Source organism: Schistocerca gregaria, chromosome 4, assembly GCF_023897955.1.
Source record: "Schistocerca gregaria isolate iqSchGreg1 chromosome 4, iqSchGreg1.2, whole genome shotgun sequence".
NCBI classification, from domain to species: Eukaryota; Metazoa; Arthropoda; class Insecta; order Orthoptera; family Acrididae; genus Schistocerca; species Schistocerca gregaria.
Window position 1 is genome coordinate 176,329,803 of NC_064923.1, and position 137,293 is coordinate 176,467,095.

The 137,293-nt window shown below is 39.7% G+C and overlaps 1 protein-coding gene across 5 annotated transcripts; it reads right to left on the reverse strand.

Annotated features, from left to right (window-relative positions):
• Positions 1-26,736: 26,736 nt before the first annotated feature.
• LOC126267281 (diphosphomevalonate decarboxylase) lies at positions 26,737-121,301 on the reverse strand. 5 transcript variants are annotated; one of them, XM_049972352.1, is made up of 11 exons: positions 121,098-121,301; positions 88,795-88,865; positions 84,866-84,933; positions 61,720-61,766; positions 53,875-54,003; positions 42,064-42,263; positions 39,325-39,447; positions 39,019-39,189; positions 38,770-38,928; positions 28,921-29,094; positions 26,737-26,960 (listed from the first exon to the last, which is right to left on the reverse strand). In XM_049972352.1, exons 1-10 carry the CDS (start codon positions 121,138-121,140, stop codon positions 28,942-28,944), a joined length of 1,164 nt encoding a protein of 387 aa, XP_049828309.1. In that variant the 5' UTR covers positions 121,141-121,301; the 3' UTR covers positions 26,737-26,960; positions 28,921-28,941. The 5 variants fall into 5 exon arrangements, with proteins under 5 accessions (XP_049828309.1, XP_049828307.1, XP_049828310.1 ...); XM_049972350.1 differs by lacking the exon at positions 121,098-121,301 and adding an exon at positions 97,948-98,339; XM_049972353.1 differs by lacking the exon at positions 121,098-121,301 and adding an exon at positions 98,071-98,335.
• Between the last annotated feature and the right edge of the window lie 15,992 nt (positions 121,302-137,293).

The following is a 137,293-nucleotide window of genomic DNA, read 5'->3' on the forward strand; positions in this document are numbered from 1 at the left end:
TGCTGCTAATGCCAGCTCTTTATACACTATCATCCCTCACACTCATGGCCTTATTGCTGTTGAACTCTACCTTGTAGGAACTTAGTTTATAATTTTGAAGTTAATGACATCAAGAAAATTAAACATAGGGATGAGAGGTGGTGGGGGAAAATGAGATGAGATGAGGCAGTGGGGGCGGGAATGGAAGGAATGCAAATAGAAAAAAAGGAGCAAAGTAATAAATATGTTTGTGTGTGAGAAGGTAACTGATAAATTAAAGATGCAAAAGAAAGAAAAAAGCGCTTGTAAAAATGGTGAGAACTGTTCTGACATACTGTAAATAATCTAGGAGGAAAGCAGATCACTCATCAAATAGCAGAAGTGTTGAGTCATCAGTATACACACAAAAAAGAACTGAAACTTGATAGCTTTTGGATGAAACTCTGTGCAGCCACATTGTGCTGGTTGAACATACAGCACCAGGATTGCAGTTCAGCAGGTGGACAGTGATGAGGGGTTGTGTTGCATAGGGAAGGTAGAGGAGGAGAGAGGGAAGTAGGAGGATGGGTAGCTGGCAACTTGGAGGCAGGCAGTCGGTGTACGGGATAGTAATGCAGAAGGAAGCTGCAGCAGGTGTGTGGGATAGGAATGGGACACAGGGACACCATCACCTGTGAGTCATGCTGCACGTAAGGATGATGACATTGAGGCATAGATTGAGAGGGGGTGACAGGGTAGAGGAAGGGGAGATCATTAGTTAGAGGTGAGGGTGCAGTGGGTTAGCAGAGATTGACACCAGGAGAATAATGGGAGCGATGGATGCATTGCAAGGACAACTCCCATCTGCATATTTCTGTGAAGGTGGTACTAGAAGGAAGGATCCAAATGGCATAGATTGTGAAGCCACCATCGAACTTGAGAATGTTGTGCCCAGCACCGTGTTCCACCACCAGATGGTCAACTCTGCTCTTAGCCATACTTTGTCAGTGGCCAATCATTCTGGCCAGCTGGTTGAGGGTCATGTCCTCAAAAATGATGTGCAGAAATTGCTGGTATATGGAAAGGCAGTTTTCATAACTAGCCCTGCCTCTGTTGGAGTAGTATAAGCCCATGACAGGACTAGAGTATGATGTGCTGAGTGGGTGAATTGGGCAGGTATTTGATCTTTGGTTTCCACAGGGATATGATCTTGTGGCAAGGGATTGGGAGTGGTAATGGTATAGGGATGGACCAAGGTGTTGTGTAGTTTGGGTGGGCACTGAAATACCACTTTCAGAGAGCTTAGGATTATTAGTAGGATGCCCCTCATTTCTGGAAAGCCCCAGCCCCGTGCTGTGATGCTCCAGGTCAGGGTGGTGTTGGGTGATGAGAAAGAACTTCTTTGCAGCTTGTTCATGGATATGGTAAGAGGATTAGGGTGTATGAGGATATGGGCAGGAAATCTGTTTGCAGACTGTGTTTGGGGATTAGTGCCTGTTCGTGAAGGCTTTTACGTCCGCAGCTCATGGTCTAGTGGCCAGTGTTGCTGCCTCTGGATCTACAGCTACATCTACATCCATACTCCGCAAGCCACCTGACTGTGTGTGGCGGTGGATCAAGAGGTTCCGGGTTTATCCCGGACAGCTCAGCAATTTTCTCTGGCCAGGGACTGAGTGCTCATCTTGTCCTCATCATTTCATCATCATTCATGAAAGTGGCGAGACTGGACTGTGTAAAGATTGGAAATTTATACGGGCATTGGTAACTGCATAGTCTAGCACCCCACACACCACAAATCATCACCATCATCTATTTGTTGCTTGACTAAATTGGCTTGCGGAGTATGGAGTATGGATGTAGATGTAGATGTAGATCCAGAGGCAGCAACACTGGCCACTAGACCACGAGCTGCGGACGGCCACAAATAGCAGGCAGGCAGGGGAACCAGATCTGTCATTGACTATATAATAACAGATAAGGAATTCAGGAAGGCTGTGAGGGACACACATGTATTCAGGGGATTTTCTGATGACACTGATCATTATTTAATCTGCAGTGAAATTGGGATTGTGAGGCCGAAAGTGCAGGAGTTCAGGTCCATATGTAGGAGGATAAGAGTGGAGAAACTTCAGGATAAGGAAATCAGGCAGAAGTACATAAAAGCGATCTCAGAAAGGTACCAGTTAGTTGAATGTAGTCAATTACAGTCATTGGAAAAGGAATGGACAAGGTACAGGCACACAGTACTAGAAGTGGCTAAAGAATTTCTTGGAACAGTAGTGTGTAAAGGTAGGATAAAGCAAACTGCTTGGTGGAATGACACAGTCAAGGCAGCCTGTAAAAGGAAAAAGATGGCGTATCAAAAATGGCTACAAACTAGAACTCAGGTAGACAGAGAAAGTTATGTTGAAGAAAGAAACAAAGCCAAACAGATAATTGCAGCATCCAAGAAGAAATCTTGGGAAGACTTTGGAAACAGGTTGGAGACTATGGATCAAGCTGCTGGAAAACCATTCTGGAGTGTAATTAGCAGTCTTTGAAAGGGAGGTAAGAAGGAAATGACAAGTATTTTGGACGGGTCAGGAAAATTGCTGGTGAATCCTATGGATGCCTTGTGCAGATGGAGGGAATATTTTGAAAAGTTGCTCAATGTAGGTGAAAATACGATCAGTAATGTTTCAGATTTCGAGGTAGAATGGGATAGGAATGATGATGGAAATAGGATCACATTTGAGGAAGTGGAGAAAATGGTCAATAGATTGCAGTGCAATAAAGCGGCTGGGGTGGATGAAATTAAGTCGGAACTCATCAAATACAGTGGAATGCCAGGTTTTAAATGGCTACACAGGATAATTGAAATGGCCTGGAAGTCTGTACAGGTTCCATCAGACTGGACAAAAGCAGTAATCACACCAATCTTTAAACATGGAAACAGGAAAAATTGTAACAACTACAGGGGTATCTCTTTAATCAGTGTTGTGGGTAAAATCTTATCAGGTATTGTTGAAAGGAAAGTGCGAGTATTAGTTGAGGACCAATTGGATGAAAATCAGTGTGGGTTTAGGTCTCTTAGAGGTTGTCAGGACCAGATCTTTAGCTTGCGGCAAATAATGAAGAAGTGTTACGAGTGGAACAGGGAATTGTATCTATGCTTTACGGATCTAGAAAAGGCATATGACCAGATTCATAGGAGTAAGTTATTGTCTGTTCTACTAGATTATGGAATAGGAGGCAAACTTTTGCAAGCAATTAAAGGTCTTTACATGGATAGTCAGGCAGCAGTTAGAGTTGATGGTAAATTGAGTTCATGGTTCAGAGTAGTTTCAGGGGTAAGACAAGGCTGCAACCTGTCTCCACTGTTGTTCATATTATTTATGGATCATATGTTGAAAACAATAGACTGGCTGGGTGAGATTAAGATATGTAAACACAAAATAAGCAGTCTTGCATATGCGGATGACTTAGTTGTGATGGCAGATTTGATTGAAAGTGTACAAAGTAATATTTCATAGCTAGATCATAAATGTTAGGGCTATGGTATGAAGATTATCATCTCCAAAACGAAAGTAATGTCAGTGGGAAAGAAATATAAACGGATTGAGTGCCAAATAGGAGGAACAAAGTTAGAACAGGCAGACGGTTTCAAGTACTTTGGATGCATATTGTCACAGGATGGCGACATTGTGAAAGAACTGGAAGCGAGGTGTAGCAAAGCTAATGCAGTGAGCACTCAGCTATGATCTACTCTCTTCTGCAAGAAGGAAGTCAGTACCAAGACTAAGCTATCTGTGCACCGTTTAATCTTTCGACCAACTTTGTTGTATGGGAGCAAAAGCTGGGTGGATTCAGGTTACCTTATCAACAAGGTTGAGGTTACGGATATGAAAGTAGCTAGGATGATTGCAGGTACTAGTAGATGGGAACAATGGCAGGAGGGTGTCCACAATGAGGAAATCAAATAAAAACTGGGAATGAACTCTATAGATGTAGCAGTCAGGGCGAACAGGCTTAGAAGGTGGGATCATGTTACATGCATCAGAGAAGCAAGGTTACCCAAGAGACTCATGGGTTAAGCAGTAGAGGGTACGAGGAGTCGGGGCAGACCAAGGAGAAGGTACCTGGATTCGGTTAAGAATGGTTTTGAAGTAATAGGCTTAACATCAGAAGAGGCACCCATGTTAGCACTGAATAGGGGATCATTGAGGAATTTTATAAGGGGGGCAATGCTCCAGACTGAACACTGAAAGGCATAATCAGTCTTAAATGATGATGATGATGATGATGATGACTAAATTGGAGTGATTATTTGATGTGGGCTTGGTAACAACTGTCAAAACACAGGTACAGAGGTGTGGCTAGAGCAATCTGAGAGATTGAGGACAGCATACAGGAAGGTGGCATGTTGTGCTGAGGAAGACCAGCTGAAGTGGATGGGAGAAGAGGTGTTGACGTTGTGGAGGGATGAGGATAGGGTGTCTAGACCCTGGGGACCAGTTTAGTATTATACTGACAATGAACCTGAACCATGTAAGGAGTTTGCAGTTTTAGGAAGCAAAGAAGGTTTCCTATAGATGGCTAATAAACAGATTGCATTGGAGGGTGTTATGCAGGGTTCTGCAGCTGTGCCATGCAATTGTCTATACATCTTTCACTCAAAGCAAGAGAAGTGTATAAGAATATAATTAGTTAGGTGGATAAGAAATGAGGTAGTGGGTTTGGAGCTAGAAGGACGTTGGAAAAGGTAGAGTTCAACAACAGTAAGGCCATGAGTGTGAGGGATGATAGTGTATAGAGAGCTGGTATTAGCAGCAACAAATAAGGACCCACCTGGTACTGTGGTGGAGATAGTTCAGAGTCAATGAAGGAAATGGTTTGCATCTTTGCTTCTCTGAGATGAGGGTCTAGGATAAGGGCAATTGGCCGTAAGTTTTGTTTGATGAGAGTGTAGATTCTTTCAGTATGAGACCAGTAACAAGCAACAAAGGAATGTTCAGTGGGTGGGTTCACAGGTTTTGGGTAGCATGTAGAAGGTGGGTGTGCTGGGATGGAGGGGTGTTGTTAGTGTGAAGAGAGAGATGGATTCTGGGGAGAGAATCTGGATTGGCCCAAGGCTATGAGCAGGGATTTTGAGTTCTTGTGTTGGACTTCGGGAGTGGGATCACTATGGCAGAGCTTATGGGTAGAGCTTTTTGGTGTAGAAGTCCGACAGCTGGCAGGAACCTTCTGTCAGATAGTTACTGTGATTCATCATGGGAGTAGTGGAGCATCTGTCAGACTTTGTGCTAGTAGCTTTAATCCATTCTGTCCTTTGTTGCAGTCTCATGGTTCACGTCTGCTTTCTCTGTCCCGTATTGGCAACCAGTATGTTTCATGTCTTTCCCTGTGTTTTTCTTCCCATCTGTTTTTATGCACATGCATCACTGGCCCCAACCAGGTTGGTTGCAGGTGCTTTTGCTATGCCCTTTGGTGCCAGTCGTGGTTACTTTGACTGTATCACACACTATCATATTAACTATCCATCAAATGGATAATATTAAAACATTATCCAAGCAACAAATTACTACATTTTATTTCCAAAACAAGTCACCCCTCCTCATACATTGCCCCCATTATAATTATACATTTGTACATTTTTTTTCCTGCATGCGACAATAGCTTATCTACAATAAAATATTTTCACATCATACAATTATCTTGAAACTCTCAGCAGAATTTCTTCCATCTTTTCACTGCTTGAACTCATGATTTTTTACTCATAGTTCTCTTTACAACCATCAAACACATCCATTTGTCCATTTCCCATGTCTATTTCATCTTTTACTAGAAACATCTCATTCCAAATGGCCCCTGCTTCACTTATTTCCATCAGCTCAGAAACATATCCCTATCCCTAGCTAAAACCCAGTCCCACATTCTGTTTCTTAAATGCTGCCTAAGGCTCGGACCACAAATGTCTCAACAGAAGAAAGAACAGCCATTCACAACCTTACAGCAAACCCTGATGTAATAATCATCTCATCAGACAAAGGCTCCACCACTACCTTCACAATTAATTGCAGTCATTGCCTGACAGAAGGTTTCTGCAAACTGTCTGACACCCATACCTATGAGCACTGTCATAGTGATCCCATCCCAGAAGTCCAACATCATAACTTAATACTTCTACTCAAATCCTTAGGCCCTGTTCACATTTTCTCCCTAGAATCCAACTCCGTGTTTCCTCCCTGCACATCCAGCTTCTACACGCTTCCCCGAATCCATAAACCCAGCCCCTGGACACCCATCTGTATCTGATTACTGTGCTCCCATTGAAAGAATCTACACTTTTGTCGCCCAACACCTCCAACCAATTGCCCTTCACATAGCTTCTCATATCAAAGATACAAGCTATTTCCTTTACCAACTCAGAACCATTTCTACCACTTTATCATTAGGATCCTTATTTGTCACTGCATGCCACCTCCCTGTACATCAACACCCTCATGGTCATGGCATTATTGCTATCAAGCTCTACCTCTCCGAACAGCCTTCCAACTTCAAACCTTACCAATTATATAGTCATACCCAGCTACTACTCCTTTGAGGAAACATGTACAAACAAAGCTATAACACTGCCATAGGCACCCTCCTATGAGGACCTGTTTGTGGACCATCTAGAGGTAACCTTACTAGCTTTCCAAAATGGCAGACACTTTGTCTGGTTCAGGTTCATTGATGATATCATAATAATTTGGTCCCAGGGACCATATACCCTATCCTCATCCCTCCACTACATCAACACCTTTTCTCCCATCCACTTTACCCGATCCTCCTCAGCACAACATGCCATCACAATTTATCTGATCGCTCCAGCCCTACCTGATAGCTGATATCTTATCAACACCAAAATATCGCTCACATTTAGCCTAGCCACCTGTGGGCAGCGTATCTACAAAGGTGAGAAGTCCCTTGTCCGGTATGCTGAATGCTTACAAATGCTTCATGCACAGACACTATCCTACAAACCTAGTCTGTGAACAGATTTCCTGCCCATTCTAATCCTCACACTACCCCCAAGTACAAGATGCCAAGGAGTCCACTTTCATCACCCAATACCGCCACAGGCTGGAGCTACAGAACTATGTCTTTTGCTGGGGATTAGCTATCATCATGCCCAGAAATGAGAGACATCTTACACAGAATGCTTACAACCTGCACAACATCCTGGTTCCATCCCTACGCCACTCCCATTCCCAACCCCCTGCCACAAGGGTCATATCCCTGTGAAAACACCACTTGCAAGACCTGTCCAACTCACCCACCCAGCACATTGTACTCTAGTCCTCTCATTGGCTTGTTATTTACCATCAATTTCTGCACATCAGTTTCAAGGGCATGACCACCAACCAGCTGTCCACCAGAATGAATTGCAACTGTCAAACTGTGCTGTGTACAAGAACAGAGTTGATCACCTAGTGACGGAACACTGTGCTGAGCATAACATTCTTGTGTTCAGTGGTGGCTTCACAGCCAGTGCCATTTGGGTCCTTCTAGCAACAGATTTTTGGAGATGTGCAGATGGGAGTTATTCTTGCAACCCATCCTTCACTCTCATAATCCTCCTTGCATCAATCTCCACTATCCCACTTAACTCATACACTTTACCCAACAGTCTCCCCTTCTTCTGTTCTGTCAGCCTCTCCTAATCCACATCATTGTCATTGTGCACCACGTGAGCTCATTGGCTGCAGAGCCTGTGTGTCACATTTCTATCCCATGAACTTGCTGTATTTCCCTCTTGCTTTCCTATCCTGCAGTGCTGCTGCCTCCCTCAAGCTGCCAGCTACCTCTTCCCAACCCCTCCTCCTACTTCCCACCTCTTTCTCCCCCTACCCATTCCACCCAGCACAAAAACTCACACACTCACACCAGTTCATTTGCCAAACTGCAGTCCTCTCATTGTATGCTCAGTTGGTACAATGTAGCTGTCTGTCTGTGTGTGTGTGGGGGGGGGGGGGGGAGGGGGGGGGGGGGGTCACATGCACTTTCATACATGTGTGTGCATTCATTTAAGCGCACAGACTAGTTTGGAAGCCACACTTGTCAAGAAAGGCTTAAAAGAGTCAATAAAACCAATGAATGTAGAGTAATTTCCTATAAACTGAGAAACCATCAGAAGAAAGAAGCTAAATCAGTAAATAGAGGTTGGTAATAATCATTTAATTTTGAATGGTGGAAAAGTAAAATAAGTCTATGAATAATCGGTGGCCACAATGAAATGTTGACCGCATCATGAACTGTGTAGTAACACCAATGGGTGAATTATCAACTCAGAGAATAACCTATCAGTTCAAACAAGTCTTGTGAAGAAACAAAATTTTTCAGTTTGGTAGTTGTTATGATATGGAAATATTCATGGAGACTTGAAACTGCTTCTGTATGAAAGAATATAATGTAAATAATTTAGTAAAAGAGTAACAACTGTAACATGGCAGTTGGCCACAAGCATAAACAAATGAGAACCTAAAGACGCAAGGGGATATAAATGGTATGGGGAAACAAGCTCCACTTCCCTCTTGAAGGACTGGCAGCCGATGCCTACGTTCTAGGAAAGCAAAATTGACATGTGGTCATAGGGATTGCTAATCTCTTTTGACCTTGTGAAAGTTGTACTCAGTCCCCTTTATGAACAGGATTAGTGACTTCACTCATTTCAAAATAAAAAATGACAACAATGAGCAGTGCACAACATGTAACAAAGTGGAGCAAACAAAGCAATCAGTAACAACTACCATGCAATTGCACATTGAGGTTTGTAATGTTGAAAATGAGGTAGAGCTGAATATACTGTGCGTGGATGAAAACTATTCTCAAGGATGTTATGTATGTTCTTGAATGGGAAGAAATCTGATGTCTTTGAATGCTATCACAGAAAAATATCGCACAGTTGTGTTTAATAAAAATTCTGTTCAAATTTATAGAGGTATACTGTCCAGTCACATTAATGCAACCACCTGTCAAGATCCTGAATAACCACTTTTTGCAGTGCAGACTGCTGAGATATGCAGGAAGAGAGTCACTGAGGTTCTGGAAGGTACCAACAAGGATGTAAAGCCATGTTGACTCCAGCTGCACTAGATTTCTTGGTTCAGGATCCATGGTGCATGCACCCCAATCGAGGTGGTGCAACAGATTATCAATTGGATTTAAATCCAGGGAGTACAGTAAACTCATCCTGATGCTCTTTGAACCATGCACATATAGTCCGAAGCTGTTGCATTGTTCTCCTGATAGCTACCACCCACCAAAGAAAAGCAAACTGCACAGAGGGGTGGACATGGTTCCCAAGAGTAGATATGTACTTGTGTTGCTCCATAACACTTCCTCCTCCAGCCTGGACCCTTCCAACAACTGTTGCATGCTGTTGATTTCATACATTCATACTGTACATACCCACAGCCATTTGTCTGATGGAGCATAAAACTTGACTCATCTGGAAAGGCCATATGTCACCACTCAGTGGATGTCCAGTTGTGGTTCACTGAACAGTGATTGAGGAGGCACCATTGGTAGCCCCCTGGTTTATCTGAGTGGTCAGTTGTTCATCTGTTCACCCGTACACATTTCCGCAGCTAGCGTTCACGCTCATCTATTGCCTGTGGTGCACTACAGTTGCCTCAGCACAGGTTTTGGGTAGAGCCATTTTGCTATGCACGGTATGCTTTTACCATGGCAACGTGTGAACAGTTTACAAACTTAACCGTTTCAGAAATGCTTGCACCTTTCGCCTAAAGCCAATGATAATGGCCTTTTGGATGTCAGATAAATCACTCCACATCCACATTATTATGACAATGGCTGCTGTGTTTTCCATGACCCCCAACAGTCTTTACATACTCTCCACTGCTAGTACTGCCACCTGTCATCTGTGAGTGGTCACTGCACATTGATGCTGAACAGGCAGTGGTCACATAAACGTGACTGGACTGCACAAAACACTCATTTTGAAATGATGAAAACAAAGAAATGGATTGAGTGAGCATTAAACCAGGAATGCAATAACTACCGGCAGACGGAGAAAAACAAGAACAGCATTAGAATAATCCAGTCATAAGCTGTACTTCAGTGATCAACAGAGTGTACACTGGAGTTCCAAATAGTTTACGCTCAGCAGAAAAAAATTTTATAAGCTTGTGTAATACCAAAGCTAACAGGAAGACCATTGTTTTCTGTGAGAGAAAGAGCATTGGACATTATACATACTGATATCTGTGGAGAGGTAGATCCCCCAACATTTAATGGATGCAGAACTACATGCATATCTTAAGATGATTTTACTCATTTTTGTGTAATCTTTTTCTTAAGATGTAAGTCAGAGGTTGCAAGATTCATAAGAAAATGTGTGTTTGAAAGTGGAAATCAGTTCATTCTGAAAGTAACTAAAATAAGATGATAAAGGTGATGAATACACCAGTCATTAGTGTAAGAATTGTATGATGGAAAAGGAATTGTGCTAGACTATAATACTGTTTATAGTCCTCAGCTCAACAGGAAAGCAGAGAAACTAAATCTGGCAATGGACAAGGTAGGAGCTACGATCTTCCGTAGCAAACTGAAGAAAGAGCTATGGTAAGAAGCAGTGCTCACAGCTAAATATTTCATCAGTAGGAGACTATCTATCAATCAAAGTGCTAAACTTGCAGAAAAGTGTTTTTTAAAGAGTAAACCACCATTGACTGTGTATTATTATATTTATTTTTTGTACTACCCAGATTTTATCTTTTATGCTGTTATCAAGTACAAATCAGCTAAGAATTATGAGTTTGAACATTCAGTGTCTTAAAAACAAGTACCTTGAACTTGAGGTAGCAGCAAATAGTGACCATATTGATTGTTTATGTGTTATGGAACATTGGTGCAGGGACAGTGAACTAAACAGCATAAACTTAAGCCAATATAAACTTGCCAGTCATTACTGTAGGCAAATTGCCAAAGGTGGTGGTGCATGCATTTATCTAAATCCCAAGCTTAAATTTAAGTTAAGATACGAGGCTAAACCATTAATCATAGAAAAGTATTTTGAGGCAGTAGCCATTCAGTTATATAGTTTAAAGAAGAAAATAATTGTTGCAGCAATTTATAGGTCACCATCTGGAGATACTGAAGTCTTTCTTAAGAATTTGGAAGAAATGCTCAACATTTTCTCAAATGAGAACTCTACCATAATTCTTTGTGGTGACTTTAATATTAATCTATTGGTCCAGAGTCCAGTAAAAAACAAGTTTTTAGACATACTAAAAAGCTTCAACATGTTCCCCCACATATCAGCTTCCACTAGAACAACAGATTCCAGTAAAATCCTAATAGATAACATCTTCTCAAATGTGGACACACATGAAGTTGCAGTTACAAATGTGAATATAGGATTATCAGATCATAATGCACTAACCTTTAATCTCACTGCAACTCCCAAGGAGGAGGAAAATAAAAAGGAGTACAAACGATTTTTCTCTACTGAAAATTGTAATCAGTTCAAAAATAATTTTAAAAAATGCAGTTTCGTCAGAGGTCTTGGCACAAACAAACACAAATGATGATTACAATATATTTGCAGTTGTTGAGTATGTGAGGACATACAAAAAGACTTACCTCAAAGTAATAGCAAAAGCAAAATTTTTAAGTAATGATAGATTAATAAGGCAGGCTAGTAACAAGTCCAGAATGATGTGGAAAATGGTAAAGAAAGAAACTGGGGCTCAAACTAAAGAACAGGAAATCAATCTTAAAAATTATGAAAATATTCCCATAGAAAAAGATGCCATGGCAAATTATGTAAACGATTATTTTGTAAATATTTCCCTTGCTTTAAGTAGTAAATTTAAGCAACAACCAACAGTGATGACTCCAATGGTAAATACCAGCATGGTGGCAATCCCAACAGATGAGCATGAAGTTCTAAAAGTCATAAAATGCTTGAAATTCAAAATGTCCTCTGGGTTGGATGATGTACCTGTATCAATAATTAAGAAAATTGCTCCATGTGTTGTCAAACCTATAGTGCACATAGCAAACTTGTCCCTTAGTGAAAGGATATTTCCGGGTAAACTTAAAATCTCTAAAGTGACACATCTATACAAAAATGGTGACAGAAATAAAATAGAAAATTACTGACCTATATCTCTCCTCCCAGCCTTCTCCAAAATACTTGAGGAGTTAATGAAAATCAGGGTTACAAAATATCTAGAAAAACACAAACTAATAAATAACAGTCAACATGGTTTTCGAGCAGGGCACAGTACAGAAACAGGCATATTGGACTACACAAAAGAAATATTAAGAAATTTGGAGTCAAATAAACGGGTTGTTGGAATTAATCTAGATTTATCCAAAGTCTTCGATACTGTGAACCATGTAATATTACTAGAGAAACTTGAGGCAATAGGCATCAGGGGTACTGCTAAAAATTGGTTTGAATCTTACGTGCAAAACAGGTCACAAGTTGTTGAGCTGAGGTCATCCAACAATCTTCACAATTTTAGACTCATATCTGAACCAAAACAAATTGAAATAGGTGTTCCACAGGGCAGCATTCTGGGCCCATTCTTATTTCTAATTTATATCAATTATATACAGGCTCCAGACAGCTCAGCCAAAATTCTACTATTTGCAGATGACATGAGTATCATAATTAGTGATATAAAAGAATCGTTGTGTACTACAGCAGAAAAAATTCTCTCATACATACAGTCATGGTTTTATTCAAATAAGCTGACATTAAATACAAAGAAAATACAGTACGGAAGCAAGTGTCAAGGGGAAAATATGTGCCTTATTCTGGATAGCAAAAAAATAGAAAAAGTGTGCACCACAAAGTTTCTGGGAATGCGAATTGACCAAGATTTAAACTGGAATGAACACAGTGTATATCTTACTCAGAAACTTAGCTCTGCATGTTTTGCCTTAAGAATAATATCCAAGGTATGTAGCAATGAATGTATTAGAGTGGTGTACTTTAGTTATTTCCAATCAGTTGCAAGATATGGCAAAAGTGTTTGGGGAAAAACCAGGTCAAGACTAAATGACATTTTTATTATGCAAAAAAGAGCTATTTGTATCATGACACACAGCCCACCACAAACTCATTGTAGACCCTTATTCAGACAGCTAAAGATACTTACAATACCATCAATATATCTTTTTAAATGCCTGGAAATGATCAGTAAAAATAGCTGCAATCTCCAAACCATCTCAAGCTACCATGATCACAATACAAGGCATCGTAAAGACTTCCACATTCCCTATGTAGCAAAAAATAGAAGTCAGAAACATGTTAGCCACTTAGGAATAAAGCTTTTAAATGCAGTTCCATCTCAAATTAAAGAATTGAAAGGGAAAAATAATTTCAAGCATGAAATAAAAAAATACCTGGTGGAAAAATGCTACTACAGTGTAAATGAATACCTGTCTCAGACTGTGGATTGAAACCTGTACTTATTTTTTTTTTTAAATTCAAACTAATTTAATTATGTTTCCAACTTTGTAATTATGGTACTTAGGAAAAATCTGTTAAATATCTGTAATACGTTTTGTGTATAAGGTGTAGTTCATGATCTATAATTGTTTACCATGAGCACGTACTTTTGTTTTTGGGTAATAAGTTCTTGTATACTACTTATGTACTATGTGTATGTAATTTGTTTGCTGTTTGTATATGTGTCAATTTATTATGTGTATGTGTTGTTATGTGTTACGTGTAATCAAATGACAAATCCTATATCACATGTGTGATCTATTGGCCACTAAATAAATGAATAAAAATAAATGATAAAGGTTGTTGGACCATTATTAAGTCATATTTGTCAAGACACTCCAAACATACTTTGGACTGCCTTGACAAATATGACTTAATAATGGTCTAACAACCTTTAGCATTGTAGTTGATAATGGCATTAAAGGCAAAATCTGGATAGTATGAAAGATAAATATAATAATACACAGTCAAATGGCAGTTCACACTTTTAAAAAGTATTGCATGACTGTGGCCCAGTGCCATCAAAAACCTTTTGTAGAAAAATGGTTTAGGAGAAGACAAGATCTGTCATGGTTTAAAACATTTCGATCAAGAGCATTTGCCAAAAATCTAGGCCACTTGATGGAAACTCAATGAAAAAAATCTATCCATACATTTTTGTTGGTTGTGCTCCAAATGCCTACAGACTGTTTGATAACAAAAGAAGAAAGATGTTGAATTTGATTAGCTTCTAACAAAATAAACTGTACAAACAATCTTATTATTGGTGAAGTATCAACAATCAAGTAAAAGAAATTCAGGGTCAAGAAAATGAAAGAGAAGAAAATCAAGAAGGAAGAGGATGTGACGAAGAATTAAGAAACTACAATGTTGGGGATAAAAGCAATTTGAAAAAATCTTTAAAACATAAAGATTAGATAAACAACATCCCTTTCATATAGAGAGTATATTCATGGCCCAGATAAAGAAAATTAGATAAAAGTAATAGAAGAAGAAAAGAAATCACTTGAACAGAATGAACCATGAAAGATGGTGAGTCCAGAGGAGGCAATAACGAAAGAGTTCTTGACAAGCAAATGGATCTTTAAAGTCAGTGATGATAATGGTTAGGCAATGCTTGTTGTCAGAGATGGTCAACAAGAAAAGGATGCTGTTTCCAGGAATTAATCAGCCCAGCAGTACTGAGTGTGTGACAAAACTAATGATATCGACAACACTGCTGTGTTGTTCTGCTTATGTAGACTGGTGTGTTCATCCGTTCCAGCTTGGGTGGTGTTTCTTCACTGGTGGTCTTTCCTTCACACTGTGGGTGGCCACAGAGCTCTTGAGTGCTCTGTGGTCAGCCATAATCGCCACGTGCAGCTCAATAGTGGAGTTATTGTCCATGGACGCGATACCCACTTCTTGCTTGCAGCCAGCCAGTAATGGTGTCATACAGTGATGTCCATGCTGTGTCTCTGCACTGAATGTACAGAGGTGGGGCAGGCATGCAGTCATCTTTTTCTTCTCTCATCTTTTGCCACTCACAATTAGCACATTTGGCAAACCAAACGACCAACCTACCCTTAGTGGTGGTAAACCTGACACTGCTAAAGGTGTGTCAGTCATTTGATTTGCCAACATGTGCTGAGTGACTGTTCTTGCCCATATGTGGTGTGGGAGATATGACAATTTGCTACACCATTAAAACAGCACACTACAATTTTCTCCCCACAAGAACAACAGCACAAGCAAACTTGTCAGCCCTCTGTCAACCCAAGTAACAAAGTGTGTAACATCAGTGCTGTTGAGTTGAACTGTGCTGCCCAGTGTGTCTTCAGACATATCTTTGCTGGTCATTGGGGGTGCAGTTTGAAGCAGGTCTCATCACTGAAAACAGTTCTACTCTAGTCAATGTGATTCCAGTCTGGAGAGCCCCAGACAGTAGTTGGATACCAACCTGACTGATGCTCACCACATGGCTCGACAACGAGGAGTGATGCCTGGTGTGCCATTTCTTTTTGTAGCAGGACCCCTTTGATTGTCATCTGTGGCACCCTTACAACACATTAGTATGTTGGCAATACTCTATGCTCCTTTGTTTCCCTTCATGACGAGCCATCCTCGGCTTACATTTCAGAACATGGTACGAGTTTCTACAGCTTGTCTTTGTGCTTGCCGAACCCTATCTAGGACAGCAAGGTTGCCAGATTTCTACCCAACTGAGAATGTTTGGAGCATTATGGACATGGCCCTCCAACAAACTCAGGATTTTGATGATCTGATGTGCCAATTGGGCAGAATTTAGCATGATATCCCTCAAGAGGACATCCCACAATTCTGTCAATCAATGCCAAATTGAATAACTACATGCATAAGGGCCAGAGGTGGACCAACGCATTATTGGCTTGCTCAATTTTTGAAGTTCTTTTTCTTGAATGAATAATCCACTTTTTCTGAAACTGTTATCATTTGTTTGTCTGCGCACATAAATCACACTTACCAATTTTTGTTCTTTTTAGATAAGTTCCTCATGGTGCATCTTCTTTTCTTCTCTCTTAGAGTATATGATTCCTTCATCAACATGTATAGCCATGTACATTTCTATAATTACATCTTTAAATATGCACTGATCTGACTTCAGCTGAATTAATGCTTCTGTATGTAAGAAGTCTTTCACAGTTTCATTCCATATGGATGGAAATTTTTCCAGTTCCTTTACATCAAGTGATCAAAAGTATCTGGACACCCCCCAAAAGCATAGATTTTTCATATTGTGTGCATTGTGCTGCCACCTACTGCCAGGCACTCCATATAAGCAACCTCAATAGTCATTAGACATTGTACGAGGGTCGGTCAAAAAGTAATGCCTCCCATTTTTTTCTACTTAAAAAAATTAAGTTAAGTGAAAAATTTGAATTTGGCGCCATTCCTCAAACCTTCTTCTGCAATCCACTGCAGTAGTAACTTTCTGTGTCAACAGGTGGCAGCACAGCAGAAGTTTGTAAGATGGCCGACATCGATGTTCGTTTGAGACAGCGTTGTGTGATTGAATTCTTGAATGCAGAAGGTGAAACGCCCATACGCATTCATAAAAGACTGAAGAAGGTGTATGGTGTTGTGACAGTGGCTGTCAGCACTGTTAGACGATGGGTTCGTCATTATAAGGAAGCTGAAGGGCAAACACCGTTGACTGACGAAAAGCGGAGCGGCAGGCCGGTGAGTGCAGTCACTCCACACAACATTCAGCAAGTTGATGACATCATTCGTGGTGACCGTCGGGTGACTGCAGATGAAGTGTGTCGCATTATTTCTCTTAGTAAAGGCAGTGTGATCACGATTATTAAACAATTGGGGTACTCAAAAGTTTGTGCACGGTGGGTTCCAAGAATGTTAACCGATCAGAATAAAGAGGCAAGAAAAACAATAGCCTCCCAACACTTGCAGCGCTTCCGTTTGGAGGGAGATGAGTTTCTGAAAAAAATTGTGACCGGGGACGAAACATGGGTGCATTTTTTTGAACCCGAATCAAAGAGGCAGTCAATGGAGTGGCGTCACACAAGCTCGCCGAGGAAGAAAAAATTCAAAACTGTGCGATCGGCAGGGAAAGTTATGGCAACAGTTTTCTGGGATACAGAGGGTGTGATTCTGGTTGATTTTTTTGGAGCAGGGATGCACAATAAATTCTGTTCAATACGTCACAACCCTCAAAAAACTTAAAGCACGTCTTCAGCGAGTTCGCCCAACAAAATCAATGGCAGATGTTCTTCTTTTGCATGACAATGCAAGACCACACACCAGTCGTCACACCTCTGACGAGATTGTCAAAATTGGATGGGAAGTTTTGCCTCATCCCCCATACAGCCCTGACCTGGCACCATCAGACTTCCATCTGTTCGGGCCACTAAAAGAAGCTCATCGTGGGATTCATTTTGAAGATGAGGAGGCCGTCAAAACATCCGTGCGTCAATGGCTTAGGAAGCAGAGCTGTGATTTTTACCGTGCTGGGATACATGCCCTTGTTCAAAGATGGACCAAAACTGTAGAGATGGGCGGAGATTACATTGCAAAATGACAAAATGATCCTCAATGTTGTGGTTTTCAACCTATGTAATTGCATTTAAATTTCCTGACAATTAAACGTAGAAAAAAAAATAGGAGGCATTACTTTTTGACTGACCCTCGTAATAGAGCAGAATGGGGCATTCCACGGAACTCACGGACTTCGAAAGTGGTCAAGTGATGGGGTGTCACTTGTGTCATACGTCTGTATGCGAGATTTCCATACTCCTAAACATCCCTAGGTCCACTGTTTCTGATGTGATAGTTAAGTGCAAATGTGAAGGGACACGTACAGCACAAAAGCGTACAGGCCGACCTTGTCTCTGTTGACTGACAGAGACCCCCGACAGTTTAAGAGGGTTATAATGTGTAATAGGCAGACATCTGTCCAGATCATCACACAGGAATTCCAGACTGCATCAGGATCCATTGCAAGTACTATGATAGTTAGGCAGGAGGTGAGAAAACTTAGATTTCTTGGTCGAGGGGCTGCTTATAAGCCACACATCATGCTGGTAAATGCCAAACAATGCCTTGCTTGGTGTAAGGAGTGAAAACATTGGACGATTGAACAGTGGAAAAATTTTGTGGAGTGACGAATCATGGTACACAATGTGGCAATCTGATGGCAGGGTATGGTATGGCAAATGCCCGGTGAACGTCATTTGCCAGCATGTGTAGTGCCAACAGTAAAATTAACAGGCAGTGGTGTTATGGTGTGCTTATGTTTTTCATGGAGGGGGCTTGCATCCCTTGTTATTTTGCATGGCACAATCATAGCACAGGCCTACGTTGATGTTTTAAGCACTTTCTTGCTTCCCACTATTGAAGAGCAATTTGAGGATGGTGATTCCATCTTTCAACATGATCGAGCACCTGTTCATAATGCACATCCTGTGGTGGAGTGGTTACATGATAATAACGTCCCTGAAATGGACTGGCCTGCACAGAGTCCTGACCTGAATCCTATAGAACACCTTGGGATGTTTTGGAATGCTGACTTCATGCCAGGCCTCACCGACTGACATCGATACCTGCCCTCAGTGCAGAATGGGCTGCCACCGAACCTACGCAATATACTCATCCATCCTTACATAACCCCTGCTCCCAATCCCTTACCTCACGGCTCATACCCCTTAATAGACTTCCATGTAAGCCCTATCCTATTCATCCTCCTACCACCACCTACTCCAGTCCAGTCACTAATATCACCTATCCCATCAAAGGCAGGGCTACCTGTGAAACCAGTCATGTGATTAACAAGGTAAGCTGCAACCACTGTGCTGCATTCTATGTAGGAATGACAACCAACAAGTTGTCTGTCCACATGAATGGCCACCGACAAACTGTGGCCAAAATACAGTTGGACCACCCTGTTGCTGAACACGCTGCCAAACATGATATCTCTCATCTCAATGACTGCTTCACAGCCTGTGCTGTACGGATTCTTCCCACTAACACCAGCTTTTCTGAATAGTGCATGTGGGAACTTTCACTGCAATACATCCTATGTTCCCATAACCCTCCTGACCTCAACCTTTGTGAGTGACTGTCCTCACCCATCCAGCCCCCCTCCAGCACTACACAGCCGTCATTTCACCGCCATACCCAGTCTTTTAATTTCTTTTTATTTCTCTCCTTTCTGTTACTTACCTCCTCCCCCTTAGTACTTTCTCTCCTGCCCTCCATCTAAATTGCAACACTTCACTGTCCGCCAGTCCCACCATACTATCCCTCCTCCTCCTCGCCCCAGCCTCTTCCTTACCCCACCTAGTAGCCACTTCCATAATGCACTGATGCTGCTGCTTGCAGTGTGGTTTCAGTTCTCTGAGACTGCAGATGTGTATGCAAGTTGTGTTTGTGTGCAAGTTGTGTTTGTGTGCATGTGTGTATGTGTGTCTACTGCTGACAAAGGCCTTAATAGCCAAAAGCTATAATTGTGTGAATCTTTTTGTTGTGCCTATCGCGAATCAGCATCTCTGCTATATGGTGAGTAGCAACTTTCCTTCTCTGGTACTGTTACATTCCATCCTGGATTTTCCATTGTTTGAAAGAAACACCATAGAGTTTTCTTGTTTGGGAAAGCAAATAAAAGTGTCATTAATGAATATCTTCATAGTCAGCTCCAAGCATTTACTGCAGAGCACAAAGATATTGAGCATCTTTGGTCGGAATTTAAAGGTATTGTCACACCATGTTCTAGATAAGTATGGGCCAAGCAAAAATATAGGGAAGGGAAAGGATCCACCTTGGTACAACAAACATATTAGAAAGTTGCTGAGAAAACAGAGAATTTTGCACAGTCGTTTTAAACGTAGTCACTGTCCAGCTGACAAACAGAAATTATGCGAAATGAAAGCAGCAGTAAGAAGGACAATGAGAGATTCTTTTAACAAATTTGAAAGCAATGTTTTATCTGCAGATTCTAAAAATAACCCCACAAAATTTTGGTCGTACGTAAAATCTATGAATGCTACAAATAATTCAATACCTTCTCTTGCTGACAGTATGGGTAATGTAACTGATTATGATAAACAGAAGACCGAAATTCTAAACCTAGCTGTCAAAAACTCATTTACGGTAGAGGACTGCAGCACCATTCCCCCTTTCAGTTATCGAACAGAAGCAAGGATGGCTGACATAGTGTTTATGGTATCTGGGATTGCAAAACAGTTAAGATCCTTAGATGCCAGGAAGGCATCTGGCCCATACGGTAGCCCCGTAAGATTATATGTTGACTATGCTACAAATTAGCACCATTCTTATCCATCATCTATCAGAGATCATTGGAACAACAGAAATTCCATGGGACTGGAAGAAGACCCAGGTCATAGCAATCTATAAAAAGAGTAGAAAATTGTATGTACATAATTGCCAGCCAATTTCACTGACAAAGATTTGTTTTAGAATCTTGGAACATACACTCCTGGAAATGGAAAAAAGAACACATTGACACCGGTGTGTCAGACCCACCATACTTGCTCCGGACACTGCGAGAGGGCTGTACAAGCAATGATCACACGCATGGCACAGCGGACACACCAGGAACCGCGGTATTGGCCGTCGAATGGCGCTAGCTGCGCAGCATTTGTGCACCGCCGCCGTCAGTGTCAGCCAGTTTGCCGTGGCATACGGAGCTCCATCGCAGTCTTTAACACTGGTAGCATGCCGCGACAGCGTGGACGTGAACCATATGTGCAGTTGACGGACTTTGAGCGAGGGCGTATAGTGGGCATGCGGGAGGCCGGGTGGACGTACCACCGAATTGCTCAACACGTCGAGCGTGAGGTCTCCACAGTACATCGATGTTGTCACCAGTGGTCGGCGGAAGGTGCACGTGCCCGTCGACCTGGGACCGGACCGCAGCGACACACGGATGCACGCCAAGACCGTAGGATCCTACGCAGTGCCGTAGGGGACCGCACCGCCACTTCCCAGCAAATTAGGGACACTGTTGCTCCTGGGGTATCGGCGAGGACCATTCGCAACAGTCTCCATGAAGCTGGGCTACGGTCTCGCACACCGTTAGGCCATCTTCTGCTCACGCCCCAACATCGTGCAGCCCGCCTCCAGTGGTGACGCGACAGGCGTGAATGGAGGGACGAATGGAGACGTGTCGTCTTCAGCGATGAGAGTCGCTTCTGCCTCGGTGCCAATGATGGTCGTATGCGTGTTTGGCGCCGTGCACATGAGTGCCACAATCAGGACTGCATACGGCCGAGGCACACAGGGCCAACACCCGGCATCATGATGTGGGGAGCCATCTCCTACACTTGCCGGACACCTCTGGTGATCGTCGAGGGGACTCTGAATAGTGCACGGTACATCCAAACCGTCATCGAACCCATCGTTCTGCCATTCCTAGACCGGCAAGGGAACTTGCTGTTCCAACAGGATAATGCACGTCCGCATGTATCCCGTGCCACCCAACGTGCTCTAGAAGGTGTAAGTCAACTACCCTGGCCAGCAAGATCTCCGGATCTGTCCCCCATTGAGCATGTTTGGGACTGGATGAAGTGTCGTCTCACGCGGTCTGCACGTCCAGCACGAACACTGGTCCAACTGAGGCGCCAGGTGGAAATGGCATGGCAAGCCGTTCCACAGGACTACATCCAGCATCTCTACGATCGTCTCCATGGGAGAATAGCAGCCTGCATCTCTGCGAAAGGTGGATATACACTGTACTAGTGCCGACATTGTGCATGCTCTGTTGCCTGTGTGTATGTGCCCTGTGTGTATGTGCCTGTGGTTCTGTCAGTGTGATCATGTGATGTATCTGACCCCAGGAATGTGTCAATAAAGTTTCCCCTTCCTGGGACAATGAATTCACGGTGTTCTTATTTCAATTTCCAGGAGTGTATTTTGTGTTCAGACATAATGACCTTTCTAGACTCTGAGAAGCTCATCTGCAGAAACCAGCACGGTTTTAAGAAACAGCGGTCATGTGAGACACAGCTGGACCTCTTTGTGCATGATATACAACAGGCTCTAGATAATGACTCCCAGGTTGATGTCATATTTCTCTACTTTCGAAAGGCGTTTGACTCAGTTCCGCACTGTTGCTTGCTCCAAAAAGTGTGTAATTACAGTCTATCTGATGACATATGCGGTTGGATATAAAGTTTTCTAACAGACAGGAGCAGTATGTCATCCTGAATGGGGTGATTTCAACAGAAACAAGCTTAACGTCAGGTGTGCCCCAGGGCAGCGTAATAGGTCCGCTGCTTTTTATGATTTACATGAACAATCTGGTCGATTAGACTGTTTGCCAATGATGCTGTAGTCTACAGGAAAGTAATATCATACAAAAGTTATGATCAAATCAATGAGGATTTGTAGAAAATAAATGCATGGTGTAAAGACTGGCAGTTATCTCTCAATATTAGTCAGTGTAACCTACTGTGTATCTGTGTATAACAAGGTAAAAATCCCCATTAATGTATGAGTACAAAATAAGTGCCCAGTCTTTGGAAGCTGGTAACATCCGTCAAGTATCTGGGAGTGACTATTTGAAATGATCTCAAATGGAATGATCCGATTACACAAGTAATGGGTAAGGCAAACTCAAGATTGCGGTTTATTGGCAGAATCGTGAAGTGATGCAGTCCTTCAACAAAGGAAATAGCTTACAGTACATTAGTTTGTCCAGTCTTAGAGTTTTGGGTCTGATTCAAGAGTTTGAGAAAGTCCAAAGAAGAGTGGCAAGATTCATGACTCATTTATTTAGCCATTGCGAGAGTGTTATAAATCTCATAAAAAGTTTGAAGTGGGACACACTTGCAGATAGATGGCGCACTAAACGGAAGGGGCTGCTCACTAAATTCCAAAACCTGACCTTCACCGAGGATATAGAGCATATATAGGGTGTTACAAAAAGGTACAGCCAAATTTTCAGGAAACATTCCTCACACACAAAGAAAGAAAATATGTTATGTGGACATGTGTCCGGAAACGCTTACTTTCCATGTTAGAGCCTATTTTATTCCTTCTCTTCAAATCACATTAATCATGGAATGGAAACACACGGCAACAGAACATACCAGTGTGACTTCAAACACTTTGTTACAGGAAATGTTCAAAATGCCCTCCGTTAGTGAGAATACATGCATCCACCCTCCATCGCATGGAATCCCTGCTGCACTGATGCAGCCCTGGAGAATGGCATATTGTATCACAGCCGTCCACAATACGAGCACAAAGAGTCTCAACATCTGGTACCAGGGTTGCGTAGACAAGAGCTTTCAATTGCCCCCATAAATGAAAGTCAAGAGGGTTGAGGTCAGGAGAGCGTGGAAGCCATGGAATTGGTCCGCCTCTACCAATCCATTGGTCACCGAATCTGTTGTTGAGAAGCGTACAAACACTTCGACTGAAATGTGCAGGAGCTCCATCGTGCATGAACCACATGTTGTGTCGTACTTGTAAAGGCACATGTTCTAGCAGCACAGGTACAGTTTCCCGTATGAAATCATGATAATGTGCTCCATTGAGCAGTATATACTGATGAAACTAAAATGAGCTCTAACATGGAAATTAAGCGTTTCTGGACACATGTCCACATAACATCTTTTCTTTATTTGTGTGTGAGGAATGTTTCCTGAAAGTTTGGTCGTACCTTTTTGTAATACCCTTTATTACTACCACCAACTTTCAAATCACACAGTGATCACCATTCGAAGATAAGGGAAATTAGAGATCGTACTGAGGCATTCAGACAGTCGTTTTTCCCTTGCGCAATCCACAAGTGGAACAGAGGGGGTGAAATATGACTTTAGCACAAATTGTGCTCTCTGCCACACACCGCTTGATGGCTAGTGGAGTATATATGTAGATGTAGATATCCTTACGCGATCTATCACAGGCAGCAAGAAATCCGCAACTGCTCTTACTACCCGTCCAGACTCTCACACAGGTTTTTTCCCCTTGGTGCTTGCCTTGTCATTTTTTCCCCTCTGACCTCAAAACCGCTACCTTTCATTCACTTTTCATCCACTATATATCTCCTCGATGCAACTGTATTAGCGGGTAACCCTGCCCAGACGTATGGATAACATCACAGCCCCACATCTCGTAAAGTTGTTGATTAGTAACTAACAATTACCGAGGTAACAGCAGATCTTTTGAGATGGTCACCAATTTGGTGCAGGCATGGAGGAGCTCCACCCCTTAAAAGAAAAAGGAAAGAAATGGGGGAGGGGGGGGGGGCAGCAGTGGGATACTAATCTGGCTGTTGCCTGCCATGCAGCCCGATATCCAGGACTAATTGGGGGGTGACATTTCTATTTCTTTTCATAGAGCACCCCTCTGATTGTCATCTGCAGCCCCTTACAGCACAGTGGTACATCAACAAGACTCTAGCACCATTTTGTTGCCCTTCATGGCAAGCCATCCTGGTATTACACTTCAGCAGGATGATGCCCATCTGCACACAGCAGGAGTTTCTACTCTTTGTGCTTGCCAAACCCTGCCACAGCCAGCAAGGTCACCAGATTTCTTCACAGTTCAGAATGTTTGGAGCATAATGGGCAGGGTCCTCTAAACAGATTCAGATTTTGACAATCTGACACGCCAGATGGACTAGATTTGGCACAAAATCCCTCAGGAGGACATCCAACAACTCTGTAAATCAACGCCAGCTGCACAGGTTAGCCACGCGGTCTGAGGCATCTCGTCATGGTCCGCACAGCTCCCCCCGTCGGAGGTTCAAGTCCTCCCTCGGGCATGGGTGTGTGTGTCATCCTTAGCGTAAGTTAGATTAAATAGTGTGTAAGCTTAGGGACTGATGACCTGAGCAGCTTGGTCCCATAAGACCTTACCACAAATTTCCAATCAATGCCAAATCGAATAATTGCCAGAGATGGACCAATACATTATTGACTTACTTAGTTTGTGAAGTTCTTTCTCTCATGTAAATAGTCCTATTTTTTCCAAAATTGTAATCAGGACGTGTAATCATTTGTTTGTCTGTACATGTACATCTCATCTACTGTTTTATGTCCCATTCAGATAATGCCTTTATGGTGCGTTGTCATTTTTTTGAGTGTAGTAGGAAAAGAATCGGAGAAAACTGAAAACTCCTTCACTGAAGACCTAAAGGAAAGGTATTGCCAAAACATCAAAAGCACTCTGAGATATCTACAGGATTTCAAGAATTATGGTCTTTTCTGCAAGAAGAAAAATGACATTGTTCATTTAAATGTCTACTGTGATGCTGATTGTGCACAAGATGTAAGAGACAGGAAGAGTACAAATGCTTATATTATTCTTTATGATGGTGCTTACATTATTTGGTATTACAATAAACAAAATGTAATATTTACTTCATCAACTCAAGCAGAATGCACCAAAGAAATAAAACACGTCAAGACTCTACTACAAGAGAAATGAAGACCATTCTCCATGAAGATAAAGTGTTACCTAGCTGATCAAATCAGAACATATAGATGAAATGAACATACATTTGAAATTGCTCTATGTTACTGAGCAACACAGAGAAGATTTTTAGGAGATAAAGCATTGCAGTACAGATGAACAATTCATAGACATAGTTAGCAAAGCTCTTCAAAGTTCTACATTTGAGAAATGTAGAAATGCTGTTATACGTCAATTATCATAACTTCTTTTTTTACAAAAATACTGAGTGGTAACTGTTTATTAAGAGAGAGTGCAAAAATGCAAAACTTATGCTTTAGATTTTAATGACAAAAAACATTGTATTTTAAGGGGTGATGTTAAAAGCATTGAAGAGTTGGTAAAACACAATGTTTGTTATGTGTGTCTTTAAGGGTTGGCAACCAGAATAATAAACATAATGTGAGGCATCTGTGGCCTTTGTTGTATGAAGATGGCAATGAGATAACTTTGATCAATCAGAGTGTATATTGTATATTTAAAAACAAACATGATGTGACTTACCAAACAAAAGTGCTGGGAGGTCGATAGACACACAAACAAACACAAACATACACACAAAGTTCAAGCTTTCGAAACCAATGGTTGCTTCTTCAGGAAAGAGGGAAGGAGAGGGAAAGACGAAAGGATGTGGGTTTTAAGAGAGAGGGTAAGGAGTCATTCCAATCCCGGGAGTAGAAAGACTTACCTTAAGGGGAAAAAAGGACAGGTATACACTCGTGCGCGCGCGCGCCCACACACACACACACACACACACACACACACACATCTGCACATACACAGACACAAGCAGACATTTGTAAAGGCCTTTACAAATGTCTGCTTGTGTCTGTGTATGTGCGGATGGATGTGTGTGTGTGTGTGTGTGTGTGTGTGTGTGTGTGTGTGTGTGTGTGTGTGTGTGTGTGTGTGCACGCGAGTGTATACCTGTCCTTTTTTCCCCTTAAGGTAAGTCTTTCTGCTCCCGGGATTGGAATGACTCCTTACCCTCTTCCTTAAAACCCACATCCTTTCGTCTTTCCCTCTCCTTCCCTCTTTCCTGAAGAAGCAACCGTTGGTTGCGAGAGCTTGAATTTTGTGTGTATGTTTGTGTGTCTATCGACCTGCCAGTGCTTTTATTTGGTAAGTCACATCACCTTTGTTTTTAAATATATTTTTCCCACGTGGAATGTTTCCCTCTATTGTATTCATATCATTAATTTGAATCCAACAATTAAGAGTGTATATTGTAATATTCATAATAAAGTGAACACACGAAAGTGTAACCACAACAAATTATTTTATGAGTGCTCAGAAAACAATAAGTAGAATTGTTATAATATTTTAGAAACCTTTATTAATGCATTGATAGTACATAAATTCATACAAGATGTGCTTTTTTTGTGCTATTTAAACTCACTGTCAACAAAACTCTTATCACTATATTCATTTAAGGCCATGTTTAGAAGTGTATTTTGCACCATAATTTCCCTTCAAAAGTTATTAAACAGTACTGCTTTTGTTGAAAGCATTGTTTAACACAAATACTCTCGAGTGGCATCTGAAAAGTCAAATAAAATCTGATAAACCAGATATGCTAAAACAGGAAAAAACATTGTCTTAAAGAATTGTTGTCAGAATGGCACTACTTACTGAAAAATATGTATTTGGGATGTAAAAAAATTAGATCCAGATTGTTCAGCATTACAAAACTTTGCATTGTCTTTTTAAATCAATAAAATAGTTGGGCTACAGAACTGGAGATTATAAGTTTTATTTAACTCTGAACTGAATTCAGTAGCTGAATAGTATTCATATATGGTTAAAGTAATGCTCAGTGAAAGATGTGATGGTATGATCGAAAATATCACTAAACTAACTAATTAATGGAAAATCTCATATAAAGATGTGAAACAATTACTAACAAAGAGATAGAGGGGCTGGCCAGTATTTACCTCAGCTCAGTACAGCCGATAGAAACACAAAAAACAACCGAAAATTTAAGTTCCTAGCTTTCAGAATAAATGTTCCTTCATCAGGGAGGAGAGGGGGGGAAGAAAGGGAAGAAGGGAAAGTGGATTTAGTTACTCACAACCCAGGTTATGAAGCAACAGGGAAAGGAAAACAGGGAAGGTAGCAAGGATGGAGGCATGGTTGTCCCTGTTGCTTCATAACCTAGGTTGTGAGTAACTAAATCCACTTTCCCTTCTTCCCTTTCTTTCCCCTCTCTCCTCCCTGATGAAGGAACATTTATTCCGAAAGCTAGGAACTTAAATTTTCGGTTGTTTTTTGTGTTTCTATTGGCTGTACTGAGCTGAAGTAAGTACTGGCCAGCCCCTCTATCTCTTTGTTAGTAATTGTTTCAATATCCCTAAACTGTTATTTATAAACATAATGAACTATGCAGACACACACATGAAATACAAGATACAACAGAATTTTGACAAGAAATCATGTTGCACTGAAAATATATGTATGGGAAGCCATATTCAGATATCAGAGCAGACAACTGTTCAGAATAAAAAGTTTTGTTACAACATCTGTGAATGAATTGCTACTGACATATCATAAGCCAGTTCTGTTGTTATGCATGACATCAGAAATAAAATACATGATGACCTAATTATATTATTTCCAGCAATTTGCTTGTCTTATTTGTAGCTATGGCTAATTTCCGCGTAGAAAGTTCCAAACCTCATTTGCTAGTAGGTACATATTATTTTCCTTGTGGTGTGATAGCCTGACTGATATACAACCTAAATGATTGCAAAGATGGAGGGTAATTAGGTGTCATACCTGAATACACAGACAGAATGGAAATCTGATAGTTAACATGGTAAAAGATCATAAATATCCTGTATGTCATCACACACACAAAAATCATCCCAGGCACTATGTTACATAAATAAAAGACAATTTCATTCTGATAATACCTGGCTTTGAACTGGAATTATTAATGTGATTTCAATTAGAAACAATTAATTACAGATTCAGAAAAATTATGCCACTGCCCCCTGCCCCCCCCCCCCTTACAATAAATTAAACATGTTACATCTCGCCAATGTGATGAAGCTCTAAACAATCTTGGGATGAGGCCAAAATTCAGACATTACCAGAAAAATCTCAAATGCTGGACAAAATGGAAGATAATGTGTGACTCAGTGCATAAAATATGCCACCTGACTGTTGCCTAAGTTACATATAATGACCACTCAACACTCACCCAGCTCTTTTCACAGAGAAATGTACTCTCTCTCTCTCTCTCTCTCTCTCTCTCACTCACACACACACACACACACACACACACACACACACACATACGCACATAACTTCATATGATAACAAAGTGAAATACATTTAAAATTTACACCTGCGCTAAAACGTGCCATGGCTGTCACTTCTGAATCAGTATATAGAAGGTTTGATGTCCGTTACATAATGTTTTGCTTCCTGAGCTTAGAAATAACAGTACAACTGATAGTACTATTTGTTGTAGATTTGTGTCTCATTTTTAATCATACTTTGAATCCTTCATTGTTTCTTCATACGACCAGGTTCTTTGGTACTCCAGACTCTGTCAAGAGATGCTCATTCTGACTCTTCAGTTCCTTTGGTCCGTTTCCAAGACGCGTGTGGATTATATATTTTAATGACCCTTCCATCTGTTGTTCCATACCAAAAGCAGCTTGCATTTCCTGAAATATTCTGTGATATTAATCTAAGCAGATTTAGTTAAACATATCAGAAATAACACAATGTAAACTTGTTTTTTTCCAAAGAATGTAATGAACATTACATATTTGTGTGAAAAAAGAAAATCTCCAAGTAATCATTTTCAAATAAAATTCAGGCAATTAATTAATCTGATAAAAATGTCTATTAGCCAAACCTCCCTTTCTGAGCCATTGCTCCAGTTTTAATAATTTTGTGCATAGCATATCAGGTCCATCCCCATTATATTAAATAATAATGGTTCTCAAATAACCAGAGAAGAGATGTGGGCACTTTCTTACAAACATATATTGTCTGTGCATTTTCGATGTAAATGTCTAACCTGTGTTTCAAATTTAAAACTGACAACCTATTCACAAAAATTATGAGAGTTTGTCAAAATTTACAACTTAAGTTGAACTTACTTGCACCATTCTTGAAAACAAACCACTTGAGACTGCATTACAACAGCCAGCCACAAAACGAGAATGAATCTTGCACTTAGTTCAGTCCACAGTTGAGACTGTCAGCGAATACAAGAGAATTCGTTACTGAGCAATGGAAAGTCCAGGACTGAATAACAACAATATGGAAAGAAGACAGGCACAATGAAAAGAATGCTAGAAATATTTAAGCTTTTGGACAAAGTACTTCTTCAGAAGGAGAACTCTCACACATTCACACTCACAAGCATTCTGTCTCTGGGCACTAAGGCCAGCCTGAGACAGTGTCGGAGCATTAACCAGCTGGAGTGGGTGGTGGGGGTAGGGAGAAAGCATGGGATGGGGAGGGGGAGATGCTAGTACTGCCTGTGGGAGCATGCATGGACATGGTTAAGGACAAGACAGGGGTGCTGGGTACTGCATCAATAGGCTGTACTGGGGGGACAGAGGGGAGAGAAGAAGAGAAGAGGAAAGGACTTGCAGGTACATTGTTGGGATAGAACATGTTTATACTGTTGTAAGAGCAGGGAAGGGGACAGACAAGTGGAGGACTGGGACCAGCAAAGGTTGAGGCCAGGAAGTTTATGAAAACAAAGGTTATATTGTAAAGAGTGTCCTCACCTGCACAATTCAGAACAGCTGGCATTGGTGTAAAGAAGCCAGATGGCATAGGCTGTGAAGCAGTTGTTAAAGTGATTGACAGGGTAAGAGATGCCAGTGACAGGACTTGAGTGGATGGTAGTATTAGGATGAATGGGGCCAGTCTTGCATCTGTGCCTCTTGCAGGGATATGAGCCATGAGATAAAGGGTTTGTAGCAGGGGTGGTGTAAGGATGGACAAATATATTGCTTTGGTTGAGTGGGCAGCAGAATACTATTGTGGGATTGGATGGGAAGGGAGGATGTTTCTCATTTCAGGTCAGGATGAGAGATAGTCGATACACTGATGGAGAAAGCTATTAAGTTGGTCCAGTCCCATATGGTACTGAGTCTGAAAGGAGTGTTTCTTTGTGGCCAGATTGTTGTTATGTAGGGGGGAGGGGAAAGGGGGGGAGTGACTGTGACAAAACCTCTGGACAAGGTTCGGAGGTTAATTTTGGTCTGCAAAGACCTGAGTGAGACTCTTGGAATATTTTGAGAGGGAATGCTCGTCACAACATATGTGATGACCACTGGTGGTTAAGCTGCATGGAAGGAACTTGTTGATGTGGAAAGGATGGCAGAAGTCGAGATTGAGGTATTTTTGATGGGTAATAGGGTGGATGTGGACAGAGCTAAGGATGTAGCCATCTTTGAAATGGAAGTTAACTTAAAGGAAGGTGGCTTGTTGGACTCGAAGTGCATGGGGAAAAAGTTGTTGAGGTTATGAAGCAATATGGATAGGGTGCCCTTACCCTTGGTCCAGAACATTAAAATATCATCAATGAAGAGGTTAGCTTACATTAATGCCCACTGCTGTAACACATTTGTTTGCAGGTAATGCCTTTAAAAGAGGGGTAATTACGCATGAGGATATAGTTGGTTATGGTGACCAGGAAAGAGGTTGTAGGTTTGGAGGCAGCCAGGCATTGCAAAAGGTAGTGTTGATCCACAAGGACAGAGATTTTCTCAATGGAGCATACTGTGTGGTTGGGTATGTAGAAGTTAGGAGTGCAGAGAGCAATTCAGGTGAGGTAACAGATAGACTTGGGGAGACTGTGTTCATAAACACAGTGGCTGTTTGTTGGCAGCTATGATTAGAAGGCTGGGATCAGTTTGTAGGTCATTGATTGCAGTCCTTTCTATGAATGTGAGGGTTCATTTCCATGTTGAGGGATTTGGAGGATGTTGGTGAGGCAAGGTCTCAGACCAGGAAATTCTGAAAAGTTAAGAGAGAGTAATTTAGAGCGAGTGGGGTGGATCATAGTTGGATGGAGGAGTACTCTTAGTCAGGCTGGGATCAACAGTGGTTTTAAATTGGATCTGATTTGTGGGTTAACAAACAAAAAAATGCTTCCACTCTAGGGTGCAGGGAGAAGGAGAGGAGGTCTTTAACAAGCCCAGGATGACTGAATTCAGAATGGGGCAAAAGCTAAGACCTTTGGAAAAAAGGATGAATACTGCAGCTGTTGAACAGGAGTGGACATGACATGATTTGAAATGAAGGGAATTAACTGTCTGCTGTTTATTCCCTATTTGCTGCATTATTACCATCACCTGCCAATTGTCTGTTCACTTGACTGTTGTAAAATTGGGCTTTCTCGTGTCTAAAAGAGGTAGTGTTAGCTGAATGAAAACTTACTAATTCAGAGTGACAGGGGAATTCTGCAGACCAGCAGACAGACATATCTGGTATACAAATTAGATATATTCACCATGACAAAACATTTGAAATTAGAGGTAGCCTGTTACATTCTATAAAAGATCAATTCCCTCATGACTGACAAAATAACCTGGCTCAGAAATTTCTTACTTTGGGTCAAGACAAATCAATAAAATATAACTGAACACAGGAATTAAAAATGAACAAAAGCCCACACAGGGCAGCACAACCAGCTTACTGTGTCCACACAGAAAAACTCACCATATCCAATGACGGATATTCAAATGGTACTGTGGGAGAGTGGGGGCAAGGATAATCACTGCTGATAGATGTGAGCCATATTATTATTTTTCAGGATGGGCTCAATCACCATTGGGGGCCTCCTGGGTTCTTGTTGATGACTGGAGAGAATGGGTAGAGAAACAGAAGGTGAACATAAACAATTCTTTATTAATTCATTCAATTTAGATAGCCATTCAGGTGTGCCCTCACCTGTGGTGCAGTTTAGTGTTGGCTCATAATATTAAGATTGTACCAATATGTGTGGTAGATGCCATGTGTGGTGTACAGGCACAGCTAAGACGGCAGGGCGCTGCATTGGCACAGTCGGCACACCAAGAATTAAGTTGGAATAGGTGGCCAAGCACTGGTTGCGGCCATGCTGCAGCACGGGGCAAGGCAGCAACATTACCTCATTTGGTGCAGGTAGCTGGATTGCCCAGAGTATAGCCCTGCACAGGAGGCTGGAGAGCACTGGTGAGTGCTGACAGACTCCAGTGGTGGTGGCCAATTCTGTCAAGGTGGCACCAGAGTAATGGCTGCCAGGATCTAGGCAACCAGGCCACAGTCATTGGTTTGGAGCCCAAGGACAGGACTGGCAGCTGGTTTATTATTATATTGTCATTCCAAATCTGTGTCAGTAGAATTCATGGAGATGACTGACAGACGGCATGGTCTGCTGTGCTGATCATGACCTACTCAGCTGACTTCACAGAAGAGACTGCATTTCTCTGTCGCCACAGAAAAGCCTGGAATAGGGTCAGTGACCAACAGCTGTCCATTCTCATGCAACAGTATGTCAAACTACAGAAGCTTCTAGTGGAGCCTGATCAATACCCCAGGTCATTGGCAAGCAGAAGCAGCAGCTTTGGCTGAGTTGCTAATTGGCAGGGGTGTCGACCAGCAGTGTTCAAGGCTCAATTCCCGATGCCCCGTCCAGGGCAGTGTCTATTCTGTTACAACTCCTTCTCTCAGTCCCTGAATTTCCATTAAAAAGTTTCTTTAACATATGCACTGATTCAGTTTCAAGTATTTATATTTGACATCCTCTACTTCATCCACAGTGACACTTGGCCCTTCGTCCTGTTAGCAGCTATGTCACTTCACACTGTGCGAGGGGAATGGGAATCAAGAAGATTTTCTAATACACTCTAGGCATTTGACACTGTTTTGAATGCCTTTTAGTGAAAAATATGAGCTTACCAATTATTAGACCAGATTTGCAACTGGATTCAAGACTTCGTTGCAAGTAGAACTCAAAATGTCATTCTTAATGGAACAAAATCAACAGATGTAAAGATAATATTGGGGGGGGGGGGGGGGGGGTAGTGTGATAGGATCAATATACAATATATATAAATTATATAGTAGACAGTGCTGGAAGCTATCTAAGACTTTTTGCAGATGATGTGGTTTTCTATAAGTAAATGCCAATGCCAGAAGACAGTATCAGAGAATGACCTACAGACAGTTGACGAATGGTGCAGGCTCTGGCAGTTGATTCTGAATGTAAATAAATGTGATATATTGTGCTTCCACAGCAAAATAAATCCACTACTGTACAACTATACTATTGATAACAAATTGCACAAATCAGTAACCATTGTAAAATGTCTTGAAGTAACTATCCAGAGTGACCTTAAGTGGAATGATCACATAAAACAAATAGTAAGAATATCAGAAGATAGACTGAGACTCATAGGAAAAATCTTCAGGTAATGTAACTCTTATACAAAAGATGTTGCTTACAAGATGTTTGAGTATTGTTCCTCAGTCTGGTTACCCTTACCAGGTAGGACTTATAGAAGAGACAGAGAAGATTCAACGAAGAGTGGTGTGATTTGTCACAGGATCATTTAGTTAGCACATGAGCATTACAGAGGTACTCAACAAACTCCAGTGGCAGACACTACAAGAGAGATGGTGTCCACCATGGAGAAGTCTGCTATTGGAATCTTGAGAGAGCATATTCTGGGAAGAGTCAAACAACATGTTACTTCCTTCCACATACATCTTGTGAAATACGAACAACAACAAAATCCAATAAATTAGATTAAGTTAGAGGATTACCAACAATCATTTTCCTGTGTGCCATTTATGAGAGGAACAGGGAAGAGGGAATCAGTTAGTGGTACCAGAAGTACCCTCCACCAAACATTTTCAGGTGGCTTCCAGAGTATTGATGTAGATGTTAGTATTTGTATGCTAAAATCTGCATCTATCACATTTTCATTTTACTTTACATGACATACCTGCAGCAACTGGAACAAAAGTCTCATATGTTATTAAGTCATGCTCTCCATTTATGCAAACAATATTATATGCTCTCTGGTACTAACAGCAAGAAACCCGGCACTTGACCTGTACACTCTTTTGGTTAATCTACATGCATAGGCATACTATCCTGTTATCTTATCATTATGACCTAACAAATGAGGGAAACTATATACAAAGGGAAGGAAGTCAGTGGCAGCATTACTACTATTACATACTCGGTCATATTGACTGGGAATATAATTCATTACATACTCCTAACACATACTTCATCCTCACAACATGTCAGTAAACACATATAATACATCAGCTTCATATTCTTCACGAGACTCCACAATGAACTTCAATATTTTAATACCCAACTACCTCTCATTCCGAGAATCTACAAGAAGATCGGTGGCCCCACTTCACTGAACTCTCCGATACCATGTACTTACAACCTGTGTCACACTCCTTTTCAGCTACTCTCCTGTATCCATGATGTACCTTTGAAAAATTTTATACAAGTTTTCCTAGTACTTGTTATCTTCTCCCATAACAGCCAATACCTACAGATGGTGGCAGATTTACTGTTGTTATGTTCACTGCATCCCAACAGCCCTGGAGCAATTTAACTGATGTCATCAGGGCTGATGGCTTGTGTCACATCTGTGTGGTGTCTCAGTGTATTGCTACTTTGACTTGGTGTCACATAATGTAAAGGGAGGAAATCTGAATCATCCGATCCCATGGTGAATGTCGGACTGTGCTCTACTTGGTCTGTGCTGCCTTGTTATCTGCTGTTCTCCACCTTACATCTGGGGAACTAAATCACATTCACTAACTACCAAACTATTGTGTCTCATAACACACACTTTACTTATTATTCCAGTTACCAATGTTTCCTACCAAACTAAGCCCTCTCAGCTGCATATTCCATATGACATATGACATATTCCATATGACATAGTCTGACATAAAACCTCCTCCAATTTGTTATCTAAACTTTTCTATTTACAGTATTCACTCTATTTTACAAAATTTTATACAGAAGAAAAACTTACAGCCATTTTGGCATATTTCTAAGTCCTATAAGAACCCATGGTTTCCCACATCTGAACCAAGCTCACTTCTGGGACTGACTTGGAGTAAGAGTAATCCTCTAAATTACAGGCCCATATCATTAATATTGATATGCAGCAAGATTTTGGAGCATATATCATGTTTGAACATTATGAATTACCTAGAAGAGAATGTAACTAGAAGAGAATGGTCTATTCACACACAGTCAACGCAGGTTTAGAAAACATTGTTCTTGTAAAACACAACTAGCTCTTTATACACACTAAGTGTTGAGTGCTATCGACAAGGAATTCCAAATTGGTTCTTTATTTATAGATTTCCAGAAGCCTTTTGACATTGTACCACACAAGTGGCTTCTAGTGAAATTGCATGCTTATGGAATGTTATCTCAGTTATGTGACTGGTTTCATGATTTCCTGTCAGAGAGGTCACAGTTCATAGTCACTGAGTAATACAGAAGTGATTTCTGGCATTCCCCAGGAGTGTTAGAGGGCCTCATGTATAAATGACTTAGGCGTCAATCTGAGCAGCCGTCTTAGGTTGTTTGCAGATGATACTGTCGTTTCTCGTCTGGTAAAGTCACCAGAAGATCAAAAAAATTGCAAAACTATTTAGAAAAGGTATCTGTGTGATGCAAAAATTGTCAATTGACCCTAAATAATGAAAAGCGTGAGGTCACCCACATGAATGCTAAAAGGAATCCATTAATCTTAGGTTACACGATAAATCAGTGAAATCTGAAGGCCGTAAATTCAACTAAGCTCCTAGAAATTACAGTTACAAACAACTTAAATTGAAAAGAACACACAGAAAATGTTGTGGGGAAGGCAAACCAAAGAATGCATTTTATTGGCAGAAAACTTAGAAAAAGCGATAGATCTACTAACGAGACTGACTATACTAAACTAGTCTGTCCTTTTTAGGAGTACTGCTGTGTGATGTGGGATCCTTACCAGATAGAACTGACAGAGTACATCAAGAAAGTTCAAAGAAGTGCAGCATGTTTTGTGTTATTACAAAATAGGGGAGAAAGTGTCATGGATATGATGCAAGATTTGGGATGGACACTGTTAAAACAAAGGCATTTTTCATTACGACAGAATCTTCTCAGAAAATTTCAATCAACTCTCTCCTCTGAATGAAAAAATATTTCATTACCTATGTAGGGAGAAGCAATCATCACAATAAAATAAGAGAAATCAGAGCTCGCATGCAAGGATGGAAGGGAACCAAATTGGGAGAAGCAAGTACACGCTGACCAATATACCAGAGATCAGTGAAAGAGGAGGATACTACGAAAGGATAGAGTGTGAGTGGGGCAGACAAGAGAAGAGGATTGCTGACACTCTTGGAAAATGAGTGGGAGAGAAGAATGGGAAAGGATGAAGAGGTCCTGGGAGAAGAAGAAAAAAAATCCATGAACAGTATATGAATTCATGGTTTTGCCATTGAGCTTGTGCTCAGTTTTAGCTCAGCTTTGTTTTTCTGACAGTGCTAGTTGTACATTAACAATCATGCACCAGAGTATGGGTAGGTTTATTTACAAAGAGTTGGCCAAGATACACTCTACGTATAAGTTCGCTTGAAGCAACGGAGAAGCAGCACAACAACACTACGCTGAATTGTTTCTGAAGCCACACTAGCACATCACAATCCTGCTGCACCTTGAGGGTTGTTATGTTATCTATGCTTTGTGTTAATCATTTTGGTGATTGAATATTGCAGACTTTTTCATTGTAGTGATTACATTATACCAACAGCTACAGAAGATCACAGCTCCATTATACCGTAATACTCAGAAAATACCTACGAACAACTTCAAAAATATTGATGGTGTCATTCCGGCTCATCCTGCTCATAGTGTGCCTGTTTTTCAGTATAAATCTGGAATGTTTGGAGCAATGTCAGTCAAACACAGTATTGATCTGATTTGCCATCTAGAACTAATTTCCCTTGTGTCAGGTACACAAAAGTTAAAATGACAAATATTAGTGTCACATTCATAAATTTCAGTAGATAGGTTAATAAAGCTAAAGTTTTCAAAAATGAAATAATGGAAACTCCAGGTAGTTAAAGTTTTATTGAGTATTGTGTATAGAACTCTGCAGAACCTTCTGTTTTTAACAGTCTAGTAGGAATTAAATTAACAAAATTTTGTTCAGCATCCACCAAATTGTCTTTTACATGAAGTGAGATATCTAATTACTTCAGTACAGAATCTAAACTTGCCACAATATTAAAAGTGCACAAGAACTGTACATAAAGAAGGTGCTTGGCAATGTCACTGAAGCAACTAGCTCAAAAGGAGACTGAGGGGTTGAAACATTTTTTTTTACACACTAGTGGCACTCATTTTGGTGGATCTTCCTTAAAAATTTAATAAATAGCAATTTTATGTGAGACTTGTGACAGTCATCAACAAGTCACATGGGCAGGCTATGAAGCAGTGTCAAATGTATTTCATATTGGAATGTTTTTCCTACTTTCTACTTTATGCTGTGCGATCAGTGGTGCCTTCATGTGACTATTTATAGGTATTTTTTCTTGCTCGTGGAATGGACACTACAACTACAGATTTTAACAAAGTTTAAATTAACTTAAAAACATACTGAATTTATAAAACATTTTACTTTATAGTTTGTATACCATGTTTATATATTAAAAACTCTAAAACACAATAGACAGATTTTATTAATTTTACTGTCTAACAGAACATAGGATAAAAAGTTGCTACGCAAACCTGGACAGTCAGCTAGTTAATAATATAGTAAGCATAATAGCTAGTTCAGATTCATTACAAGGTATACAGTTATTGCCGGAGAGGTGACCAATTGTATAGGATTTAATAGATGACATATTAAGAATGTTGTGGAAGAATTATTCATATCTAGGAGAGAAACTTGAACACTCTCAAAGAGTTGCAATAATTTAGGTCTCCAGTTAGCCTTGGATACAATCCAAGGTTCTCACTATTAAGGTGTAGTCCTGCATAACAGAGTCATATGAAGAAACATCCAGAATTTTCATATTACTATACTAAACACTGTAAGAGACAATTTATCCAGGACATCACTGTTATTTCAAATTCACCTGTTCTATTTTGTACATGCCGCAGAATAGAAGGAATTACTTCAGCAGTGGAAAACTAAATGTAGTTGGGTGTAACACAACACTATTAATACTATCTGAGACATATGCAAACCCTTCTTTTATTTGAAAGGCATAATACCAACTATTATTTAATAGTTGCTGCAAAAAACACAACAGTACAAACATCCAAATGTATCTCCATCACAAACCTGTGAAATAGTGTCCTTGTTGATTGGAATTCCTTTAATGTAGCTGTCTTCTTCTCCAGGAAATGGAAAAATGACACTGAGTAAACCCAAAACTTTTGGGACATCATGCTCTTTCATATACAAACAAGCATTTGGACCCGCATCAAATGTGTATGCAAGCTGTGTGAAAATTCATTAATCATGAATATTACACACATTTAAACAGAGTTTCATGTGGTCTGCAGAGCAAAAATGACAATGAGTACTTACAGCATTGTGACCTTTTAATTTGTTGTAACAGTGAACAAAATTAACTATGGCATGCGAAACATCATTCATGTAAACTGCTGGTGGAAATGTGTCCAGACAAACTGCATGAAACTGATTGCTGTCTTTCATTGTTATTTCAGCAAATCTCTCGAAGTCCTTATTTAATATAGCCTGAAAAAATAATTTGGTATATTTTTTTAGGTGATCTCTTGTTGCTACTGAAAATACCACATTTTAATGTTGTAAATATGGTTGTAACAACTTAACAAACTAAAAGAGTAAATATTTTGCATTACTTTATCATACCTGTTTGATATCTTGTATCCTTTGTGGGACACAGTGTGAAACACGATATTTTAGCAGTTCACTAGTTTTCACACTCTGTTCCATTCCAATCTTACTGCTTATCTTTTTGTGTTTTTCATGTACCTGGACAGATATTTTTAATCAGTTATATTTCTTATCACTGAGGAATATATTTAAGGTGAATGTTTTAATTAGAAAGCATTTTGAAACCATTCTAGAATGTGGTTTTTGATGGCAGCAGCAGAAGTGGCTGTAAACAAACAATCAGACAAGGAATAACATTTTGAGACTTTTGGAAACTACAAATCATTAGCGCAGAAATCAGCTGCATTTTTTGAAAAAAAAAAAAAGGATCAATTTTCATAACACTGCCTTCTATGCTGGGGACAAGCACCTTTCTACAATATTTATTGTGTCATTTTATTGTCTGTTTTACAAATCGAGCCATTTGTGGTTATGATGATGATGTGGATAACTTTGCTATCTTTGTGATTCCACACAAAATATCTTGCAAATTGTATACGCTGGCAAAGATATAGATTCCATCTTCTACATTCATATAAATGCTCTGGAAATGCATGACATACTTTGGTTTCTTTCAGTTCCCATTGTGTATGGAGTGCGGGATGAATGATTGCTAACATGCCTCTGTGCATGCTGAAATTGGTCTAATTTTGTCTTCTCAGTCCCTATGGGAATAATATGTATAGGGGCTGATGATCATCTCTAGGTTCTTCATTAATACTTGTTCTCAAAATTTTGCAAGTTGGCTTCCACAGGATAATTCGTGTCTGTCTTTAAGAGTCTGCTAATTCAGATTTTTCAACTTTTTATTATGCTCTCCTAAGAATTAAACAAATCTATGAGCATTCATGCAATCCATAATTCATTCAATATCCCCTGTTGTCTTCTTAGAGATGTTCAACACTATACTGTCAAGACATAACCAAGGTATAATCGGATTGAGTAGCTGCACAAATATTATTGGCTTAAATAATTTTTGATTGATAGAACCCAGTTCATTACAGCCAGTGTCAAATGTTGAAAAGATATGAAAATAATGTCAATGTATCCCAAGGAAGCATAATGTGATGGCTAATGCTTTCAGTATACATGAATGGCCTATCAGGTCAGTGCCTCTCTCAGATTGTTTGATGATGGTATTACTGTGTGCAGATGTTACTTTCACAAAATGATTGTAAGGAAATGCAGAACAATCATTTTGATGTACTGAATGACAACTCTCTTTATAGGTGGGCAAGTGCAATATGTGGCTCAAAAATAGACGCAAAAAATAATAGTATCAAATTACAAGACTGGTAGCAAAATTTTGGAGTCAGTCACATTGTTTGTATATCTATGAATAGAATGAGAGGAGTATGTGAAATCAGTAGTAGGGAAGGTAAGTGGACAACTTAGATTCATGGGAGTATTCTTGGAAAGTGCAGTATACCTGTAAACAAAAGGGCATACAAGGCATAAATGTGATCTATTCTAGAATTTGGTTCTGGCATTTGAGATCCTTATGCAGTAGGCATGACAGCAGATACCAAACTAATGCAGAGATTCGCCTAGGACCATAAGAGGTCAGTACAACCAATCCAAAAGGCTGACAGAGATGCTCATGGAACATAAATGGAGATCTTTGGAAGAAATGTGGCATTGTTCTTGTGAAACCCTGTCGGGTATATTTATAGAACTGTCATTTGCAGGAAACTGCACAATAGTTCTACTGTCTCCATCATATAGTGAGAGACATGAGAATACAATACGAGAGATTAGGATGGCTACTAAGACATATGGATAGCCTTGGAATCCATGATAAAATGTAGGTCCCCATTTAACTGGCTGGGTAAGTCAGTTCAAATGTCAGTGGAAGGAAAGGGCATACTACCACTTCGCGCCCCCCACCCCCTCTGTACATCGATGAAACAGAACAGAAAGTCACAAGTATTGGTATGAAATACCCTTCACTGTACATTATACAATGACTTGAGGAATTACTCTTTCCATTTCTTTCAGAAATTTATGAGAAACTGACCTGCACCAGAATACTAACTCATTTTTCATAACATTATTCGCTAACTGCCTTTCATTTCAATTTTTGTTATGGATCCTCCACAGAGTTTGTGTATATGATCTCTCAAATGAAGTCCTGTAAGACCTGAATAACTTTCCAAAGTTCTTTTTTATGATAAAAATTTTTTTGGCCGTCATGGCATCCTTCTTGCACTGATGGACTCATATTTTCATAATAGAGATCACAAGATTATGGCAAACTGCAGTCAGAAAAATCTGTTGTATATTTATAAAAAATAAATTTTAAAAAAGTAAAGCAGTCATCAATCTGAAGATTGTTTTGAACATCTCATCACTTTACTAGGGAGGATCCTGTTGGAAGTGGTAGTATGCCCTTTCCTTCCACTGACATTTGAACTGACTTACCCAGCCAGTTAAATGGGGACCTACATTTTATCATGGATTCCAAACCACTGTGGAACATGGCATTTCTCACATCAACAAACATTTCCATAGGTGAAAGAAGTGATAAATGACAGATAGAAGTCTTATGACTGACCGGCAACCAAACCCAAGACCTTTGCATTTGTAGTGTGGAACTTTACCACTGAGCCACCAAGCGACATTACTTTCTCAAAGAAAATCATATTTGTGTAGACTTACCACAAGCCAACAATCCAAACTACTTTCTCAAAGAAAATCATGTTTGTGTAGACTTACCACAAGAATTAGAATTCTCATTTCTGGCCAGTGATTAGCTGGAGCTAGCTGAGTTGCCAGTGAATCTGAACCATCATCTTGGTCTCCTTTGTTCCACTGAACAAAACCTCCCAGCACACTGCGGCAGGCACTACCTGAGCCTTGACGTGCTATGGCTGATATGTCACCATCAATCTCATAAATTCTGGATAATGCATACACTGAAAAACAGCACTCATATAAAATTCTGACCTCTCATGTAAAAATCTCAAATACCACATTCTTAATAAAAAAAAATATGGTACAAAATCAAATGTTGAAATATTATGTCATTTCCCTCTACTAAATAGCTAAAATATTCCTCAACAAATAACTACTTATCTGACAGCCTCCTCTGTTTTTTGTATTTTTCCCCAATTGGAACACTACAAACAAAGGAGATTGTATGTAAGTTTTGAATAGGTTAAGTGTTATTTCATCCAATGATTGAGATATTTGTTATCAAGACTTAAGAGCAGCATATACACTCAACAAAAAGTAACTGTGTCAACAGAAAGTACAACAATGAAGAGGTTAACACAGTTCTAATGAAATTGAAAAATGAGGGCTGAAAAGAATATTACTTTGTTGGTGCTGTGAGCAAAGCTGTTGGAAAAACAGCATTAAGTTAAGTGTACAAATTCCATATTTCCCAGCAATTCCAATTTAGGTCTCCCATCTCCATATGACAGACTGCCTAAAAATATGTAAGGTTAACAACACAACATAAATATGATCGAAGCACCACCTTAAGCTTTCATTCTGGATCATCCAGACAGTTTGTCTTTTCCTTTCAAGTATTTGGGCCGTATTTTCAATGCCAATTGTGTTCAGCCAAAAGAATCTTATTTAAAAGTCTTTAGCAAGCCCCTGAAAATAGTCACCACCAAAGAATTTCAGCTGACCCACATCCTTCTGAATCTGCTTAGTGTAGTCATCTCTTGGTCTCCCTCTACGATTTTTACCCTCTACACTGCCCTCCAATACTAAATTGGTGATTCCTTGATGCCTCAGAACATGTCCTACCAACTGATCCCTTCTTCTGGTCAAGTTGTGTTCAGCTCCACAATCCTATTCAATACTTCCTCATTAGTTATGTGATCTACCCATCTAATCTTCAGCATTCTTCTGTAGCACCACATTTCCAAAGCTTCTATTCTCTTCTTGTCCAAACTATTTATCGTCCGTGTTTCACTTCCATACATGGCTACACTCCATACAAATACTTTCAGAAATGACTTCCTGACACTTAAATCTATACTCTATGTTAACAAATTTCTCTTCTTCAGAAACGCTTTCCTTGCCATTGCCAGTCTACATTTTATATCCTCTCTACTTCAACCATTATTTTACTCCCCAAATAGCTAAACTGCTTTACTACTTTAAGTATCTCATTTCCTAATCTAATTCCCTCAGCATCACCCGACTTAATTCGACTACATTCCATTATCCTCGTTTTGCTTTTGTTGATGTTCATCTTATATCCTCTTTTCAAGACACTATCCATGCCATTCAACTGCTCTTCCAAGTCCTTTGCTGTCTCTGACAGAATTACGATGTCATCGGCGAGCCTCAAAGTTTTTATTTCTTCTCCATGGATTTTAATACCTACTCCAAATTTTTCTTTTGTTTCCTTTACTGCTTGCTCAATATACAGATTGAATAACATCGGGGAGAGACTACAACCCTGTCTTACTCCCTTCCCAACCACTGCTTCCCTTTCATGTTCCTTGACTCTTATAACTGCTATCTGGTTTCTATACAAACTGTAAATAGCCTTTCACTCCCTGTATTTTACCCCTGCCACCCTACAGAATTTGAAAGAGAGTATTCCAGTCAACATTGTCAAAAGCTTTCTCTAAGTCTACAAATGCTAGAAATGTAGGTTTGCCCTTCCTTAATCTAGCTTCTAAGATAAGTCGTAGGGTCAGTATTGCCTCACGTGTTCCAACATTTCTGCGGAAACCAAACTGATCTCCCCCGAGGTCGGCTTCCACTAGTTTTTATATTCGTCCGTAAAGAATTCGCGTTAGTATTTTGCAGCTGTGACTTATTAAACTGATAGTTCAGTAATTTTCACATTTGTCAACACCTGCTTTCTTTGGGATTGGAATGATTATATTCTTCTTGAAGTCTGTGGGTATTTTGCCTGTCTCATTAATCTTGCTCACCAGATGGTAGAGTTTTTCAGGACTGGCTCTTCCAAGGCCGTCAGTAGTTCCAATGGAATGTTGTCTACTCCGGGGCCCTTGTTTCGACTCGGGTCTTTCAGTGCTCTGTCAAACTCTACACGCAGTATTGTATCTCCCATTTCATCTTCATCTACATCCTCTTCTATTTCCATAATATTGTCCTCAAGTACATTGCCATTGTATAGACCCTCTATATACTCCTTCCACCTTTCTGCTTTCCCTTCTTTGCTTAGAACTGGGTTTCCATATGTGCTCTTGATGTTCATACAAGTGGTTCTCTTATCTCCAAAGGTCTCTTTAATTTTCCTGTAGGCAGTATCTATATTACCCCTAGTGAGATAAGCCTCCACATCCTTACATTTGTCCTCTAGCCATCCCTGCTTAGCCATTTTGCACTTCCTGTCGATCTCATTTTTGAGACGTCTGTATTCCTTTTTGCCTGCTTCATTTACTGCATTTTTATATTTTCTCCTTTCATCAATTAAATTCAATATTTCTTCTGTTACCTAAGGATTTCTAGCAGCCCTCGTCTTTTTACCTACTAGATCCTCTGCTGCCTTCACTAATTCATCCCTCAAAGCTACCCATTCTTCTTCTACTGTATTTCTTTCCATCATTCCTGTCAATTGCTCCCTTATGCTCTCCCTGAAGCTCTGTACAACCTCTGGTTCTTTTAGTTTATCCATGTCCCATCTCCTTAAATTCCTACCTATTTGCAGTTTCTTTAGTTTTAATCTACAGGTCATAACCAATAGATTGTGGTCAGAGTCCATATCTGCCCCTGGAAATGTCTTACAATTTAAAACCTGGTTCCTAAATCTATGTCTTACCATTATTTAATCTATCTGATACCTTTTAGTATCTCCAGGCTTCTTCCATGTATACAGCCTTCTTTTATGATTCTTGAACCAAGTGTTACCTATGATTAAGTTGTGCTCTGTGCAAAATTCTACCAGGCAGGTTTCATTTCTTTGCCCCAGTCCATATTCACCTACTATGTTTACTTCTCTCCCTTTTCCTAATACCGAATTCCAGTCACCCGTGACTATTAAATTTTCATCTCCCTTCACTATCTGAATAATTTCTTTTATTTGATCATACATTTCTTCAATTTCTTCATCATCTGCAGAGCTAGTTAGCATATAAACTTGTACTACTGACGTAGGCGTGGGCTTCGTATCTATCTTGGCCACAATAATGTGTTCACTATGCTGTTTGTAGTAGCTTACCCACATTCCTATTTTCCTATTCATTATTAAACCTACTCCTGCATTACCCCTATTTGATTTTGTGTTTATAACCCTGTAGTCACCTGACAAGAAGTCTTGTTCTTCCTGCCACCGAACTTCACTAATTCCCACTATATCTAACTTTAACCTATCCATTTCCATTTTTAAATTTTCTAACCTACCTGCCCGATTAAGGGATCTGACAATCCACGCTCCGATCCGTAGAACGCCAATTTTCTTTCTCCTGATAACGACATCCTCTTGAGTAGTCCCCGCCCGGAGATACAAATGGGGGACTATTTTACCTCCGGAATATTTTACCCAAGAGGACACCATCATCATTTAATCATACAGTAAAGCTGCATGCCCTCGGGAAAAATTACGGCCGTAATTTCCCCTTGCTTTCAGCCGTTCGCAGTAGCAGCACAGCAAGGCTGCTTTGGTTAGTGTTATTTGGCCAGATCAGTGAATCATCCAGACTGTTGCCCCTGCAACTACTGAAAAGGCTGCTGCCCCTCTTCAGGAACCACACGTTTGTCTGGCCTCTCAACAGATACCCCTCCGTTGTGGTAGCACCTACGGTACGACTATCTGTATCGCTGAGGCACACAAGCCTCCCCGCCAACGGCAAGGTCCATGGTTCATGGGGGGAGGTCATTCTCACTAATCGTGCCAATTCTTCTTGAGTTTGACACAAGTCTTCACTCAGCAATGTCTTCTATTCTGCATCTTTGAAAACATTCTCTCTTCCACCACTACGACATTAAAATCACCGTTCCTGAAGCATTGAAACCACTCACGACACATTCTTTCACTAACAGCATCCTTACCATATGTACTTGAGAGCATTCAATGAGACTCAGCCACTGTTTTCTTTATACTGAAACAAAACAGTAACACCTCCCGCAAATAGCAAGAATTAGGCTTGTAAACTGACATTTTCAATCAAGAACAACTTTATGACGCAGACACAAATTGACTAATGTTTGAATGAGGTTATGTTGACTGATGTCCAAGCTAACTGCCTGGCATCTGCAACTGTTTCTTTCAACTTCTACTTACCGTTGTCGCCACCTATCGACAAAAGCAGAAGCAAAGTTGTACACCTTGTACATTGATAGTCAACAACCTAAACTCAGGAGGAAGTCAGGTGTATACAGTAAGCGAGAACACAGCCTCACAAGGCCATTTCATTATTCCACAATAATCTCTTCCTGGCCAATGTATTTTCTGTGAGGGACAGTGGTATGTGTACTTACACTACTGGAAATGGAAAAAAGAACACATTGACACCGGTGTGTCAGACCCACCATACTTGCTCCGGACACTGCGAGAGTGCTGTACAAGCAATGATCACATGCACGGCACAGCGGACACACCAGGAACTGCGGTGTTGGCCGTCGAATGGCGCTAGATGCGCAGCATTTGTGCACCGCCGCCGTCAGTGTCAGCCAGTTTGCCGTGGCATACGGAGCTCCATTGCAGTCTTTAACACTGGTAGCATGCCGCGACAGCGTGGACGTGAACCGTATGTGCAGTTGACGGACTTTGAGCGAGGGCGTATAGTGGGCATGCGGGAGGCCGGGTGGACATGCCGCCGAATTGCTCAACACGTGGGGCGTGAGGTCTCCACAGCACATCGATGTTGTCGCCAGTGGTCGGCGAAAGGGGCACGTGCCCGTCGACCTGGGACCGGACTGCAGCCACGCACGGATGCACGCCAAGACCGTAGGATCCTACGCAGTGCCGTAGGGGACTGCACCGCCACTTCCCACCAAATTAGGGACACTGTTGTTCCTGGGGTATCGGCGAGGACCATTCGCAACTGTCTCCATGAAGCTGGGCTACGGTCTCGCACACCGTTAGGCCGTCTTCCGCTCATGCCCCAACATCGTGCAGCCCGCCTCCAGTGGTGTCATGACAGGCGTGAATGGAGGGACGAATGGAGACGTGTCGTCTTCAGCGATGAGAGTCGTTTCTGCCTCGGTGCCAATGATGGTCGTATGCGTGTTTGGCGCCGTGCAGGTGAGCACCACAATCAGGACTGCATACGACCGAGGCACACAGGGCCAACACCCGGCACGATGGTGTGGGAAGCGATCTCCCACACTGGTACATCCAAACCGTTATCGAACCCATCGTTCTACCATTCCTAGACCAGCAAGGGAACTTGCTGTTCCAACAGGACAATGCACGTCCGCATGTATCCCATGCCACCCAACATGCTCTAGAAGGTGTAAGTTAACTGCCCTGGCCAGCAAGATCTCCGGATCTGTCCCCCATTGAGCATGTTTGGGACTGGATGAAGTGTCGTCTCACGCGGTCTGCACGTCCAGCACAAACGCTGGTCCAACTGAGGCGCCAGGTGGAAATGGCATGGCAAGCCGTTCCACAGGACTACATCCAGCATCTCTACGATCGTCTCCATGGGAGAATAGCAGCCTGCATTGCTGCGAAAGGTGGATATACACGGTACTAGTGCCGACATTGTGCATGGTCTGTTGCCTGTGTCTATGAGCCTGTGGTTCTGTCAGTGTGATCATGTGATGTATCTGACCCCAGGAATGTGTCAATAAAGTTTCCCCTTCCTGGGACAATGAATTCACGGTGTTCTTATTTCAATTTCCAGGAGTGTATATTTGACTGCAGCTGAACACCGAGCGCCTTTATCAACCAACATGTATGACATCCAAATGTCACTGGGTACTGTGGTCTGTTATCATATCCAGCTACGGCTACAGATGTCACTGGGTACTGTGATCTGTTATCATATCCAGGTATGGCTACAATCTCAACTGTGGCTGTTGTCTTGATGGCTATATTAGCTCATGCCAGCTGGAACTTGTATGATACATTTGTAACATACATTGTTATGACCATATTACTCCTGCCTATGAACAATGATCAAAGCTGCATGATGATGAGGAGCAAAAAGAGTATCAAACTTGGTGTTTGCTCTATTATCTTCTCAATCAATGCACTCCCTCTCATTTACCTTTAATTCTTATGCTACTATCTGCGAACAGCACAGCAGACATACTTATTCACAATGAAGTAAAATCCCCTCTGTACCATCACATAACACTGCCATGTTCCCTAAATCATTTTCTGTATCAGGACACCAACTTTCGGACAATATTACTCAAAAAATCTGAGAGATTAAATTCCTTTCAAACTTCAAAAGACCAGCTAATGGTTCACCTCCTATCATAATAGCTATGTCTTTCATACACTTGTCTGCAGCTCACTCTGATCAACTGGCCCTCTCACACAACTTTTTTCTCCCCCTTGTGTACAGAGTCCTCTATTTAAATTTTGTTCTTTCCGAACAGCCACTGTCACTGTCACTGTCACTGTCATTTCAATCTTCTCCTCTTTCCTTACCCCTTGCACTTCTGATAATATTAAACACAGTTTCAAATGTGCCAAACTAATCTATATTATTATTACTATTATTGTTGTTGTTGTTGTTGTGAATATTTTGGCTGTGTGTTGTGTTGTTATCAGATTCAAAAGAGGGCCTTAAGGCCCGAATCTGTTCAGGCCAAACAAGCAACAAATATTCTTTTGATACTATTAGCCTGCAGCTCCAGTTTCTTTTACTGTAAGGCCACCATGACTGCTGAGTTGTAGCCTTGTATCAGTGGAATGTTTTGATGTCAGCTAGAATTGTCAGCACTATGTTTTTGTATCCTGTAACAGTACATGAGGTAGAAAATGCCATCAGCAAACAAAAAAAAAATTATCCTGTGTCACCAATGGCATTCCAGACAAAATCATTAAACACAGCAGATATATTACTCCTCTTCTTGTAGATATAATTAATGCATCTTTCAGTACTGCCACTTTCCCTAGAAAGCTGAAACAATCAATTATAAAACCAGTATACAAAAATGGGGATCGTTATGATTTAAAAACTACAGGCCTTTATCAGTGTTATCTTGTTTTTCAAAAATCATAGAAAGAGTAATGTATGGAAGACTCTCTACTTTCCTAAAAATAAGTGGAATATTGGTCAATGAACAAAATGGCTTTCGAAAGAATAGATCAACTGAAACAGCTATATACAACTTTCTAAAACTTCTCCTAAATTCCATTGATAATAATGAAGTAAATTGTGGGGTCTTTTTAGATTTATCAAAGGCCTTTGACATTATTGATCATAAACTACTGCTCGAAAAACTTAGTTGCTATGGAGTCCGTGGTACTGCTCATGCATGGTTTAAGTCATACTTATCTGACAGATGCCAGAAAGTAGAAAAAGTTTATGATGGAAAGTCATACTTTTCTGGTTATAAGGAAGTTAGTTATGGGGTGCCTCAAGGTTCAGTGTTGGGACCCCTGTTGTTCTTGATCTTTATAAATGACTTGCCAAACTATTTGACACAAGCTGATTGTGTATTTTTTGCTGATGATACAAGTCTCTTTTATTAAAGCTCAGAATCAGACTGACCTTAACAGGAAAATTGAAACAACAACAGTTGAAGCAAGTAAATGGTTCAGGGACAACAGTTTATTTGTGAATGAGAAAAAAACATTATGGATGAATTACAGACATGTTTCAAATAATGTGAAGCTCAATATAACTGTGAAGCTAGGCCAACAGAATATAGTACAAATGCCAAATACAAAATTCTTAGGAATTTGGTTAGATGAGCATCTAAAGTGGGACAAGTACATAGATGTGCTCAATAAAAAATTAAGTAAATATCGCTTTGTATTTAGAATGCTCAAAAATTGCTACAGTGATCAAACAGTACTGTGTACATATTATGCATTTATGCATAGTCTTTCACGATATGATGTCATGTTTTGGGGCAATTCAAGTCAGGCAAAGTGCTCTTTCATTATTAAAAAATGAGCGATAAGGATCATAAAAGGAGCTGCACCTAGAGATCCATGTAGGGAATTTTTCAAGGAATATAAAATCATGACTCTTCCATCCACTTACATCTATGAAAGTATATGCTTTCTGAAGTGTCACCCCCAGTCTTCTTCTTTAAACAATGAGTTCCATGACTATACAACAAGACAGAGTAATGTCTTTCACAGAGAAGTGCATAAGAAAGCCCAGTACAACAAGAGTGCAACATACCACCCGAAAATTCTCTATAGTGCTCTTCCCTTAAAAATTAAAAAGATTCAGAAGCTAAGCAGTTTTAAAAGTGAACTCAAAAGAATGTTAATTAGTAATAGCTTTTACAGTGTTAGTGAATACATGAATTTTTCAGAAAGATAGCATGCCTTCACCTATCTTATAAGTCACTCATATACAAACTTGTGTCGTGGGGTAGACTCTTTTATGTACACACAAAAATTAATTAATTTGTCAACATAGAGTGTTATAATCAGGGTTTCTTGTTGCTGTCCATTATACACAGAATATATGTAAATTATTTGTGTCCTATATTGTTACAAATTCATATCATGTAAGCTATAATTGTTTTTGCCCATATATTTAATTCAGATTGTTCACTGATATTTTTTTACATAATATGTTGTTATTTATATTTTTCTGGATGTAACATATGACAAATCCCATATCATTGTACATGATAAAACAGGTGCTCAATAAATCAAATCAAATCAAATCAAACTGTAGCTGCTTCATTGTGTGGTGATTGACTGAGAAAGCAGTTTATCTCATGCTACTGCAAGACAATCCAGTCTCTTCAAGAGACAGTCAGAATCCACTACTGTGACTGCTACATCATCTTTCTTTTACATTGTACCATCGTTAGTCACTGTCCTCACCCATCCAGCCCCCTCCCTGTTCCCATTCCAGCACTACACAGCCGACATTTCACCACCACACCCAGGCTTTTAATTTCTTTTATTTTTATTTCTCTCCTTTTTGCTACTTACCCCCTCCCCCGTCCGCACCTTCTCTACTACCTTCCGTCTAAACTGCAACACTTCACTGTCCGCCACTCCCACCATACTATCCCTCCCCCTCTCCACCCCAGCTTCCTCCTTGCCCCCACCCAGTCGCCACTCCCATCATGCACTGGTGCTGCTGCTCACAGTGTAGTTTCAGCTCTCTGAGACTGCAGATGTGTGTGCAAGTTGCACTTGTGTGAGTGCGTACGTGTGTCCACTGCTGAGAAAGGCCTTAATGGCTGAAAGCTATGATTGTGTGCATCTTTTTATTGTGCTTATTGCGGCTCAACATCTCCGCTATGTGGTGAGTAGCAACTTTCCTTCTCTCGCATTGTTACATTCCATCCTGGATTTTCCAAAGTTTGATTTTAACACTGGTGAGTGAGACAAAATTTTTAAGTGTACATATTTAGGAAAACCTGAAATGGGAGACACACCTGAATAATGTAAACAAAAAGTTAAATACACTCACAGATGCTGTAAAAATCCTCTCACAAAATACAAGCTGTGCATCAGAGGTCACAATGTAGTATGGCAATATTGATTCACCATTATGGTATTATCTTTAGGGAGAACTTCATAATTAACAATAAACATTTATACTACAGAAAAATTTTGTCAGAATAATAGAACACCCTAAATACAGAGACTCCCAATACTTAATAGTCTTAGTTTACTGCCCCTTCCTTGTTTGTATATCTACAAAGCACTAATCTTCATAAAAGGAAGCACATTGAAGGAAAAAATCTTCAAGTGCAATTGTTATTTCCATTCTTATGGTACAAGACAAAAGCACAGCCTACACACTAATAAAGTAAGAAAAAACATTTGTACAGGAGTGTATCGTACTGGCATTATTCTGTATAACCATGTGCCATCCTATATGAAACAGATACTACATTTACACTAGTTTAAAGTGAAGCTAAAAGAGCACTTGCTCGACCACTTCTGGAACACCATAAAAATTAGTGTAAACTAATCAAATTTTCTTAACCACACTATTCTTTCAGTGAGCTTATTTGTTTTTATAAACATGTTACCAATGTGCAACAAGTACTGAATTATTTTTCAAAATCATAATATGTACAATTTGTATTTACCATATCAAACCTTACTTGTCTTACACCATTTGTGCAAACAATCTACAAAATCATGATTTACAAGACCAATAAAGAAATACAAATACAAATACAAATAAGAAGTTATCAAGGAAACACCAGAGATTTTGATAAATACGAGAATTTTAAAAATCCCTCTTCTTACAAAAACATGAAAATCTGAAATATAATTATATGGCTGATTGACTGGCATTAAGAAACTGACTTTAATTTATGTATATTTTTATATCTAAATAACTTACATTTCAAATGGAAAATACATACAGAATTGTAAGCGTAACAAATAAAAATACAAAATCTCACTTGTCATTGAATTTTCCTTATCAAGGGGCCTTCATTAACATTAATGTTATAATGATATCAATCTGAAAAAAACTGCAATAACTGTAAGGTAGTTTGGATATCCGCAAAAACTATCAGTTAGACTCCCTATTCAGTACTGTATCTGTCAATGGTGAAACATTACCAGCTAAAGTAAGCTTTGAGTTGTGATATGTGGAACTGTGTCAGCATACAGAGCATCTCTAAAAGAAATTTCTGTCTTAATTCCACTATAAGGCTATTGGGTTATCTCAACCACATCACACTAGAAGCTGATGTAATGAAATACTTCATTGAGGCCTAGTAAACTAAGATATTAAAAGTAAAGTATCATGTGTAATTCCAATTAAAGTGCAGCTACAGAAATCATTCCTCCATGGAAATTTCTTTCCTTGGATTGCCATTTACATCTCCAGCCCTTTTTTCTAAAGTCAACAGACACAAAAGCATCCTTTGTTAACAGTCACTAGAAATCTGCCCAAGTTTCATACAGTGGTATGAAAACTCTATCTTTCCATTTCAGAGTATTGAGAGAGATAGTACAAGCACACATCAGTGTGAACAGTGTTGTATTTAGTTGTAAAATGTCTAAATATTAAACTAGTGACCAGTTGAGCCATATTTCAATAAGGAGCAGCATTTTTTCCACAGCTTCTGTCAGGCAGCTAGGCTGCCGTTTATCACTACAGTATTAGTGGTGGTAAATATTAGTATAATAGTCTCGAACACGGTACTAGTTGTATATATTCATTACATTTATAGAATAATTTTGTTGATGTAAATGTACTAAAAATTATAATTTCCAAGGGTGTAAAGTTATTATGCACAAACAAAGATTATTATTATTATTATTATTATTATTATTATGAATACTACTAGGTAGTGACTCACTTGTGCACTATTTAACATCATAGATTGTTCTTTCAAACACACAATTCATTTTCTGATGAATTTATCTGGCAGTAAAAGCATTTTCCAGCAGCAGATCACAGTTTATTTAATGACCATCCCTCATAATTCCAAACAAATAAATCTTAAATAAATATTACTCACCTAAACATGCATAACCTGCAGCAGATGATGCAAGGCCAGCAGCCGTGGGGAAATTATTTTCTGAACAAATATGGACATTCCATGCAGACATATTTTCATTGTTTCCAGATTTAGCAGCTCTTTTACGGACTAAATATGAACAGATTGAAACAAGGAAAAACTGTATGTAAAAAAGAAAACAAATAACATTTACAGTTCTAATTAAATGTATAGGTTGCAATAACAATGTCACAGGCTTAATTAATGGAGTATGCTTGACAACAATGAAGAAATAATCATGGTGTAGAAAGGTGAAATACACAATTCACTCTTCATAGGATACAACAAAGAGGGAACTAACATATGATGGCAATATAATGTGCAGACAAGGGCCAGCCACATTGTGCCAAACTTGACGCAGCCCAAGTGTGTGGCCCACGTGCGAGCAGAGGTCTGTCTTGGCTTTGCTCAGTCCTCCTCAGAAGTACTAGGTACAGTGCAACACTTCAATCAATATCACGGTGTGGCATTTTTAAGTCATCCCAACTGCCTCCAATTCGACAGAATTGTGGTGTCAGCACTGTTTACCCTGCTCCATTTGTTTGTGGTAAGAACATCCACAGGTCCAGTGGCTGAGGGCACAAAAAGAGGCAACGCAGTGCTCTGCCATTACAAGCCTTTATGTCCTGTATACCAAGAAGCATTTTGTGCAAAATTTGCAGGCATGCACCACATGAAGAAATTGGTGTAATGAATAGTAATATTCCTGAAGTTGCATGCCTTATTCCACTGTTAGTTGCAACAGTTATCAACAGAACTGACTGAGTATGGAGACTTAATATATTACTGTAAACTACATTGGTTAAGACAAGGGATATGTCTGCAACAATCTTTTTTTTTTTATTTAAAACTCACTGTTGTTGAATTTATGAAGGAAAAAGGAATGGAAGGATTGAAAATTAGAACATCCAGAATGGATTGCAGACCTTGTATTCTATGTGGACTTGACTACACATTGTCCACAGTACGAAAATGCAAGGTGAGAAACTTCTTTCCGATTTGATGGGAATGCATTTCAAAAGAAAATCACATTGTAGAAGGGATGCATTCTGAAAAAGTGTACAGATCCCTAAGCTCACTACCATTAAAGAAAAAGTGAGGCTGGAAGAATTCATTGTGGCCTTTAAGGAATTACAAGGATCGTTTCATAAACATTTTTGAGAATACTGCCAATCTTACATTTGTTTTTTAAGATCATTTGCTCTTTCAGTTAAAAGCACACCTATGCATGCACAAATGTAACTGATTAATCTGAAAGGTTACTCCTATTTTAATGACAAATCCTTTACTGTTAAAACTGTCTAGGACATCTACATAGCTTTCCTCGGGTGGAGTTGCCACGCCCCCACAATGAGGTAGTAAAAGTGCTACAATATTTCAGTCAACATCTGTATGTGAAAGACCTTTTCTTTGATTGTGGAACTGAATAAGTCACAGTTACATGGCAACCTGACCATGCATATTTGTGAAACTGTCTACGTATGACCGTACACTGACAGTTTGTACCAGATAAACATTATATCATGTCTTCACTGTGTAAAAAATAGTTAAATGATAGTGGAAACTCATTTTGTTTGTGAGCGATGTTGTTGAGAAATGTGAAATATAAAACCAAGTTGTATGCAGTGCAATTTCACTCGATTCCTATGCAACACATTTAGTTTCCCCTCTTCCCCCTCCTTGCGCTCATTGTGTGGCACTGGTGGACAAGTTACAGCATTTGTGCCAGAGCATGGCTCGTAGGCCGAATTCTTGGCCACCCCTGGCCTTGACTAAAAACATGGAGTATCTGGCATAAAGTAAGGAACACCACATTTCCTATGATATCAGAAGGTAATAACTGATTACATTTCCTGACAGAGTGTAGAAGGCAATACATTGTCTAACTAAAAGGAACAGCACCATTCACAAGCTTTCCAGATTGAAAACTGTTCCGTATAAGGAGGCACATCTCTGGCAAGTGGGCAACTGGTTGGACAACAAGTCTTTTACAAAGCCTAAAGTTATCACCGTACACAATAAATACCACCTGCCATTTTCTCGTATCACATGAGTGTTAGACATCGTCAGTTTCTGTTATCTACTAGCGTAACAAAAACTATCACCATTTGTTATCTTTCTCAGTCTAGTATGCCAACCCTTTTTCCTGACAGTTGCCAGCAGTCATCTTACTGAACTGAGTGCTTCTGCCCCTACCCCTTACCAAATAAAAACCTAGACTAAAATATTGCACCATAAGTCAACATTGTAGAGAGGCTGACTCATACTTAGCGTGCCTCATAAGATTCAGAGAAGATGAAATAACAGTTTTCCCCAAGAACAAAGTACTATGCATGTCACATATTTTTTACTGTAATAGCTACGATCCCCTGCATATTTAAAATCTAAAGATGGCCTAATCAGTCAAAACTGGTCATTACAATAAAAAAGTGTTCTAAACTGTGATTTGTTAATATAATTATAAAACAAGATAACTGTTATCTCCTTGTGACACAGTACTGATTTCCTTTAGTATTTTTTCACTCTATATTAACCGTGTGCCAGAAATCTAAGGAAATCAGCTGTTATGCCCTGTAATCTTCTGTCTCAGTTTCTAATTTTCATCAGTTAGCTGTGCATATATATATGTTTCCATATACATGTTTCCATACTTTTATTGCACAGTTTTGTCTCTTCTCATTACGCTTTGTTTCTGACAACAATATTTTCCTCAAAAATCTTTGTTTTTGTGTCCATCATTCATTTATCCAGCCTGAAATGAAGTGTGGTTACTGGAAGCAAAACCTAATAAATTTTACTTGGATTGAATCTCAAATCATGTAACAAACAGAGTTAAACAGTTGTACAATTTCTTAATGAATTATCTATGTTTTTTAGTGACAAATAAAACTGAAGAATGACAGTCATTCATCTGGAGACAAAAAAAAAACATGCAAACATATGTAGCTGTAGCAACAATGATTGTTTGTTGGTGATTACTTGGACAGAAGGAAGGGAGAGCAGAGGAAAGAAGTAGCACAACTGAAAGGGGGACAGGGCGGAGTGGACACGTGCATGTTGGAACTATTAAATACAAGATGAGGAACCAGTCTGCTGTCAGTAAAATGGCAAATTAATTATGGCAGAAATTATGACTCTCAGTAGCTAATGTGTGGGTAGAGCATGTAAGAGATATAGAAAGTTGGAGGGGGGGGCAGGAAATGACAAGGGTAGAGAGAGACAGGGAGGGGGAAATTGGAGTGGGGGAGGGAGGGAGAGAGAGAGAGAGAGAGAGAGAGAGAGAGAGAGAGAGAGAGAGAGAGACTTCAGGCAGAGGAAACGTGGTGGGAATTGACAGGATTGGGAAGGCTGAAGGCAAGGGAATGGGAAGTGAGAATGGGATCAAGACAAAGTTTAAGTGATTGGGAGCAAAAACGGAGAAAGTGCCAATGGAACGGTTCCCACTTGCACAATTCAGAGCAGCTGCTGGTGGGGAAGGGGCAGGAAGAAGTCCCAAATCAAATGCATGGGTACTGCAGCAGCTGATTTGTAGGATGATAGTAGGATTTTTTATCTCATTTCACAGCTCGATGAGAGGTAGCTCAAGTCCTGGTGGGTGATGTGGTTGAGTTTCTCATAGCCTGAGTGATTTTGGGTGACAAAAGCATTACAGGATGGTCACTGGTTCACAGTAGTGATGGCTTTTTGGTGTCATGAGAAGAAATGCTACAGGAAATCTGATTCTAGAGCTGCTGGGCTGGATATTCTCTGTTTGTGAAGGTTCAAATAACATCGGTATTTTCCAAAATGCCGCACATAAAAATGGGATTTTTCCAGGGCTCATACCTCAGGTTCTGTAGCTGGTAGAAAGGTAGGGTCAAGTGTTTGGAATAGCCCTTGGGCTACGGGCCATTAGTGGAGGAGGAGGAGATCAGTGTTTAACATCCAATTGACAATGAGGTCATTAGAGAAGGAGCACAAGTTTGGATTGGGGAAGGATATAGAATGAAAGTGGCCATGCACTTTCAAAGGAACCATCCCATGGCTAGATGTAGGTTTGAATCATCATCCTCCTGAATTTGTAAGGACCATTAATATACCCAACAGAAGTATCATCTTACAGTAACTACCCTACATTACAGGGTGAAAGTCTGGATATGACACAATTCTTCCACATTAGGCAAATGGAGCAAATCAGTTGTTTCTTTTTGCATCACTTAGTTCATGGGCAGTTCCTGAGAAAACATGGTTTTTGCATAATAAAACCGAGCCATGGATTCCAAGACGGCTACACACAGCAAATGGCAGAATTTTTTGTAATATATCCATAAGATACCAATCCCAAATAAAATTGAAAATTTTCCTCATATCTTTACCTGTTTTCGAGATACAGAGGTTCAACTTTACCCTAGTTGCACACGTGAAATCCTGTGTGAGGCAAAATCTAAATAATACATAACAGCAGCAAATTACTCAAATTTTAATGGTATAGTCTCTGGGCATTTATTTAGAAGTGTCAAAGATCTTTATCTTCTATTGAGAAACACCAAAACCAAGTTGCACATTCCAAGATGGCTATACACAGCAAATGGCTGTAATTTTAAAAATATAATCCTAAGATACCAATCTTGAAAAACTTTTAAAATGCAATTTGTGTTAGTTTAATTTCACTTAAGTTAATTATCAAAAAGTTCTTTTCATATGAGTAACATATCCTTCTGTAGCAGAGAAAATAAATAAAGTGGAAAAATGCTCCTTCTGGAATGCAAAAAAGGTCAATATGCTCCTGTTTATTAAAAGATGCTGCCAGAAAAAGTGGAGGTTACGAGCTGCATCATTCTACCTTCGTCAGCACTTTTAAAAATTTTCCCAAAAATTTTGGTAAGTGAACATATTCGAGCATTTTGTGCTGAGAGAGAAGGAGACAGTAGCAACATGAAAGAAATGGAAAAGTAATAAATACTGGAAGATAGTAGACAGTAGTTGTGATGTAGAAAGAGGGAAGGTGACAATGGAAACGAGAGAAAGAGAGGGACACATTAACAGTGGATCATAGTTGACAGTGAGAGAACAGTGCTAGGAAAAGAGTGAAGGAGACAGTGCCAATGGGAAAGGAATAAAGAGAATGAGAAAGTGGAAGTTGGTGAGAGCCAGTGATAATGAAAGACAGAGTCAATGAAAGTGACAGAGAGATGGTGACAGTGAGAAGAGACAGCAGCAGTGGAAAGGAATGGATGAGATAGTAGTAAGAGAGAGCAAGAGGGAGACAGTGTCATCAAGAGGAGACAGTATTAGTAGAACAGAATGAAGGAGACTGTTGCTGTGAGACAATGGGAAGTGACAGTGAGAAAGACACAAAGAGATAATGACAATGAGTTGAGCTGAATGAGTGAGTTTGAGCGGGTGGGGGTGGATGAATATGAGTGACTTATGGTGACAGACTCCAAAATTTTTGAGATTTTTTTTTAATTTTTTAAGTTGCTGAGGAAGATAGCATATGGCAGCTGGTACCTCACTTTTAAGTCAAGGACTTTTAACAAACAGGAGCACATTCACATTTTTTCTGCTGGTTATTACCATAATCAAATAACTCCTCTTTCTTGTTTCAAATGTGGCAGCTGTGGTTGCCAGGAAATTTTACAAAAATGGAGACAGTTGTCAAACTGGTCTGTGCATTTTATGTGATCAGAGACTTTTGTACGACCTCCAGAGACATGGAAACATATAAACAGGAAGGTAGCTCATTGAGCTGAGAAGGACCAGAATGAGGTAAGTTTGGGTTTATATTTTGAGGTTCTGCCATGTCCAGATCATGAAGATGTTATGCATAAATCTGAACTGAACAAGGAGTTTATTGTGTTTGGTACAGATGAAAGATTTCCATACATTTTCTTTCCTTGCCATGTACATACTTGTGGCACTTCCACAGAACTGTTTGTAAGTTTTGCCTTCAAAACTGTAATTAAATGACATTTCTCAGGTAAAACCACAGCTGGACCTAGCAGTCATACAGATTTCTCTGCTCACTTGCTAGGTAATTCCATTACTTGAATCACTGAAGGAAGGAAAGGGGGGGGGGGGGGAGGGGAAGAGGGAGGAGAGTGGCGCAGCTTACAAAGGCCGAGCACATAATTCAAATTCTGTGTATTCACTTTGAAGACATAGTTGCTTTCTTTCTTCCATTTCCACTCCACATTTGTACATACCTTGCACAAATATCATTAATTATAATTAACTGCAGTGACTCCATATACACACATCAAAAAAAGTTTCGCATCACCTTTGTTCTGAGAGTTCCGAAACCTGTACAGAAGATTGGAATAGAGATCAACATAAGCATCATTTTCGCCCTTTTTATTGCTCATGAAAACCACACATTGCATGTTGTACCATCATACAGCGAGACCTTCAGAGGTTGCCGACCAGATTGCTGTACACACCGGTACCTCTGATACCCAGTAGCACATCCTCTTGTTATGATGCTTGCCCGTATTCATCATGGCATACTATCTACAAGTTCATCAAGGCACTGTTGGTCCAGATTGTCCCACTCCTGAATGGCGATTCGGCATAGACCCCTCAGACCGGTTGGTGGGTCAAGTCATCCATAAACAGCCCTTTTCAATCTATCCCAGGCATGTTTGGTAGGGTTCATGTCTGGAGAACATGCTGGCCACTGTAGCTGAGAAATGTCATTATCCTGAAGGAAATCATTCACAAGATGTGCATGATGGGGGTGCAAATTGTCATCCATGAAGACAAATGCCTTGCCAATATGCTGCCTATATGATTGCACTATCGGTCGTAGGATGGCATTCATGTATCGTACAGCCATAATGGTGCCTTCCATGGTCACCAGCAGCGTTCATCGGTCCCACATAATGCCACCCCAAAATAGTAGGGAGCCTACATGTTGCTGCACTCACAGCCCGACCAGGTTACCTCCAAACACGTCTCTGATGATTGTCTGGTTGAAGGCATATGCAACAATCATTGGTGAAGAGAATGTGATGCCAATCCTGAGCAGTCCATTCGGCTTGTTGTTGGGCCCATCTGTACCATGCTGCATGGTGCTGTGGTTGTAAAGATAGACATCGTCATGGACATCGAGAATGAAGTTGCACATCATGCAGCCTATTGTGCACAGTTTGAGTTGTAACATAACATTCTGTGGCCGCACAAAAAGCATTATTCAATATGGTGGCATTGCTGGCACGGTTCCCCTGAGTCATAATCGATAGGTTGGGGTCATCCACTGCAGTAGTAGCCCTTGCACAGCCTGTGTGAGGCATTTCATCGACAGTTTCTGTCTCTCTGTATCTCTTCCATGACTGAGCAACATCGCTTTGGTTCACTCCAAGACACCTGGTCACTTCCCTTGTTAAGAGCCCTTCCTGGCACAAAGTAACAATGAGAATGTGATCGAACAGTGGTATGGACATCTAGGCATGGCTGAACTACAGACAACACGAACCATGTACCTCCTTCCTGGTGGAAAGCCTGGAACTGATTGGCTGTCGGACTCCCTCTGTCTAATAGGTGCTGCTCATGCTTGGTTGTTTACATCTTTGGGCGGGTTTAGTGACATCTCTGAATAGTCAAAGAGACTGTGTCTATGATACAATATCCACAGACAACATCCATCTTCAGAAGTTCTGGGAACCGGGGTGACGCAAAACTTTTTTTGATGTGTGTATTAAAAATTTAAATCAGAGCATAGTAGTAAAGATCACAAACAGATGTGCTGATCTTTCATTTTGCTTGTAAAGGGTGCTAATAGTTACAAGATGAGTTATATTCACCATCAGCCAATGCTTGTGTACATACCTTCTCTCAAACAGTTTTGTATACGTGGGTTTTCACAGTTCTCTTCCCTAGAATGCAAAAACAAAGTCTCAGTTAAACACTAGTTATTTAGAACAATGTAACTTGAGCTATAAACTGATTTTAGTAATGGCAGCAGAAACATAATAATATAATAAGTATTAAGTGTTGTGTTTGATTGCCCAATATTTGTTACTGCCAGAGGGCCTTTAAATGGGCAATATGTCACACACAAACTACAGAAATCAGCTTACTAATCAAAGGTATTTTCTCAACTCAATTTGACCTTAAAATGGGTGCAAATGAATATCTTTCTCAATGATAAAAATACATTCTACACCTAATAACTTTCTTGTTTACCAGTCGCATTACTGCAGGTATTCATGAAAGTAAGCAGCAAACATATGTCTTGCAGTACTAACAGGTATATGCAGTCCCAGAAACTTAAATAGCTGGAGCATTTGTATAGGTGTTCTTTTAATCCATTTTTGATGTTTTGAAAATTTCCAATTTTCTGCCTTTGCTACAGCAGGAAAAAAACTGCACTAGAATATTCAAGATGCAAAACCTATTTGAACACTGTGTTACATCCTACTTTGTGACTGGATGCATGTATGTCCTCAGAAATTTATAGAGAGAGGCAAGAATAAAATTGGCATTCTTTTATATAAATGAGTTGTTCAGTTTCCAAATGTGTCATGCCACAGGAACTTAACTTCATAAGTTACACAAAATCCCAGAGAATTAATGGATATCCACTATTCCAAAGAACTGATGATTACCCACTCACTTCTAAAAGTTTATATAATGGCAAGATCACCGAAAGTGCATTTTACAATATCTGGTGCCACAGTCTCAACAGCATCCATAGTTGTCAAAGAACTGCTCATTCAGTTGTTACACTACTCACCCCTACAACTTTTTAAATTTATTACAGAATTTGTTATCTCCTTACTCTTTCACTGGAAAAAAAAGAAAAAAAAAAGAAGAAAACAATTTCTTAACATTTTGATATCATGTGAGCATGTAACTTAAAAAGCTTGTCTGGCTGAATCACTGACAGTCACTTTCAACTGTTTTATACACAAATAAACAAATATATTGAACATGCCATTGCTTATATGCAAGAGATTGAGATGCCCTACTTATTAATTATAGCAACAGAGACTAACACTGCAAAATATGTAAGATATCTAATTTGAACTTTCAGTCTACCGGGGGTTGTGAATGTTAAATGTGTGAAATTTTTTACTATTATTCCAGAACTACAACATTTAGATTCCAGTCGTTGAACAAATGATACACTGTAAAATAGATAAATTCACTTAGTCATTTACTTAGCTGTCTACAGTTCAGTGGGCCCTACATAATCAGTGTATGTTGCAACACTTGACATAGCCCTTCAAATTTTTTGAAGTCCATTTATTTGAGACACAAATGTTGTCATCTGTATAATATACAGTCAGGACCTTATTACATAGGTGGTGCATCTCATGATTATAAAATGTGTGTCAGGGCATACAGAGTACATTGTAGCTGATAATATTTTATAACAACCCATCATGGTAACTGCAAAAACAATCAATTTTTGTCAAAATAATTTAACTGCGTAGATAAAAAATCTACTCACCAAATGGTGGCAGAACAAACACATAAAAGAGGGTTGTAATTAGGCAAGCTTTTAGAGACAGTGGCTCCTTCTTCAGACAGAAGGGTTGAAGGAGAAGGAAGAAGGGTGAAGGAAAAGGGCTGGAGAGGTCTACAAAAAGGGGTAGATTTTGGGATAGTCACTTAGAACCATGGGCCAGGAGAGACTTACCGTATGGGATGAGAAGGTAAGTCTCCCCTGACCCATAGGTCTGGGCGACTATCCCAAAATCTACCGTTTTTCCTAAACCTCTCCAGCCCTTTTCCTTCACCCTTCTTCCTTCTACTTCAACCCTTCTGCCTGAAGAAGGAGCCTCTGGCTCCGAAAGCTTGCCTAATTACAACCTTCTTTTATGTGTGTGTTCTGCCGCCACTTGGTGAGTAGATTTTTTTTATCTATACAATTAAATTATTTCATCATGGTAACTGGTAACATATACAAATATTTTAGATCATTAAGGAAAAAAGGTAAATAACAGTTTAAGTACACTGTAGTTCTGTCCTTTAGACTGCACTGCAACCCACTTCAGTGGCACTGCAATTTAATTCACCACTGGCCATTTACAAAATAATACATATATGCCCCTTCTGTGCTCTTACTTTGACTGGACTACTACCCTTCCCTCACTCCATGCAACTGTGTCTGTCTGTCTGTCTGTCTCTCTTTCTCTTGCTGTGTGTGTGTGTGTGTGTGTGTGTGGGCGCACAAAAACTGCCCTCCAATTTGGAAAAATGACTTGCTAGTTATAATATTGCTTATACATACAGAATATGTTACTTGAAGCACGTTTTGAAAACTGAGTCACACAAATAATTTGTGAAGTCTCTGATTCCTATCTTTTAGAGGTGTCTGGGAAAGTCTCAATTGTCAACATTAGGTGCCATCTATGACAATCTAATTCAAAAACCATGATTAGAAACAATCATGACTTCTACATGCTATAAAAGCAATTAGCTGTCATCATACTACACAACTGGTAAGTGTTTACAACAGTTCTTTAATATTTATGCATATTTACATAGGTAACAGACAAAATTATGTTTACATTTTGTTAGAAGAGTGGTATGCTTGGAATGAAGACTGTTGCTATATGAAATGTTCTTTAGCAATCATCTGGGTTGTCATGGAAGCACTCATAAAGTACTAACAGCAGAGCAAGTTAACATCATAAAACATTCTAATGGATTGATACCTAGATGTTGTAAATCTCTCAATTTAAATTTATTGGTAACTTCTCTCCTAGGTTGTGCTATACAGAGAACCAGTTTCACGTTCATAGGTTCACATCCTGAATTCTAGTACCAGACCCTCTATCTCCTCTGTGTCAACTCCTGTTTCTTCTTGTATCACATCAGATAAGTCTTCCCCCTAACAGAGGCCTTCAATGTACTCTTTCCACCCATTTGCTCTCCGTTCTGCAGCTAACAGTGGAATTCCCAGTGCACTCTTAATGTTACCACACTTGCTTCTAATTTCATCGAAGGTTCATTTGACTTTTCTATATGCTGTGTCAGTCCTTCTGACAATCATTTCTTTTTCAATTTCTCCAGATTTTTGATGCAGCCATGTCACCTTAGGTCCCCTGCACTTCTGATTTATTTCATTCCTAGGCGATTTGTATTTCTGTATTCCTGAACATTTTTGTACTTTCTTCTTTCATTGACAGGTTGAAGTATTTCTTCTGTTACCTATGGTTTCTTCGCCTCCTTTGTATCCATGTTTTTCTTTCCAACTTCTGTGATTGCTCTTTTTAGAGATTCCTCTTCAAATGAACTGCCTACTGAGTTATTCCTTATCGCAGTACCTATAGCCTTAGAGAACTGGAGGTGTATCTCTTCATTCCTTAGTACTTCCATCTCCCACTTCTTTGTGCAATGACTTTACTGAATAGTCTCTTAAACTTCAGTCTACTCTTCATCACTACTAAATTGTGATCTGAATCTATATCTGCTCCTGGATATGCCTTACAATCCAGTATCTGATTTTGGAACCTCTGCCTGACCATCATTTAATCTAAATGAAATCTTCCCGTATCTCCCAGCCTTTTCCAAGTATACTTCCTCCTCTTATGATTCTTGGGTATAATAATCACTATTACTAGCTGGTTTATTCAGATTATTTATTTGCATATAGTGAAATAGGCTTTATAATGATGTCAAGATACATTAGAAGTTATTACATTAGTTAGTGTTTACATTACAAGTACAAATTATTAATGCTACATTAATCAGTTGTTTAGTATTGCAAACTCAATTTCTATGTTACAAGAAGAGAAATTTGTTAACATCTAGTATAGATTTAATGTCAGGAAAACGTTTCTGAAAGTATTTGTATGAAGTGTAGCCATGTATGGAAGTGAAACGTGGATAATAAACAGTTTAGACAAGAAGAGAGTAGAAGCTTTCGAAATGTGGTGCTACAGAAGAATGCTGAAGATCAGATGGGTAGATCACGTAACTAATGGGGAAGTATTGAGTAGGATTGGGAAGAAGAGAAGTTTGTGGCACAACTTGACTAGAAGAAGGGATCGGTTGGTAGGACATGTTCTGAGGGATCAAGGGATCACCAATTTAGTATTGGAGGGCAGCGTGGAGGGTAAAAATCGTAGAGGGAGACCAAGAGATGAATACACTAAGCAGATTCAGAAGGATGTAGGTTGCAGTAGGTACTGGGAGATGAAGAAGCTTGCACAGGATAGAGTAGCATGGAAAGCTGCATCAAACCAGTCTCAGGACTGAAGACCACAACAACAAGTATCCAAGAATTCTGTAAGAATATAGTATGGATTGTCTATTAACCATTTGTGCAGTTTACTTTTAAAATTATTGAAAGGTGTATTGAGTGCAGTATGTGGTAATTTGTTAAATAATTTCAAGCAGTTCACTTTGTGACAGTTGCCTGTTTTTGTCAGCGTATGTCTCGGAATGTCAATACTCTCTTTGTTTCTGGTGTCATGAAAGTATATGTTCTCTCTGGTGTTAATTTTTTTTCTTTTCTTTTTAGCATACATCAGTGATGCATAAATATAATGATTTATCACTGTCATTATTGTCATGTTTGTGAATAAGGGACAGCAGCATTCCCTTGGACCAACCTTGCACATTATTCGTAGCACCTTTTTCTGCATCAGTAGTACATCACTGACATGACATGAGTGGCCCCATAGTAACAGCCCGTAAGATATATGAGATTGAAAAAGTCCAAAGTAAGCTGTTGCTCACTAGATCAGACAGTTTTTGTGATAGGACACTCTTGATAACTTTTTGCAGACCTGGTTGATATGGGGTTGCCAGTTAAGTTTGGAATTAATGTGTATTCCAAGCAGTTTCGCAGATTTTAGTTCTACCTCATCCAGTCCCAAATGCAGATGCTGAGTTTTCTCTGAATTAAATAGAAGTTTGTTGGCTGGGAACCAGTTTAGTGTTAAGGTGAGAGTGTCCTGTGATTTCTGGTGTAGCTTTGATAAATCTGACTGTTTAATTTATTATTTTAATTCATTTACTGTAGTTGTAAAATATTTATTGAGCTCTTCTGGCTCAAGTAGAAGATCTTGTGTTTTGGTAGAAGTATGTTCTTGTTTTACAATATCCCAACCAGTCTTGCATTTGTTTGGGGCTCCTTCTATGTCATTTTCACAGGCAGCTTGTTTGGCAAGTTTAAGGTTGACTGTTTTTACATTTCAGGTAGTCTTTATAATAAGTATCATTTTATTCTGTCCCACATTTGCCACTGTTTTTATATCTTTTGTACAGTGAAAGCATTGGCGAGTATATGTCTTAAGGAAATTATTAAATAGAATTTCAATAGTTGATTGATTTGCATCATATTCATAAACAAAGTCCCAGTTTACCTTCCTTAGGGAGACTGTGAATAACTTAACATATTCCTCTTTCTGACCTCTAACCCATGTCATGATGCTTGACTTCTTATATGCAACCTTATAATTCTTATTTGACTGTGTTTACTGGTATATTACAGTAGAGGATCACAATCTGCAAAACATTCATCTGCAATGCTTACACTACATAGGTCTCTTGAAAAATTAACTATAATATTTTCCAAACAGGTATTTCCACATGTCGGGCTATTGTTAGTATAATACAGATTTAGTGATCTGAGTAGGTTTAAGAAAGTTTGTGTGGTGAGTTCCTCTGTGTCTAGCATGTCAATGTTGAAATCACCATATATTTCTACATTGTTTTGAGTTTCAAGATTTTTCTCACCATCTGTTCAAATTTCTCGAAAAATAAGTTAACATCACCATTTGGAGATCTATACAAGCTAACAATTACAATATTTTGGTCTATCAGTCTTATGCAAATAAATTCACTATTTTATAGAATTGTATACATTGTCTGATAAATATTGTGGCCCCCTCCATTTTTTTCTGTCATTTCTACACATTATAGATGCCAGAATGTACTCCTTAGGTGTGAACAAATCTACTTGATATTCTGTAAGCCAGTGTTGTGACACACATAGTGCATCACATTTTTTTATATTACAAAAATGTTCCAACTCTAACAGCCTGTTCCTAATGCTGTAAATGTTGACTTGCAGGATGGTAAGTGGACCTATTTTTCATCTACTTTGTTCTCTCTCTAAGCCATTAAGAGCTTGTTTTTTACTTTTGAGTGTTTTAATTTCTTCTTTGGGAAGCTTGTCATTATTTTTGGACAAAATCCTGAACTATTTCTTATGTAGCCTGGTTTATAATTTGTAATAAGTTGCCTTTTGCCACACTGATTCAGGTGCCTACCACGTCCAGTGAAACTGTTCCTTTTGTAGCCGCTAATATCTAATAATTTTACATTTGTAAATTTAGCACAAAAATATCTCAGTTTATCATTAGTTTGCCTGATTTCTGTATTGACTCATGACCATTCAGGCAGGTCACAACTGAGTGGTAGAGTGGCTACAATAACATTGGTGAAGTGTAAGTATTGTATTACTAAGATCAGTTTCTTGATGAATCTGTTGGCATTGTTTTTGTTTACATTGTTTGCACCTCTGATCAGCACTACTCAGACCTTTTTTGTGAGTTTGGAGCTTTCATTGTTTATACCAGCAGTAACTGTGTCGAAATTTGCCACTGGTTTTACCTCTCTGTAAATATTTATACTGTTCCCGGCCTGCATTGACATTAGATTGGAGATGTTTCATGTGTGGCTATCCCCAAATAATTTCACCTCATGTTTCTGCAGACACTGCTGCACTTCCATGTTGGACGTCTTGTATTCATTAGCCATCGAGTGACGAACAGCCTTTTTTTCACGCAGAATTTTCTTCAACATCCAGTGCAGCGAATTTAATGGTAACAGTAATTTTGCTTACCCTTTAGAAAGTCACTGTATTTGGCACTGAGAACAATGTATGTATTGTTTAGAGCACCAATATCACTCTGAAACGCTTTTATTATTTCATCTTTGCCTCCCACGGCGTTCATGATTTCTCGTTCGTGTATTTCCATGACACAGGTGCGGCATGTCCAAGTAAACTCATTCGTTACAAATTCTACACACACTTTCAAGCATTTCTTGTGGAACCAGCGTTGACACACTGTTCATTGAACTCTTTATCATCTTCTTATCGCACGCTTTACACTCATTATCACTTTTAATTGAATTTCTACCATGACGGTTTTCACTAACAACATTAACCGGTACCATGTTGACGATGAAGATAGTATTTATTGCAGAACTCAATTAGTCTTACTCCTCTCTCATTACCGAATGAGGTGACACAGTGGTTTTTACAGGGGACTCGCATTCAGGATGACGATGGTTCGAACCCGCATCCAGCCCTCCTGATACAGTTTTACCATGGTTTTGTTAAATCACCTCAGGCAAATGGTATGAGAGGTCCTTTGAAAGGGCCTGGACAACTTCTTTCCCCATCCTTCCCTAATCTGGTGGGACTGAGGATCTCACTGTTTAGTCCCCTCCCACAAATCAGCCAACCAACCAATCCTCTCTAATTCCTAGTAGCCAGCCCATATTCTGCTATCACCATTTTTTCTACTCCTTCCCCTAAAACTGCATTCCATTCCCCCATGACTATTAAATTTTCATCTCCCTTCAACATACTTTTTTTTTATTTACAAGTCAAGTTCCGTAGGACCAAATTGAGGAGCAAATCTCCAAGGTCATGGAAAATGTTAGTACGTGAAATTACAACATGAAAGTAATAAGAGATAAAAATAAAATGTTTATGAACCAAAAAAAGTCTATCCATAAGTCCACTTAAACTTATGGATAGACTTTTTAAATAAACTTTTTACTTAAACACAATCAACAATACAACAAGAATCAGCTTAATTTTTCAAGGAGCTCCGTGACAGAATTCAATTTGAAAGCACGTGGATTACTGCTAAGATGTTTGAATTTGAGTGTAGCTTACTGAAAATGGATGCAGCAGTATACTGCACACCTTTCTGCACAAGAGTTAAGGAAGACCAATCCAAATGCAGGTTTGATTTCTGCCGAGAATTAACAGAGTGAAAGCTGTTTATTCTTGGGAATAAGCTGATATTGTTAACAAGAAATGACAGTAAAGAATACATATATATTGTGAGGGCAATGTCAAAATACCCAGACTCATGAACAGGGTTTGTCAAGAGGTTTGTGAACCTACACCACTTATTGCCTGAACTGCCTGTTTCTGAGCTAAAAATATCCTTTTAGAATGGGAAGAGTTACCCCAAAATATAATACCATAAGACATAAGTGAATGGACACTAATTTTCCTGCTAAACGATCACTCACTAGATATCGTTCGAATAGTAAAAATGGCAGCATTAAGTCTTTGAACAAGACCCTGAATGTGGGCTTTCCACGACAGTTTACTATCTATCTGAACACCTAGAAATTTGAACTGTTCAGTTTCACTAATAATATGCCCATTCTGTGTAATTAAAATGTCAGGTTTTGTTGAACTATGTGTTGAATATCCTCATATACTTTCTCTATCTCTTCACCTTCAGCTTGCGACATCGGCATGTACACCATAACTGTCATTAAAATGGTGTCAGTTTGCTGCTGATTCTGATGTGAATGCCCCTACCACTGAACTGTTCACCGTAACTCACACTCCACCCCACCTTCCTATTCATAATTAATCTTACTCCTGTTATACCATTTTCTGCTGCTGTTGATATTACCCTACAATTGTCCAACCATAAATCCTTGCCTTTTTTCCATTTCACTTCATTGACCCCTATATCTAGATTGAGCCTTAGCATGTTTGGAGGCAACCCGGTTGGGCTGAACGCCTAAGACACACTGTCCAGAGAGCACAGCAACATGTAGGTTTCCTGCTGTTTTGGGGTGGCATTATGTGGAGCCAATGTACGCCGCTGGTGGTCATGGGAGGCACCATAATGGTTGTGTGATACGTAAATGCCGTCCTCCAACCACTAGTGCAGCCATAGTGGCACCATATTGGCAAGGCATTTGTCTTCATGGACGACAATTCGTAACCCCGCTGTGTGCATCTTGTGAATGACTTCCTTTAGGAAAACCACATCGCTCAACTAGAGTGGCCAGGATGTTCTCCAGACATGAACCCTATCAAACATGTCTGGGATAGATTGAAAAGGGATGTTTATGGATGGTGTGACCCACCAACCACTCTGTGGGATCTACGCTGAATCGCCATTGAGGAGCTGGACAATCTGGGCCAACAGTGCTTTCATGAACTTGTGGATAATATGCCACGTTGAACACAAGCATGTATCAATGCAAGAGGACATGCTACTGGGTATTAGAGGTACTGTTGTATACAGCAATCTGGACCACCATCTCTGAAGGTCTTGCTGTATGGTGGTACAACATGCAATGTGTGGTTGAATGTGTGGTTGTCATGAGCAATAAAAAGGACAGAAATGATGTTTGTGTTGATCTCTATTCCAATTTTCTGTACAGGTTCTGGAACTCTCGGAACCAAGATAATGCAATTTTTTTAAATTTTTTTTTATGTGTGTATGTTATACCCCAGTAATTAGAGCTTTGCACCAGCACCTTAATTTGACTACTATTCATGAAGCATTCAGTCACCAAGCAATAATCCATTACTGCTGATTTACCAAGTGGCCTCAAGTGCTGTCTTGGTATTAACTAGACTGCTTTTTCACAGCTCACACTGCTCATTGTCAGGCGATCTGATAAACTTACAAGACATGCAAACCCAGGTCACATTTACCACTTCTCAGAAGTGACTCGCTTTTCACAAATGAGTAAAATGTGCATTATGCCTTATGTTTCTCCACAAAGCAGCCTGTTCTTCCCAATGAAGCGCCAGCATATGAAGTAAGGCAATAATTCATGAATTCTGTTCCTGTGTAGATCTGACACACCAACATTGATCTCAGCTGGCACACAAACCTAGAACTGGATCTGGTTTGCTATCTTAATGTGCAAAATGAGTGGGCCACCCACAGGAATAAGACACTTAGTTTACCTGATGACATAACAATGTGACTGATCCCCCAAGAATTTTTCACACATTATGCAAGCCAGAAAAAGATCAAGAATCATAGCATTGTTGCTTACTATGTCCCCAATAGAATCTAGGTTCTCAAATCTATATAATGTGTAGTATGAGAGCCTAATAAAATTTGTTCCATTTCTTTTATTTTGTAGGAATTTGCACTTCTTGCTTCATGCTTGCAGCCAATTAGTCAAAAACCTCTGCACCAGAATATTGAACAATTCTCACAATGTTAGACAAGGCAGTTAAAACTAGAAGGTAATTATGTTTTCCTTGTATAGTGGTTGTGGAAAACATAGTTTATAGGAAGCTGGTTTTTATTATTAACAACAATTATTACCGAGTGTAAATGTATTGTCAACTGAAAATAAGGAGGAAATCTTTGGAGATATCTCTGCAAGATCTGTTGCTACCTATTTTACAAAATATTTTATTTTTTACAATGTAATATAATTGGAGAGACAAAAAAATCTACTCACCAGGTGATTGCACAACATGCACATGTTAGTATAATTGTCTTTTATGTGTGTGTTCTGTCTCCACATGGTGAGTAGATTTTTTTTATGTATCCAATTACATTACACAATATTTTGAATGTTCACTTCTTCAGAATACTTTGAACACTTAGGCTTGATTTTCCCTAATCAGTGTCTACCTTCATTTTAGGATCTGTCAAATCAGGAAGAAATTTTACACGAACAGTTTCATTTAATTGATTTATTACCTAGTTTATCTATTATCTATTTGCTTCTGACAAATCTCTTTTACTCACTTGAAACTGTTAAATTGGGCTATTTATTAATAAGCCTGTACACTCAGAAAACATTATATTATCCCTGCTTTAATATCTTTGGAAGGTCATTTACGTGGTCCAAAACAGGAGTGGATCAAGTAAAGAAGTTTGTAGAAGACCATCTTTATGTTCCCCACTCCTGTAGTGTAGTCTTTTTTGTGGTCTTCTGTTTCCTGTTATGAAAATCATACTCCATGTGTGCAAGGACCATATCATTAATGTCACATGATTTTATGGCACACTTTTTAGTTTTATTTCTTAAGGCTAGATAATATTGCAGTTGGATTATTTTTCTTGGTTAGTGCTGCAACGATCTCCTTTATGAGGCTGTATCTGACTTGACTTGGAGATACTTCTTCATGAAAGTGAAACTGAGAGTCACATACAAATTACGCTTTTCTAATCTATTTTTGTAACATCTTTTATAGGACTCCAATTGCTTAGTTGTGTCTGTCATTGGAGGTTGCTTGTCTCAATTTTCATTTTACAGCTAGATTTTGAGGGAGAGCGGAGGGGGTGAGAGGGGTGGTTGGGGGGGGGGGGGGGGGGGGGGGATCACACAGTGAGTTGCAGTTAAACACCTCAATATTCTGCAAGGGCAATGACACAGCCAGAAATTTTACTCCTTTGCAGCACTTATAATTTCTTTAGTGATTATGGGTTTCAAACTAATGACTGTTAATGGTATACAGGGTATCTGCTGAAGTAAACTAATATAAATGCATCTAATTGCACATTATTAATTCTTACTAGTTTTGGTACAAAGTAATCATCTGCTTTTAATATAGCATCATTTTTGACACTGTTTTCATAACTTTCTTGTTTAATTATGGACTACATCATTTTTACTTTAGTTCTTGAGCATTACTTTTCATCCAGAGTGCACCCTCTATGTTTCTTTTACAAGAATTTTTCAATTCTGTTGATAATTGTAAAAGAATTTTCTACTGCAGCTTGTCCTCTAAATGACAAAGCGATCTCGTCCTGACAAAACTGTTTACTGTTACTTGATGTTCTTCCTCCCCACCTCTGGTAAGTTGTATCTACCTTGTCATTATTTCTACACCTACATCTACACTATGCAGACCACTTTGAAGTGCATGGCAGAAGATACATCTTTTGTACCAGTTATTAAGGTTTCTTTCTATTCCTCTTTATGGAGCACGGGAAAAATGATTAACGTAATCTTGTCTTCATGATCCCTATGTGAGCAATACAAAGAGGGATGCAGTGCATTCCTAGAGTCATCATTCAAAGCCAGTTCTTCAGATTTTGTAAGTAGGCTTTCTCAAGACATTTTATCACTATCTACAAGAGTCTCCCAGTTCAGTTTATTCAGAATCTCTGCGACACTCTCCCATGGGTCAGATAAACTTGTGACCATTTGTACTTCCCTTCTCTGCACACATTCAGTACCCTCCTTAACCCTATTTGGGAAGAGTCCCATATACTTGGGCAATATTTTAGAATGGATGACACAACTGATTTGTAAGCAATCTCCTTTGTAGACTGATTGCACTTCCCCCGTATTCTACCAATGAACTGAAGTCTGCTACTTGCTTTAACCATAATTGAGCCTATGTGATCATTCCCTATCATATATGTACAAAGTGTTATACCCAGGTATTTCTAAGAGTTTGCTGATTCCAGCTGTGACTCATTGATATCGTAATCATACAATACTAAGTTTTTTTTTCGTTTTGTGAAGTGCACAATTTTACATTTATATACATTTAAAATGAGCTGCCAGTCTTTGCACCACTTTGAAATCTTATCAAGATGTGACTGCATATTTATGCAGCTTCTTTCGTATAGTATTTTGTAAAAGGTAACTGCATCATCCGAAAAAAGTCTGAGGTTACTGTTCATATTGTCTGCAAAGTCATTAATATACAATATGAACAGAAAAGTTCCCAGGAAACTTCCCCAGAGCACTCCCGAAAATTCCTCAACATCTGATGATGACTTTCCACCTCATAGGCATAACACCTCCAGACATCTGAAGAACAGCAGCTGAAGTGGAAAGAAAGAAGCAGGAGACAGATCAGAGACACCCTCTGTTTGGATGTGAACATCAAACACCAAGACTCAAATTGAGAAAATGTTTTCTCCGGACAACGCAACCAACCAAGGCACCACCTGCAGACCATAGGATACAACTCTGGTGTAACTCATCGTCAGAAAAATATTGGGACAACCCCAAGGAAGAACTCGCTAGAGGTCATCATCTCCCATATGTGACATGGAAGGTACCCAATAGACTGAGAACTGGAGTATCTCGGTGTAAGGAGAACATGAAGAGATGGACATACATATCAGGGGATGAACTATGTGAGTGTGGTGAACCTCAAGAGCATCAGCACCTACTCAGCTGCAGGAAACTGTCGGAACCTGTGTCTATGGACAATCTGATTATCGTCAATGATAAGGCAGTCTGTGCAGGGAATTCTGGGCAGCACATGGAATATAAATATGCACATATTCTCTGTAATACTTGTAATATATATGTATGTCACATGACTAAAGTGTGAGATGGATTTTGGATGCTCAATGTTTTTGAAACCCATGCTGGTTGTCATGGAGGTTGTAATTCTATTTGAGATATCTCATTGCCTCATCTGTCAGACAGGGGGAAGCAAATTATTATTTGTGGGGACTTCAATGTAGATTCTCTGAAAGAGGGTAATAGGAAAAATGACCTTGAAGTATTATTCGGTTCTTTCAATTTGACACCCATTATTGATTTTCCTACTCGGGTGGTAAAGGATAGCAGCTCACTGATAGATAACTTCGTTATATACCAAGATAAGTTTAACCAGATAAATGCTTAGCCTGTTGAGAATGGCCTTTCTGATCATGGTGCACAGCTAGTTACAATATATGACATAGCTCCATTCAGCAGTACTAAACAGTCCTCCAAAGTAGTACGTTCAGTCAACAATTTAACAATTGCAAATTTCAGGGAAAGCCTACAGCAGTTAGACTGAGATGAGGTGTACCGTGAACCTGATGCCAATTTAAAATATAATTTATTTCATGACACTTTTGTAAATGCATTTGAAAACTGCTTCCCCAAGAAAATAGTTAAATATACTCGTAAGAAACCATGTAACAAACCATAGCTTACTAAGGGTATAAAAATATCTTATAACCAGAAAAGGGAAATGTATCTGACAGCAAGAAAGAGTAGTGACCCAGAAACTATCAAACATTATAAAAACTACTGTGTTATTAAACAATCCAGAAGTATGTGTATCAGGTCTGAAATCAGCAACTCTGATAATAAAATTAAAACAATTTGGGATATTATTAAAAGAGAAACAGGTCAACCAAGAGCACAGGAAGACAGTATTACCATCAAATTGAATGAAAACTTTACAAACAAAAAGTCAGAAATAGAAAATATTTTTAATAATCATTTTCTAAATGTTGTGGATAATAGTAGGATCCAAGTGTTCATTAGAAGATGCTAGGCAGTTAATGGAAGAGGCCAAACCTATGCAATTTGATACAATTGAAATCTCACCCACTTCTCCCTCTGAAATTTGGAAAATAATAAACTTGCTTAAAAGCAAAAACTCACATGGTGATGGCATTTCCAGCAAAATACTAAAAGCTTGTTCTCAACAGATAAGTAAGATTCTCAGCCACCTGTGTAATAGCTCTCTGGAATAGGGCATTTTTTGTGATCTCTCAAAGGCTTTTGATTCTGTAAATTATGAAATTCATCTAGACAAGCTCAAGTATTGTGCCATGAGTGGGAAAGTGCACAAATGCTTCAATTCGTACCTAACTGGAAGAGTGCAGAAAGTTGAAATAAGCAGTTCTCATAATATACAAACATCATCACATTCCTCAAACTGGGGAACTATCAAGAATGGGGTTCCACAAGGGTCGGTCTTGGGTCCTTTGTTGTTCTTAATATATATCAATGAATTGCCATTCTATATTCATGAAGAGGCAAAGTTAGTTCTCTTTGCTGATGATACAAGTATAGTAATCACACCTGACAAACAAGAACTGCCGGCCGTAGTGGCCGTGCGGTTCTAGTTGCTATAGTCTGGAGCCGAGCGACTGCTACAGTCGCAGGTTTGAATCCTGCCACGGGCATGGATGTGTGTGAGGTCCTTAGGTTAGTTAGGTTTAATTAGTTCTAAGTTCTAGGCGACTGATGACCACAGAAGTTTAGTTGCATAGTGCCCTGAGCCATTTGAACCAAACAAGAATTAACTGATGAAATTGTCAATAATGTCTTTCAGAAAATTACTAAGTGGTTCCTTGTAAACGGACTCACACTGAATTTTGATAAGACACAGTACATACAGTTCCGTACAGTAAATGGTATGATGCTGTTAATAAATATAGACCTTAATCAGAAGCATATAGCTAAGGTAGAATATTCCAAATTTTTAGGTGTGTCCATTGATGAGAGATTGAATTGGAAGATACACATTGATGATCTGCTGAAACGTTTGAGTTCAGCTACTTATACAATAAGGGTCATTGCAAATTTTGGTGATAAACATCTTAGTAAATTAGCTTACTACGCCTGTTTTCATTTATTGCTTGCATATGGCATCATATTTTGGGGTAATTCATCACTGAGGAATAAAATATTTATTGCACAAAAGCGTGTAATCAGAATAATAGCTGGAGTCCACCCAAGATCACCCTGCAGACATTTATTTAAGGATCTAGGGATATTCACAGTAGCTTCTCAGTATATATACTCTCTTATGAAATTTGTTATTAACAACCAAACCCAATTCCAAAGTAATAGCAGTGTGCATAACTACAATACTAGGAGAAAGGATGATCTTCACTATTCAAGATTAAATCTAACTTTGGCACAGAAAGATGTGTATTATACTGCCACTAAAGTCTTTGGTCACTTACCAAATAGTATCAAAAGTCTGACAGATAACCAACAAGTAAACCAACAAGTATTTAAGAAGAAATTAAAAGAATTTATGAATGACAACTCCTTCTACTCCATAGAGGAATTTTTAGATATAAATTAAGAAACAAAAATATTTTAAAAAATTTAAAAAAACTTTAAAAAAATTAAAAAGTTGTTATATTAACTTAATTATATTGTTAAATTAACTTAATTATGTCATGTATTGGAAAATTTGACTCGTTCCACATCATTATGAAATATCACACTCATGATCCATGGAACTAGTATTAATCTAATCTAATATGAGCTCAGAATATGTCCTAAGATTCTACAACAAACCAATGTCAAGGATATTAGACAGTACTGTTGTACTATGAATCACTTCTACTATCCTTCTTGTTAACAGGTGTGACCTGTGCGTCCTTCCACCTAATGTTCACAGTTTTTTGTTCGAAGGATCTACTGTAGACTGTGGTTAGAAGATGGGCTAACTCGACTGTAAATTCAATTTAGAATATAATATGGATTCCATTGAGCCCTGGATCTTTGTTCTGTTTTAACAAGCTCAACTGTTTCTCAACACCACTGATTCCAGCACTTATTTCACCCATTTTTTCATTGGTATGAGGATTAAATTGTTTAATTCTCTGGGTTTTCCTTTGTGAAGGAGCATTTGAAAACAGAGTTAAGCATTTTAGCTTTCCCTCTACTACTCTCAGTTTCATACCTATTTCATCCAAAAGAAACTGGACACTATCTCTGATGCCACTAACTGCCTGTACATAAGAAAAGAATTTCTTTGCATTTTGTGAAAGATCATTTTCAGTGTTCTGCTAAAGCAATCACTGAAAGTTTCACGCATTGCTCTCTTGACATACTAAAGCATTTCACTCAGCATCTCTCCATTTATAGCCCTATGCTTTGTTTTATACCTATTATGCAGTAGTCTGGTTTTTTTAGAAGTTTCTTTACAGTGACTGTGTAAAATGGAAGGTCCCTCCATTATGAACTGTTCTACTGGGTATATATCTATCCAGTTCATGTTATTCTTTTAAATATGAGTGATATTTCCTCTAAATGCTCCTGTCATGTGCGGAATCTTCCAAGTTACTCATTAAGATACTACTCTACTCCATTTTTATCCAAAGATGTCAGGTCTGTTTGTTGCCATTAGATTTAATATATTTCCATCTTGAATGGCGTTCTGGACTATCTGTTACCAGTAGTTTTCATAGAAGGCATTTAGTAATATTTCACAGGATGTCTTGTCACACCCACCACTAACAAAACTGTAATTGTCTCATTAGATTATTGGATGATTAATGTTTCCAGATGGTTACAGAATGATTGCAGAACTTAAGTACAAGAGAGCTGAAGGTTTCTCTAAATTTTCTGTTGTGTCAGGAGGTGAGTCTGATGGGCGACAGAAGACTCCAAACACCATTTTATACCCACCCCTGATACTGGGTCTTGTGCAATCTTACATACAGCTTCAGTTACTATCTAGTTGGATTTGAGTTCTCATCTACTGCAACAAATACACCACCTCCAATTTTCATTGGCCTATTGTTTCAATGTACACTTAAATTTTCCCCAAAGATCTCACTGCTATCAGTTCATGGTTTCAACTAGCTTTCTGTATGAAGTAGTACGCTTCATTGCTTTTCAGTAGCACTTCAGACTGTGGCACATTGTTGTGAGCACTTCAGCACGTAACTATTAGGATTTTAGTTCTCTCACCTGTGAAGGGCATTATTTTGGATCTTACACTTATACTTCTGGGTCTCCTGCAGCTATCGTTATCTAGACTAGATGGAGAGTTGCATAATCAAAGCAACCCTTGTGTGCATTCCACACACCATCAGTTACCTGGGTTGCAGCCCCTGATGTGCAGTGCACACCTGACCCATTAAGGGGGACCCCACAGTTTTCAACCATACAGTACAAGTCCAGGAATTCACAGCCTACCTTGTCACAGAACCTTTGAAGTCTCTGGTCGAGTCCTTCATCTTGATTCAGCCATGTTCAGTTCTGGAGACAATGCTGCTATTTCTGTGATTAATAAATGTCTCATTTAGCATTGGTAAGTAAAATGTATCAGTATGAAAGTTCTGCCAAGTAGAAACCAAAACGAGTGTAAATAAACAAAAATGAGGAATGTAACAGTCTACAGACCTTCGCAGTTTTTGAGTGACTGTACTTTTCCCACTTTTTTTAGTTTATGTAGCCATCTTTCCCACATCCATCTACCCAACCAAACCCACCTGCAGCCACAGAGAAATGCATTTAGGTGTCTGCAGGAAACTGTTTACTAAAACTACAAAAAAGAGCAGTTGTTCCAAAGCTAGTAAAATGTTTATTCTTTTATAGTGTCGGAAGTTCCATGCGGCTTTTCGCAGATGATGCTGTAGTATACAGAGAAGTTGCAGCATTAGAAAATTGCAGAGAAATGCAGGAAGATCTGCAGTGGATAGGCACTTGGTGCAGGGAGTGGCAACTGATCCTTAACATAGACAAATGTAATGTATTGCAAATACATAGAAAGAAGGATCCTTTATTGTATGATTATATGATAGGGAACAAACACTGGTAGCAGTTACTTCTGTAAAATATCTGGGAGTGGAATGATCATATAAAATTAATTGTTGGTAAGGCGGGTACCAGGTTGAGGTTCATTGGGAGAGTCCTTAGAAAATGTAGTCCATCAACAAAGGAGGTGGCTTACAAAACACTCGTTCGACCTGTACTTGAGCATTGCTCATCGGTGTGGGGTCCATACCAGGTGGGGTTGGTGGAGGAGATAGAAAAGATCCAAAGAAGAGCGGCGCGTTTCGTCACAAGGTTATTTGGTAAGCGTGATAGCATTATGGACATGTTTAGCAAACTCAAGTGGCAGAATCTGCAAGAGAGGCGCTCTGCATTGCGGTGTAGCTTGCTGTCTAGGTTTTGAGAGGGTGTGTTTCTGGATAAGGTATCAAATATATTGCTTCCCACTACTTATACCTCCCGAGAAGATCATGAATGTAAAATTAGAGAGATTCGAGCGCGCACAGAGGCTTCCCGGTAGTCGTCCTTCCTGAGAACCATACGCGACTGGAACAGGCAAGGGAGGTAATGACAGTGGCACGTAAAGTGCCCTTCGCCACACACCATTGGGTGGCTTGCAGAGTATAAATGTAGATGTAGATGAAACTATGTCGCACACATCAATGAGCTACATATGACTCACTGCCTTCCCTATGCTCTACTTTTTGTTTAAATCCTGGGATTTCTGTTGCAACTTTTGCCAAAAATATTTAATTCAGTCTCTTACACAATACAATATCCCTTAACCAAAGTAGCCCCACATTACTGCATGTGATATTTACAAGCTTGAGCAGAGACTTAGAGATATGCAAGGACAGTTTTTTTATAATTTTTTTCATAATAAACAGTCTTGTTACCTGTGACAGAGTCAACAGAATGATGCTATTTCCAGCAAGCTATGTTCACAATATCTCTACCACCTAGTAATAGATATTTTATTCATATTTCAACACAGATAAAATAATAAATTTTGTGAGAAATTTTTATCAGTCAGTTGTTTAAAAACTATCTCACCCAAAACATTACTGTAGAGAATGCCAGAAGACAGACAGATATTGAGATTGTTGGTTTATATGTATTCCTTGCATCTTAAGAGAATCAAATAAGATATAGTGCAAAAACTATGAAATTTGCTAGATTTCTGAATACAAACAATAACAATCTAAATATGATAATGTCAACATCTGACTGGAATATAAATAATGAAAGGAGTAATCATAACAGCTTACTTCAGATTGTGTCGTACTAGTACTGTACAAGCACTGACGCAGCAATGGAAAGATGTCCCAAGTGGGAGAGGAGGCAATAAGTGCATGAGATAGGAATGTGGTGCCCATATCTTTTACACTTATGGAACCTTCTGTATTTGATGGACAGAGAGAGTATCTGACATTAGATTTTGTGAACATACAGGAGCTCTTTAAGCAAATAATTGGAATTAAGTTAGTTGTTGCAACAGATCTGCATGAAACAGGACACAAATGTTGTAGTAAAATTATCGCAGAATGTAAGAACTTTCGGATTAGAGGAGACCAGACACCAAAAAGCACAAGTGTTGAGTTGTCAATAGGCACATGCAAAAGGAAGAAAACCTCCTAGTTTTCAGAGTTATCCTTTGACAAACTAGAGTAAAAACACACACACACACACACACACACACACACACACACACACACACACACACACACACACACACAAAGTTTCTGTCGCTTCAAACAGATAGCGTAGCTGCAGGGCAGTTTCAAAATGGCGTCTGTAGGTGATGTACATTACAAGCAACATGCCATCATTGAATGTCTCACTGCAGAGAAAGAAACTGTGGGGAATATTCACGAATGCTTGTGCAAAGTCTAAGGAGCATCTGCTGTCAACAGAAGTACAGTTAGTCACTGGGCAAGGACGGTGGGATCATTAGAAGGCAGTTTGGTGGAGCTCCATAATGTGCAACAGTTGGGGAGGCGATCCACACCTGACCTAGCCCCCCTCAGACTTCCATTTGTTTGGGCCATTAAAGGATCCGATTCACGAAAGACATTTTGAGGAAGATGAGGAGGTATTCACACAGTGAAGCACTGGCTCTGCCACCAGGACAAGAGTTGGTACCGACAGGGTATACATGCCCTTGTCTTGCACTGAAGGAAGGCCATAGAACAGGATGGAGATTGCGTGGAAAGATAGGATGTGAAGATAAAACACCTGTCTTTCGTTTGTGTAATTCTAATTATGTTCAATAAAGAATTATTGAAGAAACAAAATGAGCTGAATTACTTTCTGGGTAACCCTCATATTTGTAAAAATAAACTAAGAACAGATCTTGTTTATGTATAAATATGTAGAAATTACATGTTGTTGTGGTCTTCAGTCCTGAGACTGGTTTAATGCAGCTCTCCATGCTAATCTATCCTGTGCAAGCTTCTTCGTCTCCCAGTACCTACTGCAACCTACATCCTTCTGAATCTGCTTGGTGTATTCATCTCTTGGTCTCCCTCTATGGTTTTTGCCCTCCACACTGTCCTCCAATACAAAATTTGTTATCTCTTGATGACTCAGAACATGTCCTACCAACCGATCCCTTCTTCTAGTCAAGTTGTGCCACAAACTCCTCTTCTCCCCAGTTCTATTCAGTACCTCCTCATTAGTTATGTGAGCTGCCCATCTAATCTTCAGCATTCTTCTGTAACACCACATTTTGAAAGCTTCTATTCTCTTTTTGTCTACACTATTTATCATCCATGTTTCACTTCCATACATGGCTACACTCCATACAAATACTTTCAGAAACGACTTCCTGACACTTAAATCTTTACTCTATGTTAACAAATTTCTCTTCTTCAGAAACGCTTTCCTTGCCATTGCCAGTCTACATTTTATATCCTCTCTACTTCAACCATTATTTTACTCCCCAAACAGCTAAACTGCTTTACTACCTTAAGTGTCTCATTTCCTAATCTAATTCCCTCAGCATCACCCGACTTAATTCAACTACATTCCATTATCCGCGTTTTGCTTTTGTTGATGTTCATCTCATATCCTCCTTTCAAGACACTATCCATTCCGTTCAACAGTTCTTCCAAGTCCTTTGCTGCCTCTGACAGAATTACAATGTCATCGGTGAACTTCAAAGTTTTTATTTCTTCTCCGGGTATTTTAATACCTACTACGAATTTTTCTTTTGTTTCCTTCACTGCTTGCTCAATATACAGATTGAATAATATCAAGGAGAGTTTACAACCCTGTCTCACTCCCTTCCCAACCACTGCTTCCCTTTCATGCCCCTCAACTCTTATAACTGCCATTTGGTTTCTATACAAATTGTAAATAGCCTTCTGCTCCCTGTATTTTACCCCTGCCATCTTCAGGATTTGAAAGAGAGTATTCCAGTCAACATTGTCAAAAGCTTTCTCTAAGTCTACAAATGCTAGAAACATAGGTTTTCCTTTTCTTAATCTAGCTTCTAAGGTAAGTTGTACGGTCAGTACTGCCTCACGTGTTCCAATATTTCTACGGAATCCAAACTGATCTTCACCGAGGTCACAGAAATTACATATAAATGCATAAAAAAATAAATTTGCATAATATATAACTTTATTAAAATCTTTGTACACTATGAGACAAAAAAAATCTATAAAATCACTATAAGTCAGGAGACACTTTAATACTGTGACAACCTGTGTAAAGTTTGTAGACAGTTAATGCATAAAGCCTGAATGCAGAGCCATTGAGGAAAGGACACAATAAAGATACAAACAACTGCATGTATGACACATCAGTTCCCAAAATTTCTTCTTATCAAACCATGAGGGACAGTCTACAGTCAATATTCTAGATATTTCAACATCATTAGTTTCCCTGGGAGTAATACATTCAACATCATTAGTTTTCCTGGGAGTAATATATTTGAGCTAAACACTGTAACTACCACCTAATGATGGAACAAAGCCTATGAAATGCATTGTAAATAAAAGCTTAACATTTTGTATATATTTTAAACAGAGTCATGAAAACATGTTTATGTACAGGAAATTATTAATAATATTTGTGAGTAAATAACAATATCCACTTACCAGCCACTGCACAGGAAGAAGTGAAACAGCACTAGCATGCAACACAAATTTAAAGCTTTAATTTAAACCTTAGCTACAACTTCAGTGTTATTTTCTGATAATTTCCTGTAGACATGTTTTAATGTGGTGTTTGGAGAAATTAATTCTCTCCTTCACCATCTGCTACAACTTTTCTTCAACACGTTTACTATCTTTATTTAGCCTTATTGAGGAACTACAGTAAACTGTCGTACCTTGAGTTGCACTGTGTTCTTAAACTTGTGTGTCTGTCAGTCCTGTTCCAGGTATTCCAGTGCTGGTGGCCAATAAATAATCTCATATTGGAGTAAAATCAAACAACAGAAACTCCAGGTTGGTATATCAACAATATTAGGAAAAGGATAGATTGCTGCACACCGTAAAGATGATCAATTGATTTGCAGACACATACAACAAAAAGACTGTTACATGTTATAGCGACCAGCCAAAGCCTTCTTCAGCAAAGAAAAAACACATTCACACAAGCAAGCACACCTCATGCACACATGACAGCTTCCACCAGCAGTTCCAACAAGAATGTGTAACAGTCTTTTCTTTGTGCTTGTCTGAAACTCAATGGATCATGGTGAGTAGCAACCTATCCTTTTCCTAATATTGCTCATGTTAGAGTAATCTTTTTAATGAGAACATACCTTCCATTCAGCCATAGTCTGTCACTTTGAAACTCGGAGCTAATCATTACAGTTGTCTTAGCACATAGCTGAAAAAGGAAGTGAAAACAATCACGACGTACAATGCACAGAACAGTTATCTTTGTTTGTTTGAATGAGGTAAATTATTTTTCAGTACAAAATATCCATTACAGCACTTGCTCTGTTACAAATATTCATACTCATGGAAGCATGAATACATTTTCTTCAGCTAAACAAAAGGTCACAGTAAAGCCACTGAGGTGAAATACATCTTTCAGTGTATGAATTTTCTGGAGAAGCCAAACTACAATGTCATTACTCATTTTGGTGAAAAGGTGATATAAATTTCACAATTTTATACCTTGTGAATTCAAACAAAAATAAATAAATAATTCTCTGTTCAGTAGTAAAACTTATGTTTATTATACACACATCAAAAAAGTTTTGCATCACTCCGGTTCCCAGAACTCCTGAAGATGGATGTTGTCTGTGGATATTGTATCACAGACACAGTCCGTCTGACTGTTCAGAGAAGTCACTAAACCTGCCCAAAGATGCAAACAACCATTCATGAGCAGCACCTATTAGACAGAGGGAGTCCAACAGCCAATCAGTTCTAATCATTTTACCAGGAAGGAGGTGCACGGCTCATGTGGTCTGTAGTTCAATCATGTCTAGACGGTCAATACTATGGTTCAATTGCATCTGCATTGTTACTTTGTGTCAGGGAGGGCTCTCAACAAGGGAAGTTTTCAGGGGTCTCAGAGTGAACCAAAGCGATGTTGTTCAGACATGGAGGAGATACAGAGAGACAGGAACTGTCGATGACATGCCTTGCTCAGGCTGCCCATGGGCTACTAATGCAGTGGATGACCGCTACCTATGGATTATGGCTCGGAGGAACCCTGACATCAATACCACCATGTTGAATTATGCTTTTTGTGCAGCCATAGGATGCTGTGTTACAACTCAAACTGTGCACAACAGGCTGCATGATGTGCAACTTCATTCTCAATGTCCATGGCAAGATCCATCTTTGCAACCATGAGTCCATGCAGCGTGGTACAATTGGGCCCAAGAACATGCTGAATGGACCGCTCAGGACTGGAATCATGTTCTCTTCATTGATGAGTGTCGCATATACCTTCAACCAGACAATTGTTGGACATGTGTTTGGAGGCAACCCAATTGGGCTGAACGTCTTAGACACACTGTCCAGCGAGTGCAGCAAGGTGGAGGTTCTCCGTTGTTTTGGGGTGGCATTATTGGGGCCAACATACACTGCTGGTGGTCATGAAAGACACCATAATGGCTGTACGATACATGAATGCCATCCTCCGACTGATAGTGCAACCATATCAGCAGCATATTGGGGAGGCATTCGTCTTCATGGACAACAATTCATGTTCCCATTGCGCACATATTATGAATGACTTCCTTCAGGATAACAACATTACTAGACTAGAGTGGCCAGCATGTACTCCAGACATGAACCGTATCAAACATGCGTGGGATAGATTGAGAAGGACTGTTTATGGACATGACCCACCAACTACTCTGTGGGATCTACATCAAATCACCATTGAGGAATGAGACAATCTGGACCAACAGTGCCTTGATGAACTTGTCAATAGTATGCCATGACGAATACAGGCATGTATCACTGCAAGAGGACATGCTACTAAGTATTAGGGGTACTGGTGTGTACAGAAATCTGGACCACCACCGCTGAAGGTCTTACTGTATGGTGGTACAAAATGTAATGTGTGATTTTCATGAGCAATAAAAAGGGCAGAAATGATGTTTATGTTGATTTCTATTCCAATTTTCTGTACAGGTTCTGGAACTCTCGGAACAGAAGTGATGCAAAAAAAATTTTATGTGTGTATTTCAACAGTCAGGGACAACTAACACCCCAACAATGCCATCTTTTGGCATATGATGTTGGCAAGAGTTCCAAGTTGTCTTTTCAATATTATAGCTACGACTACTACTCCAATGAAATGCAACCGAATGTTAACAAATTTTTGAGACAGAAGCTACAAGTTGCTGATAATAGAACTAATGAAACACGACTAGGTCTCTAATGCAACAAATTTTGCTTAACCACTTCATTAGAAGAAAAGATACGTTTGAGACAAACAATAATATTGTTTTAGAATAATGAAGGCTCTAATACATTCCATATTTCATACTTGGATGGAAACGATCAGTGCAATATGGGCCTTCTGGGAAAAGGTTTCCAACTGCATGCAAATGAGCAAAATCTGGGAGAGACTTCATAATACGAATGTATCAAATATATTAACTAATAAAGTAATAATGCTGGATGAACACTACCAAAGTTGTGTTACAGAACTTTGTGGATACTCACAATGTTTGAGAAGACATGCATCATACATTAAGCCAGTGGACTCTCACCAGTAGTGTGGAGCAATAATGAAGCTAAGATACAATGGAAACTGAATAACTGGAACAGTGGGCTTAAACATTTTGGTCTTCATACAGGACAAATAAAAACAATATTGCCTTAATCTATCACCAAAACATCAGTGTTAATAACACTGAAACAAGTACAGCAGTCTCAGTACCATAGCAAGGTAATTATATAAACATAGTAATGAAAGTTATGGCAGAATGTAAATGGTTTAGGAGTAATGGAGACCTCTCACCAAATAACACAAGCATTGACTCATTAAGAGACAATGAAAAAGCTTTGCTAGGTTTCACAGGATATCCTTTGATGAGCTAGAGTACAAATACTCACTTTTGTATTCTAGCTTGTCAACAGATTTCTTCCAAAAGCTTGCAACGTTTTCATTCTCATTTGTGTGTGCCCCTCGACACTTTTGCTGTTCAGTGAGTGGTCTCCTTTACTCCTGCTGAAACCATATTTTGTCAACTTAACTGGGTAAAGCTTTTTGAATAGGTAAGGTGCACAGTTGTAAGAGGGAAACAATCCCAACATTGGATTAACGGAGGCATGTGGCACTGAAGAAAATTCTGAAATAATAAGATGCAAAAAACAGAAATCACAATTCAACAGTAACAACAATTATATGGAGAAATATGAGAACATTGAGTCCAAACACATGTGAGATTATTAAAGTACTGATTATTTCTTGTTTGTTTTCAAGTGGTGAATATTTTGCAATACACATCTGGCAACAACATTTTATTTTATTGCAGGTTATGTCTCTATTGTAGACCTAGTATTGTGCACTACTATGAAAATATTGTTGTTATGCAAGTGACTGGTACTCTAATCATAATATTTGTTTCATAAAAGTAACAGTCTACTGTGGATTCTGATAGACTCTTTTTGTGGATTACCACACTAGTTGCTTTTAAAGAAATGCCACTCTATTTACAAAACTGTATAGTATGCAATCAAGATAACTATTCACAGTTTCCGTCGCTGCATTTCCACTGCTTCTGACGAAGAGAGTTATTACTGAATCTATTTTCAGTCCCTTAAGATTGTGTAATGACATGGTTTACCTAACTGAAAAGTGTAACTGTACTGTGTCACTAAGTGCGATGAGTGTGTGTTAAACATCTTGTCGCATCTGCAAAGTTATAGAAGAAAATATGTTGTAAAACGACCATGGAACTAGAAACAAATGTTAAGGACCCTAGTCTAAAACAGCCAAAGTAGGTATCATGGAAAACTCATACCATTGACTAATCACCTTAACAGATAATTTACGTCTCTCATTTCCTGAGTCAATTAAGTTGTTTGAGATTAAACCAACATTTTATCACACAGGAAAATTGAAATGTTATTTCTCCTTTTCCAGCCAGAAAAATAAAAATGTTTCTGCTCTTGAGATTCAAAGTTGAACACTGTTGTGTATCAGGAGAAAGATGGACCAGTCCAGCAAACATCATTCCAATTAAAAGTGACAAAAATTTGAAGCATTGCTTACATGTTCTGTGCTTAATGTTGTGCTGACAGAGTCATTTAGTGGTAAAATAAGTTTGTCATCTCGTTTACCCCCTGTAACAGAAATATATTAAAAAAATCAATCAATTTATGAGTAAAAGTGCATATAACAAGTAAATTTAAACTGACACAATTATGTGTATGTACTCATATTTGCCTCTCATTTCTAGCTCGTATCCCATCATAAGTGGCCTATTGTTTTTACGATTGACTCATTTATTTTAGTTTTACCTTTGTAGCTTGATTCCCTTCCTCTTTCCACAGTCATTAGTTCAATAAGAGAATCTGTATATGCTATCTACCTGTCTGAATCATATAAAATTTCTTATATGTGTTATATTTTAACTATTTACGTATCTTATTTTCTGAAGTGGTGACTGGGGACCAGCCCAGCTTTTGCCTTAACAAATGTGGGAAAATGCCTAAAAACCACACTCAGACCGGCTGGTGTAAGAGACCACCAATTGTTAATCCATCACACAGATTCAGCCCAAGTCTGGGTCACCTATCACATCTCATAAACTTGTGCACTGGGCATTAAGCTATATGAGCAGGTTATGTACTTACAGATTTATGAGTGACATATAAAAAGCAAGCAGCTGAAAGATGGAAATGAGTAACACATTAGTTAATGAAGGAAACTGATGGATGTAATTTTTTTAAAAGGACAACAAACAGTTACAGTAAATTGCCATACAAGTTGAGTTTTTTCAACATTCTTCTTCCTAGAAATGCACTTTCTTATAGATAGTTTTTCCATTACTGGAGGAAAAAATTCAGAACTAATGATAATTCAATAGGTTGTATGCTGAATGTGATGGCACTTAACTGAATCTTACAACACAAAGTGATCACATTTGACTGAATCTTACAACACATGACATGGTGTGAATAAAACATTTAAAATAACAGCTATAGACAAAGAAACTCAATAGCAACTCAAATGATGTTTGAAATAGATGTGCCCTCTTCACATAGCACAAGTCACGTCAATGCATAGTGTTATGAGCTCATTAGAAGTGAATTCAATTTTTTTGTAAAGTTGCTCTAAGGGAAGAAAACTGAGAGTGGCAATACACCTCATAAGCTCTCAGAGATGCTCAATTAGTCCAGTCAATGAAGGAAAATTAAGAGAAAAAACAAAATTTATAGTCACAAATTTTTGTTCAGTGGTAGGGTGCAGCGCCATGGATGACAAACTATCTTGATTAGTAAGGTATGAGTGTGAGGACGGGGGGGAGGGGGGGGTCATTTGAAAGTCATTTTTGTATGTTTTGCTTGAATAACTTGAAAACTACAGCTTGTAGCAATAATGTTTCGCAGCACAAAATTAAACCGAATTAAATTTCCTACAAAAAAAATGCCATTCATATTTTTCTCGAGAACTAATAGTTATACTGTTGCAGTGGATGTAAAAATCACTGATTATTAAAATATTGTTTTAGTTGTATAAAATTAATTATTATTGTTAAATGAAGTGGGTTAAGAACAAATATTAAATTTCAGAATAAAATTCAGTTGTCAGTACCAAATATATTTTTATTTAACTTTACCAGTTTCGATAAATTAATTTGTCATCTTCAGAAGCATACAAAATTAGGGGTGTTATCAATCTTTAGACCTTCGTTATGCACTCATGTAAAGTATAAACAATTATGTAAAGTACAAGAAGTATACTGCAGAAACTCACTTAGTATTGGTTTAGCAAATGTCAACATCTTCTTCATACAAGCACAATGCAACTTAAGACTGGATTTTATTCTGAATATATACTGCAGTTGCTGACTATTTCAGCCATGAAAAAAAAAAAAAATACAAATGTGTGTACCTCATCTAGGTACAGCAGAACTTCATTAAAGGGTAAATTGTGTCCAGAGTGTATAGCAGGGGTGGGGAGGGAGGTGTGTGGGGGGGGGGTTAGATGCACAAGGGAGGTAGGTCACCAGATTGTGGTCACGCACGTCCCTCCTTCATATGTCTGCAAACTGAAGAGCAAGCAGGTGAGTCACCATTCTCTTTACCCCACTGTATCACAAGAAGCAACTAAATGCTGTTTCACAAAGTTATAGCAACGCTTCTGCATCTCGCCTTATGAATCACCAGTGACACATTGTGCAGACATACCCACAATGCAATTATTTTGTGCAGAGTGTATTAACACTACATGGAATGCAGATATGAGGTACTAATAATACTAGTGCAAGAAATGCATAAGGACAGATTTTATGTTCTACACTTATAGTCATTGTGTGTGACAACTGTAGTGTTCTCCCTGGAAAGACTACTCCCCCAACCACAGGTTCTGCATGTCTTTCAATTTAAACAGACTCCATAGCACTTTCTATCCATGTCTTTAAGCAAGTATTAAAAACAACTTCACTAAACTCATGTTTATGTAGAGGAGTTACTTTTCAGTCTATTGAGTGAGCACTTCTTTACAACTGTTAAGCGAGCTATTGTGTAAAACAACTTCCTGTAAACAATGGCTGAGAAGTGTTTAATTTGTGGGGTATTGTCAGTAACCTATGTAGTGTTGATGGTAAAGGCATTGGATTGTTGTCTACAATTGACGGCACCTTGTAAAACTATGTAATCAAGTTATAGTCAGACTACACTTCCCTCACCATTACTACATTACTGGTACTCTGCATAATTCTCTTCCATTTAGGAATAGCTGGCACTTGCGGAGTGCACTGCACAGAGTTGAGCCACTTACCATACATCCACAGTATATCTACCAATGAGGATGTGAACAATAACCTGCTGTAATGCGTTGATTGACTTATGATAAAGTGCGCGAAGCTTTCTAACACTAAGGTGACCTACTACTGTCGCAGAGGAAGCCAATTTAAGCTCTGGGCCTCTTCAGGTATTGGGAGAGCTGAAGTTAAGGTGATGCATTTGGTACCCTCATGTTGCGAAATGTATTCCAGCTACTGGTAGTGGAGACAATGAAACTGACATTGTTGAATATGTAATGAGAACATGTTATACTTGGGGCAGGTTCTGTAGTGTGGTAGATAGATGACAGCTCCAACTATTGAGCTTTTTTTAGATATTTGCGCACTTAACAACTGCAAATAGGTACTGATATAGCTCATCAAAGTTATTTTGTCTAGTCACACAAGATAACTGGACAAGACTGGTGCTTCTGCTGTGGGAAGTTGCCCTTCCTGGAAGATCGCTGAAGCTGTCATGTAGGATGACTATGAATTAATTTCCCTTCTAACAGAACAGAACAGTGTGCAGAGATTTACATAGAATCTGTCCATATGAGTTTCCTGTTTTAGTGTTATTAGTACCTTATATCTCTTTTCCATGCAGTGTTAATGCTCTTTGTGAAAAAGTAAACACTTCTGGGCATGTCTGCACATTGTGTTGCCAGCAATCCATAAGACAAATGCAGAAGTGTCAATATAGCATTGTGAAACACCCTTTAGTTGCTTCTGGTGATATAGTGGAATAGAGGGAGTGGGGACTCACCTGCATGCTCTTCAGTTTTCGGACCTATGAAGGAGGGAACTGCATGGTCACAATCCAGTGACCTACCTTCCCTGATACTTCTACTCTCTTTGTTATTCGATTACTGATAATTTGGCAGTGCAATCATTTATATAAACAAAAAAAAGCAAATCAATAACCAAAACAAATGCAGTTTGTTCGACTGTGCCTATCTGTGAAATCAAAATCTGTTACTGGGTAGCATACAATTCTATGCTGCTCCAACCATACAATGTATCATACCTGCATCCTTCTCAGCAAGTGGACCTCAAGATAGTCAAGAGTTGCTGCTTAAGCCTGTTCGACTCTTGGCAGGCAGCCCTCCTGTGGGAACCCAATATATGTAACGACATTTTCTGTGACAATGCACTGCTAATTCTAGTTTCAAGTATGCTCAATTGGGTTCATGTCATAGGTAACCAGATCCTGTCTCAGTACTTCACAGGCCTCAAATTAACCTTGATAGACATGAGAGGTGTATGACATTTGCACATAATACCAACTTAGAACACGGCTGAAGAACTTCCATGCTGAACCTGTGGGACTCCTGTGGTTGTAACATGCACTGGGAGGCCATGTCCATCCTTTCTACAATGACTACCAGGTGTTAGATAATTTTGCATCTATGCTGTCAAACCAGGTTCTGTCCCATTTGAGGATTTATACTATTGTACAGAATAGATGCCTAGAGGTCAAATTAAATGTGTGAAGATGGCTGTGAATAGTGTCAGCAAACTTGGAAACATAATGAACAGTGTACATCTATTTTCCCATATTATCAAACCAAATTGTTCCAACTATGTACAGCCATGGAGCATTATATATTAGGTTGGAAACAAATGATGTAATGTACGGTATTTGTTAAGTCAGTGGCCTCAGATTTGAGAGAATGGTTGCTCTTACTCAGTCCATCATTTAGGTTTTCCTAAATCATTTTAGGCAATTGCTGGAATGGTTCCTTCAAATACAGCACAGGCAATTATATTACCGCTCCTCAATAAGAACATGCACATATATTTCAAGTTGAAATATAGTACTTTAGTTTTTACTTGTACTGAGACAACATACAACAGTATGCACCAGTGTGCACTTCAGTATAAAGAGGGTGACAGTTCTGTCACATTTAGTATAGTTGATAATTATATAGATGGTGTAACAAGCATGAAGTTTTTACAGATGGAATGAATACACGAAGATACTGGCAAAAAACTTGTCATGTGCATGTTTTGCTCTTTGGGTTCTATCATTGGTCTGCAACAGTCAATGTATTGTGGTGATATATAATTCCTACATACATTTCAATTCTCAGCAATAGATTTCTCTTCTTGGGATTCAAAGTACAAAACATGGATACTGTTTTTAAACTGCAGAAAAGGGCTTCAGTACTGTTTTAAAAAACTGAGAAAACTTACTGCACTAAATGAGTACATCTACCAATCTGTTGTGCATACAGGGTGAATAACCTAAAACTTGCACCACAAATATTGTGGAAATGGAAATTACTAGTGACATACGGTTTCCACAGAATGGATTGATAGTCAGGGGCTCATATTGTTAGCCAATAAACAGATAGTAATAACACTTAGAAAGTGTATTTTTTGTTCAAATATACATTATTTATATAGATCAATGTCTATTGACATTAACAAACTAAAAGTAGGGTAAATTAGAATATCAGTGGCATTTGTCACAGGATTCTAGTGTGAGTCATTTACGAGATATTTTATTTTGAAAAGTTTCTACACCGAAATTTGTTCATGCCATTCAACCTGCGTAGTTACTATGTACAATGTGATTATGTTTACTTATAGTGTGCTTGTGCATTCCTTGAGTGCAATGTGACTTGTTAGTCAGTTAATGTATGACAGACCAAGCAGCAGGTTGTGGGTGAACAATGGAATTTACACATGCAAAACAAGATGACATGCTCATGGTGTATGGAGAGTATAGGAAGAAGGCAGTGCACATGGACAGATATCTCAACAGACATCAACAATCTCAGCAATTATTTATAAACTCCTTCAACCAGTTACATGAAAGTGGTAGTGTAATACCTAGATAACCTTACAGAAGGAAACAAGTGATGACAGAAGAGGGAGAAATTAATGTTCTTACTGCTTTCACACTTCATCTGCCTGTTAACTCCCACACAATCACTTGAGGAAGGGTCGTATATCAGGGAAGTGTCCTATGCATTCTCCAGCAACACAGGTTCCATTCCCATCACATCTCTCCATCAAGAGCTGCATGGAAATGAGTATAAGAATCATGTTAACTTCTTTATGTGGGCATTACCACAGGATACCCCTGATGCATCATGTGTCTTGTTTAGCGATGAAGCCACATTTACCAATCATGGTCTCGTAAACTGCCGAAACAAGGACTATTGGTCTGTTGACAATCCCTGGTGGCTTCATCAGGTGAAATATCTGTGTCCATGGAGTGTAAATTTGTGGTGTGGGATAGTGAACCATCAGCTTATAGGTCTATCTTTCATAGGTGGAATACTGAACGTGCACAAGCACCACACCCTCCTAACAGACCATCTTACATGGTTGCTAGAAGACATTACTCAGCAGATTTGGAGGAACCTGTGGTATCAACATGTTGGCTGCCCAGCTCATATTGCAAGAAGTACTACAGCATGTTTTCATGAATTGCTTCCAAATCATTAGATTGGACACAGAGGACCTGTACCTTGGCCAGCTCATTCCTTTGATCTGACATCTGTAGCCTTTCTTATGTGAGGAAATCTGAATGATGCTGTCTACAAGGACATACCAACTACATCCAATGATATTCAGTGACAAAGGCACTGCTGAAATGCTAGCACACGTGAAGCATTCATTCCACACCAGACTGGAAGTGAGTATTGCCACTGCTGGTGGTCATTTTGAACACAACCTGTGATGGTCAGTTGTCTCGTTATTGGTCAGAAGTCAGGTAACTAGGGTATGACTTAAATTGTTCTTCAGTGCGTGCAACCGCAGGTATTGTACAAGTGTCAGTGTGGGAACTTTTCAAAATACGATATTTTGTAGATAACTCCTGCAACAAACACCACTGACATTTTGATGTATCCTACTTTTAGTCTGTTAATGTCAAAAGGAATTGTTCCATTTAAAAAAGTGTATGTTTGCACAAAAATACACATTATAAGTATTATTACAATCTGTTCATTTGCTAACAATACAAGCTCCTGGCTACCAATCCATTCTGTGAAAACCACACATCAGTAGCACTTACCATTTCTGCAGTGCAAGTTTTAGGTGATTCACCCTGTATAAAAGAAAACTTTACTAAGTATTTCACTACTTGTTCTTTACATATTTATGGAACAAGAGCCAGTATGGGCTTACATTTACCAACAAAAATCAAACAAAAATTCAAAGCAGCATTTTGTAGTGGGGAATAAGATTGTACAATAAATTGCCAAAGGAGATGCAAACAAATTCTAAAATGCACCTGTTTAAAATGACTGCTAAAGCATTGTTTATAAGTAATGTGTACTACACAATTAAGTATTACATAGTGGATTCAGATTAGTCAATAATGAAAGAAGATTACATTACCTTGACACATCACAGTACTGTAATGTTTTTGCAAGAAAATCATGTGCAAGATCTGTAGAGCACGACAGTAATGACTTTTCATTCTTCTGAGTTCAACATCGCACTCATCATGAGGGCATATGGACTCAGTTTGTCACTGGACTGAGGGGAAGACATGAACAGTCAGTTTTCAGAGTGCACTAGAGTTACAGCAAAGGCTTTAACAGGAAGTCATGATTCCAGAGGTATCATGGGGGCAAGGTCAATGAAGTGTGCAGTGAAGAAGAGTAAAACTGTGTTTACATCAAAGAACATCATACAATACGGAGCAACTGAATAAGGCGGGCGAGTTGTGAAGACACTGACCTCATATTCAGGACGATGTCTTGAAGTATACTTATATATGTGAGAGTATGTATATTTTTTAATCTATTTCTTTTCATTATATTAGGCCTATGATGACAAATAATGTGTCACTGTACGATGCTCCCTAGAGGAAGGATTGAAAGAGTAAACCCTATATTATTATAAAATGATCATTAGAAGAACAAATTATTTAAAAAAAAGTTGACAGACTGAATTGAGAATCTTGATTTACTTTAACCTTCTTTAGACAGGATTATGTACACAGCAATTTCCTGTGATCAAAAGAACGAGAAATAAAATTCCAAAAAAAAAAAAAAAAAAAATAGAACACAAATTTTGCAAGTGTTAGTGAAACACTGCTCTAGCAACAGGAAGAAAATTGTAACCCTTTTATTTCTTCCCTATTAGTTCATCCTATTCCTGTATTTTGGAACTTTCCCTTTTCCTTTAATATTGTAAAGTATTGTTACAGAAGACTGAATTTTTGAGGTTCAGTTCTATTCTTAAATTTATGTGTTCAGCAGCCCTGACTCATTTGTTGCTGAATCAGTAATTGATAAGCAAATGTAAACTTTAATCTTTTGTTATGAGTTAATAGTATTTCTGATGTCACAATTCAACACTATGAACATTCAACCTGACTGTCGAGGATGGGAGTAGTGTTCTGAATTTTTCTTTCTCATCTTCACAACGTATGTCCTCATATCGCGGTCAACATCAAATACTTACTAAGGCCAGTACTCACACCATTCAGAGGTCATGATGAGAAGTATGTCACACCCTATCATCTGGAGACAATAAAGGCAGTGAATTTAAACTTCTCTCTACAACCAGATGTTTATATCTAGTATGTCCAGTCACTGTTTATCCACCCAGTCATTGACAGAAGAGGAGGGTTACACATCAACATCTGACATTTCTATGAGTGGAAATAAAGACCTGCTTGAAAACCAACCATATCATATTATCAACATATTTTCTTTACATATATAAACATCATATACCCGATGGCTCTAACTTACTACTTTGTAGATAAATAGGTCCTTACTCTAAGTCTGTATGTACAAGCCACGCGTAGTTCAACCAAAGTGTCAATCTCTCACAACACAAAGTTGTTGCTCCATGCATATAGTTTTCTTAGCAGGCCTATATACACGGTTAACATTTTCAGTTTACTTAAAAAGGAATGAAGGAAAACCCTCTTATATATTGTCTGCTTCTCGATCAGGTATTTGCCCCTCCGCATTTCTTTACAATTCAACGGCGCAGAATTTTTAGTTTGTAACTCTATGAGAAATTGTTCTTTAAAAAGGTTTTGTGTGAAGGATACTCCTGGTACAAATTCTCTTACGCTTGGTGTCGAGCCATAAAAAAATACTTTTCCCAATGAACGGGACCCCTCAGACCGTAAAATGTTAACTGCCATGCACAAACTGTTTATTTTGACAGAAATACTGTGTATTTTCAAATTAATATTTTATAAAGGTAATAATGATAGTTGTGATAGAAGTTAACGTGCAGTTGATAAATTTCGTACATTTCCTTTACACGTTACGTTCTACAATATTTTCTTAACAGAATGTAATCATTCTTAAAACAGAAGGCAACTTCGTTGTAAAGTAAGGACGCCTTATAACTGAAAGTTTTCTTCTGACGTGAAGTGAAATTCAGTCACGTAAAAAAGAAAGTGATGTACAGTGTAATAAAACTGAACTCACAGTATTTTATAACTGCAATATTAACAGGTGCGACGCATGTAACAATCTTCATATTGTCCAAACAAAACGCAACGTTATTGAAACCAAACGTTGAGAAGCGCCGAAATTTAAATATATCTTAACCTGTAAGTCAAGTAGGCTTTATGTATGCGACGACGTCCTAAACTACCGTTATTACTGTGAGGTGAAACCGTATAACATCGTCAATATTTCGTGGGAATTGCGGGAACATAAAGAACACAAGCTACAAGTATTAACGAGTTAGCAAACATATTTATTTATTTCCTTATTTTCAAATAGCCGTGTAGACACAACTTGTTTAAACTTTCAAATACAGACGTGAACACAATCTTCACATCAAAGATACTATTCATATGTAGCGTGACCTTTGCCACCGCGCCCTACAAAGGAGATTCTAGATACACTGCGGTAATACTTCTCCGTGATGTCACCATGACGTATGCATGCGCAGTTTCATTCGTCGGAGACGTCTATCAGCGTTCGTGGTCGTATCAAGCTCTGAGAAGTGAGAGAGGTCACAATTGATAGGTTTTATAAACTACTACATACGGCCTACGAATATATGCTGATTCTTGCATTGTTAAAGACCTCTCGAAAAGGTGCAGCTCTTGGTTTAGATATACGGTAAAAATATAACGGCAACTGAAGTCTTCGTAAATGTATAACTTTGCACCTATTCGCAAGTGTACACGGTGACATAGAAGGTAGAATGACGGACCATGAAAAAAGTGAAGCTGAGTATGGATCCTGCTACAGTACAGTTTTTTCGCTTTCTCTTTTCTAAAGGATTCTGGGATCTTATTAATTTAAGGAAAATATGTTCTGTAATATCTGATGTTATTTGCATATCGAAAAAACGCGTTCTCTATCAGGAGCGACTTGTAATTGTCAATAATTTACGAATTAAGCTTGAAAAGCGCTGATGCCAGTAAATGGTCGTAATATGTTGAACATCTGATAAAACAAAGTAAGTACCACACAAAATAAAAAGCAAATAAAAGACTGATACATCTAAAAAAGGTTGAACACCTAACTTAGACTCACCCATCTGTAGAGTACAGAAGAAAATTGAAAAGCTAGTTATTTTAGGAGAATTATGTTCCAAAAAAGAACATCATATAAGTATGCAAACATAATGGATACTGATACTGGTGATGGAATGTACTTGCAGTTGTTTTCTCCATGTTTCAATTACTTCAAAAAAGTACAATGTAAGAAGTTCATTGTTCTCAAAGTGAATTGTAATTTTTCGCACAAATTAGAACAAACTTCACAAAACCACCACACTTTTACAGTTGAGAAGCTTAATACATAATTGCAGTATATAAATAATGAATGTGATTTTGACAGTTATCACTTTCTTAGAAAGAAAAGGCTAGAATAGTTTCCAAAACTATAATGAATGCTCCGATTAAGGATATGAGTTGCTGCTTTCATTTGTGAGGAAGAATAATTACAATAGTCACGACGATACTCCGTATTTACAGTCTTCCTACACTTTCAGAAGAATGTTGTTGTAACACTATATTTATTATTCTGGTGTGCAAAGCATATATAATTTTGTATTTGTTACAATACAAAATTACATTAAATTTATAGACCTTAAATAAAGAAACAGAAAATTATAAAGAAGTAAATAAACAGAACAAGTCGAATAAGATGAGGGAGGATCTGATTTATCCACTGGTATAGAGCCAATAAGTTCGTTTCAAATTACTACTGAGGCACACACTATATAATTGGGTATTTGCAGACAAGTTCTGAAAATAACATAACTGTTAGCTACACATGACTTTCGTGCTTGCAAATAATTAGGTATTAAAATACATTAACTAGTCATATTATTTCAGATTGGTTAATTGCTATTACAAAAACATTCCCTAGGTAGTGCCATGTGTCAAGACGGTGATGGTATAACGCAGTTATCTAAGACTGCAGGAATGGATATCAATCTGTTAATTTGTTAGCGTCTGATCCGGGGTGCTTGGAGAGCATGCATGTACTTCCACGACCTAAAATGATAAAAAATGAAGGTAGGTGGCACTACAGACTGACTCTGTACACGTTGTTTTGAAGCCACAGGGAAAGGCGGAGAGGAGTGCCACCATTTTAAGTAGCCCAGAACATTAGCAGATCGCGGTTTACGATTGCTTCTTGTTCATTACCTGTGTTGTGTGTTTGCAACGACAGTATTAAATAGCAGAAATTAAAGAGGTTACATGAACAACATAGTGTCAGGAAGGCATTTCGAACATTTTTCTGTTCTTGAATGCATATTTGCCTATTTGACCTAGTTGAATGTGGCTTGTGTTTTGCTGCTATATTTCGGATAACCAGGAACAGATGGAAGTGATATGAAAAACATGCTCTCGTAATTCATTTAATTCTACTTTTACTGTATTTGTGCTGACAGCAAATCAAATCGGAACTCCGAAACCAAAGGTTTTTTGATTACCGGTATCGCTACTGCTTCTTGTTCGTTACATTTTCAGCTATCATCTCGTATGCACAACAAGTTTAGTGTCACATTTGCAAAAAACTTACGTAAATGTTCTTTGCTACCCCATAAACGTGTCCAATGAGGAAAGAAGCATGGCATGTTTTTGTATCTTGTGCATGTCAACAAAGTGAATAATCATTGAAACAGAAACAGAACTGCACAGAGATATACCTCCATGCACTGTTAGTGCATTAGTCTCACTGTAGTTTACCCATCTTCTCACTTTGAAACCTTACCTATGTTGCATCATTCAGTAAGTGCCCGATAATAGCAATTACAGTGTAAAAAAGGGTATAATTTTTTTAATATCTTACAGCATTGTGGAATGCTATAAATGTTTTTGAGTGAATGGTCTCTAACTCTTCAGAGCCCTTAAAATGGATATTTTGCTTCAAGACTGATTAACAATTTTGTAATGATAACCTAACCTGTGTAAGAAGAAGGCCTATCTTTCCAACAGCAGCCTTTTTGCTTGTTTCCCAAAATATTTCTCGCCAGTAACTCTGTCAGTTTTTCAGGAATAACCACATGTATCACAGTTACAATATATGTCTACTTGGATCATCTGCTTGATTTTGCTTTTGAATTTCATTTTGAGGGTTTGAAAGTATGTAAGTCTATACTGTGCTTTGTGATGCACCAGTAGTTACTTATTTCCGTGTTTCATGTATCATTTACACTATAAATCCTTATAATATACATCAATAAACATTATTTATTTATTGTAAATATGCCACCATGCTGACCCTTTCTTAGTTTTTAAGTTTTCAGATGAAAGACAGACAGATGTTAGTCTGTAATTCCTACCCATCACCATTTACACATTACAGTAATAGATAATCTTCTGCAGAATATGAGGAGTTGTCAAAGAGAAATTTTATTTCACTGTGTGTCAGGCATTTTATATCCATGGGTAAGTGATCAAAACTTTTCGTTGCAGAATTGTGAACCACTGTTCGTCCTACAGACAACTTTAATGTGGTGTAATGAATGTCATTCTATTTTTCTGGTATGGTAATTATGTACATTATTGTTCCTGTTGAATTGTAGTGGATTATTTACAACTAACTTCACGAGGAAATAATTTTAATGTGATATGGATGAAAGGCTACTCACACGCCAAGCACAAAGCAAGCATGACGAAAGGAGTGTTCACATAAATTTTCAGCCAAAGCCTCTTTCAGAAGGGAACCACAGCACACATATACATTCATATATCATACTACAAAACTAAGGCACACATGACTGCTGTCTCCCGCTATTCTAGCCAGAACACTTTTTTTAAAGGGGGAGGAAATGTGAAAACGAAAGACAATTATAGGTGAGAAGAATTTTGGGCATCAGATGCTGCCCCAACAATCAGCACAGTTATGTTATGTGTTGTGCGGCAATGAGACCATGATACAGTGTGGATCAGAGCGTTTGTGATTTGAAAGGCAATAAAACACGGGAAAGTAGAGAATGAACAGACACAGAGCAAACTAGGGCAAATGACAGAAATAAAAAAACTACAATAAGAGTAAATGGTGTAACAATAATTCATGTATTCAAAAGAAAACATTACTTGAATGGCTCCACTTATGAATGAAATGTGATTCCTTTAAATGTGAGTATTTCAGATTGATTGGTACACCAGTAAACACCACACGCTGGCATTTTTGTTGAAACAGCTATGACTCCACACAATCAAAGCATTCAATGCGGTTGAAACTGGGCATGGGCATATCAGAGTGACGTCATGGGGAACTGTTACTGCAGTAAACTATGGAGGTATGAATGCCGTGAACCTAATGTTTTGGGCTAGTTATGATGGTGCACAATGGCTTTAAATTTGTGATGTAATGACACCTCCCTTCTTTTTTTGCCTCCATGCCTAAAACAGATACCAGTCTCAACAGCGCTATCAACCAATCAGAATGGAGTTACCATCAACCAGTCAAAACGTACGTGTGGATAGACTGGAAACTAATTTTGGACGATTAAAAAACATAACTATGCCAGTAAATTATTGGATGAAGAAAAGACATGTTCATTATGAAGCACCTGAGAGTTGGAAAAGCCGCAAAAGGTGTCAGTTGTGCAAACTTTGAAACTTCATGCACTGCATCCTTTCATCCCACAAAACTATAATATTCCAAGACATTTAATATTTCGTGTATGCTTGTTGATGTAGTTTTGTGGAAGCCATTATATCTATGAGTATGAAGTAGATGACCCACGGAGTTAAAAAAAGAAGGGACATGGTATTATGTCACAAGCTTGAAGCTAATGTGCACCATGTTAACTAGCCAAAAACATTAGGTTCACCGCATTCATACCCCCATAGTTCACTACAGTGACAGTTCCCTGAGACGTCACTCTAACTGTGTTGTATTACTAGAGGAACTACACATTCCAGACCAGAAATATATTTGAAACTGCCTGCCTGACACTATGTTATTCATGTTAGTTCCATAATTTTTAGTATTTATAACAGTTTTTGCGCGCACGCGACAGAAATAATGAAAAAGAAGCAATCTAAACAGTGGTCCGCTAATGGTCAGCGCCACATAAATGGCTGCCAGCCCCGCCCATTCTGGCTTCAAAAAAACATACAGCATAAATCTGTAGTGCCACTTCCTCTCTTTTTTTACCTTCACGAGATGCTCAGTGAAAATTAATATGTGGGAGCATTAACATTGTGCGCCAGTGAAAAGTGATATGAGAATTCATTCCCCCACATAATCAAAATTTGCCATGAAATTTAAAATTGATTTGTCTTAATATTTTTGTCAGACTGGTGGTGTGTAGCGTTCTCTTCAATTTTTACATTTTTTATAGAGATGACTACGTTATACGCCATGCAGGATCATTATTGCATAAGCCAGGTTACAGAACAGCTGACAGTTTTTGGAACAGTTGCACAGTTGCAATTACTGCTCTCATGATAATACCTGTTATACTATTGCAAGTAATGTGCTTTTGATCCAACTTCTACTCATGCAGATGGATAATTTCCTATATGACTGTCAACCTACGAAATTATCGTCTACAATTTGTCTTGGTCATGGTGACTTTTTCAACTGTTACTGTTTTGGTATGTATGAATGCATGTTGTTGCATGACTACAGCTAATGATTCTGACCGATCTGAATATGTTGCAGATAGCAACAAAAACCAGTTACCAAACTTTAATTGAATAGCAAAATTGCAGTCTAATAGGCATTAAAAGTTTTTACTTTTAAATTTTCTTTATTTATTAAATGTTTCAATTAAACTTAACACAAAAATGTTGACACTTTCCGATTTAATATTGTATTCAATACTTCTTGGTTCAGGTCTTTACTTCCACACAAATAGAGGTGCAGGAATAAAAGTCAGCAACAATGAACCAAATGTGAATTTTGAATTTTTTGTTGTTCTTTGTAATAAAGTTCGTAGAGCACGTTATTGAAAGTGTCTTCATGTTTCTATGAGTTTGCTGAAAGATAGTTTGAGGTTCTGGGGCCAAATGAACTCTTGAAAAGACAAAAGTCAGGAAGGGTTACAATATCACAAGGGTGCTGACTGTTGAGTACACTATGTTGGAAGATTAAGCCAATTTAAACATTATTTCTCCCCACACCAAAACATCTGAAACAACAAAGTGATGATGTTAGACAATGCTGATGGGTGCATTACATGTGGTGTCATATGGCACGAGGTGAGAAAATGTAATCATCCAAGAACATTGTTGAAGATGATCGCTTTGGGTGGGGGGGGGGGGAGAGGAGTGTAACGTAGCATGGGATTACTGACTCGAAATCTTTGATCACAATACATTTACCACTCAGCAAAACCATTGTGACACTCTACTCCTCCCTGACATTTGGCTTTACAGGAGTGCACTGGTTTCATTCTTATGAATGACAGTGCATGACTGCATAGAACACTACAGGTGCAGGATCTCTCAAAACAGGATATTTGGCAAATGGCCGGGCCTGCCTGTTCCTCGACATAAATTTCATGGAGTATGTGTTACATGTATTTGGTGGTGTATTACAGCATGTCCACATGTAGCAATGACTCTCCAGTTGTTGTCAACTGCACTCGCGGAGGAATGGAATGCCCAACTGCAAGTGAACTCCTTACCAATCTTGTGACCAGCAAGGGAGCACGTTGCAGAGCGTGCATTGCCATCAGTGGTGATCATACACTATATTAACAATCACGTTCTGCTTTTGGAAACATCCATGGGAAGTAAATCACGATGACATTTGTGTAATTATTGTCCTTGAATGAAAGAACCATTACAGTTCATCTGGTCGCGTATTTTTTTATTACCTTCTGTATTATACTACAGTAATTTTTATTTATAGTTCGAGTTTGACTGAGCAGTGTTACTTGTATGTGATGATGATGATTGCTTCGTGGGGCGCTCTGCTGCGCCGTCATCAGTGCCTGCACAAAGTCCCAATTTTTTTAACAGTCCAATTTGTTACGCAATCCAGTTCAGCCACTGTCATAAATGATGATGATGATGATGATGAAAACATGAGGACAAGACAAACACCTAGTCCCCAGACAGAGAAAATTCCCAACTTGACTAGGAATCGAACCCAAGACCCCATGATCCATGAGTAGCAATGCTAGCCACTAGATCACGAGCTGAGGAGTACTTGTCAGTGATACACAATGCGAAAGTTGATATTGCACCAGTGTAGTATTAATGTGTGGGCCTGTGAATGCTTCCAGGATCCTGATGTTTGTTCAGTGTGGCGTGAAATTTATGTGTGCTGTACAATCTGTTGCCTATAAAACCTCACAATGACCACAAGATCTTCATCCTACCAACAACTTGTTGCTGTTACTGACCCAGTGCTGCCATCAACTTGCTGTAATTAACAACCTGAAGCTGTCTTAAAGACACTGTACTGCACTGTATATCAGATACAAGAAAGATTCCAGAAGTCGTCCTGTTGGCGTTTCCTTTCCATTTTTTTAAGAGTATGTTTTCTGAACAACCTGTCTGAGAACGCCATGCCAAAGCAGTGTAAAGGTTTGGACCCCTTACACCAACATAAACAACTCAAAAGAAATTCCTGGCAATCTCAAAGAAAATTTTTGTACCAAAATTTGTATTAGCAGAAAGTGTGTGGTACACCTATATGTATTGTGACCCAAACTAATGTTGTTAAAATGTTAATTGAATTTGTTTAAAAGTCACTCCATTATGAACATTTACACTAATTAATACTATGAAGTATTATTGTGTTTTCTTAAATATATATCTCTGGACATCCTTTTATTTCGGATTTGCTCCCTGCATCAAACTACAGGTGATTATATTTGTCAGAAATGTTTATAATGTTCGCATTGTTATGTTTCATGTTTTAATAATGCAACTATTAGAAGCAATGCAATTTCTCATATAGAAATAAATTAATAATCGTATCTATGAAATTTTGAAATAGGTAATGTTGATACTTCTGGGCTGAGTCTACACCTCATCAGTCTTGTTAAAACTATATATTGTAATTTAATTTTTGTATGTACAATGATTGGTAAAATTAATTTGGGTAGTCTTATAAAGAGTGCGAAAATCAGTTTTTGCTGTTCAATAAAGCAGCTTTGAAGCTGTTGTTCTATTTGTGCTAAATAAACATTATGCACCTTATTACTTCATTCAGATATAGAGAAATAATCATCTTACAGCTAAAAAATCAAAAGTGGTGCCCTGGTGGGAGTCTATTTTGGTGTTGTAGTAAATGTGTGGAGTTCCACTGATAACATGTATCCAATGAAAACATTTTGCAACAAAGAATGTTGATCCATTTGTAATAGTTAATGATGCTTATCAGTCTTCATACACTTATGGTGTATTGAAAGATAAACCTAATAATGCCAGTAAGTCTTAATGGAGCATAAGTGACACATTGTCACTGCTGCTAAAAGTATTATTATATATCAGTGTAAAACATGTTTATGAAAGATGCATATATACACTCAAAGACCACAATTACTGGTATTACTGATGTTGAGTACAGAATATGCTTTACATATTCCCATAACAAAAGTTTGAGGTGAGTTTAGGGAAACACATGTGAGGGAACTGGTATCCACTTCTACTTTTTCACCAATTTAAAGCACTACAGTACTTGAATTGGAGGCTGTGACAGAACAAGCATCTTACCTAAAGTCTGTATAAGTGTGGGTACATGGTAATTTGAGATAGGAAAACATGAACTATTAAATAAGCTGTTGAGCAAATGTTACATATAAAGAATGCTTCAGAACTGTTGAATGATTTAAACAGTAGTAGGTGTTTATTACACAAAGCATGTTACTATTTGACAAACTCTTCTGGAGGAATTGCAATTTCACTAAACAATCAATGAGGATAATGAGAGCTTACAAATATGGAATCGCACATTTATATAAATTGAGCTTATGACTCTTCCACTCTTGAGTATACATGTCACCTGACATCACAGTCGACATTGAATATCAAATGGCAGAGTTCACAATTATTGACCTAAGACGAAATTGTCATAGAGGAGTACATAAGTATACTGTATCAAAGTAAAGTTCCCTTCATTCCAATGCCTGCACAAATGAACACAAAAAAAGGTTCATGTAGACTTGAAAAAAATTATAGTATATATAGTATATAATGCATTTTTAGAACTGAGCGATCATATACTCACATTGGCACAAGTCATCCAGTTTGTTAAAGAATAACTATGCCATATTTAATAGATCTGGAATGAAGCATTTTTCTGGTGCTCTTTTTTCTGTTTTAAAGATCTCAGTTCATTGAGGAATAATAATCATTAGAAACACTTGGATGAAATTCATACCTAGTTCTTCGTCTTGGTAACAAATGAAAATGTTCATAAAATCTTATTGACTGCATATGTAAAACATGTAAGCAGTACCACAACAAATGCTCTACGCACACATTTGCATATTCAATACCATCAATTATGGTATATTAAATTATTCCTTTTGAGATGCCTCATTGAAAAAATTGTTGATATTGTGGCTCCAGATGTCAATGGCAGTTGACATCTTTGTTCACTCAGTCAGGGTTTAATGCACAGAGAGGGAAAGAAAAGTTATTTTATACTACTGTTGGAGATAATACCTAAGAATTTTAAGACTTGAGTTTTCTGCCAACCATGTCTACAGCAAAACATGACATATAGTTTCTGTGAGAGAGCATTACAGTATTTCTTTTACAATCAGAGCGATGTAGTGGAGACAAGTAGTGTCTGCATAAATAGCCATCAGTTTGTTCCCACAATCCAGACATATTACATGTGAACCATAAGCAAAACCCTACACTGGAATCATAAATAGTAGGGGTACTATCAGAATAACTATATAACCATACTAAACTTCAAACATGGTATGAATACATCCTTTATTCTCTAAAACAATACACATAAAACATAGTGTCATCAAATTCTGATTTTTGGTACAATATGTGGCCTATGAGTCATCTGACAAAACTACTATACATTAACTGAATTTTTGAGTGGAGCCACGTGGAATCATCCAAACATAATAGCAAACTGTTATTAGCCTACAACTACTTGAAATGTTGCAGTTTAATAAACCTTAGGACACATAATACTCTTCATCAGGTTTGATTCCATAGGATCGTTTGTCCTACATACGAATCTCCTATCAAGTGGTGCCTCACTTCCAATAGAAAATACAGTGACAAAAGTATTTGAAAGTAAACATCATGTTTGTGCACTTCTACCCGCACTTGCTGCTAACATGTCCCTACTCTCCCACCAACAATGTAAAAAAAGGGTAGATTGGTACTCATGACAGAGATGACATGTTGAGTTGCAGACAGGCACAATGAAAAGACCATTACACATTCAGCATTCAGCCAAAGCCTTCTTCAGAAACGGAAACATATACATATCACTCACACAAGCAAGCACACCTCATCTGCCGGCAGATCAAACCGGAATGCATTGGCATCCCAGCCTGAGCTGCAACAATTGTCAGTCATGTGTACAAAGGATTTGGCTGAAAACTACGTGTGCTACATTATTTTCATTGATCCTGTCTGCATCTCAACATGTCATCTTCACAGTGAGTAGCGATTTATTATTTTCGTTATATTGTTGACATTTCAACCAGGAGTTTCCATTGTTTGCTTATTCTTCCACCCTCGTGTGAACATGTTTAGTTCTTAGTCTGTTATCTAAATGTGGAACCAATTACTTATTTCCTGCTGTATGTACGTGATACTGAATTTTTGGGAGTCATAAAAGGAAAATCAGTGACATTGAGAAGTTAAAATTAAAATTCCAAATACAAGAGCTTGGAAAATCAAAATTATTCCTTGGAACAAATACACAGAGGACTGTGCCAAAACGCTTCTTAACCAATGTGTTCATCTTCAAAACTAAATTGAAAAGATTCAACATGGAAGATTGTACACCCTGTAAAACACAAATAGAAGTCAGGCAAGAGAAGGTGCTTGTGGTGATATGGTTAGAAATAAACTACAGAGAAACAATAGGTTGTCTGAAGTATTTAATGACAGCTACAAGACCAGACATAAGTATAACAGTTAACTACTTTAGTAGATATCAAAATAAATCAACAGAATTCTATTGGAAAGGTTTGAAATGAATTCTTAAGTGATTATATTAAAAGAACTCTTGATGTTTGTCTGTTAAAAAAAGGGAATTCAATTGCTCATCTCTGCTATATTGATTCTGAATGGGGAAGTGAAGAAGACAAAATATCTACAACAGGACACATACTCCAGTTTTTTGAAAATACTGTTAAGTGGGCTAAAGAAGATAGACATGTGTTTCAATATCTTCAGCAGAAGAAGAACATATTGCTTCAGCAACAGCTGCAGCAGACATCCTGTGGTTGAAGAATCTTCTTGTGAAACCTCCAACAGTTTTTGAAAATAAAGTCATGCATTTGTCTGTTACAGAAGTGGGAACATAGATGACTTAAGCATGTAGATATTTATTACAATTTCTGATGTCAGTCAAACAACGAAGGACATCTAAGTGCCCAACACATTAGCTCTCAAGAACAAGTGGCAGATATTTTTAAAAAAGCAGACTGTCTGAAGACGGGGTTAGGCAAATTTGCAGACACTTAATGAAATGATTAAATATGGAGGGCTTATTGAAGTCATAACTATTTAATAATTATTGTTTGAATTTTTCTCTTTGTTTCTTTATATGTGCTTTCGTCTGTTTTTACCCTTTATGACTGTAATTGCAATAACTAATGAATTGATGTTACTTATCGATATATCTGGTAATTTCTAGCATTAACAACAACAACAACACCATCCATTTCACTCACAGCTGCAATTATACCGATAACACACAGTTAAGAAAGTGTCAATCCACGATTTTTTTTACCATTAAATTTTTAGAATATTCACCAAAGCCACACATACGGCACAAATTTAATACTTACTGTTTGTGTTATGCAGGGAAAAATAAACACTTGCTACTCTGCAACAACTCTATATCCAAAGTTTTGATAACTTCCACAATACAAAATCAAATCTGGCCTACATATACAAAACATTAAAACTCATGGCTTATCTTGGGTTTGTGGGTGTTTGAATTCTCATATCATTTTTCACCGATGCACTATGTTTATGCTGCCACAGACACTAATTTTCACCTGGCATCTACTTTATACTCAAAAATTTAATGAATCCCACATTACAATATCAATCAGCAAACACAAAACATCAAATGTCTTGGAATATCATGGTATTGTGGGGATAAAAGGAGGCAGTATAATAGTTGTGATGTTTGCCGTTCTGGCACAAATAATGGCTTTTGCAACTCCCAGCCTTTTAGTACCAAATCTGGTACACAAATGTTTTGTAAACGTCGTAGGTTAATTTCCTGCATATTAATCAAATGGTAAAGATATAACTTGAATGTAATTCCAAAAACCAAAAGACATTTTTTTTACTTTGATTACAGTGAGTGTATGTCTGACTTTTGTTCCGAATTATTTTGGTTCACATTCAGTCTGTTGGTTTATTACTGACTTCCTTGCAAAAAACGAGATGTGAGGTGCCAGTGTTGTGTTAAAAATAAATAACGGAAGATTCCATACCAGACCTGTGCAGAAAGTGAATTTGAGACAAATGCTGATATTTCACTCAGTACTGCACGTTATATTTTCCATCTTCCAAACACTTCGCAGATCTTTATTTCATATTGCTAGTGGAATATATTTAACTTCCTGTTTACTTACAATTCTCTCTCTCTGAGATTCACCAGTTTTTTTAACTGATGGCTGCAGGTGACCAAAGTCTTTGCTCAATGGTACAACACGTGTTGCACACACAGTAATAAATTTAAAAGATTTTTTTTAAATGCAACAGAAACAGCACAGTATGGATTGGTACGTCAAAGTATTCAAACAACATCAATTTTTCTTGTTTAATGTATCTCTTTGTTTCTATAGCAATCATTCCTGTTATAAATAAACCAACAGTGAAAAACGCAACAAATACGGACAATATATTGTGGCAGTCGACGGCGACGGTAAACAAGCGAGAACTTAGACTGCCCAAAGGGAGAGGAGCGGTGCGTGTCAATGAGCCCCGCCTCCCTCTGAAATGACTACCATCCTACATCCATGTTCTACATTGTCACGAAAGCGGAACTGACGTAACGGTCATCGTGATCACTGATCCCTTTTGCTGTGGTGAGAGTACCATTCGAATCTTTTCATGCACCAGGATGTCTCTTCACTCATTTGAAAATAAGAAACAAAGGAAAAGAAGCAACCCACAACACAAAGCAAACTGGAGTACACAAAGCATTTGTTAGTGGCTACGGCTCAGTTGTTTGCTACTGTTGGCAGTGATAGTTCAGTCCCAACCTCTACTGGTATCTGACGTAACCATATTCAAAACGCTCTCCACCTAAAACTGCTACGATATAGTGTCGATGTTTTGAACTCGCAAGCACAAACAAACAGCATTGTCCCGAGATGAAGTGCCCTTTGCAGTTTAATCACATTGACAACATGCGCACTACATAGATTTTTCTACTCTATGATTTTCGGGCGTAGAAATAAGCGGACGTGTTGTATCCTTCCGCAGGAGGTTCACCGCGCTCAGACTCGATACGACCACGAAAGTCAATAGGCGTCCCCGACAGTAGAAACTGCGCCTGTTCGAGTCAAAGTGACATCACGGTGAAATACTACCAGGGTGAATCTAGTGTCTTCCGTCTGCAAGCAAGAAAAGAAACAGCATGGGGATAGAATTATCCCCACTGTGCCGTCTTGAGCTCTAACCAAGGGACAAATGAAACATCAGAAATGGATGTGGTGGTGGTGGTGGTGGTTAGTGTTTAATGTCCCGTCGACAACGAGGTCATTAGAGACGGAGCGCAAGCTCGGGTTAGGGAAGGAAATCGGCCGTGCCCTTTCATAGGAACCATCCCGGTATTTACCTGAAACAATTTAGGGAAATCACGGAAAACCTAAATCAGGATGGCTGGAGACGGGATTGAACCGTCGTCCTCCCGAATGCGAGTCCAGTGTGCTAACCACTGCGCCATCTCGATCGGTTCAGAAATGGAAGGCCAATCGAAAAGCGATATATTTTATACCAATTTACATGTGCTTTGTATTCTCGCTTTGTTATTGACTGTTTGGAGCTCGCAGCAAATTCAGCAGCGACATTATGGACGAACAAAAGGGTGTAATAGCTTGAGTGAGTGGATCTCGGAATTCGTAACGCATTCGCCAGAAAAGAAGTTAAATTTTGTGACAGCGAAAAATATAAATGTCATTTAAGCTGTACTGTTAGATTCCTGCGTAACTGTACCTTCGAAAATCGCATTCGGAAACAAACAGCAAAGGGAGGAATAAAGAAAAGTGTCCCAAACTGGACTCCTATATCCACATCTGAATCCACATGCATACTCTGCAAACCACCATGAGGTGCATAGCGGGGGTAAGTCCCATTGTTTTATAGCTATTAGGGTTTCCTCCCGTACCATTGACGTATGGCAAGTGGGAACAATGACTGTTTCTTTACCTATGTGCATGTGGTAATAATTTTAGTCTCATTGTCACTATCCGTATGTGAGCAATATGCAGGGGATTGTGGTTCATTCCCAGTCATAATTTAAACCGGTTCTTGAAACCTTGTTAACAGACTTCCTTGGAATAGTTTACACCTGTGTTCAAGAATCTGCCAGTTCAGTTCCTTCAGTGTCTCTGTGACACTCTCCCATGGATCAAACAAACCTGTGACTATTCGTACTGCCCTTCTCTGTATATGTTCAATTTCTCGTGTTAGTTCCATCTGGTATGGGTTCCACTCACTTGAGCAATATCCTAGAACTGGTCACATGAGTTATTTGCAAGCAGTCAACTTTGTAAACTGATTGCACTTTCCAGTATTCTACCAATAAATCGAAGTCTACTACCAGATTTACCCACGACTGAACCTATGTGAGCATTCCATTTCATGTTCCTACAATGTTTTACCACAGTCTAACATAACAGTCGCAAATCTCCAGCTCGTTTTTGTTACCCACAGCGATAGCAGTGCCCCAAGCGGCCAACAAGTGACACTTCCTCACACGATATCGGCGGAGTTCAATTACGGTACTAACGACTATATCGATTTGCAACACAGTTTTTACAATAGCGCGTGAAGTGCCTTAACAATCGACAGTAAATATGAAACGACACCTCATTTGACATTATTTAGCTTCGTTAAGCCCCATGGAGGTACGAAATGGTACATTACAGGGCACTTAAATTACGATTCTCTTGAGGTGTCCAGACATTTGCTGAGGAACGTCGTTTTCCTTTAATAATAAAAAATGCTATTAAACAGTAGAAAACCGGACCTTTTGCAGAAATAACGCCGTATATCTATCCAACGAAGCAGACTTTTGTTCGCTACATTTTTAGTCAAATCAGTGCATGTGGAACGTAGGAAACCTACATGGAATGTAATACCAACGTTATTTTACGCACCAAATATGCCATCACTCCTGTAGCTTAAGGTAAAACCAAACAGACGTGATAATAAATCGTCAAATGCAGTAAAACTGTTTCCCAACACTGAAGAAACCAATTTAACAATTGCTAAATTTGAGTCACGAATGTCAAGAAACTTAAACAAATTCGCGTTTGAAATCACATTTAGAAAAATAGTAGTTTATTAGGAAGTCGGTAGAAGTGTAAAAATGGGCGATTCATTATACTACATAAAAATGTTTAAGTGTCTAGGACTGTTTTCTACATGTATTTCACGACAGGTCATGTCTCCTGCTGATTTACTATCGCATGGAACGCAGTCACAAGTATTTCGTTACTTAAGTTAAAAAAAATATTCTTACGAACTTATGTAATTGCCTGCTTTCTCACCGCTTGGAGCGCTAGTGCACTCCAACTGTCAAATAGTAACAACCTTCACTGACAACACTGTCTGTCGTGACTCGTGATGGAAAGTATAGACTGTGGTGTCACCCCCAGATATTTGTATGAGTTGGCTGATTCCATCGGCGACTCACTGACGTTATAGTCAAAGGATACTGTGTTTTCCCACTTTCTGAAGTTCACAGTTTTACATTTCTGAACATTTAAAGCAAGTTGGGAGCCTTTCCACCACTTTGAAATCTTATCAAGATCCGACTGAATATTTATGCAGCTTCCAGACAGTATTTCATTGCCGATAAACGTATCACATGCAAAAGGTCTGAAGTTACTATTGTCTGCAAGAGCATTAATATACAATATGAACAGCAAAGATCCCAGCACATTCCCCAGGGGCACACCCAAAGTTACTTCTACATCTGACACTTATTCTCCATCCAAGATAACACGCTGCGTTCTCCTTACCAAAAAGCTCTCAATCCAGTCGCAAATTACACATGACACCCCATATGATAGTACTTCTGACACAAGCATATGTATGGTACTGAATCATATCCTTTTCGAAAATCAAGAAACAGTTTTGTCTATCTGTTCTACTACTCTTCTTGTAGAAAGGCGTGACCTGTGCTTTTTTTCAAGAACTGTGCACAGGTTTTTGTACGAGGGATCTACGATCGTTTGTAGGTAGAAGAAGGGCTAACTCAACTGCAAATTCAGTATAGAATCTGACAGGGACGCCATCGAGCCCTGGAGTTTTCTTCAGTTTAAATGATTTCATTTGTTTCCCATCACCACTGACACTTATTTTTATTTACTTATTTCATATAGCTTTATACAGCATCAGATTACATCTGGTAAGGTAAAATACTGATAACGACAAATGTATACAATATCAAGTCACATAGAATAAAATAATAAGTGAATTATAATTCCTTAAGGTGACCACAAACTTGGCATACTGTACCGTTCAAGGGTGGATCTCCAATCCTTTCAGACAGGCAGTAGCTTCTCCCTTAAGCAAATTAAGGCTCTGGAAGGTGCCTTTGAATTTCATGAACGGGCATTCAGTGGCAGTGTGCTGTAGGGTCCGTTTGTTGTGTCCACAGTCGCAGTCAGGTCTATCAACCATTGACACTAATACTTATTTCACTCATCTTTTCAGTGGTATGAGGATTAAATTAGGGCAATTCTCTCGAGTTTTCCTTTGTAAAGGAACATTTGAAAATGGAATTAAGCATTTCAGCTTTTGCTTTGCTAACCTCAATTTCAGTTCCTGTCTCATTCAGAGGACTGGACACTAACTTTGATGCCACTAACAGCCTTTACATATAACCAGAATGTACTTGTGTTTTGTGAAACATCATTTGACAATATTCTGCTATGGTCCTCATTGAAAGCATCATGCATTGCTCTCTTGACTGCCAAACACATTTCATTCAGCATATCCCTGTCTAAGCTTTGTTTTGCACTTATTATGCAGCAATCTCTCTTTCTTTAGATGTTTCTTTATGAGGTGATTGTATACCACAGAGGTTCCCTCCTATTACAAACTCTTCTACTGTGTACGCATCTATCCAGTACATGGTCAGTTATTCTTTTAAACTTGAGCCATAGCTCTTCTACATGTTTCTGTCCTGTCCTGAAAGTTTCAAGTTCCTCATTGGGATATGACATACTGATTTTTTATCTAGTTTACTCAACATGTGTATCTTTCTGCTTGTTTTTGCTGTCCTTTGTACTGTGGTAATCATTGTTGCCACAACAGCATCAAGGTCACTGATACCAGCTTCGATGTAGTCATCATCAAAAATATCAGCCATTTGTTTGTCAACAGATCCAATATATTTCCATCATGAGTGGGATACCATACTGCTTGTTATAGGTAGTTTTCAGAGAAGGCATTTAGTAATATCAAACAATGGAAAATCCAGGATGGAATGTAACAACATTAAAGCTGGAAAATTGCTACTGACCATATAGCAGAATGCTGAGTCGTGATTGGCACAACAAAAAGATTCATACAATTATAGCTTTCGGCCACTGAGGCACACGCACACACGCACACACGCACACACACACACACACACACACACACACACACACACACACACACACACACACACACGCAACTTGCACACACGTCTGCAGTCTCAGACAAGCGAGATCACACTGTGAGCAGCAGCACCAGTGTATGATGGGAATGGCGACTGGGTGGGGGTACCGAGAAGGCTGGGGCAGGGAGGAGGGGGGATAGTATGGTGGGGGTGGTGGATGGTGAAGTGCTGCAGTTTAGACAGAGGGCAGGAGAGAAGTTGTGGAGGGGGTGGGGGGTAAGTAGCGGAAAGGAGAGAAATAAAAAGAAATGAAAAGACTGGGTGTGGTGGTGAAATGATGGCTGTATAGTGCTGGAATGAGAACAGGGAGGGGTCTGGATGGGTGAGGACAGTGACTAACAAATGTTGAGGCCAGGAGGGTTATGGGAATGTAGGATGTATTGCAGGGTAAGTTCCCACCTGTGCAATTCAGAAAAGCTGGTGTTGGTGGGAAGGATCCATATGGCACAGGCTGTGAAGCAGTCATTGAGATGAGGGCTATCATGTTTGGCAGCGTGTTCAGCAACAGGGTGGTCCATTTGTTTCTTGGCCACAGTTTGTCGGTGGCCTTTCATGTGGACAGACAGCTCGTTGGTTGTGATGAAGATAGGATTATGAGTCCGGGATCAGTTTTTAGATGTTGGACTGCGGTTTGTTTTGGGGATGTACGATCAGTTTGCATGTTGAGGGATTTGGAGGACGATGGTGAGGCAAGGTACAAGGTTAATTCTGGAAAGTTAACAGGGGGTGGTTTGGAAGCAGTGGAGGGTGGATCACAGTTGGATAGAGGAGTGAAATGAGTTAGGCAAGGTTCAATATTGGTCTTTGGTTGAGTTTGATTGGTCTGGTTGGTGGCGAAAAAGTATTTCCACTGTAGAGACTGGGAGAAGGTCGTTAACTATTACTGCATGATTGAATTTGGGAGCGCGTCCTGTTAACTTTCCAGAATTTCTTTACCTCGAACCTTGCTTCACCATCATTCCCCAAATCCCTCAACATGCAAACTAACCTTACATCTGCAGAATGAACTGCAGTCCACCATCTAAAAATTGATCCCAGCTTATAATGCAGACAAAGTCTCCACCACTGTTGTTTTGAACCGCAATGATTATGTGGTGGAAGGACTCTGCCAGCATTCAGATACTTACACCTACAAACCTTGCCACAGTGACGCCATTCCAGTAATCCAGTAGGATCTCCAGTCACTACTCAAATCCTTAGGCCCATCCCCGAATCTCTCCCCAGAGTCCGTCTCTCTACTTACCCCCACCACTCCCCACACTCCCACCTTCTACATGCTTCCTGAAGTCCATAAACCCAACCACCCAAGATGCCCCATTGTGGCCAGTTACTGTGCCCCCACTGAGAGAATATCTGCTCTCATGGACCAACATCTTCGACCTATTACCCGGAACCTATCCTCCTATATAAAAAATGCCAACCATTTCCTCCAATGACTCTTCACAGTTCTTGTCCCTTTACCACATGGTGCCCTGCTCAACACTATTGATGCCACCTCCCTGTACAGTAACATTCCTAATGCCCATGGCCTTACTGCTATCGAACATTACCTTTCCAGACTCCCTATGGATTCCAAACCAACAACTTCCTTCCTAGTCGCCATGACCAACTACATCCTCACCCACAATTACTTCTCCCTTGAAGGCATTACCTACAAACAAATCTGGATATGGCTATGGGCACCTGCATGGCACCATCCTGTGGTTGTTGTGGTCTTCAGTCCTAAAACTGGTTTGATGCAGCTTTCAATGCTAATCTGTCCTGTGCAAGCTTCTTCATCTCCCAATACCTACTGCAACCTACATCCTTCAGAATCTGCTTGGTGTATTCTCTTGGTCTCCCTCTACGATTTTTACCCTCCACACTGCCCTCCAATAAAAAAATGGTGATCCCTTGATGCCTCAGAGCATGTCCTACCAATTGATACCTTCTTGTAGTCAAGTTATGCCACAAACTTCTCTTCTCCCCAATCCTATTCAATACCTCCTCATTAGTTATGTGATCTACCAATCTGATCTTCAGCATTCTTTTGTAACACCACATTTCAAAAACTTCTATTCTCTTCTTGTCTAAACTATTTATCGTCCATGTTTCACTTCCATACATGGCTACACTCCATACAAATACTTTCAGAAACGACTTCCTGACACTTAAATCTATACTCAATTTTAACGAACTTCTCTTCTTCAGGAACGCTTTTCTTGCCATCGCCAGTCTACATTTTCTATCCTCTCTACTTCGACCATCATTAGTTATTTTGCTCCCCAAATAGCAAAACTCCTTTACTACTTTAAGTGTCTCATTTCCTAATCTAATTCCCTCAGCATCACCCGACTTAATTTGACTACATTCCATTATCCTCATTTTCCTTTTGTTGATGTTCATGTTATATCCTCCTTTCAAGACACTATCCATTCCATCCAACTGCTCTTCCATGTCCTCTGCTGTCTCTGACAGAATTACAATATCATTGGCGAACCTCAAAGTTTTTATTTCTTCTCCAGGATTTTTAATACCTACTCCGAATTTTTCTTTTGTTTCCTTCACTGTTTGCTCAATATACAGATTGAATAACATCGGGAATAGGCTACAACCCTGTCTCACTCCCTTCCCAACCATTGCTTCCCTTTCATGCCCCTCAACTCTTATAAATGCCACTTGGTTTCTATACAAATTGTAAATAGCCTTTCGCTACCTGTATTTTACCCCTGCCACCTTCAGAATTTGAAAGAGAGTATTCCAGTCAACATTGTCAAAAGCTTTCTCTAAGTCTACAAATGCTAGAAACATAGGTTTGCCTTTCCTTAATCTAGCTTCTAAAATAAGTCGTAGAGCACCATCCTATGCCAACCTATTCATGGGCCGTCTGGAAGAATATTTCCTAAAAACCCAGAATCCTAAACTCCTCATCTGGTTCAGATTCATTGATGGCATCTTTGCTATCTGGATTGAAGGTGAAGACACCCTATTCACATTCCTCCAGAACCTCAACAACTTCTCCACCATTTGCTTCACCTGGTCCTACTCAATCCAACAAGCCACCTTCCTAGATGTTGACCTCCACCTCAGAGATGGCTACATCAGTACCTCCGTCCATATCAAACATACTAACCACCAGCAATACCTCCACTTCGACAGCTGCCAACCATTTCATACCAAGAAGTCCCTTCAGTAAAGCCTAGCCACCCATGGTCATTGCATCTGCAGTGACGAGCAGTCCCTCTCAAAACATACCGAGGGTCTCACTGAAGCCTTCACTGACTGTAATTATCCTCCCAACATTGTTATCTTTCCAATCTCCCACCACCACCCAAAGTCCCACAGTCCGGCCACAGAGGAGCATTCCTCTCATAACTCAGTACCATCCAGGACTGCAGCAACTGAATTACATTCTCCGCCAGGGTTTCAATTATCTCTCATCGTGCCCTGGAATAAGAAATGTCCTGCCCACTATCCTTCCCACCAAACCTACACAATATACTTGTCCACCCTTACACAACCCCTGCTCCCAATACCTTACGTCCTGGCTCGTGCCCCTGTAAGCTGTATACTATGTGGGCATGACAACCAACAAGCTGTCTGTACGCATGAATGGCCACCGACAATTTGTGGCCAAGAAACAAGTGGACCACCCAGTTGCTGAACACGCTGCCAAACATGATATCCCTCATCTCAAAGCCTGTTTCACAGCCTGCACCATACAGATCCTTCCCACCAACATCAGCTTTTCTGAATTGCACAGATGGGAACTTACCCTGCAATACATACGATGTACCCGAAACCCTCCTGGCCTCAACATTTGTTAGTCATTGTCCTCACCTATCCAGCCCCCTCCCTGTTCTCATTCCAGCACTAAACAGCCTTCATTTCACCACCACACCCAGTCTTATAATTTCTTTTTATTTCTCACCTTTCCACTACTTACCCCCATCCCCACCTTCTCTGCTGCTGTCCGTCTAAACTGCAGCACTTCACTGTTTGCTACCCTCACCATACTATCCTTCCTCCTCCCTGCCCCAGCCTTCTCGTTACCCCCACCCAGTCGGCGTTCCCATCATGCACTGGTGCTGCTGCTCGCAGTGTGGTTTCACTTGTCTGAGACTTCAGATGTGTGTGCAAGTTGTGTTTGCGTGAGTGTGTGTGTGTGTGTGTGTGTGTGTGTGTGTGTGTGTGTGTGTGTGTGTCTACTGCTGACAAATGCCTCAATGGCCGAAAGCTATAATTGTGTGAATCTTTTTGTTGTGCCTATCGCGACTCTGCATCTCCATTTAGTAATATTTCATAGGATGTCTTATCAGACTCACCACTAATAAAACTGTAATTTTTGAAATTGATTGATGGGTGATTAAAGTCTCCACTGATGATTACATACATTAAGCAGCCTTTAAACGAAACCATATAACTGTTAGGCAAAAGACTTGAAATTGTAAATAGCACAAAATTTCTGGGAGTTTTGGATCCAAGGTAACCTAAGATGGCAGAAACACACACAACACCTATGTAGTAAATTAAATACCATTTCTTGTAGAATGCAACCCCAGGTATTGTACAAGTGGCAGTGTGGGAACTTTTCAAAATACGATATTTTGTAGATAACTCCTGCAACAAACACCACTGACATTTTGATGTATCCTACTTTTAGTCTGTTAATGTCAAAAGGAATTGTTCCATTTAAAAAAGTGTATGTTTGCACAAAAATACACATTATAAGTATTATTACAATCTGTTCATTTGCTAACAATACAAGCTCCTGGCTACCAATCCATTCTGTGAAAACCACACATCAGTAGCACTTACCATTTCTGCAGTGCAAGTTTTAGGTGATTCACCCTGTATAAAAGAAAACCTTACTAAGTATTTCACTACTTGTTCTTTACATATTTATGGAACAAGAGCCAGTATGGGCTTACATTTACCAACGAAAATCAAACAAAAATTCAAAGCAGCATTTTGTAGTGGGGAATAAGATTGTACAATAAATTGCCAAAAGGGATGCAAACAAATTCTAAAATGCACCTGTTTAAAATGGCTGCTAAAGCATTGTTTATAAGTAATGCGTACTACACAATTAAGTATTACTTAGTGGATTCAGAGTAGTCAATAATAAAAGAAGATTACATTACCTTGACACATCACAGTACTGTAATGTTTTTGCAAGAAAATCATGTGCCAAGATCTGTAGAGTATGACAGTAATGACTTTTCATTCTTCTGAGTTCAGCATCACACTCATCATGGGGGCATGTGGACTCAGTTTGTCACTGGGCTGAGGGGAAGACATGAGCAGTCAGTTTTCAGAGTGCACTAGAGTTAGAGCAAAGGCTTTAAGAGGAAGTCATGATTCCAGAGGTATCATGGGGGCAAGGTCAATGAAGTTTGCAGTGAAGAAGAGTAAAACTGTGTTTACATCAAAGAACATAATACAATACGGAGCAACTGAATAAGGCGGGTGAGTTGTGAAGACACTGACCTCATATTCAGGAGGATGTCTTGTAGTATACTTATATATGTGAGAGTTGTTGTAGTATAAAAATTTTTTCCGGATTCACATCAATGCAAGTCACAAAAAACATGTACTATGCCCAAGCAGAATCGCTACTACGATATGGTTTAATTTGTTGGGGAAATTCACCACCCAGAAAAGCTGTTTTATTGCACAAAAAAGAATTATAAGAGCGAGGGTAGGCACAGCACCTCGATCTTCATGCAAACCCTCATTAAAAAAGCTTCATATTCTTCCATTACCATGTGTATATATCCTAGAAACAATAGTGTTTATAAGGAAAATCATAGATGAAAATAACAAGATTGCTCAAAAAAAAAAAAAAAAAAAAAAAAAAAAAAAAAAAAAAAAAAAAAAAAAAAAAAACATCCATTCATACAACACATGGGATAATCAAGATTTATATATGCAATTTTCACATACAACACTAAAACATAAAGGACCCATGCAAACAGGAAAAATACTGTATAACAAACTACCTAAAAAAAATTAAGGCAATAACTGCAGTGAGTGAGTACTTGCTACAGAATTGCTACTATACTGTTGATGAATTTTTGTCTACAATGTAAATATGTGAAAATTTAAATAGTTTATACAATTACGGCCAAATTAGGAAATTTGTACATGTAGATTTATCTGTGTATTATATGTGGTCTATTACATATATGTGAGTGTCTGTATAATCAAGGCCAAAAGTAAGAAATGTCTATATGTAAAATTTATTTGTGTATTTGTGAACTGTTACTCCCATACGTTAGACTTATATTGCTATATACTGGAAACCATAAAACATTTTTTTTCTTAAACTTTATTGCAAATTATTTGACTCGTCCTATATCATTATGTATCCCTGTACAATGTATGATTCACAGGACCAATAAATATACAATACAATACAAGTGAAGTGAGGTTTCCTCTGAAGTTTTCGGTTACATCAGGAGGTGAATCTGGCGGGCAATAGAAGGATCCCATTGTCATTTTATGCCCACACATGATACTGAGTCTTGCCCAAACTATCTTACATGCAGCTTCTATTTCTATGGATTTGAGTTTGTCTACTGCGACAACTACACCATCTCCATTTCCCAGTTGACTTTCCTTTCGATATACACTTAGAATTTACCCAAAAAGTCCGACTGCTTTCAGTTTTAGGTTTCAGCCAGCTTTCTGTGCCTTGTATTAAGTGACTTTACTGCTCTTCATGGAAAATGGAAATGAAGTCCCACGCTTCTTGACAGAGCATAGGGGAACAATGCAGGAGACCTGTGCCGCCATACTAGGCAAGGTCCTAATGGAGGTTGTTTGTCATTGCCTTCCTCCGACCATAATGGGGATGAATGATGATGAAGACGACACAACAACCAATCGTCTCAGGGCAGGTGAAAATCGCTGACCCTGCAGGGAATCAAACCCAAGACCCCATGCTCGGGAAGCAAGAATGCTACCGTGAGACCATGAGCTGCAGACCTAAGTGCTTCAAACTCTGGCACTTTGTTGCGAATCCTTCGGCAGTTTACAATTAAGGGAGGCACTTCTTTCAATTTTACACTGTTACTTCTGGGTTTCCTACCTCAATCATTATCTGGATTGGATGAAAATTCGCCTAATCTAAAACAAAACAAAAAATCCTTGTTTGCACCCCACACACAGTCAGCTACCTCAGTAGCCCCCTCTGGAGTGTAGTGCACGTCTGATCCATTTAGGGGACCATATAGTTCTCTACCCTATGGTGCAAGTCCAGAAAGTCACAGCCTGGCTTGTCACAGAACCTTCGAAGTCTCTGGTACAGTCCTTCCACTCGACACAGAACCAAAGAGCTACAATCAGTTCTGGGGACAATGCTGCAGATTATGAGCTTCATTGAAAATCCAAGTGCAAGGCTGGTCTTCTCAATCTTCTCTGACAGTCCCCAGAATGACCTCAGATCCCAGACAAAAAGCATTATTTGTTCCAATGTGTGCCACAATCTGCAGTTGGTTGCAACCTGTTCCCTTCTTTTGTTAGAATAGCCTCTTCAGCATGTTGAAAGAGGCACCCAGGCACACACGCTGAGTGCACCTAGTGTCCTTTACTGCCTCTTTCCACCATTCCACTATAGGGTACCATCATTCACTATATGTTTGAATGTGGTGATTAACAGACCCCTACCTTTTTGTGTTTGCCTCCACTTGACACTGGATGAAACAGGTTTCCCCAAATCATGTGAAGTTAGTCCCACTGGCTCAGTTTCACCTTCAGTGCAAGACAACACCTCAAACTTGTTGATTGGGGGATCAGTGCAACATCCTGACTCCTTCCTTGTCCCTGTACACCTTGCCCCCCCTGCAGGTCCGGGGATTGGAATCGGCCCGAGGTATTCCTGCCTGTCGTAAGAGGCGACTAAAAGGAGTCTCACATGTTTCGGGCTTTATGTGATGGTCCTCTGTACAGTTTGACCTACATTTATCAAAATTTTCCCTAAGACCGTGCCCATTGGGGAAGGGCACCTTACATGGTCATACTGTCCATCATGCTCTGAGACCTCTCGCATCCTTCATCGACATGGATCTGCACTTCCACTCATTCTCCAGCAGTTGAGTGAAGTCGCCCTCCTGGGTGTGTTTTCCTTCATCCCATGTGCAGTATCACTTTCTTGCACTGATGACGATAATGGACTTCTTAGTTCGTTTGTGCCTAATATCCAGCAAGGAAGCCAGTCCATTGTGGCGGGGCCGCCATGTACCGTTGGTTGTAGCCCCCTGACCACCCAGGGATCACTCTACTGATGCCTGCGCTGTTAACTCCCCACGTAAGCCAAGGAGTAGATGCCCATCACCCTGGGGCATCGGGACTCCCGGAAATGGCCACCCTTTCAGATGGCCTTTGTTGTGGCTGGGTGGCACCCATGGGGAGAGCCCCTGGTCGGAGTGGGTGGCATCAGGGCAGATGACACACCATAAAGTGTAGTATATCATATCTGGCTGGTAGTGAAACACCAGTGGTCTCTAAGCGGTCAAGGTCTAACTTCAATGCTAAGAAATACTACCCCAAATAGTCTCCGCCCCCCCCCCCTCCCCATGGCCACACCATGGGAGGAATGCCAGGGCTAAGGATGGCAGCAAAGCTCATTCACCCAGGTACCTTGTATGTATGATGAGAGTTGGAATCTTTCTTGTCAATGAAACCTCAGTTTTTTGTGGAGCATTTAGAGGACAAGTTTGGGGAGGTGGAGGGCTTGTCCAAAATGCAGTCAGGATTGGTCTTGATCAAAACAGCACCCTCTGCCCAGTCACAGGCATTAGTCGCCAGTGACAAGCTGGGGGCTGTTTCTTTTTCCATCATGCCCCATAAGAGCTTAAATATGGTCTAGGGTACCATATTTCACAGGGACCTTCTTTTGCAGTCTGACAATGAGCTGTGTGCAAATTTAGAGTGGCAAGGTGTCCATTTCATCCAGCGCATCCACCAGGGTCCGAAGGGTAATTAGGTTGCCACCAGTGCCTTCATCTTGGCCTTCGAGGGTGACACATTACTCGGGAAGGTCAAGGTGACGATCTACTGCTGTGACGTAAAGCCATGCATGCTTTAAGTGCTGGAAGTTCGGCCATATCTCTTCCTGCTGTACTTCCAGCTTCATCTGTCGGGATTGTGGATGTCCTTCATATCCAAATACTCCCTGTGCTCTGCCTCCCATCTGTGTCATCTGCGGAGAGCACCATTTATCTTGCCCGCCAGACTGCAGGATTCCCCAGAAAGAAAGCAAATAATGGAATAAAAGATCCTGGACCGACTGACCTACAGTGAGGCTAAGAGAAAATATGAGAGGCTACATTCTGTTCTGTGCATATGACGTCATCCTACGCCGCCGCTATGACAATGGTTGTACCATCTTCCGTTTCGCCAAGTACAGTTGGCTCTCAGAGCCGTCAGACTCCATCTGCCCCCTTGATGGTGGGGGCACTTACCTCTCTGTTGCTTCTGCACAACCTACTTCAGGAGCAATCCCCCTTCCCTCCCCCACCAACCACCAGGGATGTCAGTCTCCACCTCTCAGCCGGAGAAGCGTAAGTCGTCTTTGGTTCCTCTCGTCAGGAAGGGATCCCTTGGGTCACTCCCATCCCACTTCCTACCAGTAGTGGCACAGCTGACACCTGCCAGTGGCTGAGGCAACCACAGGTAGCTGGTCATAGGGCTTCACAGTCCTCTTCAGTCCCTGAGACTGAATCAGTGAAACCCTCCCAGCCAGACAAACCTAAGGAGCAGCAAGAAACCTGAAAAGAAAGAGAACCCCTAGAACCAAAGCACTGTTGTGGCATACCACCACTACCTACAAGCTCTGTGCTTGAGGATGAGGTGGGATTCTGGTGTCCACTGAGGACCTAGATCTTGCTGGGCCCTCAGACACAGTAGATGACTGTCACAGAGGTACTCATCTGGTGGCAGCAGGTGACTTTGAGGTGTAGACTGCCTCATTGAGTGTTTCATGCTTTCCCAGTCTCACGATCACGTAATCCTCCATTGGAATTGCGGCAGTTTTTTACACCACCTGGTTGTGCTATGGCAACTGTTAAGCTATACATTTGCTTTCTGCATTGCCATCCAGGAAACCTGGTTCCCGGCAATTCAGACTCCTGCCCTCCATGGCTCTAAGGGACATTACAGGAACCATAGTGACTATAATAGAGTGTCAGGTGGAATTTGTGAATATGTCCTGAACTCAGTGTGTAGTGAACCTATGCCCCTTCAAACCCCTCTTGAAGCTGTGGCTGTCAAGATAAGGACGATGCAGGAAAAACCTGTCTGCAATGTATATCTTCCTCCAGATGGTGCAGTACCCCTGAACATATTGGCTGCACTGACTGATCAACTCCTTATACCTTTCCAACTTTAGGGCGATTTTAAAACGCATAACCCCTTGTGGGGTGGCACCATGTTTACTGGCCGAAGTAGGGAGGTCGAAAATGTACTGTCATAATTCGACTGTGCCTCTTAAATACAGGTGCCCCCACACATTTCAGTGTGGCACATGGCACATATTCAGCCACTGATCTCTCAGTTTGCAGTCATGGCCTTCTCCCATCTGTCCACTGGAGAGCACGTGACGACCTGTGTGATAGTGTCCAGTTACACATGTTCCTGTCACTCCCCTGGCGTCATGCCCACAGACACCTTCCCAGATGGCCTTCACCTCTGCTGTTACCGCTGAATCTCCCGCACATGGTGCCACTGATGTTGTCATTGAGCAGGTCACTACAACAATCATTTCTGTAAGAAAAGCACGATCCATCATTCTTTATGGTGCCCCCAGTGAAAGACAGCCCCTTGGTGGTTGCCGGAAATCGCTGAGGCAATTAAAGAGCATTGGCGAGCTCTACAGCGAGAAAAGCGGCGTGCTTCCCTAGAGCAACTAATAGCCTTTAAGTGGCTCCATGTCCATGTTTGCCAGCTTATAAAATGATGGAAACAGGAGTGTCGGGAGAGGTATATATCAACCATTGGGTGCCATATGTCCTTCTCAAGTCTGGTCAAAGATCAGACGTCTTTTTGGGTACCCGATCCCAGCAGGAGTCCCTGGCATTAACATCAATGGCGTGTTATCTACTGATGCAAACGCAATTGCCAAGCACTTTGCTGAGCACTACGCTCAAGCCTCTGCGTTGGGGAACTACCCCCCAGCTTTTCGCACCCTCAGATGGCGGATGGAAAAGAAAGTCCTCTCGTTCACTACATGCTACAGTGAACCCTATAACGCCCCATTTACAGAGTGGGAGCTCCTCAGCACCTTTGCACGTTGTCCCGACACAACTCCTGGGCTGGATCAGATCAGCAGACAGGTGATCAAACATCTCTTGTCTGACTACAAGCGACATCTCCTCATCATCTTCAACTGGATATGGTGCAAAGGCATCGCAGTGGCAGAAGAGCACCATCGTTACGGTGCTCAAACCCAGTCAAAACCCACTTGATGTGGATAGCTACCAATCCATCAGCCTCACCAACTTTCTTTGTAAGCTGCTGGAACATATGGTGTGTCGGTGGTTAGATTGGGTCTTGGAGTCACGTGGCCTATTGGCTCAATGTTGGGCAGCTTCTGCCAGGGTCACTCTACCATTGATAATCTTGTGTCCCTCGAGTCTGCTGTCTGAACAGCATTTTCCAGATACAAACATTTGGTTGCAGTACCTGGCAATAGCATATCCTTGCCACATTGTATGAGTGTGGTCTCCGGGGCCTGCTCCCGATTTTTATCCAAAACTTCCTGTTGCTCTGTATTTACCGTGTCCAAGTTGGTGCCTCCCATAGTTCCACCCCCAAGTTCAGGAGAATGGCATTCCATATTGCTCCGTATTGAGTGTCTCTCTATTTTAGTGACTATTAATAGTCTAGCAGCAGGTGTAAGGCTGTCAGTCTCATCTTCTCTGTATGCGGATGACTTCTGAATTTCACACTGCTCCTCCAGTACTGGTGTTGCTGAGCAGTGCCTACAGGGAGCCATTCACAAGACGCAGTCATGGGCTATAGCCCATGGCTTCCAGTTTTAAGCCACAAAGTCGTGAGTCATGGGTAAACACTTCCGGGCTAAATTGCCGTGGTCGATCTGTAGAACTTCTTCTCCCTGATGTTCCGTTCTCAACTATGGAGAACATCTTCCAAGGTGAGTCGACCCTGGCTGTTGAGATACTTGTCCCACTGTGACACAAGGTGGTGAAAGGCTGTCTCATAAAATTCCCCGGGGCTGCAATGTTAACCAGTTCCGCACATACAGTTGGACGTCGTCGTCTGAGGTGAATCATTTGCCCCTCTGCTGACGTTCTTCTTTGACCAAGATGGCCCTCTTCTGATTTACTTCCTACAGCTCGAGACAACAGTGAATGCCCAGCATTACTCACAAACCTAGAGCACCCTTCACCAAGTGATCAAATCAAAATGACCAGGCAATCTCACCCGTGAGGTCATTCTGCTGCACAACAATGCAAAGCCTCATACGGCCAACACAGTTGTGGCACTCCTGCAGAAATTCAAATGGGAGGTTCTCGGCCACCCTCCATATAGTCCGGACCTCTATCCCCATGATTACGCCATTTTTGGTTCCCTAAAAAAGACTTTGAGGGGCAAACAATTCACCTTGGACGACAATGTTCAGCTATACGTGCGGAACTGGTTAACATCGCCACCCCGAGAATTTTATAAGACAGCCATTCACTGCCTTGTGTCACAGTGGGACAAGTGTCTCAACAACCAGGGTCAATACTTCTAACATACAGGTACTGGTCTCTGTAATTTTGCCTCCGACTCATTTCTTTTTGAACACCTCTTATATGTGAAGTTCCTGTAGACTATCTTTCTGACAGTTTGATTTTGTTGTGTTCAGGGAAAGACTAACTCTCATTTTCCTAGCAATTTTGTCTCTGAAAGGAAGTTCACTATTATTCCTCTCTGCCTGTTTTACTGCCATTATTCACAAGTTATTGTGAGTAAGCATGAAGGAAGAAGCTTCCATAGTAAGACAGTGCTAAACCAGCTGTTCTTCAAAATATTTACCCAAAATTGTAGGTCTGTTTTTACTGCATCCTCAGGTATACTGTACTATATGTTGGACACACACATAAAAGCTGTTTTTGGAACATTAAGCTGTTTACTGGCCTTCTTCAAATTTACCTGTTTTTGAACTTCTGCAATAGTTTTAGTGATTTCAGAAAGACTGCACTTCCTTCAATCAACCCTCCCTAGTATCCTCTTGGAGTCAAAATGTCTAAATCAAGGGACTTGATTGTAACTATTAAACTTAAACCTTACTGTTCAAAAATACATACATGTTGAAAGGTTTACCTGCTAATATGTAGGATAAATTATGAAAAATGTAGGTCAATGTAAAACTTTTTCACAGCAAATCATGTGATAGCGAACGGAATAGCAAGTGAAGTGAGTGACTCATACGTCTCACTACGGAGTGATAGAAGCCTAAACTGCCACTTACACTCGGTCCCACTACAGTTCAGAAGAATGTCCATCCAAGAGACTGGGGTCTATTTTATGGAGGGAGAGAATTTTCAGATGCTTACAAAACTATATTTTCGTTTGTCACCAGTACCGATGTTTTGGATATGTAACATATTTCATAGCAGATCAGCATTTGTGATTCACAGTTCTGCCAAAGAATACATCTCCCCTGAATTTCATTATGTATCAACTCAAATAATTGTGCATTTTTGAGAATTTTTGGAAGCTACCATTATCCTTTGCATAACCTTTGAGCAATTTGTAGTATGCCGACATTTGTGATTTAGTTACTGTAGCACATATTCTAACAAACATATTGTGTTACCTTTAGTTTTCCCTTACAGAGGTGTAGCTCTATAAATTATCTGCATTTATCATGAATTAACTCTGTTTTCGAGTTTGATAACAACTATAATAAAACTCTAAATGTTTTAGGACACTGGTAATTTTTATCACAGGTTTTTGTGTTACCTTTATAGAAATCTCGTTTTGTTATTTGTCTTTTGTGTGTTTGCCTAAAACTTTTTAGCTGAACAGATTGAAACATAAGCAGTGGTCTTAATTTAAAGTGATTTGTTCACTGTCTGGTAATATGTTGCACTGCCCAAAATGCAGCCCCACTGTGAATGCTGGTCTCAAACACAGGATGAGTTGATTGACATTCATAAGCAGCTGGAAATCGCCCTGACTACTGTCAAACAATTGAGAGCTGCTGCAAATCGGTCTGTTGGAATAGCTCCTGAGAGTCGTGTATTTGTGATACCAGTATCTTAGGCACCTCAGCTACTACCCTCTCCCATGGATTCTGTCCCTCTGCAGAAAGTACAGGATCTGTCATTACTCATCCCTTGACTGCAAGTGATGTGTCAATGGTAGATGTAGGTGTCCTGTACGAGTGGGCGGGTTGTTTGGTTGGTTGGTTGTTTGGTTGGTGTAAATAGGGATGGAGGGACCAAACTGCTAGGCCATCATTCCCTTGTCTCGTTTAAAATAATTCCACACGGGTGGGAGTGAAATAATTGCGACATACAAAATGCAACTGGAAGAAGGAGAAAACGACAAGAATGACAGAAGGGCAACAAACACTAAAATGCAGATAATCAGACAAGACAACCACAGAGCGATGCAAGAAACAGTAGAAGAGATCAAAACAAGAGCAGATTACCATGTTTGGCTGACCATGAGAATAAAGAAGCCCGCCATGGCTTCCAGTTTTAAGCCACAAAGTCGTGAGTCATGGGTAAACACTTCCGGGCTAAATTGCCGTGGTCGATCTGTAGAACTACTTCTCCCTGATGTTCCGTTCTCAACTACGGAGAACATCTTCCAAGGTGAGTCGACGTTGGCTGTTGAGATACTTGTCCCACTGTGACATGATAGTCAGAGATAGCTACACATCGATGCCACGTGACGTGTGGTGGCGCCCTCTACGATCTCCATATAAGCGGCGGCCCCAGCTACTAGCAGCCAGTCCTCGACTCACCTCGGAAGATGTTCTCCGTAGTTGAGAACGAAACGTCAGGGAGTAGCAGTTCTACAGATCGACCACGGCAATTTAGCGCGGAAGTGTTTACTGATGAAGACGCCGGCCATGAAAGCCTACATGGGATGATTCGTGTGTCATGGATTTCTGTCAGTGTCGCACCGTTCATCCAGAACCAGAACTTTACCTCAATGATGATCCACTCTATGTAGTGGAGACATACCGATTCTCAGGCCTGGTTTTCAATGCCCAATTGACTTGTCTATCTCACCTTCGTTAGCTTAAGTGGAATTGCTGGCAGCACCTCAGTGCCCTCCACTGCCTGTGCAACTCCAACTGGGGGTGCAGATTCCTCTATGCAGCTGCAGCTCTACAGAGCCCTTGTTCAATCCTGCCTTGACCATGGGAGTCTGGTTTATGGTTCAGCGGTACCCTCAGTGTTGTGTTTACTTGACCCAGTGCACCACTGTGGTGTTCACCTAGCAACGGGATCTTTTAGAATGAGTATGGTGACCAGTGTCCTGGTGGGGGCTAGAGTCCCTCCACTGAAGGTTATGCGTGCACAACTGGTTGCCAGTTACGTTGCACATGTTCGTGATTCTCCTGCGCATCCAAATTACGATCTCCTTTTTCCAAACACAGCAGTTCATCTCCCACATCGGCAGACCAGGTCAGGGCTTATGATTGCAGTTTGTGTCTGGTCCCTTCTGTCTGAACTGGAGTCCTTGCCATTACCACCTCTCGTCGATGTCCATTCATGTACACCTCCATGGTGTACACCTTGGCCGCAGATTCTTCTGGACCTTTTGCATGGCCCCCAAGGACTCCATTAACCCTGTGGCTCTCTGCTATCACTTCCTCTTGATTCTCGACATGTACCGGGGCCATGAAATGGTTTATGACGACGACTCGATGGCTGATGGTCATGTAGGCTTTGCATATGTTCATGGAGGACATACTGAACAGCACTCCTTGCCAGATGACTACAGTGTTTTCACTGCAGAGCTGGCGGCCATATCTCATGCTCTTGAGCACATCCACTCATGCTCTGGCGCGTAATTTCTCCTGTGTACTGAATCCTTGAGTAGTGTCCAGGCTACTGACCAGTGGTACCCTCCCAGGAAACGAACTTGCGGACAGGCTGGCCAAACAGTCTATGCAGAAATCGCTTCTGGAGATGGGCATCTCCAAAACTGACTTGCATCTGTCTTATGCCACAGGGTTTTTCGGCTTTGGGAGACGGAATGGCATAACAGTTTACACAACAAACTCCATGTCATTAAGGAGACTAACGAATGTGTGGAAGTTTTCCATGCAGTCCTCTCGCAGGGACTCAGTTGTCCTCTGCTGGCTCTGTTTTGGCCATATGTGGCTAACACAAGGTTACTTCCTCCGTCATGAGGACCCACCTCGGTGTCACTGTGGTTCACAAATGACGGTTGCCCATCTCTTGCTGGACTGCCCACTTTTAGCCGCTCTGTGACAGACTTTTAACTTTTCCAGCACCCTATATTTGGTGTTGGGTGACAATGCCTCAACAGCAGCTTTAATTTTATGTTTTATTCATGAGGGTGGGTTTTACCATTTGATCTAAGTTTTAGTGCATATCCTTTGTTCCTCTGTGTCCTCCACCCTGGCACTTTTAGGATGAAGGTTTTAATATGTTGCAGAGTGGCTAGCTTCTTTATTCTCATGGTCAGCCAACCATGGCAATCTGCTCTTGTTTTGATCTCTTCTACATATTTCTTGCATCTCTCTGTGGTTGTCTTGTCTGATTTTCTCCATTTCAGTGTTTGTTGCCCTTCTGTCATTCCTGTCGTTTTCTCCTTCTTCCAGTTGCATTTTGTATGTCGAGTGGGAATACAACAGGCCATGAACATGTTTCCTTTGCCACAGTAAAACGACATCTGTAGTCACATGGCTACAGGGAACAGTATAGGTTCATAACAAAGGTATTCTTCATGTTAGGACCTCCTGATGATTAATCATTGATGCATCATTGACTGATATTTGATTATAAGAAATTCTACCAAAGGTGACATGTTTATGATAATTCTTCAATACACCAAAAAACAACTTTAGTAAGGAAATGTATAAAAACATATATGTGGGTGAAATGTAGAGCTTTCCTATTGGTTTTCCAGTTCGGACTTTTCTTTGGTCGCTTGGTTAAAGCTCAGATGGTGTGGTGGGGTGCTGCTAAACTCTGCATTGCTTCAGTTTCTGATGCTTTGCAACCTTGGAAGAGTGGCATGTCTGCAGATGATATTTACATGTCTACTGTTGGTTAGTTTGCCATAACAGACAAGATTTTCCTCTTCGACTACTATTTCTTCCACAAAATTGTTTGTGGCCCCTTGCACAAAATCTATTTTTGAATCCAGGATTTGGGATTCACCTTCCTTTTATTGAACTCTTTGTCACTGGCCCATTTAACTTCAACTGACACCTGGTAGGCAGCTGCAATGAAGAGCGAAATAAATTGGTATATTTGTCTAATATCGTGTAGAGCCCCCACGAGCATGCAGAGGTGCCGCTTCACAATGTGGCATGGACTCGACTAATGGCTTAAGTAGTGCTGGAGGGAATTGTCACCATCAATCCTGCAGGGCTGTCCATAAATGCAGAAGCGTACGAGGGGGTGGAGATCTCTTCGGAACAGCACAATGCAAGGCATCACAGATATGATCAATAATCATGTCTGTGGGGTTTGGTGGCCAGCCAGTTTTTAAACTCAGAAGTGTGTTCCTGGAGACACTTTGTATTAATTCTGGACATGTGGGGTGTCGATTGTCCTGCTGGAATTGCCCAAGTCCGTCGGAATGCACAATAGACAAGAATGGATGCAGGCGATCACACACGATGCTTACGTATGTGTCACCTGTCAGGGTCATATCTAGATGTATCAGGTGTACCATAACACTCCAACTGCACATGCCCCAACCATCATAGAGCCTCCACCACCTTGAACAGTCCCCTGTTGACATGCAGGGTCCATAGGTTCATGAGGTTGTCTCCATACCCATACATGTCGATCCCATCAGTACAGTCCGAAATGAGTCTCGTCCGACCATGCAACATGGTTCCACTCATCAACAGTCGAATGTTGGCGTTGACAGGGCCAGGTGAGGCCCAAAGCTTTGTGTCGTGCCATCATGAAGGTTACACGAGTGGGCCTTCAGCTCTGAAAGCCCATATCGATGATGTTTTGTTGAATGGTTTGCACGCTGGCACTTGTTGATGGCCCAGCACTGAAATGTGCAGCAACTTGCGCAAGTGTTGCACTTCTGTCACATTGAATGATTCTCTTCAGTTGGCTTTGGTCCTGTTCTTGGAGGATCTTTTACTAGCTGCAGCTATGTCAGAGACTTGATGTTTTACTAGAATCTGGATATTCGTGGTACGCTAGTGAAATGGTCATATGGGAAGATCCCCACTTCATTGCTACCTTGGAGATGCTGTGCCCCATTGCTCGTGCACTGACTGTAATACCACGTTCAAACTCACTCAAATCTTGATAAGCTGCCACTGTAGCAGCAGTAACTGGTCTAACAACTGCACCACACACTTGTCGTCTTATACAGGCGTTGCCAACTGCAGTGCCGTTTTCTGCCTGTTTACGTATCTCTGTATTGGAATATGTATGCCTATGCCAGTTTCTTTGGTACTTCAGTGTATACAGTATGTAGAATTTGTGGCGCTGTACATCACAAGACATGAGAGAGCATATGCCACCATTGGTAATGGCTTCGACATCTGAAGCACCAGCAGAAAATTAATAGGCTACACAAAACTGAGTTACCATACTCCTGCTGGGCGTGTATGGGGGTCCGAAATGAAATGTGAACTTTCTGCAGTTCCCCAGTAGGAAGCAGAGGAGCTCGATTCCTGTTTGCAGTGCTGGATGTATTCACAAAGACATTAAGTTTTACTCAGTAAGAACTTTGACAAATGTCCTAATAAGATGCTTTCGACATTATACAGAAGTTTCCAGCAACCCAAAAGATATCTTCTCACATAATGGTCTCCAGTTCACTTCCTGGGTTTGGATCTCCAAAAAATGCCAGGAGTAACCTCAGTGTCTAACACGCGCCAGTGAACTCAGTCAAGAGCACTCAGACTGTTTATGGGTGTACAGCAGTGCTGCATACAGCTGATGCAGATACTGGTTCACATTTGCATGCATCTACATCTGCATCTACATGACTACTCTGCAATTCACATTTAAGTGCTTGGCAGAGGGTTCATCGAACCACAATCATACTATCTCTCTACTATTCCACTCCCGAACAGCGAGCGGGAAAAACGAACACCTAAACCTTTCTGTTCGAGCTCTGATGTCTCTTATTTTATTTTGATGATCATTCCTACCTATGTAGGTTGGGCTCGACAAAATATTTTCGCATTCGGAAGAGAAAGTTGGTGACTGAAATTTCGTAAAAAGGTCTCGCCGCGACGAAAAACGTCTATGCTGTAATGACTTTCATCCCAACTCGTGTATCATATCTGCCACACTCTCTCCCCTATAAGGTGATAATACAAACCGAGCTGCCCTTTTTTGCACCCTTCGATGTCCTCCGTCAATCCCACCTGGTAAGGATTCCACACCGCGCAGCAATATTCTAACAGAGGACGAACGAGTGTAGTGTAAGCTGTCTCTTTAGTGGACTTGTTGCATCTTCTAAGTGTCCTGCCAATGAAACGCAACCTCTGGCTCGCCTTCCTGACAATATTATCTATGTGGTCCTTCCAACTGAAGTTGTTCGTAATGTTAACACCCAGGTACTTAGTTGAATTGACAGCCTTGAGAATTGTACTATTTATCGAGTAATCGAATTCTAACGGATTTCTTTTGGAACTCATGTGGATCATCTCACACTTTTCGTTATTTAGCGTCAACTGCCACCTGACACCCCATACAGCAATCTTTTCTAAATCGCTTTGCAACTGATACTGGTCTTCGGATGACCTTAAATTACAGCATCATCTGCGAACAATCTAAGAGACCTGCTCAGATTGTCACCCAGGTCATTTATATAGATCAGGAACAGCAGAGGTCCCAGGACGCTTCCCTGGGGAACACCTGATATCACTTCAGTTTTACTCGATGATTTGCCATCTATTACTACGAACTGCGACCTTCCTGACAGGAAATCACGAATCCAGTCGCACAACTGAGACGATACCCCATAGCTCCGCAGCTTGATTAGAAGTTGCTTGTCAGGAACGGTGTCAAAAGCTTTCCGGAAATCTAGAAATACGGAATCAACTTGAGATCCCCTGTCGATAGCGGCCATTACTTCGTGCGAATAAAGAGCTAGCTGCGTTGCACAAGAGCGATGTTTTCTGAAGCCATGCTGATTACGTGTCAATAGATCGTTCCCTTCGAGGTGATTCATAATGTTTGAATACAGTATATGCTCCAAAACCCTACTGCAAACCGACGTCAATGATATACGTCTGTAGTTAAATGGATTACTCCTACTACCCTTCTTGAACACTGGTGCGACCTGCGCAATTTTCCAATCTGTAGGTACAGATCTATCGGTGAGCGAGCGGTTGTATATGAGTGCTAAGTAGGGAGCTATAGTATCAGCGTAATCTGAAAGGAACCTAATTGGTATACAATCTGGACCTGAAGACTTGCCCGTATCAAGCGATTTGAGTTGCTTCGCAACCCCTAAGGTATCTACTTCTAAGAATCTCATGATAGCAGATGTTTGTGTTTCAAATTCTGGAATATTCCATTCGTCTTCCCTGATGAAGGAATTTCGGAAAACTGCGTTCAATAACTCCGCTTTAGCGGCACAGTTGTCGGTAACAGTACCATCGGCACTGCGCAGCGAAGGTATTGACTGCGTCTTGCCGTTTGTGTACTTTACATACGACCAGAATTTCTAACAAATTTCGAGACAATGTTTCGTTGTGGAACCTATTAAAAGCATCTCACATCGAAGTACGTGCCAAATTTCGCGCGTCTTAAATTTTAGCCCATCTTCGGGACTTCGCGTTCTTCTGAACTTCGCATGCTTTTTCCGTTGCCTCTGCAACAGCGTTCGGACCTTTTTTGTGTACCACGGGGGATCCGTTCCATCTCTTACCAATTTATGAGGTATGAATATGTCAATTGCTGTTGCTACTATATCTTTGAATTTGAGCCACATCTCGTCTACATTCGCATAGTCAGTTCGGAAGGAATGGAAATTGTCTTTTAGGAAGGCTTCTAGTGACACTTTATCCGCTTTTTTAAATAAAATTATTTTGGATTTGTTTCTGATGGATTTGGAAGAAATGGTATTGAGCCTAGCTACAACGACCTTGTGATCACTAATCCCTGTATCAGTCATGATGCTC

Bases quoted from the DNA above. Each gene is read 5' to 3' on its own strand.
- LOC126267281 (XM_049972351.1), bottom strand. From the start codon at position 95,966: ATGAAAAGTCATTACTGTCGTGCTCTACAGATCTTGCACATGATTTTC. The intron at 39,190-39,324 runs GTATGATAAAGT...TTATTTTTTCAG, and splicing joins GGATACAAGATATCAAACAG to GCTATATTAAATAAGGACTT. The intron at 38,929-39,018 runs GTAAGTACTCAT...ATTTTCACACAG, and splicing joins AATTAAAAGGTCACAATGCT to CTTGCATACACATTTGATGC.